Source organism: Ochotona curzoniae, unplaced genomic scaffold, assembly GCF_017591425.1.
Source record: "Ochotona curzoniae isolate NIBS_2020 unplaced genomic scaffold, NIBS_Ocur_1.0 scaffold_2476, whole genome shotgun sequence".
Taxonomy (NCBI): Eukaryota; Metazoa; Chordata; class Mammalia; order Lagomorpha; family Ochotonidae; genus Ochotona; species Ochotona curzoniae.
The window spans coordinates 17,992,275-18,136,453 of record NW_024467095.1 but is presented as its reverse complement, the minus strand read 5'-3'; the positions used below and the strand labels follow the sequence as shown (position 1 = coordinate 18,136,453).

The 144,179-nt window shown below is 38.7% G+C and overlaps 1 protein-coding gene across 1 annotated transcript; it reads left to right on the top strand.

Moving 5' to 3' along the window:
• The first annotated feature begins 34,743 nt into the window (after positions 1 to 34,743).
• CHRM2 (cholinergic receptor muscarinic 2) lies at positions 34,744 to 143,970 on the top strand. Its single transcript, XM_041002268.1, has 2 exons — positions 34,744 to 34,901; positions 142,172 to 143,970. The coding sequence occupies exon 2, from the start codon at positions 142,219 to 142,221 to the stop codon at positions 143,617 to 143,619; it is 1,401 nt and encodes a 466-aa protein (XP_040858202.1). The 5' UTR covers positions 34,744 to 34,901; positions 142,172 to 142,218; the 3' UTR covers positions 143,620 to 143,970.
• The last annotated feature ends 209 nt before the right edge of the window (positions 143,971 to 144,179 follow it).

Genomic DNA, 144,179 nt, shown 5'->3' with positions numbered 1-144,179 from the left:
GCAACTGCATATAGATTAGAGGGGTTATCAGGCACCAGCTGTGAGAATATTAAAACAAATTATAAATAAATAATGTTAACAGCTGTACATCATTGTAAATGTTAGTGTTGATAAACGGTACATTTAAGATAATTCTAACAGTTTAATGTTTTATGCATATTCAAATAAAGTGAAAATTTGTGTGTGTGTGTGTGTGTGTGTGTGTGTGTGTGTGTGTGGCATTTTGACACAGCAAGTAAAGCTGCTGTCTGTGACTCCAGCATCCCATAGAAGTGCTGGTTCCTTACCTGGCTGCTTCACTTCCAATCCAGTACCCTGATAAATGGCTGGGAATAACAGAGGGAGATGGTCTAAGTGTTTGAAGCCCTATAACCTATTTAGGAGACCTTAAAGAAACTCCTGGCTCCTGACTTTTTCCTGGTAAAGCACTAGCGACTATAACCATTCGAGTGTAATAGTAAATGTGAAATCTCTTTCTCTCCTCTCTCTTTCTCCTGTATTTCTCTCCTTTCACTCTTTCTCTGTAACTCTTTCAAACAAGTAAATATTAAAAAATAAAACAAAAATGTGTGACATACAGTGAGCATGTATTCTTTCTCTTTCCTCTTATTGCTTTATTAAGAGCAAGGTAAGATTTGTTGCACAACAAATAAATATTCCGTACTGATAAGAGATGAAGATTCTTGGAAAAGTAATAGAAATACTGGATCCTTGACAGCTGCAAAGTTAAAACTGACTTGCCCAGGTTCACTGTTTTTTGTGAATAGTTATAACTTAGGTCTCTTTCTTCCATGCCTCATTTCTGCTGCTATAATGCACAGACGGTCAACACCTTTTTCATCCAGAGTTGTGGAGTAGACAGACATCATAGAAATTCAACTAGTGAAGAGCGGAAATAGCAATTTAGAGACTCCCTGCAGTTTTTCTTCTCCAGCAAATAATGAATAAATTATGACTTTTGAGTTCAGACACTATGTGTTTCATAAAACCAGTCTGACTTCGGGATTATGAAGAGATCTGACTAACATATCATGAGTTTTTCTCTTTGAGCTGGCAATTAAAAAAAAGAGTCAGTTGTCTATAACACAGGTTTCCAGGTCGATTGCATTCATAATTATTAATTGAATTCATAACTATGCAACATCAATCCGAGATAAAACGTATTTTTTAAAAGAATGGTAGTTTTGATTTGTAATTGATTGATACTGTGTTCATTCTGAAAAATGTAACGGTAGTTACCAGATGCTGGGGAAGAGACTAGAATGGGAGGGATGGAAAAAAAAGAAAAAACAGATACTAGGTTATAGCAAATAGGTGCAAGAATCTCCATCCAATATATTGCATGTAGATGCCAACAGGTAGTGTTAGTATGTCACTCTATTTTAAAAATGGGTGAAATAGAATCCCTGATACCTTTAGAGAAACATTAGATGCTTTAATTACACAATGGATATACACTAAACACCACATAGTAACTCACAAAGATGCAGCCTCCATATCTGTTAGAATTTACTATAAAATAGGAAAAATATAATTTCATCATTTTTTTAAAAAATGAACTATATATTGAGCCTGTGCGGATTGTCATCATTCCATATAAAATCTAGTGTAACAATCACTTATATAGTCTCTGCATTTTATTATGTGTTAGAAATCATCTGGATATGACTTAAAGTCTACAGGGGATGGGCATCACTTGTATGCAAATATTCCTAGAGCATTCACACGTTCAGGTGTTCGTAAGGTGCTCCTAGAACCAACCCTCAGGGGATAACAAACGAAATCTGTGCGTACGCATAATGAAAATAAAAGAAAATCTATAACAGCAAAATCGGCAATCAAAAATGCAATGACAAAATGCAGTGGGAGGAGAGAAAGTGTTCAGCAACTTAGACGTCAACACAGCAGGGAGGAAATAACAATCCCTGGATGACTTTCAGTGCAACAGATCTCCAAAGAAAATATCCCCACTCTCATGATGCCTTTTCCCATGTTCACGTCCTTCCAGCTAGAGTTGACATTGCGGTCTCTGCCGCCAGAAATCCAAGCCATAGGCTCTCTGCTGCCTCATTAGTTTCCTGGGCCTGTTCTGCTTCCTCCCCATTCCCACCTCTTGCATGCTCCCAGCTTCTTCTCTGCCTGCATCTGTTCCAAAATCAAAGCCTCAACTCAGAGCACAGGTAAATGCTGAAGGAGACAAATGATGCATGGGCAACATGACCTGCAGTTAGCAGCAGGGAGGGCAAGAGGGGGTTGCTACTGGAGAGACTGGGCATATGAAACTCCTACGCAGGTTGTGGCCAAGAAAAAAAAATAATACTAATAAAACAAACTGTTTCTAGAAAGCAAAAATGCACGTGTGGCTTCACATCTCTTATATTAAAAAAAAGTATCTTTATAAAAAAAAAAAAAGGATAAGCACCAGGTCCAGAATGTTCTGCTGCAGTTCTACCTAAGTAAAATTTAGCTAGGAGTATTCCTGCCTCCCACTTCTGTGGTGTTATATCTGCCAAAACAGGATTTTTATAGGAAACATGGTACAGTTTGTAAATCATTAGGAATAAGCTACTATTCATTTGTCTATTTCCCTAAATAAACATTACGTTTTGTGTAGAAGGACATTGTGACCTCAGAAGGTCAGCAAGCAGGGGATTATAATTGATAGGATAACATCTTGTAGGAGAACCACCGAATGGAAACCTTTTGTATAACTGACTGGATATCATTTATATGAGAACAGCTGAATAGGAACACTTGGTGAGTTACACAGGAAAAAAGAGATCCAAACGAAAGTATAGAAATGATGGGTTCTGTAGATAAGCTCAATACTTCCTCCTTTAGCCTATGTGACCTCTGTATATGAAAGGCTGAGGTCACTAATAAATGGCAGCTGTTGAGCACTAGTCACTGGCCCACATGTGTTATTATAGGCTTTGTCCATCGCTGCAGGACAGAAACAGTTTTGCTAGAATGTAACACTTATCTTACAAATGACCACCCACAATAGATAACAAAAAATTTTTTAACTTCATACCTGTTGACTTTGGCAGCTTCGCATTTAACGGAATGTATATTGATGGCGTAGTAGATACTATCATATTCAGATGTGAAGATACAATACAGTATTCATCTCTAATGCCAAATCAAAGATAGACTCCCAGTGGAACTGTTGGACATACCTAGACAGTGGGATGCTGATCTTTCTGACATTGACTGTACCAGCAATGTCATGGTACACTTAAACAACAGACTGATCGGACTTAATGACTGCTTATGAAGGACTATACTATTGTAATAATATGGGGAAAATCAACGGGGGTAGGAAACCGGTGAGGAAGAATCCCACACCCTATGGAATTGTACCATAAAAATCAAAATCAAAAAATATGTATTTTCAGCATAAGAAGAAACATTAATATATTTTTGTGAAGGTACTGCAAGAAACAGACTTAAAATCTACAATCCATTGTTTTTTGTGTTCTCAATCAAGTTTCAGAAATCATGACCTCCAAGAAATGAGAAATGAACAATGAAGGATTGAAATTACACTTTGAGATGAGAGAAAGCTATGGGAGAGAGGCACATAAATAAAAGGCTGATGAAATGATAGCGTCAGCTTGTAGTGAAATGAAAAAATACAAGGGCAGAAGTGAAATACGAATGAGAACAAATAAGGATAGAAGAGGCAATACAGAAAATTAAATTAGTGATGAACTTGAGATTATTGTTATTGGAAAGTCAGATATCCTGACAGAAGGAAAGACAGAAAAGATCCTCCATCCACTCATTCACTCCCCAAGTGGCCACAGCAGCCGGAGCTGAGCTGATCCGAAGCCAGGAAGCAGGCGCCTCTTTTGACTTTCCCACACGAGTGCAGGGTCCCAAGGCTTTGGGCCGTCCTCAACTGCTCTCCCAAACCACAAGCAGGGAGCTGGATGGAAAATGGAGCAGCCGGGGACACGAACCAGCATCCGTCTGGGATTGTGATGCATGCAAAGCAAGGATTTAGCCACTTGGCTACCATGCTAGGCCCAGAAGACATCTAGTTTTACAGTATGAATAAATAGGTGCTCTGAGAAATTTCTCCTACTCTCCATCACCTCACCAAACACACCAAATACATGAATAATTGTATACTGACCAGGCCACATCTTAAAAAATTATCTCTGGGTTCATAATTCTATTCATCCTTCAAAGAGTAGGAGAATTTTGTAAGAAATAGTCATCAACAAATTCAGAGCTGCAGGTTCATGCTAGGCCAATGCCTTTGGAACTTAACATCAAGATTTTGATCTTGAAGTCCAGTGAGAGATGTCTGCTAAATCCAGCAGCCCAGTGGTGAGCCCAGACCTTCCGCATGCTAGGCTAAGGCTCGCAAAAGAAATGAAAGCAAGCTCTCTTGGAAGAAAATTAGAGAATAAGTTCTGAAATTAGATGCTTATGTGTCTTACTGTTTAAAATCAAGCAAGTATACCCAATTGAATGTCTAAAACACATGAAGGGATTAAACATCACAGTCAATTCGCAAAAAACAAACAAACAAACAAGAGATACAGGCTATAAGAACTATGGATTCTGTATCTGAATCGCAATGTTTAGGCAGAAGTTGTGGACCGATGCTGTATGAAATATGCAGAATAACAACTGTCAGGGACCAGGGTAGTCACTCGGCGGGTTGAGGTGCCGCTGTGCAAAGCCAGCATCTCACAGCCAAGCAGCAGTCCTAGTCATTGTGCCTCCAAACTAGCTTAACTGTTCATGTACCTGGAAGAGTCATGAAAGATGGCGCTGGTACTTGGGTCCCAAGTGACATGAGGAAAATCTGGATGGAGTTCTAGGCTCCCATATTTGGTCTGGTCCAACCTCAGCTGTAAAGGTCATTTGGGGCTTGAACAAGTAGCTAAAAGATCCCACTCAACTCTTGCTCTCTTTTTGTCTCGCTTTTTTTTTTTTTCCTTCTTCCCACACTTTTATCACTTTGCCCTCCCAAATTAAAAAAAAAAAAGTAAACCTTTAAGAGTGCAGAAACAGAAATAAACAAACAATAAAGTACTTTCTCTAACAACAAAAAAGAGACTTCCAGAAATGAAATACAGTTGTGGAATCTAAATGTCAATTTACATCTTAAACATTGGAGATACATGTATACATATGTGTGCTTAGATATTAAATATACATGTATTAAGTATAAATTAAATATATATGAGTTTAAATATTAAAAACACCTCAATATATCATGAGACATCAAATGACAATAAAGACAGGGTGATTATCTTAAAATCAAGTGAGAGGAAATGATCACTTTAGAAAGACTGTCAGTCAGACTCGCACAGATCCACATGCAACAATGCAGGCCGGATGACACTGAATTCATAGACCCACAGTTTTTTTTTTATTTTTTTCTTAAGAAAATCACTGTCAGGCCAAATCGCCTTCCTACCCAATAATCTTTCCAAGAACAAAGGAAAAAATAGACCTGTTGTTGTGCAAATCAAAAATGAGCTTCTAGAGTAAAATGATCTTCCCTAAAGCAACTTCTATATATGACTAAGAAAATAATTAAATAATCAAATAAATAAAAAAATAAAATAAAAATGCCAACACACATATGTTGGGTGAGGGGAGACCTAATTTTTCTGTTTTTGTTAATTTCCAGGTTTTCTACAATACACATGCTTATTTTTATCTTGTATCAATATCTGTTTCAAATATAAAAAAATATATCTTCTATGAAATTCGTTCCTGTTATCTATGCCTCTCAGGGGAAATTCACTGGAGGAAACAAAAGCCAGAGAAATATTGGTTTATTTTTACTTGCATTCTGCTCCTTGGGTAGCATCAGCCAAGAGAATAGCATCATAAAGAAAAAGGTTTATCCATACGATACCAAAAGGTAGTGGTGATGGTTAATGAAGAACAGCAAACGCATGACAGTCTCACCCTGCAGCACACGCTGTGCCCTGGTGTGGTGAACTGCGATACAATACACTTGCAGAAAATTGTCGTTTTTCACAGAACTCCCTTCTGTTGTCTTCCTTGTATCTTTGGGAGGCAGGCAGGGTAAAAATCATTATTCTTGCTCTGCAGTGCCAACATAGGCTAAGTTATGTCGCTTTCTCCTGGTTGCATGGTTTATAAGTGGCACAGCCCAAACTACAGCCTTTGCTTTCTTCCTTCCCTGTGTGTTCCTGGCCATTACTATCATGCATCTTGATTTTATCATTTTAGGAAAATTAGTTACACTATTAAGAATCATTTCCAGTGAGTTCTTAGACTTCAAATTTGTTTTTAAAATGGCTAACTTTGGGGGGGGGGGGTGAAACCGTTACCACACTGAAACAGCAGGATTCCATGGAGGGCACCGAAGTATTATTTTACTCTATCCTGTGATTGTTCTTAATCCACTCGTTGGACTCACTTTTCCTTTTGTTTTTTTCACTGCCATTGGGCAGACACAATAACTCTTATTCTCTTCCGTGTATTAAAGAAGTCCTTCAGTTCTGTTCATCACAAAGAGCCGTCACTTCACAGCTAAAACATCCAATGAAGTTTAGACATCACAACCTTTATTTGCATTGATTATTTCTGTCTCCCCGCTTGGAATTTGTCTCTCCCAGCTAGCCAGCCTTCAGTAAAGAAAGACACCATATCCTTGTCTTCTATTGTCTTCCTTCTTCTTACCCACCCTCAACTCCCACATACAAAGTTTCCCACCCATGCACAGTTTTTCTTGACATTCATTTTTTCTATGAACTCTTTGAAGCTGCTCCTCCCTTGTGTATGCATGGATTTCAAGTATTTTTTTGACCAGCTGAACTAAACTTTCAATTCTGCCTCCTGGTTGGAACATCACATGTTACAGGCTAGGAAAATAAGAAGAGGGGTCCTGAAATGGGAGTCCAGATGAAAACTAGAAGATGCGATACTACTGGTTCTATCCAGAGTCATCAAATCAGACATGGTCCCAAAAAAGAATTCAACTCAAAGGCAACTCTAAACAAAGCTGAAATATGAGTAATAGATGTGGATCTTGCACTATGTAGCCCAAATGTTACTGCTTAATCATGTTAGATGTTTCAAAATAATAGTGTAAATCCTTTGAAAAACATAAATAGAACTATCTACACAGTACAGGTTAGCAATTGTTACAAAGCAGAACTTCTCTTCCCCACAGGAGAACTAACTGTGGAAGTTTATAGGGAAAGTATTTGATGGAAAAGGCTTCTGCTTGATAAATTGAAGCCATGGGATAGGAGGCTTCACAGTTGATAGTCTTTTTGCGTCAAAAAAATGCGACAGAAATGAATTCCTGCACAAACTTCCAAATGACTAGAAAAGAGCAGAATACAAGTGAATGTTCTTTCTAATAGATGATATACTTGCACGTATTGATGTAATAAGTATATTTATCATACTATAGAGAGAAATGTATCAGACTGTTTTTCAACTTCCTAACCTTAATTGGTGGCTCTGCAAGATTTCTGTCTGCTGATTAGTAAATGTCTTTCTTTCCAATCTACACAGGAGTTGGGTGGTTGGTTCGTTGTTTTGCTTGTTTGTTTTTGCTTTTCTACATGTCATGCTTACTTCTTTTGTCATCGATGCTGGTATATGTTTAGGTGGCTTAAAAAATTTCAGTAAGTTATGGATAAGTGAAATGTCTACTCTTCAGCACAAGGGTTTGTTTCAGGGAGGGGATTCTGTTATCCATCGTAAGAGCACTCTTAGAAGCACACAAAGAGAAAATGACACATGGGTAGGATATACTGAAAGCATTCTGAGACAGCTGATGGCTTCTCTAATTTTCTCTTGGTATTTCCTTTCAACAAATACACTAAAACATAGTCAGTTTAAATTCCCGAGCACTCAGAGAGACCAAAGAGCTAGCTAGTGTCATCTGTTCAACACTTAAGTCATGTTCATGTTACATATCTCTCTAGCACATCAAGTTAGAAATAAAACCTTTAAAAGGCTTGACTTCATCAACTTGAGTGCTTTGTACCTTCTGTGATTACCAACTTATTCAAACTTCTGGCACCTGCTTTCCACATGTACTTCTGCCTACATCTTCGGCTCTTGGTGGCAGACCAGTTCCCTCTGTCTTTCTCTGTGCCCTGTGTCAACTTTCAAAGGACTACCTACTCATGGAACCCCACCACGCTGGCCATCTCCTCTTGCCTAGTGCTCCATGATTCACAATCCTATTATGAGTTATACTTCCATACCATTCAGTCAATTAATCAATTAAACGCATCCTTTGTTTGGCCCACTATTCATTCGTGAACTTATATATAACCACATGGTTATAAATAGAATGAGAATCTTAACACTGCACTCTATTGTGTGGGGCTTAGTAGCTGAGGGCTTCCTGGGACTAATCCAAAACATCTATCTGTAAACTGAGAATTTCAAACAAATGAGTAATTTTTTCCTATACTCATGGGAATCAATATCTGGTAAGCTTTTCACAGGATGGAAATAAAACCTAGCACATTTGAAGCAGCCACTTAACCCAGACATTAAGATGTCTGCCCCCTGTGTCAGTGTCTACCTTTGATACCCAGATCTGGCTCTAGACTCCAGTATCCTACCTTAATCCACACAGGTTTACACAGGGATACAGTAACCACGCACCTGCCAGCCAAATGGAAGGCCTGGTTTGTGTGCTCAGCTTCTTGCCCAAACCCTGGGACATCCCTGGCCAATACAGACATTTGGGGAGTGAACCAGAGATGGGAATGTTTTCTCTCCTGCTGCCTCCCAGGTCAATAAAAATTATACATTAAATAAGCACCCTGTCTATAAGGATAGTCTCTATTGAGTGCCAGAAGGAATTGGATTTTGGCTTTTCTTTCCCATCTCCACAAATGGAGTGCTGAAGATGGTTTAATAAAGAAATAAATAAATACAGAAGAACCCATTCTGACTGAGTTAGCCTTGAAAGAAGCAGTGCTACATAACTTTAATCAAGAAAATGTTAATATTCCTTCTCACAGTCCCTGTTTCTCAATTACTTGGGTACAAGTTTTAGTTCTAAAAAGCAATTTCTAGCTTTTTTTTTCCTTCTCGCTTTGTACGACTGCAGGGTTGTTATCTCTTCAGAACTAATTTTGTTGTCTCTCTTTTCAAAATTTTAAATACAATGTTCCATCTGCTATCAGTGAACTGGAATGTCCCCAAAATGTAAAACAAGTCCCCTTGGGAATTGTCTCAAAAATCATGTCCCTGATAAACAGCAAATCACAAAGTAGATTTTAACTACTTTCAATTATCAACAACAGTCACAATAACAAAAAAGATGTGGGCAGGGGTGGGGAGAGAAAGAAGGAGGAGGAGACGGTAAGAGATAAAGGAAGGGAGACAAAAGCTTTCATCGTGGAGATGACTAAGACTCCTGGTTTTTTCTCCATTGAGTGAGGCTGTTGAGAAAATCATCGACCACATAGATCCTGACAACATAGTATGAGATTTTCAGGTGAAGGTTGGACAGAAGAACACAGTGGGGTTGCCACATCTGCTTCTTACTATGAAGCATTAGGGAGTCGTCAAAAGCTCGCCTGCTTTAAAGTATTAACCAATGCAATGTTTATAACTAGGATTCTTTGCCTAACAACAGATTTGATGGAAAGAGATCCATTCTGTGGATGAAATGGCGGAAAATTTCATATCACTCATTGAAAAGCACTTTTTGAATACCGCTTCTGTTCCAGAGCTTATACTTGGGACTGTACTGGTTATCATGTATGATATTACGAAGAATGAAGTTTGCCTTTCGGGAGAGTATCAGTAAGTAATTGCACAGAGAAATGTACAATTATAAGTTTGACTCAAACCAGAAGTGGGATTTGACTCACCTGATGCTATAACTCCAGGATTTGTTCTAATAAGAGATTCTAAAGTGAGGGAGAAATTCTGAGATCGGAGTGCTGAAGGATGAGTCAGGGATTATTGATTTAGAAAAGGAGTTGAGAGGTTTTGTTAAATCTACAGGAGAAAGTTGTATGGCCTATGAAAAACATCTGCAGCAGAAGGCAGCATCCACATCTAGGACACTCAGGTGGCTGGAATCCGAAAAACGGGAAGAGTAGAGGCAGGTGTCACCAGCAGGTGAATGCTAAGGAGCCTTATTTTCATAATTTCTACTTGGCAATTGTTTTAAGTCTGTTGTGAAGGAATTTTGAGTACAAGAGTCCCCATAATCCTTTTTCTCACCTAGTGGTAGTATATCATCATGGTACCCTCATCTAAACTAAGAAATGAACATGCATGCAATATAGTCAGATAAACTTAAAAAAGCTTCTTCACATTTCATCCTGTCTATCTAAGGATAAAATATAACCTGCTTTAATCATCAGGTATTCTTATTGTCCTCCAGTCTATGGAAATTCATAATCTTCTTCATTTTTCTCTCCTGAGATCAAGGCTTTTGAAGATTAATGGTCAGGCATTTCATGTAATGTTATTTTTATTTAGTTTATCTACTGTTTCTTATCAGAAACTGATTACAAAATTGAGGAAGCATTTTATAAAGACCAAGTATATATGATTGCATCATAGCAGAAAGCCCACGATAGCACCATTACTTCTGATTCTGATCATTTGATTATTTATTTCTTTATTTTAAATATTTATTTGTTATTGAAAAAGAATATTTTAGAAAAATGGAGAAACAGAGAGAAGAAAGTTCATTCATCCACTGGTTCACTCCCTGAGTGACTGTAACAGCCAGGGCTGAGATAATATGAACCCAGGAGCCTCCTCCAGGTCTCCCACATGGATACAGGGTCCCAAGGATTTGGGCTATCCTCCTCCGATTTCCTAAACCATAAGCAAGGAGCTTGTTGGGAAGTAGAAATTCACACACACGGTGGATATAGAGGCAGTTATAAATCTATTTTAAATTTTGAATTATTCTGAAAACTATTTTGCCACCTAAGATATTAACAGCCATGCATTTGGAGTTAATAATTTTTCAAGATAACCATCTCCAAAGTTAGTTCAACAATCATTTCTAAATGTCTGATGCTGAATTTCATAAATAAAACTTCGAGGATGTTTGGCTACACTTGAATTTTAAATGGTCAGCGAAGATGATGTTTGCATATGTATGTCCTTTAAAACATTGTGAGGTGACTGATGGTGAAAAAAAGAAATTGTTCTTTGTCTTAAATTCAAATCTAATGGCTGTCCAGTAGTTTAGCTGACCTAAACTAAAAGAATACACATTTTAGAGATGTGTCCCGTCTGCAATAAAAGAAAATGCTCTGTATCCAGCCGAAGAAAAACGCATTTTAGTGTCACAAATGTTGCTTAATGAGTTTGTTGTTCTAAAAGGAACTTCCAAAATCAACAATGAAAAACCACTTCTTTCCTTCCTTTGTACAGATATTATTCTTACTAAATCTCTCCAAAATTCATTGGGGGGGGGGGAAGCCAAAGAAACAAAGGCACCATTCCCAGAATCCAGAAGCCACGTTAACACAGAGTCCATATTTCACCCATGGAATGACCACGTGTCAATCGTTCTAAAGTGCAGAAGATTAGTTGGGGAGTCCCTTTCTCAATTTGTCCCTCCCCTCTTTTCCTACTGCGCTGATATCTGAAAACAGATCTGGAGAGAACAGTATCATAAAGCCAATCAGATTATTCTCGATCAGCCTTGGTGAATTACCCAATATAGCTAGTTCCTTCTTTTTCTAAAAATAAAAACCTGATCGAGGCCAGTATTGCTAAACTGCCACTTGTGCCTGCCTGCATGCCTTGTTAGAACCCCTGTTTGAGTCCTGGCTGCTCTGCTTCCAATCCAGCATCTTGTTAACGTGCCTGGGAAAGCAGAAGATGTCAGCCCAAGTACCTGGGCTCCTGACAGCTACCTGAGAGACCCAGATGGGTTTCTGGACTTCTGGCTTCAGATTGACCCAGGCTTGACCATTGAAGCCATTTGGAGAATGAGCCAGCCAGACTGAAGACCTCTTTCTTTCTATATTTTCCTCTGTATCTTTCAAGTAAGTAAAACACATATGCAAAAATTAACAAATTTAAGATTCTATGTTATAATCTGCTAAAAGTATTGCAGGAAGGCAGTTTGAGGCACCTTCATCTCCTTTATTGCTTTAGACGAAGGCAGTGGCCCTGAGGGGAAACGAGTCCTTCTCTGGCACTACCAGCAAAGTCCCCTGCCTGCTAGAATGATGGTGTGGTTCTCCTGGATGCCACAGTTATTCAAAGTTAACACACCACTCCATGCAGGCTATTTAAAACTTTATTAGGAGCTTGGATTTTTCCTCCCCTATAATTTAGAAGGCAGAACAGAGAGGCAGTTTGCTCTTAAAACAATGCAATTGGGCTCCTGAGCTGTTGTCAGACCAAGTTCCCTTCCATGGAAAGTACCTCCCTTGATGTATGCCAGAGATCTGTACCCCTAGATTAATGAGAGAGGATTCACATAACTCGTGCTTAACTCTAGACCTGGAAAAAATGGTGAAGTGATTATAAGGGAGAGAAGACAGGACGAAACACAAATGGCAATGGGGAGATTGGGCCCTGATTCCTTTTTCTGTCTTGGTACCCTTGCATGGGGTGGTCTTAGGTAAACTGCTTACCATTTTGAACTGCAGTATCCTCTTCTATCAAGCACTGAAATTTGACTAGATTATTGTGAAGCTCCTTTAGAAAGTAGAGGTCTGTGACATTTTACATTAGCTTTTTAACTTTCCCTCGAGATTCCTGTGTTTTGCTCAGTTCTTCCAGCTACGCCACTGCTTGAGCAGTTGTCATAAATCAGGGCTCACTGGCTCCCTAACAACTCTTTAGAAATCTTTATGAAACAAACCAGCCTGAGAAATAGCAAGAGCTGTTGCCTTAAAGGACCTCTGGGAAGAAGGGAAAAATGTAAATTTTTTTTAAAATCAAGGAAAAAAAATAGCAGCCAAGCACAGGAGCGTAAGCGAGAAAAGGAAGGAATAGTGTGATAATTGGACACAAGGAGGAGTAGGAGGAAAATGCAGCAGGGTGTTAACGGTAGGGCAGGATTAGAATGAGATGTTCAAGGAGTGGGTGATCAGCATATTTCCTAGCAAGAGAGTGGAAGAGATTGCTGTGTAGAGGGGAGCTCAAGGTCAGGCTGCAGATGTTGAATGGTGTCCATTCCTCTGGAGAAAAGAAGGGTTCCAAATCTCCCCGTTCTTGGGAGGAAGTAAAACCTGGAGAGCCACATATGCAATGATTTCCTTTGCGCGGACTATTTGTGTTTATGATGGACAGAAGACAGGAGGGTGAACTCATCAGTGCAGTGGAGTAATTTGGTCATAGTTCACATTGTGGAATGGAAGAAAGTAGTCTTGTGGGAGCGGAGATGCAAAGTAAATTACAGGGAAGAGAGCAGTGATGTGTGTCTGTGCTCCTTGGCAAGACCGAGACACGCCAGCTTCCTCGGGAACTCTTGAAAGTGCTGGAAAGAGCTTGGGATGCTGAACACTTGAACGATGGAGATCTCTCTGAGTTCCTTTTAAGCATCCCCTTGACAGAAGAGAAACACTATTCAGCTGGACACATGCTTGGATTAGATTCCATGGACTGTTTTTTTTTTTTTTTCCCACGGAAAAGCTGGTGAATATCTGCTTCCACAAACAGTATAGATACTTTGAGGTGCACACAGCTGGTGTCATAAGAATAAGACCCTCTTTAAAGAGAGACAAGTTTCACATCATCATGAAAAAGACATAAATTAATGTTTATTCCCTCTCTTTCTACCCAGTGCAACTATTTTATTATGGCTGCGATTACTATTGCTATTGTTTCTTATAATTTTATGGATGTAAAAAATAGATCATATTCTCATCTCATCAGAAACAAAGAAAATATATTGTGCATCTATCTTTGACTTCTACAAATTGATGTCAAGTAAATTTATACTATCTGATAAGAAAACATGTTATGAATTTAAGACATGAGGATATAAGACAGGGGCCTGGGGGTATATGTGTTATGAAGTAAAGAAGAGGACAGTGGAACAAAATCATGAAGAAAATTGTTCTTTTCGTAATATCACTGTCTGCCTACCAGATTCCTAAGGGACATAAACTTCTGAAAGCTGACCTTTCTCTGGCGCCCATTTGGTAATAGAGACATGTGCTCTCGGTGCAGTGTAGACTACGCCTAGGGTTATGGAGATGTGTTAGGTTGGAGATGACTGTGCAAAAGCAAAGGGAAATTCTCAACTCCAGGAGGCAACTGGGTTTATGCCCAATTATCTCCTTCAAGCATAATTGTGCTTTCAAAATGGACAGTTAAGCAGCCTGTCACAAAACATCAAACTGTAAACACATGGAGTTCCGGAAGTGAATTCTTGGTCTTAGACTATTCTTTTTTGACTTTTAAATTAATGGGAAAGTCCTAACAAAGGTAATTCATGGAAAAAAATATGTAAAAGAAATCCCAGGAATGGAAAAAGTGAAATGTCAGAAAGGGAATATAAAAACAGAAAATGTACAGAAATAAAACACACATCATGTAAACAGTTGACAAATACACAATTAAATGCAAATCATGTGCACACACAAATAACAATGACACATCAATATTTTTATCTACCAGACTGGTAAAACTTGGAAGGATCCAGATTGGTACAGAGGACAAAATACATATAAAACTATAATTAATTTGAAATTTACAAAACCATTATGGGGAGGTGACATGACAATAAGTTCCCATATACTCCGTTTTCCCAGTCATACTTCGTTTTAGTAGATTTGTCACAAATAACAATGACATCTAGCTTCACTATTCTTTTTAATCAAAACAACTTTTATTCGCAACATTCTCAATCTCTGTTAATCAAGATTTCAAGCTTACATTGAAGATTTTGCTGGGTATTTTATTACTATCTTAGTTAACTAGTGCTGGCTTTTTCATTCAACTTGATGTTCTCTAGTTCCAGCCATGATCTGCAAAATGACAGGTTTTCATTCCTTTACAACTGAATCATATCCCATTGTGTGTACATAGCACTGCACTGTTGATAGACACCCTGAGTCCATAGTTTGAAGATTGAACAGTGCCGCTGTAAACACGAAAAGCAGGTATCTCTTAGCAACAACGAGTTCACTTAGGGGAACAAATCCTTTACATCCTTGTTGAAATTCTCAAGGGATTTAATACGAATGAATTGTTATTGTTTACAAAGTTGACATAATTCCATTTGATGAATTGCTGGCGTAGACATTAAATAATTGCACCATATCATAGCTGATATATTCATCATGGAATCATCATAGTCAAATATGTGTGTATGTATGTATGTGCATATATGTGTGTGTGTATATATATATGTATATTTGTGAAATTCTGGTACTTTTATGTATTATGTTCTCAAAGAATCCTATACTGCCATAAAAAAGAAGGCGTTTAGACTTACAGGTGGAAAAATCATGTGCAATAATAACTGAGAAAAAGCAAATAAGGTCAACCAAATATTTCTTTTTTTCACATTAATTTAAAGATTAATATGTATATCAAGATAATATCATAATCTATGTAATATTTATGCACAGATATGTTCACTTAAGGAGATAAACTTATAATAAAAAGACTGCGTCTGAGCTCTGACATGCACAAACTGGTACTTCTACATTACTACATTATGCATGGGTTCGTGGGTGTATAGAAAAATAAATCAGAACAACAATAAAATTTAAAAATTGTTACTTTAGATTGGAAGTTTGTGGGGAAGTTAATGGACATTTCATTTTTTCTTTATGTATCTCTGAATAGTGAAAATGTATAAGGACAAATATACAGTGCTTTCACAATTTTAAGATAAAATATTCAAAGTTCCAGAAAGCATTACATGGTTAAATTCATAAGAATTATGTAAAGACAATGAAATGATGGTGTTAATTCACAGCTGGATTAAGCATGAAGGGCCGATTAGAGTTTTACCACTGAAGTTTAGTGGCAGAAAATGCTTCATTACAACCCCCAGATTCTAATGTGACTGCCGTTGATCACACACACGGCACATCGCTGTGTACAGTGGGCCGTGTGCAAGGTAGCTGGAGTTTTCACTCATGATCAAGTTCAATCGGCTTGATCTCTCAGTATTTTGGTTTAAAACAAAGTTCTCACACATCTATTATTCAAGATCTTTCCAGTTCAAAGTTAATCGGTTTCTGGGGAGGCGTGAACATTTATTGGGGAGGAGGGACAAAAAGTGGAAAGTGCAACCTTACTTCTGAAATATTTGAATAAATCATTTTCCCCCATTAACAGAGATGAATGTGGGAAGTTTTACTGACAAGTTCGAATCAGTTTGTAGATGTTTACGTCACGATACGTGTGTCAGGACTTTCATGTCTCTAAGGAAAGTGCGCTTCATCTAACGGGATCTTACTGACTTCAGAGAAGGGGACGTAGATTGCCAAAGAAGGAACAGTAATTAAGAAATTATGTGAAGAAAGCAAGCCTGGATGTGAGGAGCAGAGTCCTTTGGTGGATCTTGTCAATGAGAGGTGAGGTAAAATTCATTTTCATTGAGTCATGGCAATGGGTATGATGATAATGGAGGACCTCGGCATAGAAAGAAATTTTGGTGTTCATATTTCAGTTTGAGGATGAAAACATATTCAATCAAGAAGTGAATGTCACTACAGACACATGTTGTTGTTTGTGGCACAAACTGTGCTACAGTGGGCCAAACCGCTGCTTACAAATAGTCTCTGGGTCATGTTCTCGCTACTTTTAATCCAGCTGTTGGCTAATCACCCAGGACAAGCAGCAGTGATGGCTTTTGTGTATTTGGGGGGTGAATCAGCAGATAGAAGACTTTTGCCTCCGCTCCCTGCCACCTCTGTTACTCTGTCTTTCAAATCAATTAATAAACACTTCAAAACAAAAAATACCTTGTAGTGGGGTCAGGGATGGATTCAAATCTGAACTCCAGGTCATATTTATTAGTGTGTTTTTTTTTTCCCCACTGGCTTATTAAAACGTCAAGGATACATTTAAAAATGTATACCCTTGCTCTAAATGTGACAGTAAGACCCATTGTTGGCCAACATAAACACATTGTGTTGAGAGTTGAAAATCGCAAAGAATACGTGTGTACACTACACAAGATCACAGAGCTCTCTTGATCCCTATAGAGGCTCCGACAAATGAAACACTAGGGGAACCTTGTTCTAGGATGTTGAATTTTCTCTCTTTTTAAGATTGCTCTTTTATTCAAAAGTCAGAGAAACAGGGTGAGAGGACAGATAGAGAGATCCTTCACCCGCTGGTTCATGCCCCAGGTGGTCCTTCAGGCCAGGCCAAAAGGCAGGAGCCAGGAACTCCACGCAGGTCTCCCAAACAATTTTCAGGTTTGCAAGAGCATGTGCCATCTTCTGCTGCTTTTCTCAGGCCATCGCCAGGGAGCCGGATTCAAGGTGAAGAAGTTGGAATAATGTCACACTGCCCCCGCCTGGGATGGTCCTGGCACCTCTGTCATTCATTAGGATCATTCTATGGGGAGTGTGGGCTCTGGGGAGACGGAAGGCAACCAGCTCGAGTCACCCGTCAACTGTACAGGCCAACGAAAATGATGTGAGAAGTGTGTTTTGAGGGCTCTCCAACATTACTATTATCCATTTCCCTTTCAAATGTACATCTAAGTTGATTTTAGTATTTTATACTCCATCTGATTAATTATGAAATAAGCACTCAATACAATGTGTCTCCTTTTTTTGTAACTTGACTCTAATTATTGTGGACATCATGGTTGAATTAATTTTTTGTTTATATATAAAGACATATTTCTAGGTATAAAGTATATCATTAGATGTTAAATATTTTCTGTATAGCTTGCTAAAATTCAGACTTAGATGAAAAAAAATCTTTATTTGCAAGTCACATTGACCTCTCTGAAGCAACCAGACTAACCAGTGACTCTTCAATGGCATAATGATCCTAAGATCAATGGTACAACGATGACTGTTTCTTACAGTGTTTATCACAAATAAATCTTAAATGCAATGGGTTGTTTTATTTAATTCTCTCATTATTTCAACAGAACAGAAGAGTTCTGAGTTCTTATCAAAAAGGGATACCAGGACACTTCAATACAGAAATTTAGTTTTAAATGAAGCTTAGACAAGATAAGCATGCGTATGTAAACATTTATATTTTCATCAATTTAGGATTAGTTAGTAACATCCTGGATTGTGAGTAATAAGAGAATAAAACTAACTATGACACAAAGCTAAAATGTAGAATGTCTGAGTTTAGGTGTTACTTTTGTTATATGGTGGCACATGATGTGGTCAGGACAACCTTTGCAATCTTCAGTTTCTAATTTAGAATTTTTTAAAAATAATGGCTCATATGTATCCTCCACATAGTTTGTAGGAAGGTTAAATGAGCTGTGCAATCACACTGGCTTGACTGGATGTCACTGCAAATTGTGATATGCAGATTAAATTGTTCCTAGTGAATATTCATACTATGGCATCATTCTGTCCTCAAAGGAGTTGAACAAATACCCTGAAAACTTCTCTGTGTTGTCTTCCAGTAATAACATACAGAATCCATGACATGGCATTTATGAAGGAGAGATATTTGTCTTCTCTGTTGTGTATCTGTTCAGCAAATATCACCTGTATGTTTCAGACACTGTTCTGGACATCTGGGATGCAATAGCAGATCGGTTAGACAATGCCCCTATTCTGATGAACATGGTATTACACATACATTTCAACTTGTAGCCAAAAAGAATGGGTTCTAAGATACTGGTTTGTGCACAGAAAGGTTTATTATGGCTTAACACAGGAAAAGGAGAAAATTAGAAAGGTAAGTTTGGATGGAGGAAAGATTAAAATGAGAAGTAGCAATGCATGGTTCTCAGTAAACTCCAGAGGCAGTTCTGGAGCCTTCATATTTGCCACATACGTGGTGTGGGCTGTGAATCCCCTCGGCCAAAGGAAGTTTCCAGTGGAGTCATTTTATGCTCTGCAATCTTCGAACAGGCCCTTTAATCCATAGATCAGGGAACCGATGTTTATTTCTTGAAGGGAAATCTGAGTTGTGCATCACAGCATCCAGTAGAGCAACAACAAACATGAGTGGTGTGTCAAATGGTAACTGGTGCTGAGGGAGTAGTAAAGCAAAGTAAGACAAGGTGGAGTCTCAGAGGAGGAGAGAGTTCTTAAAAGATTGAGGAGACATCTGATGGAGTAGAATTTTCAGGAGAAGCTAAAGCAGTGGAGGACGTGACTGAGGAGCAGCAAGGAAGCTTAAGGGACATGAGTGAAACAGATTCATAAGAGGTGAGATCAGAGTGTTGGTCTAAGGAAGAGGTGGGCCATGAGGAGTCATATTCATCTAGTATTAACTGAATACCTACAATAATAACGCCGCAGTGAACAAGGTATCCATAAGCAACAATGAGGCGGCTAATTTCTTGGAGTTTATGTCTACAAAACTCAGGGACTCAGAGACATTGGTTAGTAGGCAGTAAAGAATATATGAGATCATTTTCAATAGCGATTTGAGCTAAAGAAAACCCTCCTGAATTTATGGTGCAGAAAATGAAGGCAGTAGACAGATATCTTTAGATGACATTATCAGGGAAATATCCTTGAAAAAAAAATTGATGTTGGAACTGAGAACTGAATTGCCTAAAAAAAATGACATCAGAATATATGTAAATCAGTGAGTAGTTCAGAAACTAAAGCCAGTTTTCACATGGTCACACTTCTTTCATTTCGGTTATGAGATTGTGGCCTTTGGGAAATCTGATCGGGGTGATTGATTTTAACTGTGCCAAGCTCGTTAACTGGGTACAAGATGCTCCTGGACTGATTGTTGAGAGGCGGCCTGCTGAAATCTTGAGTTCATTATTTTAAGGATGGGAACACAGTTCTGATCAAGCCCAGCTCATTAAAATGACTCTAAGAATGCAAGGCCAATGGACATCCAGAGAACATGATAGATGGATTAAGTCTAATTGAGGTGATATTTGTCAATTTTCCATTAGTTTTCTTAATTAGAATTTGGTGACCAAAATTACGGCAATATCCTAGGTGAGTCAATGAGCTTCACAAGGTTTCACAGTCACCGAGAAAATTTACAATCCCAGCTAACAGTTTACCACCCCACCCTCACCCCAAATTTGTAATAGTGATGTACAAAGAATAATGCTATGCTACGAATAGTAAGATAATATTGTTTGAGGGTGATGCAAGGTGGTCTTTTATAAATAGTACAGCACTGGATTATCCATGATAAGTATTACAGAAGCACAGTGCCTAATCATTAATTATTCACCACTGCTTTTGATCAGGAAGTAGATGAGCTAAAGGCAGCAAATTTTAAAGAGCCTTTGACCAACATTAACAGCAGATAGCAAACATGACGTTTACTAATGTACTTCATGTGTTTTGTACAAATACGGGTGTTACAGGTTAAAAATGTCCCCATCTGAGGTTCAAATATCCAATCATTAATCCTATCTCAGAATATGACCAGTTTTTGAGACATGTCCTTTACTCAGTTAAAATAAAGTTGTTAGTGTCATATTCCAATAGAACTGGCGTCCATATAGAGAAAGGGAAAAATTTGGAGAGAAATTCATGCAGAGAAAACATTACTCTTGAATGGATCCTTCTCCTGGAGTCCTCAGGAAAAGCTGACCCTGTTAACACCTTGATTTTGGATTTATTGCCACCAAAAGATGAGACAATCCATTTCTATTTTGTAAGCCAATGTTTCAGAAGCCCTGGAACAATAGTATACTGAGTTTCAATATGCTCTGAACTAATGGTGAGCGGAAGGAAAAGCTATTAGCTAATGTAGTAATTAACCTATGCTTATGGAAGTGTCTTCAGAAACCTCAGGAAATGCATGCTATTAAACACACACACACACACACACACACACACACACACACACACACACACACTGTAAGTAGATTCACTTTTTTCTGCACCAAATAAACGATCCTATTATTCCCATTTCTCCATAAACGTTTTGAAACACTTTTACCCATTTATACAGCTCACGTTAAGACAGGAACTTTGGAAGACATTAATTTTCAAGATGGCTTAAGTTTAACTCCTTAAGGATCATCTATTTTTAATTGAGGAAATTAACATTAAATGTATATCAGCTTTCCCCCCCCTGCTTTAATAGTGTGAGGTACGTCAGTTTCAGAAGTACTGGGATAACTGAAAAGTGTTTTTGATAATGTGTAATATAGCGAAGGCTTGAAGAGCAGCCAGGGGAGGAGCAAAAGGAATGTTCCAGTTATGATCCCAGAGAAAACTGCTTCCTCAGTTTCTGGAACAATTTTGTTGCTGTTCTTTTCCTTTTTTCTCCTATCTTGATTCTAGTCACTCATTCTCCTTGGTGTCTGAATGATTGCTTCCAACAACTCCTTAGTCATTTTAATTGGATACAGTTAATTCTGAGTTGGTTGGAAAATTAGATAACAGAGCCTGTAAGAGTTCTATATGAAATTTAAAAAAAAAAAAATGGATCTCTGTCTCTGAGGATTGTCCCCACAAAGCACATTGTATGATGTTTTTTAACAACTATTATTAAAGTTGAGTAGGGACCTGCCCGCTTGTTTGCTTTTCCCGGTTTATAGGAATGTTCTCAGTTTTGTATTGGCTAGAGGACTACATTCTAAGTGTGTAGGCTATTGCTTTGTTCCAATCCTAAAACACAGGCTGAAGCAGCCTCCTATTTCCATGGGCATGTTAAGCCTTCTCTTCACATATCTGAGTGGATGACAGGTTTGGGATAGTTATGTTCCCAGAACAAAACTCTAGTTCATTAATGTTCAGCTTTGGGAACACAATTAGAAGATGAGCAGCTCTGTTTTTGGAGAGGAAACAGTAGTATATTATATAATTCAAATAATCCAAAAAAAAATCTTCATTGGAGTCAATCATCTCATGGAGAACACGCGTCAAGGGATGTAAATTCTTGAAAATGAGGACACACAGAACCTGGAATTTCTTGTTGTTGTGCTGATGCAGCTCAAGTTCCCGGTCTGCAGCTGCTGCCCCTTCTCTGTTTGCTGCATTTGTCTTCTGCCCCCACTCCTCCTGTTCCATGAACACTCCCCTAGGCAGCCTCAGCCTCAGTCTTGCCCACGGCTTCAATTACCACCTAGGAGCAAATGACTCACGAGGTAATATATCTAGCTTAGACTGTGTTTTGAGTTCCAGATTTGTATTTTCAACTGTCTATCTGCCATCCCTATTTATCTCAAAGGTCTTTTAAATTCAGGATGTTCAATGTACAACCTCCTTGAAGGGCTTTGTTTCTTTCCAGTGTCAACAATTTTCGTGACCAGTGTCACCACGGTAGAGTGCCATCCTCAAAATATCCATCTCCTACCAACCATGCCCATTATTGGACAAAGTTTATAATATTCACTTCACCCAGTACTATGGGATCCAGGGTTTCACTCCCAACATTATGCCTCTGGTGAAAGTAACTATGATCTACAGATTAACACAACAATCATGTTGAGTTCACTTCCTCCAGACAGTTCTCCCCAGAATAGCCAGAGGACTTGTTGAAATAAACTCGATCTAGTTGTGTTTTCCCAGATCGACTTACTTCTTCTCCTAGCTGTCCACTGTTTTTCTGAAAAGAACAGTCTGTAACAGTCTGTAGCATGGTGCGTGTCCTCTGTTCTCCATGGACACCTGATCCATCTCCTTATGTGAAAGACAGCTCATCAATCTTTCTGCTTCATCACACTGTCTCTTCTCTATTTTTTTTTCTTCACACTCCTTCTCACTAGAGAAACCACGCTATCCTCCTTTCTTACAAACACGCATTATTATTCTTTACCTGATTGAGTCCTCAATCATTAATATTTGCTTCCCTCACAGAAGTGTTAAGTTCTACTTTTATTCACCACTGATCTTAAGTGTTTGGTCCAGGACTAACAACATTGTAATTGCTTAATCAGCGATTTTTCAATAAATAAAAATGATGAGATTTCAATGATATAATAGTTTAACTGTCTTCTTCAGGTTTATAAAGAAAAAGATGGCAAAAATCTTGTGTGGTATATGAGGATAGAGGCAAAAAAGAGCTATTTCTGAATGTCACAATTCTATAGGGGACATCTAAATTAAGTCCTTAGCCGTTTCTCGGGTTAAATTTATAATAATATGAGATACTGATTTCAGTATCTATTATATTTTCCAAAATAAATATTAGACTGAAAAATAGAAATTAGTATGCCAAAAATTGGACAAGAAAGTAATTGTTATCATCCAGAACCACATGCTTGAGGCAACACTTTCGTTCAGAGTGGTGCAACACATTCCACAAGGATGTATTATGTCTTGTCTCCAAATCTTTACACTACCTTTTCCTCTAGCTGAAATTTTCTTCAATAAATACAAAATATAAGATGCTTACTATTATCATCCCAACCCCTGCTGTGTCCTCAGATCTTCATGTCATGGCTTCCCTGATATCAGTCAGAATATGATAAATTATTCTGTGGACAGAGAAGGACATGATGGTACCAAGAACAAGATTGTATCTCCTACTCCAGTGCACACTCATTGTGGTTAACCGAATCCTTCAGGTTCTAGATCATGGAACTGCTGCCGCTTTTAATGATTGCCATTTCTGTGCCAGAGGGAAAGGAGAACCATGGAGGCATTCACATCGTAATTAAATGCTCAACTCTAAGACTCATCAACATCATCCATACCTCAGAAATAAAGTCAGCCATATGATCTTTTACACTGCAAGTACAACCCTAACTTACCTCTACAATGAGAGAGACCTATCAATAGTTCATACAGCATGATATATATGAACAAGAACAGCCTCTTTATGTGTTTTTCAATTTTATGGATTTTATGGCAACTATTATAATGATATTATTATATCATCACACGTGTCTCCTGTGACAGCAAGACTTTGTCCAACTCAGCCTTTGTCTGTGATACGACACATAATCATGGCAATTGGGAAGTAGTAAGTAATTATTATTTATTGAATTAATAAATGAATGCTGTATGATGACTTATTTTGACTTATTTTAGCTTATACATTTTATGTAAGCCCTTAGGATAGTGAGCTCAGTTTGACTTTATTTTAAGCAAAAACCATATTGAACCATAACGATAGATCTTAAATAGGCTTTGTACTTAAAGACATAAATTGAGACTAGCATGTGGGGATGCGTAAAGCAGGCAATTCACACCGAGAACATTCATATAAATTGCATGTGGAATGCAGCATTGTGTCAAAGATAATAATACAGCATTTGGACTCCAACTTCCTTGAGCAGAGCACAGGTGACAGTACTGGGTGTTGAAGAAAAAGTTATTTCAAAATGGATATTATTTTACATTTTCTTCTCAAGTTCCAATAAGTAACATCACCCTCTGAACGCTTAGAGATCTTGCTAGAGGCTGAGAAAACAGAGTAATTGGGTGTCTGAGCCTCTCCTGATAATCTATGGGGCAAGGCATCCTGTCCCCTCTCCAAGGTACTGATGCAAAACTGGAAAATGACAATGAACTGTCCCAAGTGCTGAATATTTACTCTCAATAAAGTGCTTTTTCAGAACATGTGTACCTCTCTGTCCGCTCCCTGGAATGGATATCATAATCACGTAATTTGATTGAGTCCTTTGTTCACAATCCTTGTTACAATTGTATCACAACTAGCATGAATAACCTATCTAGGAATTTGGATAAACAAAACCGTTCTTGGCTATACTGTACCTAAATTATTTTCTTTGACATAAGTGGGAATTAGTTCCCTATGACTCCTGTAACAAATTGCCCCAATCTTGGCTGCCTACACTAACGCACATTCCTGTTGAGTCTGACTCAAACTTCACTGGGCTAGAATCAAAGTGAGGTCAGGGATGCGTTTCTTTTTGAGGCCAAGGAGGAATCTATTCTCTGATTTCCAACATTTAAGGTTACATCTGAAAGCCTAGCCTTAGCCATCTAAGTAACTTCTCATCACTTCACCCTAACACCAAGCTTTTTGCCTTGGTCACTCATTTTTTATTGTTATTATTTTCCCATGGTACAGTTTTGTAGTGATAGAGATTTTGTTCTCTCCCTTCTCTTCCTCCCTCCCCATTTCCTCCACCACCATTTCCCCCCATATAACTGCAGACGTATAATTGCTCCAATTATAGTTATAAATTTAAGTATATTTAAGTATATCATGGGATGTAAGTATAGGTGAAGGTAGAAAATCTAGTATCATAATGTTAAGGCATACTTAGCAGTTTCATTGGGAGTCCTCCTTTATTCGGTAGAAATGCATGCTGCGTCTTCACTTCCCTGCATGCCAGTCTCCATTATACAGTTCATTAAAGTCGCACACAATTATTTTGGACTCATTTGAATGATACAGGATGATTTCCCTGTTGTAAGGTAAGCTTCTTAGCAGATTTAATTCCGTATGTCACTCTCGTTCCCTTTGTACAAATATGAAAATACATTCACAGTTCTGGGGACTAAAATGTGAAAATCTTTGATAGATTATTGTTCTGCCTGCTAAACTTTGTAAACATTGGAAAATTTTTTAAATTATCAACGAAATTGGTCCAAATGTATGAAGAACAGCTGGTTTCTTAAATTATATTTTGACATAATAACTATGAAAGTATGCCTATTTTTAATCATCTTGAATTACTTACGTTGGACACATTGTCTTTTTCAGGTAAAGTGAGATGTGCATGAGTTAAATTACGTATTCAAGGTCATATATTGGTGCGATCAAGGGTATCGTCTATTTGTCATCCCTGAAGCATTCCTTTTACAAGTGCAGATGATCTTGTCAAAGAATTAAAACAAATGCATCGAGGAGCTAATTTTAAAAATCTCAAAGCCTTATTATCAGGGTAGATTGAAGCTACAGAGAACTTTGACTTTTGATGTTGTTTAGACAAAGATTCCTAAAAATACATGTTAAAAGGGACATTATGGTATTCCAGAGATTCTAGTCACAAGAATGTAACATGCCCTGCTGCGGGCAGATGCGTATGCACTTGGGACATTGCAATAGTGAAACACCTTGCACAAAGTACAGCCCTTATGTGAAAAGCCAGGCTCTGCCATTCACTGATCTTACTACTCAAAAGTATACGCTGAAATAGGTAAACGCCTGAGGAGTTATTTCTAAATGAGTCAATATGACCACTGTTGGGAAAAATACAAACATGTGATGATGAAAACAGATTCAGGAAAAGCTAAATGGCGATGTGTGATCTCTTAAACAGTCACCCACCTACACTATTTAGAACTGTGTTTTAAAGTGCCACCTCTGCTAGAGAGCTGGTTTTCTTATTCAGGGCTATCTTAAACTTCAGTAAATACTCCACACGTTCCTACAGAGTCACATAGAACTGCTTTAAAAACGCTGTCTCCCTAAGGCAGCTGTGCTTTGTAAAGCAGGGACCGAAGACTATTTATATCCTTAATAAAGCATTTGGATGAATTGTTCCCGCTCACCACGGGTCCACTTTGAGAGACGGTGTGGCTCTCTGCTTTGAGGTCTTGGGCTCTGACCTTTGTGTTAGCAACCAGCCTGATTTACATGTCATAGTCCTCTGCTTCCTCACCACAAACCAGACTGTTTAGAGTAAACATTTTCAGTCTAGAATGGTAAAGCTACGAAGAGGCTCACAGAGAGAACTTTCCCAAGACAAGGGTATAGCAAGCAAGCAAAAGGAAAGAAGTTTCCTTAGAACGATTTTTGCTTTCAATACTTCTTTCCTTAAGGGATAAGTGTAATAGGTTTATAAATTGTATCTGATGAGCTGAGACTTTTTTTTAGCTTAAAAATAAAGCCGTGTTACAGCTTGCAGCAGTTTGGTGAAAGACCATAAAACTTCAGTGGCTCATTGACTTTTCCTAACAGTTCATGTACTTTCTCAAACTCCCATGATGAACCTCAGGGTAGACCTGGGGAACTTTCCGTCAGTTGTTAGGACATCAGACTGCATTAGTAGGTGCCTTTTTCAAAATTCCTCACAGTCCCTCTCTCTGCTGATGCAACCATCTTTAGAATGGACTTCTATTGTAAGGTCTGCATTAAACTTTTAGTTCTAGGCTTCTCTAGTTAATAAGCTAAAATTGCTAGGAATAATTTTAGACTGAAAACAAAATAACAGGTATAAAGACAAAAACCTTATAATTAAATAATATTTCTGAACCAGAAGGGTATGTGAAGGGGTAACATTATTGGAAGTTAATCTACATTTGTTGTTATCAAAATATGCATATGATCTACATGTGTAAAATCTTGCTGCTTTTGTTTCAGATAATACTAGCATAATTTTGGATGATACAGAAAAGTGATTGTGGAAGTTCTAAAACTGACAGAGGGTAAGACAGGCATTCTTGATTTGGAGTAGAAACGTCCTTTTCCTGTGCTTAAGAATTATACAAGAACCAAGGGTGCCTAGTTTGGTGTCAAGAATTGATGACTTTGTGTGAATAAAGAAAGCAAGGCAGCATGATTTCATTGTTTTGTGGTTAAAAAAAATACATGTATATTACTTTGTCATATGATTTAAGGGGCTAGAGTAGCTTACTACTAGAAACTTTCCCTAATGTAGTCACATGCTTGACAACCCCCTCCCCCTCGTGTTGACACCTTATTCTAATGGAGACGAAAAGACCCGAGTGCTGGGAGTTGACAGCGGACAACAGAAAATAAATCTATCATTTGCATCACAATTTAATGGCATTAACCACTACCAACAGCAATTTGCGTTTTATAAAATGCTTTCACAAACATGATTTCATTTAATCATCTTGATGATCCTGTGCAGAATCTGTATGTTGTTTAAACATGAGGGAACTAGGGTGTAAAATATTTTCTCTAAAGTTATAAATCTAGTGAGTGGTGAAGTTTGAACTTGGGTCTGCTTCATGTCATGTGTTGGGTTTTAAATCTCGTGTTTCCCAGGGCATTGAAAGTGATTTATTTACTTAGGAAAGAAATGTTTCCAGATGTTTACCAAGAAGCGCAAGAACCTATGCTCTCCCTATCCCAATGACAATACAAGGCAAAATTGTAAGGGAGAATTCTGTATGATTCTTCTGGAAAATATTTCATCAGTAGCTCGGCACTTGCTACATCTTCCAGAACTTTCTATAGCTCAGAGAGCACTTCTTTGGAGATAAAGGGACAGGAGCTTTCTCCCTAGCACTATTCTTTGAGGAAACAGTCATTTATTTCCCACTTTGACCTGGAACAGCTGGATGCATTTCCTACCTTCTTCTCTTACTCATCGCTGTGGACCAGCTCTAGGGCAAGAGCCATGGAAGCCTGAGAGAACACCCCCAAGAATCAGATGGTGTTATTTTATAGGCTGACGATATTAAATATGGCTCAAGACCCAGTGTTCCTTTAGGTTCACTCTCTTGGTCTCTTACGTTCCCCCATTTCCAGGCCCATGACTTCATTACAATGAACTGTAACTGCATAAGGAAAGAAAAAAAAGGAAGAAAAGTAATGAAAGACGAGAAAAGGTACAGAGACATTAAGAGATTGGACTGAAGAGAGATAAAGACCAAATATTTAAGAAGACTCCTATCTTACTCCTGCCTCCCCCACTAACTTCTTTGAAAGTCAGACATGCTGTTCGGTGACTTTGGTTCATCTGGATACTACGGATACTGAAAATAATAGACTCAGTATGTTCATTTTAGGGCTCTTAATTCTGTGTGTTCAGTATCATTCTGGTGATTATTTTGAAATTTTGAACTTTCACCATCCAGAGTACTTTATTCATCAGATATAACTTGTTATATCTCCCAGATCCCAGAGAGCTAGCATGCAGCTCTAGAACCAATAAATTGATGTAAAAACATCAAGGCCTTTTCTGAAATTCCCCAAGGACTACGACAACACCAAGGATCCAATTCAAGGAGCTCACAAAGGGCAGTTGGGGTAGACTGTTCTGTGCAATCATCTTTAGCTTTTCGGGAGAAGGGTGCACAAATCCCTCCTGGCTCTTTCTGTAGCCTCCTTCTAAGACAATAGTGAAGGATGTGTAAATATTTGATAAAAAGCAATCCCCAAATTTCCAATCCAGTCTAGGGTAGGCCTCCAAGAAGCACCCAATTCTGACAGACACAATCTGACATTGTCAGAACTGCCCTCAGCAATTCCCAGAACTGTCAAAGGAAAGCAACCCACTGGTGCTTTGCTTACATGAAAACTTGCTCAAGGGAAAAAACAAACAAACAAACAAAAACTTTTCAGGGGATTGCCATTAAACAAGAGGATTCATCCATTCCATATGCTGACATTCAGCACAGGAAAGTGCATTTTCAGTTGAGGGGCTCTGAGGACAAGTTTGGAGTGGATGTTACTGTACCCATGCAAAGATTAGCCATATATTCTTAAATCAGCTCACTTTCTAGGGAAACACTTGTCAATAAAATCTTTGTAGGAAGACACTGAGTTTGCCTAGAGCCTTGTCACATGTCTTTCTGTAGGGATTTATAGAATGTTGCATATAAGATGTTCTAAATGAGGCCCTTAAGCCCAACATCCAGTGACCACGCTGATTAAACGAGAAGAAAAAAAATAAGGGCAAGACATCCAATATCTGTCTTGTTAGGCATAGAAAATTGGGAAATGCTTTCAGAGAGCTTCCATGAGCACAGGACAAGGAGATAGAATCTGTCTGCAAAGGGAAAAGACCTGAGCGAAATGATACCACCAGTCACACTTGGTTAAGTCTTGCTTGACAAAAGGCTGCTTTGTGTATACCAATTACGCTGGTCACTGTCAAGAAACAGAGGCTAGATCATATTTAATGAGTATGCTGCCTTGTTTTGTGATGGCTTCCAGGACATTTCTTTGGAATCTGTTAGCATTTTTGGCTCCCTGCTGGAATGCCATTGTAGTTAGCCTAAGTAGTATGTTATAGGATCCAAGAAATTTTGTGAACACCCATCGGTAAGGATGAGTTTATTCTAAAATCTAAGTAAAGCAGATTTCCCCATGGACTACCAAAGATTTTATATGTTCCTTAATGACTCATTCCTGGGTGTGTGTGGGGGAGAGCTACTGATTCCTATAATCCAGGGCCTTGTTTATTCAAGAGTCTGATACCGCTTTCACTTGTCAGAATCTTATCTCCATCCAAGATTTCAGCATCAAATGTAGACTCTAAAAGGGGGCACTGTAAGCCCTTTAAAACATACTCTGAAGGAGATGGTGTGAAACTTTATTCACCCTGTTTTTGAGCTTTGCCTCTGAAAATGAACTCAGCCCACTGGTTGCAGGAATTCATGCATATTATTAAATACTTCTCTAAGCAAACGTGCAGCCCGCATGGCTTTTCTTCTGTATCCTTAATGCTGATGGATCACCACTGCCACTTCCAATCCTCCACTGCCCCAACCCCTCCCCTGCCAACTTCTTAATATGCCCTGTTTGCCAAAGTCTAAATGTAAAATATTTTAGATCCAGCTGCAGTAACTGTTTCCAGGCTTTGGACAACACTTATCCCGGCTAGGAGAGAGAGCTTAAAACATCTGTGATGCCAAACTTGAAGAAAAAGGGAAAGAAAAAAAAATAGCCAGGCATTGTTCCTCAGATTGTCACTAAACATTATCACCCAGAATCAGCCCCATTTGTATATGAAGAGTTCTACTGCAGGATCTGAAAAAGAAAAGCCTTAGGATTTTCTTTTTAGGAGAAAAAGAAACCATCATCTTTTCTAGCTAAAGAATAGAAGCTTTTAAATTACTCCCTGAGAAGGTTTGTAGGGAAAATAAATCAGAAGAATAGTATGTCTATAAGGGGGTTGCTATTAACATTTCAGAACAGTGAAAGATGCTGGCAAGCATGATTGTCATCTATCAGAGAGCCACTTTTAACCCAAGATGGTTATATTTCCAACTGAAACTCAAAGAAAGGAAAGCTCCCTTTGGCATACATCAGACAGATCAGTCCGCCTTCTCCAAACCTCCTGCTGATAAACACTGCGCTGCTCTGGATGAACTCTTCAACACTTGGTGTGAGTGGGAGATGACGGATGAGGCAAGAGCTTCTGTCTTTGGTGCTCTTCCCTAAAAGTGGCAAAGCCGTCGCCTTCATTTTCTCAGCTCCTTGAAAACAGAATAAATAAATACCTGTTGTGACCTGCATACCCGGAAGTCACTGACGTTGAATATGTCATTCTCTTAATCTACTTAGGAGAGAGTACTGATGTGTGCATCTAATGGCTGAAGCCTGGTTATTGCTGCCTGGAAATCAACATGGCACAAGATGCACCACCACCTTCCCAGGAAGGAGGCCCACACTGGCCTTTACAAGTAACTGCTGACCTCATCCGCAGTCTTATTCAAAAGCAAGCTTTGTCAAAGATTTTAAATCAACCCGTAGGGGCTTCAGGCTCTTCAGCCCATGCCAAAGACTAGCGAGCAGTTTGAGGAGGTGGGTAATGAAGTTTGGCTTCACACGTGAAAATTACTAACTTATTAGAGTTCTTTGAGGTGGAAAATAGGCATGTAGATAAAGGAAAGCCCATAGATGCCTTGTACAAGGTCTTTAAAAGGCACTTTTGAAAATGTTCCACACCAAGAGTTACTAATAATTATAAATGCTCCGTTCTTGGGCTGGGGGAGGATGCTTTTATCTCAGAAAGTGAACTTGCTTAAGAGGTGAAAATAAAGTGCCCCGAATACATATCAATATTTCTTTTATAGAAAGAAACTAGAAAGGGAAAATTACACAGTTCCCCGGGGTCAGTGTCGGGATGGATTATGTTTAACACTGTTGTTGCCTGATGGTGTTAAAGCAGCATGTTTTCCAATGGCAAGAGTCACTGCTAATTGCTCTTGTTTCAGTTGGCCAAGGCATGATGCAGGGACCTTTATTATTATTATTTAAGTGACAAAGATAGAGGAAGATTAGGGGAGAGAAAGAAGGAAAGAGAAAAAGAGAGAGAGAAAGAGAGAAGCTCTCTTCCACCAATCATTCCCTAAAGGATTGTAAAGGCTGTATCAGGATCAGCCAGAGCTAGGAACAAAGCCAATACCCAGACCCCATTGGAGTCAGGAGTGCTGCCATCCCAGATCTGCAGTGGGAGGAAGCTGGAGCAGGGATCTAACCCTGGTACAGGAATATGGGAGGTGAGCTTCCTAAATGATGAACAAAATATCTACCCCAGGAAACTGCATGTTTCAATCTTGACACACTACATTGTAACTTTAGCCAAGTGGGCATATTTCAGACACTGTTCTGGTTAGTTGTATGATGCCTTATAGCAGCCCTAGGACACTGTTCTGTTAATGTGCACAGAGAAATTAAAGAATCTTTTCCAGATCTCTCAGTATATACAATAATGTGTTTTCAGTGATACAGGAGGAGTTCATGTGCAGCTCTGTTAAAACTGCTTCTTCAAGACACCTATCGGACTCGGTGCTTTAGTTACCTGTGCATTTCTGCTTTATTGAATTTTTAAAAAATCATTAGCCTTATTCTTGTTGAAATGGGTCGCCATTGTTAGCCAGCAGGCAATGTTATGAAAGAATAAATAGCAACACATTGCTGGGAGTTCTTTATTGCTGATCAGGGAACTACTTCCCTTATTTGTTTCAGGGGTGTGTGTGTGTGTGTGTGTGTATCTGTGTGTGTGTGTGTGTGTGTGTGCAAAAAGATTCATGCCAAGTCATATGCTTATGGAAGCTTACTACACAAGAAAGAATGGCTGAGGAGAAGAACACGTGAATTCCTTTTCAAAAGCGAAAGGATGGCGAAGCCTGATGTCTGCCCAAGGGGTGAAGGCTCCTGGACGCCGGGCACAGGACTGCACAGAGCTCTCCTTGTGTTCTAACATGAAACTTATAATCCCAGCATCGGTGGGTGTGGATGCGCAGTTGAATCAGAAGTATAGTTTTGTCATGTGCTGTCAGGGAGTCAATCAAGAAGACGAAAGTTTGACACAGTTCCTGCTTATTCATAGCCATGACTCGTGGGAAAAAAAAGGAAGAAACTTTCAACTATGTGTTTTATACTTATCAGTTTTAGTGTGTTACTTTATAATCAAATATCTTGATTGGTGTCTTTTTGTACCAGAGAGGTTCCAGGCTTATCAAGAACAGGAGAAATGGCTTTTATCACCCTATTATCCCTTCATCCCTAGCAATGGCCTAAACATCAAGAATTAAACTGCATTAAATTGAATTGGATATAGTAAATCAACGCATGTTTAACTTAGTTTGTGTCTTTCTTTATGATTCAGTGACACATCCAGTTCTGAGTTTTTACTTGTTTCCATTGATTGAAGTTGAACGACAGAAAATACAGCCTGCTTTTCATGTATCTGTGTTGCCTTTTTGTCTGCACATACCATCACAAAGGCAAATCCTCTGCTATACCTCCAATGCTATCATCGCACCTTGGTCACATGTATTTAAAACATACAAATGTTATGTGGAAGTCTTGCCAGAAAATGCTCATTAAAAGAGATAAAAACCCAAGACTGGTCAGAACACAAGAAGTTAACATTCTCTCCTCCCACCCCCTCCCAGTCCCTCAGCATGGAGATGACCAATTCCCCAAGCATCAAATGTATTTCAGATTCTACTGCCCATGGCTTGAATAAAAAAACAGTAAATGAACTGGCTCACTCCTGAAAGAAAAAAGAAAGCCACCTCTCCTTTTACAATGACCAGCATCCCAAAGAAATCATGTGTGATTTCTTCAGCAAGATCATATGCTTACTACAAAGCCTAGTGTATTTATTCGAACATTTTCCCACCTGGGGAAAAAAAAAAACTGGGCTTAAATTATCTTCCTCATTCACAAAGCAACACTGCGTTCTTGCCAATACAATATGTCACCTGCGTAGCCTTCGGTCACTGAAAGGAATGGCTCTTGGGGTGCTCACTGCAAAGACTGTGCTGTAGAAATGGCAGGTTGAGAGCTGGGCTCTAGGGAGAGGAGGGGAAAGGAGCCTGGAGAAAAGGGCTGTCATATTGGCTCAGAAGAACCGCCAAATCAGAGCGCAGAAAACATTCCATTGGAGGATCGCCTTTCAACAGCAACTAATCCTGTCATATGGAAAGAAAATTGTAAATGTTCTCTCCAGAAATTGTCCGCCCATTGCAGCTAATCGAACACACACGCTCCAATACAGAGACGCTCGCCTGCTACGCCGAAGGCTCCTGGGTACAGAGAGCAGCTGGAGGGAGAGCGCGCGCAGAGACTGGGACACACACACACACACACACACACACACACACACACACACACACCATCTTAAAAACCGAAGATTCAACTAAGAAATCACCACAGGCACCGGAATAGGTGTTGTTCTCCTTTGCTCCATCCCCCCTGTCCCCCTAGACAAATTACTACTTCCCCAAACACTTTGGCGAAGAAATGAATCGCGCCCAGCTCGCGGCCGTATCCAGGTCCCGGTTCTATTTTGGTCTCCGCACTCGTCTTGCTGAAAGCCAGGTTTGAAAGTCCTACTTGGATCTCTTTTGACGATTTGCTGGGGGTGGGGGGTGGGGGGTGGGGTACAGCATTAATGTAAAGCAAGTCTAAAATGCGAATTGGTCCCAAACCAGCTAAGTGGCTGGGACCCGGGCGGTGGCGCGCGCGCGATCCCCGCAGCTCTGGCTGGAGCCTTGGGTCGCTGTCTGTCTCCCCGCCTCTCCCGCCCCACCCCTCCATGCCGCGGCGCCAACTAAATTTTTTTTTTTTATCCCCTTTTTCTTTTGCAAGATCAAGGGAGAAAGCGAACGGACGACTGACTCCGGACTCTAAGCGGTGAGCAGCTCTCACCCGGACGAGTCGTCCCGGCCCCGCGAAGGGCTCCTCACTCCTGCCAGCCTCCACCAGATCAAAGCCCGGGGAGGCAACTGGGGCTAAATCCGCGACAGGTAAGGGGACCACGCTGCTCAGTTCTTCACTTATGCGCGCCAAGGGAGCTGGCATGGCGGGGTCCCTCCCAATTCCCCCAGAACAAGGGCGCGGAAGGTCGGGATTTGGGGGAATCGGAGGGTGGTCCGACACACATGCAGATTCCCAAACGGAAACTTTTGATTCCTGGGGTTCGGAATGCTCAGGGAAGGAATGGAGGGGCTTGGAAGGCAGGAGCCAAGAAGGCACAGCGCAGGGAGAAGGTAAGATTCGGTGGGTCACCGAATGTGGCGGAATGTGGCTAAAGGCAGCCTGGGAACCGCGCTGCCCTGGAAGCAGTATCTTCTAGCACCACATTCCCTCCACCGTCACGGACCCCAATCTTGGGCCGCTCCCCGTTTGCTGAAATCCGGAAAGGTAATGGAGAGCTTCGCCTCTGTCGCTCTTCAGGTTCCTTTCTGCCCCGCATCCCACCGGGTCTTAAGTGCATCTGGGGTGGAGGTCCAGTGAACCCCGCTGTGAGCCGACCCCCCCTCCTCCCCAAAGCCTCAGCCTTCACAGCACCCTCCTCTGGCTCTGGATAAATGTTTGGCGTTGCAGTCCATGGGCCGGGGCCCAAGAGCTGGGGTATTGTGGGGATGGGTGGAAGCAGGCTATGAATGAGGGTCCTAGGACGAAGCAGAGGAGAGCCTTCTGCACCCTGTCTTGCAGCCCCGCATGCGGGGTTTTCTGTCCCCTGTCACTAGCAGACAGGGGGTCTCAACCCTGAGTCCTTCAATTCCCAGACTGTGCCCTCAGCCTCGCCAGTCAACTCCCCCTGTGTCCTGGTCCACGCTGGCAGACCTCGAGACTGTATACAGGGGACCAAGGCGTCCGCGAACCTCTTGCCGCCTGCACCTGCGGATCTAGGCTATCGCGGCTAACTTGTAGCATGCAGAACCGGTGGAGAACACACAGAAATTCACCTGTGAGCTCTGCCCAGCCCCCCTGAGTGCCCCTCAATGGGAAAGGTGGTGGCTACCCAGACAGTGCGTTCCAGAGGACAAAATTGCCCCCGAATTTTTGCCACAGAGGTAGAGTCACAGCCTCCGCCTTCCAGTTCCCTCCAACACCAGCATCCCTTTCTGCACTTGTTACCCATCACCGATCCTAGGCTACTGTAAGCTATAAAATCGTCCCGGGGAGGGTCCAGCGACCCGGCTGTTCCTGGGCGAGATGCCAAGACTCTGGCATGTATGGAAATATCTGCGGGAAGAGTCACTCCCGGCGGAGTGGCGGAGGTAAATGATTAAATCCAGCAGAGCTGTCCGCTGACATCTCACCCCAGCCGCCTCGGGTCTCTGTGTCAGCTCACCGACTCAGTGAGTCTGTGGCTTTGTCCGCCCAGGGCCCCGAGTTCGCCCGCCTGCTCAGGCGCTGGGAAGTCCCGCAGAAGCCCAGCGCCCACCAGTCCTCACGTTCCCGGGATTCCTGGCACCGACTTTCTACCCCACCCCCTTTCTGTTTTGCTTTTCTTGCTCTTTTCTTAGCTCTGGGTGGCACTGGGTAAGTGGCAGCGGTGCGACTGCCTATCCCCGGGTGCACTTTGCAGACGACAAAAACACCCTTACCACACATTGCTCTGTGCTCCAGCGCGCTGCTGGGGCTGCACAGCTCCCGGTGCCTGCGGCCACCTTCACAGCTGCCACCGCAAGCCTCATCCCCGATCCCGCGAAGGGTTGGGTTGTCAAGAGGGAAGTCAGCCCAGCCTCCAGAAAAAGCCCCCAGGGGAAGAATTGGCAGAACTGTGTAAAGCTAGAATTTGGATAGGGAGCGAGGTGGGAAAGGCTCCCGTGTAAAAGCCTCCCAGTGCTCTGGCTGTTGGAGAATGGACTTCCCCTGCCTGGCCTGCGCTCACCCTCAAGGCCACAGTCATGGTCCCTTTAGCCCAGGCAAGTGTGTGTCGGGTTTGGGGGTGGGTCAGTCCTTTCTTCACACTGGGTGATTCTGGAGTCTGGAATTGTGAAAGTGAAGCAATCCGTAGACTACAGGGATGACTAACTCTGTATTGTGTGCGAGTAATACATCCAAATGTGTATCTATCAATTATCTTCATTAGCATAGACTAGGGCTTGATGATACTCTACTAGAAATTTTAGGTATATGCAGGCTAGCATTGCAACCAAAACAGCAAACACAGTGGTGACCACAAAGCTAAGACCAGTTGAATTGACCAGAGATTGAAACTGTATTATTAGGCTACAATTCAGAGAGTAAGCTTCTGAGATTCTAGGCAAGTCCATGGAAAAACTCTGTACCATATCTGCTTCAGTGTTGCAGGTGTGGCACACAAGAAGTCAAAAATGTCAATGCCAGATGGTGTTTTTATTGTTGTTGTTATTCCTCTTATATTAACAAGGTGTACCAGTTGTCACGGCATGAATAGCTCAGCAACATCCCATTGGTCTATTTGCTTTGCTGGGCTAAATAAAAACATCAGTTAGAACTAACATAAAAATTGACCCTATAAAGGCATGGGAGCTTGAGCAAAGTCACTTTCTTGCTTTAAAATCCTGTGAATGAGGTGGGTTTGGGATAGGGGAAAGTTCTGGGATCTAAAATTGAGTGTGCTGTGTGATAGACGCTCACCTTCCTATGAAAGAAAAGGAGTGTTGTTTATGTAAGTGTGTCCCAGGGTGCCTGGCGTGAGAAAATAGATTTGAACATCCCTTTCTTAATCCAAGTGCGAGAGAACCTAAACACATGTTTGCAGCTCTCAATTGACTTCAGAGACTGATGTGCAGGAAGAGAAATGCTAACACAAGCCAAAGTCAAATGGGAATTCCTAACACACAGTCTCACTCTGGGGGTGGGGGAGAAAGAGACTGCCTTATTCGCGTCATGAAAACAACTGCCATACCTGTCCCACATTCCCTTGCTTGTCTGGAGAGGCTTCCAATTAGACACTTAGATGCAAATGCGCCAGACAGTTTTCTAACTCCAGTTCCAGGGCAGCCAACCCCCAGTGAGAAGGTCACACAGGCTGCGGTGGCCTCCAAGATTTGAAGAGAAAGCAGTAGCTCTGCTGGGTGAACGGAGGACATAGACGAGACAGACGACATGGAACACGCATCGGCTCCTTTGGAGTTAAATGGCCCTCTGACCCACAGCAAGGACAAATGTCAAGGCCAGTGCAAAAGGGGGAAAAAGAGGAGAAATGAGGAAATGGGGACATAAAAACTATGAACAGTCTGAGGACCTGTGGGTGTACTCTTGGCAAGGCTTGCTCGGCCTGCCTCCGCGAGGTCAGCCTTTGTGTCAGGTGTGCGTGTGTGTGAGACAGTGCTTATCAGTGACTGCCTTCATGGAAGCAGCCAAAGCCCAGACTGACTCATAAAATAAACTTGCTGCTTTGACTAAATAGAGACTGAAAAGAACGTGTCTGGTTTTCTTCATTTGAAAGTCGTGTTAGACTTGGTTTTCCCATTGTGATGTTGGCATTCACCGTCGTTTTCCGAAGTGGACTCTTACAGATCAAACACTGTCAGTCTCCTCCTTGTGACTGTTCACTGGTTTTCATTTCCTATCACCCGTCCTTCAAGCCACGTTTGGCTCCTTGAGCAGGTGTTGGGAATCTTCTTTTAGTAGGGCTCACCAATGCAAGCTTCGTCATCGAGCCCTTCTGCGCCACACAGTGTGTGGTGGTGGTCGAGGACAGGTGGGGGAGGCAAGGCAAGTAATTAATCTTCCAGTGGAGAGTCATTTTCAGAGTGTGTTCCAAGTCCCTGGCCCAGTCATTAGCACATTACATGTTATATTATCTGTTTTGTGAGTGTTCTACCCTCGCTGTTGAATACAGTCAGGCACATTCTAGGAACTTGTTAAATATTTGTCAAATGCCTGAGTAGATGATTCTCATTTTTTTTCCCATTAAAACAATCACATCAAGAGGACATTATTGTCTTGATTTCATATGTGAGGTAATCGATCTTTATCAGGGTCTGTTAATGACCAACCTCAGTCACATAGTACGCTGCAGTCCCTAGATTCAACCTGAAGCCTGTTGGTCTCTCCTATCGCACTGGGTGGCACTCTGAATAGTTGGCAACATTTATTTTCCCTGTGTCTGGGGAGAGAAAAATTGTGGAATTATAGTTCAGTGATGTTCTCCCCATCTGTTTAATTCAGCTTTGCATGTTCTTGTGGGTTCCCTAAATCTTAAGCAAAGAATGTTCAGTGCTAACTAGATTGGTAGTTGGCATAGCATGCTTGATGTGGTTATAGCAGAGCAAAGCAAGGACCCCTAAATTAACTAACTTTTGCTAGATGCCATGTCTACTTTTCAGCTGTACTGAGGCTCACCAAAGAGAATGTCCACATCTGTTGTGAAATGTTGAAAGGACATCTTCATTTTATCCAGTTTAATTCATGATAGATGTGGAAGTAACTGGGGGGACTTCTTCCGGGTGACAAAGCTAGCTGTGGATTGTCTAAGACCATTCATTCGTACTCCAGCTTCTGATTTGTTCTCCTCTTCATCTTGTCATGCTGAAGCGTTCCTCTTTCTTTATTAAAATTGTTAGCACTTAAAGTTCCATATTTGAATGGTTTCACTTAATTCTAACTAGAATGCATTACCCACTTTTGCTTTGAAAGCCATAACGTGACTTTGTGAACTGAAGTTAGCAAAGGATGAGGTCGATTCCAATTGGTTTGCCTCCTTGTATTCTTTATATATTCTTGTCTAACTTTATTTCCTTTCCTTTTTTTTCCCCCCACATGTTCAAGCTCCTTCTTTTATACTATGACCTAAATATACAATCATCTTAACTGGTGCTGTTTCCATGGCAATGTTTTATGGTAGATAAGGATACACACCAAAAGCTTGATTTTTCTTATTAGCTTTGGGATTCTTCTCGCTCTCTTTCTTCCTCCCCCTCCTCCCCATGCTCTGACCCCCTCCCCTTCAAATTCAGGTTTCATTGGAATACGCCCTCTGGTGTTCCATAACAGAAAGCACTTTGGTTTTAGTAAGGCAGAGCAATCATTTTTAAAGCTTAAAGAGAGTTTTATTACATTTTGAAATGGACATAAGCAAAAAAAAAAAGATTTTAATTAACACATTTTTAAGCAGAAATAAGTGGGCGACATTTGTTATCTGAGGTGTTAAGCGCTGTTTAATGTGTAGAATTCTAAAAAGTTAAGGCAAATGGGGGATATTGTATTCTTATATGCTGAATATTGTCATAAAACATTTTTATTGGAAGAAAAAAAGCTTCTTGACATATTTTTTAGGATTTCAAAATGGAAGTCTTTAGAGTGTGAGCACTTTTTTCTATATAGTAGATTTAAAAATCTTGAAGATTTTATTTTATGTAAGTACATGAATAACCATATCAATCTGCACATCGTTACTAAAAAGTATTCCCATGATAATGTGGAAGTGAGGTTGATGTGCTAGAAAGCTGTCTTCTTTAATCCCCATTACTCTGACACCCTTCGATCAGTCACCAAGTCCACTCAGTTCTATCTCTGAGACGTCTCTGGAATCCATCACTTCTCTCCATCCACAAGTCTTCGCCAAACCTTTAGCACCTCTCTCTGAACTACCACCAGAGCCATATGTTCCTAACTGGTCTGCCACCCTCCCATCTTTCTCTAGTACAATCTATTCCTCACACTGCCAGAGTGGCCTTTCTAAAATGCAAATTTGAACATGTCATTCACTTACAAAAATTCTTCAGTGTTTCTCAACTGTCAAGAGTAAACCCTAAAATCAAACTCACATGCAATTTTTCATAAATGACCGTTTATAGCAACCATTTTTCTTCTTCTCCACCAAATGAGGAGGGAATGCCTGCATTTAGCATGAAACCTACTATAAAATACATGCAAAACAGATACTAGTCCACACATTTTTTTTCTTTTTATTCTCTGCCTCCTTTTTCTCTTCATGTAATTTATTATTATACTGCAAGTCGGGCAATGCCAAGCCTTACATTTATACTCTAGACTCTGTCAGTTGTCTCACAAGCCGATAGAAACTAAAACAAAAAATTGCCTTTGGTATGACTGTCAATTTGATGAGTGTTTGCAATCTGTACCTCATTTAATTTCCCACATTCAAGCCTCACACACACTAGATGCTTAGTTATATTCTTGCTATCTCAGTATGACCTTCTTGGCATTTGGTATTTTCCGTCAAGTGTTTTGTAAAGTTAAGATTTTGTTTTAAGCATAGTAGATTTAACTGGCTTGTTTCCTTCAGTATTAAACGGGATTATTTACCAAATAGTAACTTGGGAAAGTGCTGATCAGTGTGTGTTAGGAGAAGAGGAACAACTGGGCCTGGTTAGGTTTTCAGATACAATCTAATGTAAGAATTAGGTAGGTATGCACAACCTCCCTCGCAGTATGTTGTTATCAAAGAAGCTGTTGGCATCTGCAGCAGCTTCATAGGTTAAACAGCTTAAATTCAAAACGCTTATGACACGATGAATGCATAGTAATAGCCAAACAACCGAAGACCTACGCTTTTAAAACTAGTAAACATTACAGTTTCAAAAAGTGTGGGAACAAGCAAGGCAGTATTTTGAAGCAGTCTTTGTTTTTTGAGCTCACAAAAGTAGAGCCTATATAACTTTGAGTGTTAATCTTTTTAGAGATCTTCAACAAACAATGTTCATACTTATCAGGTATACTGCAGTGAAGGACAGCATTCTGATTTAATTAAAATGTTGCTATCTTCTAAGAAGTCCTTTAAAAGATATTACTTAACCTGAAATATTCCATTTCTGTTGCGTAGGATTTGCATTAGCAGGTTAAAGATCAGATCCAGGGATTTGATGTGACATCAAAGGTGGGTATTCACAGGAGCACATCTTAAATAACAACAGATAGAAGAATGGGAACTCGAAGGGTGAAGAGGGTCAAAGAAGGTAGTGTGTTCAACTCAAATATTCCTGCCTCTATGGCCATATGAGCTTTGCATTTCCATGAGGGTCAGGCAATCCTGGCTTGAAAGCAGAGTTGTGCTTAGGGACCTTTGTAACTTCCTAAGCAGATTCCAGTGTGAGGGGTGAATTATAGTTCAGGAGGACAGACAGAGATAAAGATGCTTCCTTTCATTCTCTGCAGAGTCTAGACTGTTTGTGCAGGTGAGGCACAGTCCTGTATGTAATTTGTAGCCTTAGAGTTACTCCCTGGCCATTAGCATGTAGTCTCCTTTCTATGCTTTCTCTCCTGTTTTCACTTCCACAATCCCTGGCATTAACCCTGATCTCATTCGAAGCAGCATTTATCATTGAGACTCCAGAGTATGTATCCTTCCTCTTCTGTCTGGTGGTTATGTGCAGGCTTTAACTATGCATCTGGTTGCATTAAACACCTGACTTTCCTCCTTCTCTCAGTCAGTCCCTGAAGATGGGTTAGTGAGAGGGAGGCAACTGTGTTCATCTTAGTGCGGAGATATTTGTCCGTTGCTGTTGAAAATGTTGATGTTCTATGGAGATTCCCCCAAACTAATTGATATAACATCTTCTCAAGGAATAGGAAAGATGTAAAGATTGCTTCTGATATTACTGCCCACCCTTAGTCATGAAGATCATTTTTTTAATTTTAGTGAAACAAACTTTTCCTTACTTTTTCATCTATGATAGCTAAGAAACCAGATGGAATAATGAGGGGAGGCAATTTATTGACTGATTGATTATTTAATTACACACTAAGGAGCTCTCTCGCATTGGTAAGATGAGAAACTAAAGAATTGCCTGAAGGTGAATTTTGCCACTTTTAATAAAATTTAAGCAGAGTATAATTCTTTGGGAGAAGGAATAAAATCAATTTCACACAATTTCATATCATGGAACAAAAGATTTTTTGAACAATCTGTACCTTCCTCAGCAGTCCTGTAGATGGGAGAGACTTCTACCATAACCAGCATGAAAATCGGAAGTGATAGGAAAATTCTACCAAGTTGCTTTAAGTTGCAAGCATCTGGGTGTTGGGCTTTAATTTGGGAAAAGATAAAGAAGTCAGGGATGAAACATGTTCTCAGACATGTCAACTGTGTTTTTCACATCATCGTCAAATTGTTTCTTCGACTTTGGCAGTGGAGTAGGCCTTATGTGGTCATCCAGAAGCTTAAATGTTTAGCACTTTTCTTTGTACCGTGTCACAGAGATGAAGAAGGAAAGAAGAGCTGTGGCTGACACAGGTTTAATTTCTTTTGTTCCTTGCAAACGGAAGTTATTTAAACACATGAAAGTCATCCTAATTATGCTTTTAATAAACGCATTGCAAGTGGATATGTGATGAAATGATTCCATGTTAAGGAAAATTTCAGAAGTTTGAATGAAATACTCTGGTGACAATGCCAACCAGCAAGAACTAATACCCATTGTTTCTTGGATGTAGCAAATTTTGGAACTTCCACCACTTCTTCACATTTCTTTTTCTTTTACCTTGTGCCAATCCTATGTGATGGATATTTGTTATTCTTTTTTATTATTATTATTGATTTTGAAACTGGGGTTTGTTGACATCAAATACCTTATTCTATTGAATCTTCTAAGAGTGAGTTTGTGGCTTTGGTTCTAGTTTCACATCTAAAATCACAGATTGATCTCTTAAATGTTGTTGGTTTTGTTGTGTTTATTGTTCCATAAGCACTTCTTAAAGAGAATAGCCTGATAAGTCCAAGGAGAAGAGAGGGAAGAAAAAATAGGGCAAGTCTTACTCGTAACAATTTTTCAGGTAATAGCAAAAAAATTAATTTGTATTAGAGGGGTCAATACAGGTGAATCTTGAAACTTCTGCCTGGGTGAGAAGTTTCCTGGATTGGGCTAATTTATAGGTTTGACATTTGGAAGTGTTTGTGCACTGCTGCTGCCCAGGGGGTTCTTCCTAGGCCTGGAAGTGGGAACCATCTCAACAAAGCTTTCAGATAAGAAGTCCCAAGGTATCAAATTTGATTTCAGATATTTAAAAAGTGCATGTATATTTGAACATTTCCATTCACAGGAAGTTGGTAGAATGTTACCATTCAATCTCATTCGATGTCATCTTCTTGTATCGACGCATTCCTTGCCTCTACAAGAATGGTGTCATCAATTCTCGGTGACGTTCGCATTGCAGGTGCAGGAACAACCAGAAGAGCTATTGCTCTAAGGGGTAATTCGTCAGTCCACTAACCCGCTGCATGTTTATATACGCATTGCCAACTCTAACCACTTTTTCATGCATCGCAAATCTCCAGAGCATCATTAGCTTCTATTGGTAGATAATATCAGCTGTTTGTCACAATTAATTGAAATTTCACACTGCTGCATTACAATATCAGTCAATACTTTTATATCCTGGCACTTTTAATCAAGGATTCTCTTTCATAAAGGAACCACAATAAAGCCCTAATTACTTAAAGTAATAATTAATTCCCCATCAGTTTATTGGTTATGTAACACTTTCTTCAGGAACTTAGCATTCCTCTTTCAAGTGCTCACATTCATAAGAAAGATTCCTTAGCCTCTCTCTCTGTAAGCATCTACCACAATTTTGAATTATTTTTGTTTGCTAGCAGTCCTACAGGAAGGAGGTCAACTTTAGTTTTCAGCAAGTTTCTGTATTCAAACAAAATGAAATGACATCTTTCTATCAGGGAAGTGCTCAGAATCCTAGGGGTGTTTCCATGGAAAAAAGAGAGGCTCTCAAATGTTTCCCATGTGGTGTTTCTTAGCTTGTTTTAGCTTCTTTATCACAAGTGAAAGTTCTCAAGGTCCATTCCTTTCTAATCTGTTTTCTGTTTCCTAGTCCTAAACTACTTCATTACTCATTTTCCCTCTGAATCTTTGTTAGCTTGTAAGGTTTGTTACGTTTTCCAGTCTGTTTTAGCCTCATTATTTTGGTAGATGATGAACCCGGAGTGTTGGCTATAATTGGTAGTCAAGCTTTCTTCTTTAGTAGACGTTATTTTCATTCCTATATGTTGGCATTTCTGGGTGTTTTGGATGGATCTTAAAAAATAATTGATGATGACTGTAAACTCATCAGGGGATCTTCCTAAGACACGGCAATCAAGACCATTGAAATCTGTACCAAAATTTGGCCAGATTTTCTAAAGGTCATTCTTGTTTTCTTTTTTTAATTAAATTAGTGTGACTTATTCATTCCACTTGCAGCAAGCATTGGACCACATTAAAAAGAAATGTTCTTTGTCCTATATCCTATGTTCTCTTACTTTGCTTTATAATATAATTGAACACGAATCTTGTTTCCAACAGGTCAGTTATCTAAAATACAAATTATATTTCCTCCTTAATATGCATAATCATTGAAATGCATCTTTTCTTACACTGTTTTTAATTACGACTTTAAGCACACATCAAAACAGAGCAGATGGTACAGAGTTCCTCACACCCTGCCCCTGTGCACACACAGGTCCCCATTGTCAGCATTCTCTTCCAGAGTGGTCTATTTTTTATAACCGGCGAAGCTGCATGGACATATCCCTGTTATCAGAGTCCAGGCCGCACCTGAAGCTCACCCTTTGTTAGCTGCCCACCCTGTAGATCTGGACAAATGTATACTCATAAGTACCAAGTGTTAGGCTATCATGCAGAGCGTTTCCACTGCTCTAAACATGATGTTACCCACCTATTCATCCTTTCCCCATACTGACTCCTGCCTTCCTCTGGCTCTCTACTTAGTTTATCCTTTTCCAGGGCATTTATAGTAGAAATTTTACTCGGTGTAGCTTTTCAGACTGGTCTGTCACATAATAATATGGAATTTCATCCATGTTTTTGTGGCCTAAAATTTAAATTCATTTAGTGCTGAAGAATATTCCTCTGTATTATTTTTTTTCTTTGTGATTTAAATTTTTTTTTGACATTTTAAAACATTTATTCACAAAACAGAGAGAGCTTCCATCCAGTGGTTCACTTTGCCAATACTGTTAAGGGATAGGACTGAACTGGGCCCAAGCCAGGAGCTGGAAAGTCTGTGTGTTTTACATGAGCCATCACTTGCTTTCTCCAAGATATTAAACCCAGGCACACAGATAAGAGATGCAGGCAACTAACCTGTCACTTAATCTCTAAAGCTTTACCATTGCTAAGATTTTTAATAAACTGAAACTCAATGAACGCTTCTCCTTCCCTGAAGATATGTTTAGATACGCATGGTAGGAGGTTTTTTTCATTTAACCATATGTGTTTTTCTTACTCTTGTTCTACACTTTTTCTTATATTTCCATGACCTTAAAGTCTAGAACTTCCTAACAGTGGTCACACAATTTATTGTTTTTCTTCCCTTCAATCTACTCTACCCATAATTCCATATTTATTAGGAAGGCACATTAGCAGTTAATACTGGGTGAGTTTTATTTAGCTGTCTTTATGTTTTCACTATTATTTTTACCATACAATGGATTTTTTTTTATATTCAAGTTACAAAAAAATGTTCACGCTTCTGTTGAAAGAATTAAATACTCTGCTTACTCAATTTTGGCAACTCTTCAGCTCCCTTGGGTGCAAATTCAAGGAGAGGTAGAGAAAAAAAATACCACAAAATTGTTTCTTTTTCATTTTTCTTTCCCAATAATCTTCACAGTCAAGCTGTCATGGTCAGGATGAAGCAAAGTGAAAAAGCTGAAAACATAAATAAAAGACCATTCAATGGATAAATATGCTGACCCTTAAATAAACTTTAAAAGAAAGATCATATATTGATCAGTTTTACAAATTGAAAACAGAGCATTCTTATTTCTAATTGAGACGGGAGAGAAGTCCTTAGGGGACGTACAGTACTCCTAAGCTTTCTGCCTTTTTCTTTATTCACTGCCTGTTAAAAAATTAATGGTGTTTAATACTTGGGTTTAGTTTTTTCATCTATGTAGATAAGAGCTTTGCCTTCGGCAGCTGATGATATCCACTTGCTTAATTCTGCTTTGAGTATCTTTGGATCCTTTCTCTCACACCTATGCATCATATTCAACTCCTTTTTAGGGAAATTCCCGTTGATACGCTCTGGTTTCTTTAGAAGAAATTCATTCTATAAAGGCAGAGTTTACGTGTTTTTTCCTTCTGTTTTCACTTTTCTGCCTTCATCCTTGTAATGTTCCCTTTTTTCTTCCTCTTCTCAGAAGCAGTCTGGTAACTCTCTGTTCTTGGCAAATAGCAAGGATCAATACATACTTACTTAATGATGATTTTATGTTGCTGGTCTGCAACAACTCCAAGATTTCTATTAATCCAATCTGCTTCATGAGTTGGTTTCATAATATCAAGTTATCATTTTATGAACAGCTTACGGAACCTCTTTCTAGGTAAAATTTTTCTTTCAAAATAAATCTTACCCTCTAATATTTTTCCCTATTATTGAAGCCAATAATTTGTCCAAAGCTGAACTAAATTTTCCTTGGAGATGTTCCTGTATTCTTGGTCAATGTTAATACTATTTTGTTTAGGCTGAATCTAATTAATATGAAGTACATGAACCCAATTTTTTTTCTTAATATGTAACATATATTGATATAGATTTTAGCAAACAACAAATCATATATGATTCAATAAATTAGTTTTCTCCATGTTAAGGATAAATTTAGCACCGCTTCCTTTTTATATTTTGATCCTATCTAAGATGTATAGCCAAACTTGAAGAACAAACCACAAGAGGAAATGAAGTAACATTCTAGACATTAAGTAAGTACCATTCTGGCTATCATATACTTAGGCATAAAATTGATGTATTCATTTATTTGTCCTTTGATATATTCAGCAAATACTTACTGAGCAAAATTATTTTGCTCCTAACAATGTTCCTGTGTTCCAACTTAGTCCTCCTACCTGACTCCTTTCCGTCATCACTTATCACCCGAACCATCATCCACCATCATGTGCCATGAAATAACCAACTCCCTTCTAAACTGTTGGGAAAGCAGACTGTCCACCCTCACTCCCACTTTCAGGCAGTCTTAGCATTTCCTCCTCAGAGCACTGGCCGCAGCCTTGGAAGTGGTGGCGGATCCAGACTCCCTGACAAAGTCCTACATTGTCTTCATTATCTCCAGGGCCCTTAAAAAGAAAGGACTTTGGCATCTTTTTGTGTCTAAGCCTTGGGTTTCCCAAATGGCATCAGACTATGTGAGGTAATGAAGCATATCCCTTTTGAAGACAGTGTTACCATTGCTAGTTTACTTTTAGTTTCTTCATCTTCATAGCTTCAAGGATTCAGTGCGATGCTCAATATCTTCTAATCGGGTGCCTTTGTTTTATGGTTCAGGAGTTGTAATCAAGGTATGAGTGAGAGCAATTTAAAAAGATCTGTTGTCTGAAGATCCTGACATCCAACTCTTCTGATTTTCCTCACCCCTTCATAATTCCCTTAGGGATTGCATGGATATGATTCTCTTTTTAACCTTAGAGTTTAAATTTCTTACAGAATCGATCTAAAGATACTCATTCCCCCTTCCTTCATCTCTCTTATCTGCATGGAACTTTAAATTCTTTCTCTTCTTCTCTTCTGATTTCCCAGTATTTTATAAGGGAATTGATTATGTTGTGGTAAGTGAAATTTTGTTGACATGGCTAGGGAATCAAACCATTGTTACCAGAAATGCCCAGTGGGTTCTTTCCTCAGCTTAGTATAGAAATAAAAAGCCGGGAATCTGTTGCAAACAGAAAAGTTTATTTGTGAAGGGACCAGGGAGCAGGGAAGGGAGGGAAGGGGAAGCACCTCCGGAAAAGAAGCTGGGAGGTGGGGTGCCTCTCGAAAGAGGAGGGAGAGAGAGACACCAAAGGTTTGAGGAAGGGTCTCGCGGTTTTAAGCCTTCCTTGACCCCTCCTTGTTGGGTGGGGAACCTACAGGTGAGATGTTCCCCATTGGTGGTCTCTTAATTATTTAGGAAATGGGTGGGCAATGCTGGTGACGCCCACCTGAAGGTGTGGCTAAGACCTCAGCAGGCCTGGATGGTCTCACCATCAGCTCACATGCCAGCTTTTATGCCATTCTTCTGGGTTCCTGCTACAAATCAGAGTGGTTTAATGAACTAATCTTGGAGAATATCTGTTTTACTACTTTTTCAAAGGTTATGGAGAAATGATTGAATCATTAAACAATTCTTTTTTTTGACATATGTATATTTTCAGTGTCTAAATGGACCAATACCTTTTAGTGCTTAAAACATGGGACACATCTTAACCTTTTAACTCTGAATAATTTAAACTAACTGTTACCTGAATATCTTTGACAAATTCAGAATGTGGAAGGTAGTATAATGGATAGAATTTCAGCCCAAACAACATAAAATCCACAACCTTATTCTGCTTTCTCACTTTATAAGATCATTAGGAAACTGTCATCGTATCTATCACCAAATTTACAAAAAAAAATTACATACAGTAATTTAGAGTCAGGGTAAGACAGTTGGGAAGCTGTATTTTGATATCAGCTATCCTAATCAATGTTCTTTTCTTCCACATGGTTGATTACTTCAGAATCCCAAAGTACTGGCAACTCACCATAAATGTAATCAGTCATGCTACAAATATTTTCAAATGAATGATCATTTTTCTACTTGATTTTTGCTCATTTGTCTTGTTCTGTTTTCTGCTAAAGGAGAGTGGAAAGGAGAAGCAATTGCTGGTGAATTGAGGCGTTGGTGTTGTCTGAGACACTGGGCATTTCATGGCCCAGAGAAACTCTCGATGAGGTGACAGCACGCCCTCTCAGCCTCTGTCACTTACACTGGGAATGTGATGTGCTCCTGGGGAATGTTGGGAAGCCACTTGTGAAGCTATTTTAAGAGGCGTTTGGAATTTTGAGAGAAGAGTTCCTCAGAACTCTTTTTCTTTTTTAACAATGTATTATTCTTCGGAGGGTTATTCAGTGGGAAAATCAAAAGATTAATTTGCCATCAAACAAAGCTGCTTATTATTTTTTTACAAGATGTATTTATGCTTACTTGAAAAGCAGAGCGAAAGAGAGAGAAATAGAGAGACTTTTCCACACACTAGTTAACTCCCACTATGACTGCAGCTTCAGGGGCTGAGCCGATCTGAAGTCAGAAGCCAGGAACCAGGAGCTTCTTCTGGGTCTCCTGGTTGCGTGCAGGAGACCAAGGACTTGAGTAATCCTCTGCTGCTTTCTAAGCCACAAACAGGGAGCTGGATGGGACGTGGAGTAGTCTTATGGTATGCTAGCAGATTATCTTACTATACCACTGGGCTGGCCCCAAAGCTGCTTATCTTGACTGACCAAGAAAGAATTCCACATTCAGTGTAGACTGAATATTAAGAGTGAAGCATTTCAAAGACTCACAGAAAATCCGTTCTTGCAGTTGCTCACTTGTTTTGTATTTCTTCTGCATGAGTTCCTCAAGCATATTACAGAGCTATTGGTTGTACTGCTAATCCATCTCAAGGCACAGGAGACTGTTTTTGGAGAAACTGCATTGAAGAGGCTGAGATTGAATTTGCCTCAATCCACTCAGATAATGTTTCAGTTACTTTGATATAGAGACAAAGGAAAAAAAATAGATTCTGACAGAGGTGGGTTGCGCCTGTTTAGCAATGGAATTGCCAGTGTTATTTTGATCATATGATTTTAGATTCGTTGAAAAGATTTACTAAATTATTTGAAAGGCAAAGATATATAGAGAGAAACAGGGTGACTGAGAGGGCAAAGCAGTGATGGACAGAAAGGAAGACAGGGTGTGAGAAGAAGGGAGGTTGGAGAGACAGCAGTGAGAGTAAGGATGAGAGTAGGAGTGAGAACAAGAAACTTTGCAACTGCTGATTCAGTCCCTAGGTTCTCCAAGCAGCCAGACAACTGTGGGTGGGCCAAACTGAAACCAGGAGCTGAGAACTCCATCTGGATGTCTCACTTGCATGACAGAAGACCAAATTCTTGGGCTGTCATCTGCTGCCTCTTAGGTGCATAGCAAGAAGCTGTATCAGAAGTGGAGAACAGCTGGGATTGGAATCATCCACTCCAATATAGGAGGTGGAAGTCCCAAGCAGCAACGTAATCAACTAATCCAACATTCTTGCCCTTGATTCTCATTTTAAAATGTATTTATCTAGGGATTGGCATGGCGACTTATCAAGGTAATTCTCTGTCTGTCGGCTCCAGCATCCCATACAGGTGCTTGTTTGTGTCTTGGCTGCTCCACTTCCCATCTAACTCCATGCTTATGGCCTGGGAGCAGTGGAGGATTCATGGGTCCCTGTACCCATGTGGGAGACCTGGAGAAAGTTCACAACTCTTGGGTTCAGATCAGCTCAGTTCCAGTCATTGGCACCACTTGGGGAGTGAACCAATGGTTGGAAGATCTCTCTGTCTCTCCATCTCTTTGTAAACCTGCATTTCAAATAAAAAAGAAATTCATCCTTTTTTTTTTTTTTTTAGTAGAACTTGCAGTATCACCTAGCAGTAAATCTACTGAGAACCACCATCCCAGGCTGTTTTTACTTTTAACAGGTGCTTTGATGGTCACTTCTGATTCACAGAGACAACACCTTTAGGAAGGCAAAGTTAGAGGAAAATCACTGACAGGACTTTTAAAACTTTCAAGGTGTAACATTCCTTGTGTGAGCCCTGAAGCAAGAAGCTCTCTTGGGGCTGCCTACTAAACTGTGCTTTCCCCAGGGCCAAACCAAAATCTCCAGTCTCATTTTATTCCCTGCCACGATCTTGCTAGGCATGTTGGTTTGTCAGACGATGTTTATAAGAAAGAATTTTTACTGATGAGCTGCTACTCCTGGAAGAAAAGCACAGCAGCATGTCTTGGTTTAGTTTCAGGTTCCTTGTAGGAAACCAACGAAAAACCTTCCGTCTCAAGGAAGATAGGAGTTAAGACCCACCCCTGGCTCTCCGTCCCTGCCGTGAGAGCTGGAGGGTGGTGATTCCTCTCAGCAAATTTCTGACTTAATCATTGCTTCAGTACGAAACAGGCACTTGACCCGTGGTGTTTGAAGCTGTGGGGATTTGGTGGGAAATATTTTATCAGGTTTCCAGAAGAGAATTACATAAATAAGTAGGAATAACATTTCTCAAGTCACCCCTGTCATCACCACTCAACCTCCAGGGTAGAAATTCTCTGTGGGTGGGAATGAACGTTAAGAAAGATCAGCCTTTCTCTCAGGTGATGGCTGGCTGTCTGAGGCACCTGCATCACTGTCGTCCTTACTCCAGCAGAAATCCAACGCATTTACTAATAAATTCCCTGAGCCAATGGAACTGCATCATGAACAAAATAGACCATGTCGAAATGTTTTCTCCTTATATATTCAGCAAAGTGATATGTAATTATATATATATATATATACACATTTTATATATATAATAAAAGGATCTGATTCGACATATGAAAAAGAGTGGCAAAAGAATGCTGATTAAATTTCTCTAATTAAAAATAGGCACTATTCACATTAAAATGTTTTATTCATAATGCCCAGTATGTAGTTTCCTCATTACCTGAAAAATGATTACATTGAATATGGCTAAAATGTGCAATATTGCTGGATCCATATGGAGGAAAAAAGCTGTTGGTTAGGGGTTGTTGCCGTATCTTCACAGCAACCATACCGCTGTAGGGAGCTTGAAACGCCCTGCGAAACCACTTCTTTGCTATGGTGACCTGACCTCAAGTTCTTAAGGCAGAGAACAGTCCTCCATATTGTACACAATATGCCACTGTCCTGTTATTCCGTTTACCATGTTGTGATCTCTGCATTATTACTCACTCCCGTGTGAGGAGTAAGAGTTATTTATTAGCGACTCTGTATATATGTGACAAAACAAGCTCTGGAACCTTTTGAACAACTCAGCATAGCCTTGCGCTCAGTCCATCATTCAAGCCTCAAGTTTCTTCGTTTCCATAATGCAGAATAGCAATGCCTGTACTTTTCCTTTGTAAAGTTAGTTATGGGTCAAAGGAAGCAAATTTGAAATATTGTATAAGCATTTGCATGTTATACCCACAAAGTATAGTAAAATTTCAGTCACTATTTCAAGTGAGTGCGATTCACATGTTTATTTGGTTGAACTGTATCGTAATGTCAGTAGCTTGGATGCAATTTTTAAAAAACTATGTTCCTTGGGGTGAGCACTTGGCATAATGGCTGAATGTTGTGATACATTCTGCTATGATGGATTGGCGGTGGTGGTAGGGGTAACCAACTGTAATATGAGCGAAGGTGTGGCCATGTGACATCAGAACCTTGTATTACCTTAAGGCTTTCATGTCACTGTCTTTACAAGTCAATAGACTGCTGCACGTGTATTTAAGAAAATCAGTGTGTTGCTCATAGATTCGAAGGGAAGAATATCTAATAAAAGTATTCTTTGCCCATTGGCTACTTTTCAAATTAAGGGGTTTCCGTTTGTAGACTCCCTGAAGAATGGCAAGACTCAAGGGAACACTGCCACGTTCTCCATTCGTGAGAGCCAGTGACTCAGAGGTGGATAGACTGTGTTTGTAAACAGGCTGTTTGCCAGGAGTGTTGAAGGGAAAACTTCAGAAGTCTTCCTTCATTGTGGTACCCAGAAACCATGAGTGCTGTTCTATTGAATCATAGAACCCTGCTGTGGAAGCATCCAATCTGAAGATGATGTACTCTGACTTAGCCCTTTGAAAGAAATCCTATCCAAAGACATGGTTTAATAATTAGCACTCACTTTGATTAACTATATGTTAAAGTATAAGAATACGTAGAAGTCTAAATATATATATATATATACACTTAGAAATATGTATGTATATATGCACATATGGCTATTAATGTATTTGTGTATAGCTTATGATCTTAGGTTATAGAAAATGCAGAAAAATTCGTTGATGGTTACTGATGGAAACTGATAGAGTGCACTTAACAGCAGCTGGATATGGTAAGCTATGTGGAAGCAGCCAGATTCGTTCATTTCTCACCGGGGAATCCTAGTCTACTAATCCAGTTCTCCCAGGCCCCAGGGTTGGTATTGAACCCAGACACTTCAGTATAGATTGTGGCTATCAAAATTGGTATCATAACGGCTAGGCCACATGCCTCTCCCACCATTTCATTAAATACTGTCAAATATAACATTTCTGTCATATATCCTAAGCTTCTTATTGTTAAGGGTTTCATTAGTATGCTACGGACTGATTGTTTCATTTTTCAGATAATAAAATATTTGAATAATGTAAAGTTGCTTCTAAAACTTCCTAAAAGAAAATGATAAAAATGGAAGATGAGAGAGTATATATTTATGTGTGCTTTAGCTTCCTTATTGAAGAATGAGAGGGCCGAAGTGGGTTACCTCTGAAAGATCAATGAGTTGATGTTAATCAAAAAATCCGGAAGGTTTAGCGATAATTTTCAATTGCAAAGAAAAATCTTTGTCCCACACTTCTCTGAGCAATCAAACATGACTTGTCAATGAACTGAAAGTCCGTTCCTGAGTTCCCCTGACATCTGAAAAGCAGGCTTCCAGTGTCACAGTGGCTTTTCCACTTACACAGCTTTGCAAACAAAAACACAGGATACTGATGAAGAAATCAGAAAAACGTATATTTATGCATCCAATCCATAATTATATAGCATCTGGGCCCTGTGCTAGAGTGACTCAGAGAGGCTGTGCAGTGCCCACATGAGCAACGATACAAATGTGGTGGAATTGAAAAATCAACGATCTTTCAATTCCACTCAGTCCAATGTTGGATGTTCCCTCCTGTTACTTCCCCCTTTGAGTCCACTGCTATATTTTGAAGCATGCACATGCTTTTTGAACCATTTCTTGTAAGAACCTAGTCGTTTAGCTTCTTCATCAGACGCATTTACTAAAAATGGTAATTTTATAACTATGGATGCTTCCTAGTTAACAGAGAACTTGTGCATGTGTGCGTGCGCGCGCGCGCGCACACACACACACACACACACACACACACACACACACACACACACACACCCTAAGCCTATTTTAAAAAAGTTTTACTTCCAGATAGTGCATGGGGAGCACAAACTCCAGGATGAGTGACTTTTCTGGAAAGTTCCAGTGGTCTTATGTGGCACATACCCAGGTTTTCACAGACATGGGTGCTCGTTTCTGATTATGTTTGTCGATTACATGGCCAGATAAAAAGAATTGTCAGCACATTTTCATCAGTCACCCTACCCTCTAATGAAATTATGTAATGAAGTGGATTGTAACCGAAAGATTCATCTTCACAGTTCAGCTGCCCCTCACCTAATCACTGCTCCTTCCATGGCTTTCATTTGACCTCATGAACTCCCCTGCCCCATCAAAGCCTACCCTCACACCAAAATACAAAACCAAGCATCGACCTCAGGTATCCATCATGTCATCCTTCTTTGGAGCCTCATATGTGTATCTAGGTATTTTCTATCTATTCACTTTGTGAGGTCAGTTGCAGACTCATTTTGACATGAGTGGGATAATTTCAGAAGAGTTTTTGGATACAAATTTATAAAATGTAAGAAATTAAACCATAGGGTCTTCTAAGAATATGTCCATTTCAGTGTTATCTGTGGATGAGAACTGGCAGACACAACCCTTGTTCACTGCATCTAAACATTGCAATGAGATACGAGACCCTGGCAGGTTGCATAAACCCATGCCCTATTCAAAGACAACCTCGTTCTCTATATCCTGGGAGAGCCTAGAGATTCAGCATATGTTTGGTGAAGTTAGAGGTACTGGGGTCTAATGCAGACAGTGTACCCATCTGTGGGAGAAGAAGGAATGGAGTAGAACCTTTCAGGATCCCTGAAAACATACTACCGCAGGCACTTGAAGCAGACTCCTGTGAGGATGGGGAAGCTTAGACTGGAGGAAGAGGGGCCTAGGACAACTCTGACAGTAAAAGGGCCAATCATAAGATTGTTTTCTATCAAGAGTTGTTTTCTATCTCAAGGCCATGTAAGTCTTTACGCACGACTATTAATCAGGCATGCTCTTTCCACGTGCAGTATGATGAATAACTGCAATCAAATGCGTAGGGCTGAATCTGACATCCACAGGGAGATGTAAATATCAGTCTACCCACTACAACTGAATGTACTTGTTACACAGTAAGCATGTAGCACCAAATTTTGTATGGTTTAGACATTTATGATGAGGTAGGTACTGCTTGCAAAGTTTTGTTAGTTTCTTTGTTTATTTTTTTTTTTTCTTTATGAAAGTCAAACTCTCCAAGTCTTGGATTAATCTAGAATCTGGAAGCCGTGAAGGATAATGGGGCGCTTCAACAATAGGTTGAAAAATTGGAAAAGAAATGAAGGGAATTCCAACAGAGAAGACAAAGGGCACACTTTCCTTTGGGCTAGCATAGGCATAGGTTATGTATTCTGCAACCAACGCTGGTGAAGAGGAGCTCCCCTCACTTTCCAGAGGCCTGGCTGGTTCATTGTTCGACACCATGGATCTCCAGGTGGGTCACGTTTAGAGATACACCAACCTGGAGGACTCCATGCTGTTGAGCTGTTCACAAGCAGCGGACACTTCTAACTCCATCTAACCAAGAATTCAATGCGTGGCTTCCACAATGTTCACACACATATCCTTCCAATGGAGATAGCACTCTTTCCTCTTTCAGAATTGAAGATGAGCAAACTTCTTCACACTTCTACATAAAAACCCATGCTATTTTGTGAATATTATCAAAGGCAACGTCACAATGTACTCTGCACATCCAAGTATCTGAAGAATGATGCAGGTATAAATAAAATATTTATTTGCGCACTTTATGTATAGAATAAATTTTAAGAATGGAGAAAGTCTAGAATGTAAAAGAATGTGATTTTTGTATTTTAAAAAATATTTTCTAAATCAATATATAAGCATATTATTCATAAGGAAAGGGAAATGGTGATACTTTACAATAAGTATCTCCCTTATGTTTATTTAGCATTTTTAAGTTGACTAGATGTCTCACAATGTAGACATTCCCCCTTATCCACAGCGATTCCTTCCAAAATATTGCACAGATCTTTAATATTTTCAGACTGTAGTTGATGGGCAAGTAACTGAAACTGCAAAACTGACAAGTAGAAATAATGGGCGATGGCTGCAATGTTGCACATCTTATTATTCCCATTATGTTTTCTGAACCCTCCTGGTTTCAATCAGTAATATGGTACTGAGGGCGGGGGGTGTTGGTTTAAGATAGCTGTTGTGTATATTAAGGAGTTGAAATTTACGAAATATTTTGTTTTTAGCATTGTGGAATTACCTTATCTGAAAGCATTTATGTATACATGTTCCATATGGGGATTGTTGTGTGGTGTATCATGTTTTCAGTTAACACTTGTATTTACACATTTCTAAATTCAATTACATTCACTACCCTACTATGTTCCTTATTGATGTGCTGTTGGATTCCTTTTGCTACTATTTTTACTGCAGCTTTGTTCATGTGCATTCACAAGGCAGACAGAATTAAAGGGTGTTTATGTGTCTGATAAATTTGGATCATATTTATACTAGAATCACACTGATTAGGTAAAATTAACAGGTGCCTTTTCCTTTCTTGTACTGCTAGAAATTTTACTTAGAATAAGGATGGTTAAATATTTAAATTCTTGAATGACCTAGCTGCAAAATTGTTAGTAAAAACCTAAAGAAATTTTTATAATAATTAAAAAGGTTTTTATTTTAATTATCTACATGGGTTAATTTTGATAATATGGATTTTGTATTAATTATCTATTTAATGGAAATGGATATACTTTGTATCAGATAATTGTTTAAACCATTCAGTAAAATTGATTACCCATCAAATGTATCAGTTTTTATTTCCATAATTTAATTTTATTTTTGTAAAGATGTTTTAGCAAGTTTTGTCTGTGCCTTTTGAGTCTTAATTTTCTTACGTTTATCAGTTTTGATTTTATGATTCATTACCTATCTTATTTTTATATAATTTTTTCAATTATATTGGGGTTATTGCTTTCCATTCCTGAATTGAATACTCAGCTCTTCCTCCTATCATTATTGCTTTACTCTTTAATTTTTATTGGGTATTTGTAAGCAAACATAAATTTTTTGGCAATTTTTAAATTTCGTCAAAAGTTTAGCATATTACCTGGTTATTAATAACACAAATTTAGAATGAAGATTAGTTTAGAATTCTGTCTGTGAGAAACATGATGAAACAGTGATGATTTCTTTTATAATTTATATTTAAAAACAGTTACATTATATTCTTTGTGTAAGATTCAATAAGTTAATATGTTAAGGGTACAACAATAACCAAAATCAAATATTTAATACAGATAGTAATTTTTATTGAAAATTGTACTTTGATTCATTCTTTGGCTTGATAGTCATTTTTATTTTTAAATCAAAAGTGCTAAATATCTGTTGCTTTTATGGTTTTTATTGAAGTTTTTCTTATTAATGTTGCTGCACTGTGGTTAGAATATGTAGCTGTGTAAGGTCTGTTTTGTTGAAACTGTCTCATTTTATTAGTTTTTTTTCAATTACTTGTCCAATTTGAAGATCATTTTACTTACTAAAGAAGGGCTAGTTGTACATACACATTTAATGTATAATCATTTCCCGTCTTCATGTTATCTATTTGTTTTTGTTTGGATCAAACTCAAACCAAGTAAATTTTTTTTTTAATTTTAGATGTTATTTTCATATTATTATTATTGTATCTATTCTGATTAATATACATTGCTTAGAATTTTAATTTATTTGAGCTAATATTGCTATCCCCTAAATTCTTTTAGTTTGCCTTATAAAATTAGTAATCTTTTTTTTATAAATTATCCATGCAACTTTCCATCAGTTCTTCTAAGCATTTTATAATTGACCTTTAGTCCTCTGACCTTTAGTCTGCTTTTAAATCGGTAATTTAATTCTAGTGTATTTCCTCTTTTTTCTTTGTTCTGTTTTTATTTTGTGCTTCCATGTCATTTTATTTCTCTTTTTAAACTCTATTTCTCTCAAAATAGTGAGTTAGAATGTATATATCCATTTAAAGATTTAATCAATCCCGAATTTTTCTTTGAAAAATGAGGTTTTATCATTCTTTTTCAGGGAGTTATTACTGCTAAAATGAAAATCTTTAATCGGCATTTGTTTATTTCATTCCAAGTGTTCACATTTTTATGACCTAATGTGAATATTTAGTATCAAATTATTGCTATTATATTTTTGTATCTAATTAGCTGTGTAAATTAAGATCTGTTTTTTTTTTATATTCCAATACTTTCACCCAGTTGCCTGATACTGTGCAAACCTAACAAGTTCTTATTTCCGTGGTTTCTCTGATTACAAATCTTTATATAGTAAGTGTTCTTTATTTCTAAATTCATTTTCTAATTCCATGAAAATTGACTTTAATTCACAGTTTTGTTTTAATGAACTTAAATCCTCAGTGAATGTGCGTCTGTGTACATTTTCTTTTGCCTTCATGTATAAATATCTTGGATGACTACAAAAATCTTGAATTTGAGATGTCCTGTCCTTAAGGCTATACATGTTTATTGTTGCTAAAGAAGAGGACAGCAGTAGGTTGACCATCCCTCTGGTCACAAAATGAGCAAGTCTTGACAGAACCTGAGAACCCATTGCTGAGCTGCAAGAATTTGTGTGAAATACTTTAAATGCTTCACTCTGACATTTGGGTTATTGAAGGATAATCAAAATTTGGGATATTTTAGTATATTCAAGAGATATTTTAATACCTGCCTTTCCCCTTAAATTATTTCTTCTCCTCCTCCTCCTCCTCTTCTTCTTCTTCTTTTCAAATACAGGGAAGAGTATACTGTTTCAATTACGTTGAAATTGTCTTGCGCATTTTGCTTCGGTCTAGAGCCAGCCTGTGTGTCATGGTTGTGTCTGAACTCTTTTATACAAATGTACTTACAAAATAGTGATATTCAACAAAGGGAGGGGAAGGAAGGTGAGCCAAATGTTTTGACAACCAAAAATGCTTCATTCTCACACTTTGCTTTACATCCCAGAAGTTGCACTTTCCCAGACTAGGAAGATGTAAAGATGGGTTACAAAAAGTGGAAGCTAAACTAAGCTCTTTGTTCTGGGTTAGGGAATATCTGAGATTACCCAGTATTTTTTATTTTTGCTGTCAGTCTTACTCCCCACAGCAATGCTCCATTTTCTCTAAGGAAAATTTGGTTAAAGTCCTCAAAAATGTCAAGAGAATTGTATTTTTAAGAAATCTTTTGTTAAACAGTTCCATAGACTCAGGAATTTCCTCTTCCACTTATCTCTTTCTCTGCCTTCCCACAATTGATTTCCCTCGTATTATAATAGTATAGTCCTTCAACAATAGCCACAAGTCCATCATTCTGCTATTTAAGTGTATCATTACCTTGTAGGTATAGACAATGGTAGAATGTCCAGCATCCTATTGTTAAGATATATTTAAGTGTTTCATTGGGAGTCCAACTTTTATTTGGAAGAGAAGATGCGTGTTGCAATGTATCTTTGCTTCTTGAGATGCTAGATTCTCTTGATGAGTATATGTTGATATATGTTTACCCATATAACGATAAATCTCGTATCTTGCATGAAGGTTGATATTTGTTCTTTTGGGATTGGCTTACTGAGCAAAATGTTCTCTAGTTGGGTCCAATTTGTTTTCATGGCTGAGCAGCATTCCACAGAGTAGATATACCAGTTTCTTTATCCATTCCTCTTTCATCTGGGTTGTTTTCATGTCTTTGCTGTTGTATATTGTGCTGTTGTAAATATAGGATTACAGGTCATTTTCTCATATGCTCATTTCATTTTCTTTGGATATACTCCCAGAATTGAGGTAACTGGGTCATACCTTTGGATATATTCCCAGAATTGAGGTAGCTGGGTCGTATGGTGATCAATTTTCAGTTGTCTTAGAGCTCTCATACTGACTTCCACAGTGCCTGCACTAGCTCACACTCCCACCAACAGTGGAGGGTAACTTTCTTCCCACATCCATACCAGCAGGTATTGTTAGTACATTTCCAAACATAGGGCAATCTTACTGGAGTTAGATGGAATCTCATTGTAATTTTTATTTGTATATCCCTGATAGCTAGTGTGTCTGAGCATTTTTTTCCATTATGTCTATTGGCCATTTGAAATTTTTTTAAATGCCTGCTCATTTCCTTCACCAATTTATTTCTTCACATTGGATGTTTGTTTTGCTGTCATTGAATTTCTGAAGCTAAGAAGTAGAATTTTTTATAAAGGAACCATTTCTATTTATGTTCTAAGGAACAACATCAGTTTACTAGCTGGGAAAGAGCATTCTGGGCCTGGTGAATAATAAAAATATGAACCATTACAAATGTAAGGATTTGTATACACTTGAAATACAATCCCTTTGTATCTCATTACCTCATTTAAACCTTAAAACAGTCCTATAAGATTACAGATTCAGTCATCATCCTTTTTGGTAGAGAAGAAAATGGAGTCACGGTGATGGAAGCTCAAATACATGGGCAGTATGAGAGAGTGACAAGTTTGTTGTTGTCAAATGCCATGTAGCATCGCTTCAATACTTCACCATTTGCGGCCAAAAGACAGAAAAAGACAAAGCATAAAAATTGTGTCTATTCATAAATGCTTTCTCTATCAGACGATGTTATCAGGATTATTCTTTACCAGCTATGTGGCAGAGCTGAAACCCCTTCCATTCTAGATGAAATAAAATTAGGTAATTTTATACATTAGAATTTAGCATCTTTTTTTTAAAAAAGATTTATTTATTTTATTGGAAAGGCAGATGTATAGAGAGGAGGAGAGACAGAGAGGAAGATCTTCCCTGCGATGATTCACTCCCCAAGTGACCGCAACGGCTGGTGCAGCGCTGATCCGAAGTCAGGAGCCAGGAACTTCTAGGCCTCTGACGCGGGTGCAGGGCGCCAAGGCTTTGGGCTGTCCTCGACTGCTTTCCCAGGCCACAAGCAGGGAGTTGGATGGGAAGTGGAGCTGCCGGGATTAGAACCGTTGCCCATATGGGATCCTGGCTCTTTCAAGGCAAGGACCTTAAAACCATTACATTATTGTGCTGCCCAGAATTTAGCATCTTAATGTTTAGTGAAACATATATTTCTTCTCTTTCCTGCATCTATAGCAACATGTCTATGTGGATTTTAGTTTTGAATGACCAGATGTTATGTCTTATTCAAAATGTCTGAGTCCATTCTGAATCAAGGTGGAATATCTGACAGAATCAATTTGCTTAAATGCAACTCTGAGTTTTTAGTTGCTGAATATACTATAAAAGTGTAAGCAGAAAATCTATTTTCATGATCTACAAATATTCTCCTTGTCAGTGAAAGAAAGATGTGAAACATGAGAGGATAAACCTAGCATAAAAGATTTTATCTATTCCAGTAAGATGAAAGTAGAATTGTTTCTTCTATACACGGAATTATGGATAGTTAGCCAGTAGGGTCAGTATTGAACAGCAGGAACGTTTTTAGAATGTTTCTGAATTACGAGATTTTGAGATGGTTTTCCCAAGAACTGATAAGAACTTGATCTTTTGACTCCACTTTTTATGTGTGTAAATTTTGTCTGGTTGAGTCAGAGTTGATCGTGAGTTTAACCATTGCTTCCCATTTTTCATTTTACTATATTATTCTCATGACAATGAAGGTGTCAGGATTTGCACTGAGAAGAAAAGAGGATGACCAAGCTACATTTTGTTTTCTGACATAAACATGGCATGCAGTTACACTCATCATTTGTTTCTTAAAGACAAGACACTAGAAAACCATCTTGACTGATAATCGTGTGCCTGACCCAAGACTAGAAAAGTCCCTTGATTTTAACCTCTGTTACAACTTTATAAAGCAAGCACAGCTTGCTTTATACATTTTTTTCTTTGTAGATGGGAGAAGTAAAGAAAGTTTAAATAACTTTCCTAGGACGATAAATATTTCTCCTAGACTTTGAATGCAAAATAAAAATGCAGCTGGAAATATATTCATAATTATGTTAAGCTGTATACTAGCAAGAGTTCTGTATATTGAAAAAGATTGCATATTCATCTAGACACATATGCCTGTGGAAAATGCGTTCTTGACACTCTTTCCCCATATGTATTTATGAAGTCTCATATGCATAAGCACTCAAGTGTGTACCTTAATACACACTTCCTTATTTAAACGACATGTACATATCTAAGCAGTTCTTATACATGCTACAAATGTACAATTGTAATATACCATTTCTGTCAAAGAAATAACTTTTAATAACAACTTAAAGAATAACTTTAAGTTGTTTAATTGGTCCTTTGCTAGACTATTTGTAGATGATTATCTCCATGGGTAAAACAAATATTGTTCTCTGAATATACTTCCAAGATAAAATCCTATAGCATATAAATTAGCAAGATGCAATTATATCTACACATACAGGAAGCCACTTACCGTTTGTGCTTGAATAATAATAAATGCTGTCTTTAGTCACTTTAATATTGGGATTTAGCTAGAGCCAGGGAATAGAGTCAACACGAAGGTGAGCATCGACACCAACCATGGTGATTCTCTGATTATTCAGTCAATGCAAGCAAAGAAAGATTTCTTTCATCGTGTTTTTTTTTCTTCATATCTAAAGGGTTGACTAGTTCCTTAGTGTGCTTGCTTGACTCATAGTCAGTAGTTATTAATGACCTGTGATTTGGATTAGCATAGTAAACATACACACATTTTCAGAGGCATTCTTTGTCTACAAGAGCACAGTGATTCCTTATTCTCTGGGAATTTGAATTGAAGCCAAGTACTTATTGCTGCAACAAGACAATTGTCTGGCGAGATTTTGAGTCATCTTCCTGAACTTAAAGTCCATGTGTGAAACCGCCAAATGCTTTATTGGCTCAGTTACTACGCCTGCCACCTTTATAAGATATGAAGACATCAAATCCCTTTTCATCACTGAGATCTCCTGAAGCAAACCTGGTGTGTTTGCTAAAACAGGACATAAAAAGGAACAGGAGTGGAATTGTGCAAAAACGAATGCTCTTAGTCCGCCATCTCTTTCACCTTTCAACAGGAAGTTGTCATCTTTTAAAACCTGAATGTTTTTTTGTCAGTGTTATTATTTTTGAGCTATCATGTTGATAGTGATAAGTAATTTTTGATTTCTCACCTTAGCATTCTTTGGTTTAGTGAAATGAAAGTAGGAGAGAGAGAGAAGAGAGAAAACAGAGAAAAGGGAAAATAGAGATTTTGTACTAAATCAAATAAATTTAATTGTAATCAATCAATTGTTATTTTGAAAGGTGTGATGTAAGCTTATTTTTTAATTCACAATTTAGCTGTTCTAATATGCAGATTCTAATTCTGAGTGAGCAGAGATGGAACTGGTGGTGCATAGGTCCTATAACTTTCAGAAGCAACTTCAACTATTTCTAATCGGTTTCATCTGAATATTCTTTGTTTAAGAGAAAGAGCAGAATTGTTATTCTTGATGCCCAGTAACCTTGGCTTACATAACTGATGGTTAAAGTAAGAATTGGGTTTCAGCAGTGATGGGAATAACAATGATTTATCGTTGTATGTAAATCAGGCCATAGTTACACCAACACTGTATAATGATATACCTACAATATCTAGGCTTAAACAAAAAAAAGCCAGTGACAAAGAGTGAAATTATATTTATTTAGTGCTTACTATGTATTTAATACTTGGCTAAGTGTTTTTGCAGATCTAACCACTCTGTAATTTATAAACCATCACAATTCCTCATTTACATTTGAGCAAACTAAGAATTAAAATACTTATTTAGAAATTTGCCCAAAGTCATACAATTAAATTTCTGTCGAGGCTAGGACACAAAGCCATACACTTCACCACTAAATTCTGCCTACTTTAATTTATTTGGATCCTCAGGCTATAATTTCATGAACACACTAGTTTGCAGTAAGAAGCAAATGAGTGATACGATTCTATTTGGCTTTTAAAAAAAAGGCACTGAGCAGCTAGTTATAACTAGGCTTTAAACCATTTCATGTCAACTATCTTTTACTTTTTCAAACCTGTTTATGTATTGTATTCCTTTTTATAAAGCACTTTTGAATTAGGTTCATGTAATGGTTTCTTTTCATTTCTCCTAAACAGAGGTTATTAATACTGCTGATAAAAAAGAAATTTAATGCATCTTTTCAATGTTGTATTTTCAGCAGATTTTACCAAAGTGCCCATCCATAAAGTCTTTCCTTTTCTCTCTCTCTTTCCTCCCTGCCTTTCATTCATTCATTTATTTATTTAGCATATAAGAGCCAAATATGGCTCAGGAATTGTGACATGGTAGAGGTAAAATACTACTTGGGATGCTTGAATCCCATTTTCCTGCCTAGTTTGCAGTCCCACCTCTGCTTCCCATTCAGCTCTTTCCTAACGAATGCCCCCTCCTGAAATAGTTGAAGCTGTTGCTTATAGAACCTCTAAGCCTGGTGCAGTACACACAGACAACTAATGACTGAGATCAGGTTGGTGGAATTAGGTACTTAGTGCAAAGCCCAGTGCAAGGAGCTGAGTAGCCACTATTTGACTTCCAGACTCTCCAAAGGGTTAGGGGGTGAAGGACTTCCAGGCTCTTCAGAGAAAGCTTAAGATGGACACTTGAGCTTCAGTCAGCCAGGCAGCTACATACTAGCAGCATTTGCTTTCTCCCTGAACCTGGAATTCTTCTAAAAAACATGCCTTAACACAACACTAGTCTTGAAGTTGTTCTGTATCAGAGAAGCAAATGGTTTTATTTGGGGATGAGAATCTTTTAAGGCTGGCTGTGGCACTGCCTCAATCCGCTAAGCTACCTTTAGTGTTATCCAAAGGCAGGGCAATGACACTTTAAGCCAAGGAGAGGAGATCCAAAGAAAGGGGCCTAATGATACATAACATTGAAGTTCAAGGAGTTATTGAATAGTTGGATTGCCTGTATTCCTTGTGAGACAGCCAATGAGGGCTCATGTACTTGTATGGTGCTACATACATGGGAGACTAGGAAGGAGTCCTTTGCTATTGTCTTCCGGTCAAGACCAAGTTGTTAAGGGGATTTAGAGACTGATGCGATGAATGAAAAATTCTTTCTCTCTCTCTCTCTAACACACACACACACATTGTACTTTCAAATAGACACTTGAAAAGACAACGGGATTATCCATTTGAACTGTAATTTCAGAAGCTCAGGAAATGTACAAATGGCAAAATCTCAGTTTATTTATATCAATTATTTGACTATAATAAACGTGGTTAACACACAGATGTTATTTTCATATCCTCCTATGCAAAATCCTCCTATGTGAATATTTTACTATAAAAAAACATTTTTAATGTTGTAAAACGATGGCTAAAAGATTCTAAAGCTTTCTCCATTAACAACTTTATGAGTTTCTTAAAGCAAATGGTGTTTAAACATTTACTTTCAATACTGAGTACTATAAAGGATAAAAAAATAGATTGTGTTTGACTCATTTCCATGTCTTAAATATAATCAAGTCAACAAATATTTATTGGGTACATGCCATGAGTTAAATCCTATTCCCTGTTATGGTTCCATCAATGCTAACATGCTTCGAAAGCAATTTATTGATAATGATATTTAAAGAGTAAAAATCAGTGAATGATGTCTTTCCTTGATAAAATAAGACAGATGTAATTTAATCATAGTCCCTTGCAATTTAGTGTGTTTGCTAGAGTAAGAGAAAAATAAGTGGAATTATATTTATTGCTCATTAATTTCCAAGCATGCCCAAGAGTGTCCTTTCACAGGTCTGTGTGTACTATAGCAGGAATAAAAATGTTGCTTTGAGAAACTTAATCCAGCTTTCTGTCCTGTGGGAACTCAGAAACAATATTTTCTTCTGGTCTTTTCAGAGCCCTCTGCTCAAGATTAACATTGTTACCACGCTGGGTTGGGAGGAATAAACTTTAATCTATGCGAAAGTTCTCTTGGTTTTCATGGGACTGCCTTTAGAACACAGAACTCTTAACTCCTGATATTGCTACTTAAGTGTTAAGGAATTTACCACCTAGAGATTTCCTATTTCTAAAATAAAACCAGAGCCCAAGACATCTCATGAAGTTTCATTATAAAACTATAACCAGAGCATACAAATGACGCTACTCTCCAAAAGTGCTTAATTGACTTTGAATACATCTAATGCCAACATACACAATGCTAAATCTATCTAAGCCTTGGTTTCATTTTATTGAAATAACAACAGCAATCATCATCATCATCATATGTATCTCTAATAACTACTGTGATACTTGGCATGGGAAAATTCTCAGTTATTAACGTAATTATTATTGAAATTTTATTTAGTTCATTACTACCATGTAGGGAAAGGGAATGCAAAAAGAAAAAGTGATGTTCACATCTTACTTCACAACAGATAAACTATAATGAATAATTTATAATACGTTCAGCTACTGACAAAATGCCGAACCTAATGAGTCTTTGATATTTATCCAAATATGTTCACAATCGAAAACAGAGTCTCTTGTTAATTTATTTGATATATGATATGAACATCTTCTTTGTGGCTGGTGTGTTTCTGATCAAAAGGTTTAGGGAAAAAAGCAAAATAAATGATGTTTAGCCTGCTTATAATGCAAGATGGCAGATTACCAGCATTCTATTGGAAGGAGCTGTTCAAAAGAATCCATCAATAGAAGCAAAGCGTTTTTTTTGGAAACAAGACTGACCTCAGCTCTCGGTTTCTGGTGGAGATTCTTGCATTGCTAGGTTTTCAGGAGATGGTCCCTCTCAGCCTATGTCCACAGATTGTAGCTGAACTGACTCTGCCCGCAATGTGGGGCCTGTAATGAGGTAATTTATGATGCACCTGATGACCACCACCCATGCCCGAGTGCCTACGAAGTAGTTACTAATTAAGTGAAAATTTCTCCCCAAATCAAAATGTTAAAGTGGGTATTCCCTTTTCAAGACAACATAGCAATAATCTATAGAAATGATAAGACGTGTGGTTAGCAGATCTGGGATTCTGCCAATTTTTATTTTGCTATTATGGTTTACTACTACCTTGATTTTTCAGGTTTATTTCCCAAAACTTATCTCCCAGCAAAATAAGCGTATTTATTGAAACTGGCAGTGTTTTACACCAAAATACTGTCATGCACATCTGTTATTCACTGCCTGTCATTGTCATGTATTCAAGGAAAGGCCCCAGCTGACTGTGGAAGATTTACAATCTCTCCAAGTAAAATCTGACTTTAGCTTTTCTTATTTCTCTCCTACCTAGCTCAATCTCCTGGCTTGCATCAGGATTCTAAAAATACACCCACAATTGCTTCCTTTTGTTTCATTTCATTACAATTCCAATTGTAAGTCTCCTTTCTCAGTTTATGCAATTTTTCTCCATTGATTACACAATCACTGAAGTGCAACTTCAAGCTCACCTATTCCCCAGTTGATTACAAAGCATTCATAAAGCAGCATCTACAGAAAGGTTGTAGTTGAAAGAAAAACAATTACAGCTTTCATTCATTATTACATATTATAGTGGTTAGTAAAAGAAGCGGTTGGTAAAAAGAATAAACACCACTGAGTTCTTTATTTCAGGAAGTTAGAACAGAGCTCTTTGGAGGGTACTACAGGGCAGTTGGACAGCATTCCACTTCTCACTTCTTAAAGTAGAGTGTTATAGAGGGCTTGAGCACACAGGGTAGCCAAGGAATAAAATTGCATTAAATTTGGCAGGAAAATAAGGCAGGAGTATATACAAACAAACAAACAAACAAACAAAAGAACCAGGATGTTTCCTGACTCACTGTTACCTTGATTTGTTGTTTGGCCATAATAAGCAATGGGTTTTTGAGCCCTGGGTCCTGGATTCGTAATTTGTGAAACTGGTCTGTGGCCTGCTACTGCCATTCCACATTGGAGAAGGTTCATGTCTACACTGGCCCTCTCCCAATAAAGTTCCCTGTTAATTACCTGGGAAAAACAACAAAATATGGGGTGCTCTGATCCCCACAACCCACACTGGAGACCTGGGTGAAGCCCCTGTCTCCTAGCTCCAGTCTGACCCAACCATGGTTTTATAGCTATCAGGGGAGTGAATCAGCAAATGGAAGATCCTCTTTAAATCTCTGTATCTTCGATTTTAAAATAAATAAAACTACTTTAAAGAGAGAAATATTGATCACATTTATCTGAAGTATCATATGGAAATATTGAAGTGGTACAAATGAGTTAATACAAATGTAAGCTTTGTTAAATTGTAAATTACGTGCAAATATTTTTTTTTTTTTAGGTTTATTTTGCTTATTTGAAGGGTAGATTTATAGAAAGGGAGGGAGACACTGAGAGAAGGATTTTCCATCCACTGGTTCATTCCCTCAAATGTCTGAAAGAGCCAGAGTGAAGGCAGGTCGTCCACGTGGGCGTTAAGGGCTCAGCCTTTGGACCGCGCTCTGCCTTTTCCCTTCAGACCACGATCATCAAACTGGGTTGGAAGTGAAGCCACCCGGACTCAAAGGTGGAACTCAAGTATAATGTGGGCATCACAAGCAGCTGCTTAACCCACTAACCTTCATGTTAGCCTCAAACATTTTTGCTATCTTGAAATAGACTCTACTGAGTAAATAGTAAATTAAATCCGTAAGTACTTTTACTTCTTTGTGCAGTGGGTTCCTTTTTGTTGCTTTGCTTTGTTTTATTTATTTGGAATTCACAGAGGGAGAGTGAAACAGACAGAGGCAAATAGAAATCCTTCTGCTGTTTCATTCCTCAAATCCCCGCAGTAGCCAGTAATTTCCCAGGTTGAAGCCAGGAGTCAGGAACTCAAGCTGGGTCTCCCACCTACTTTGAATTAGCAGTGGAGGTGCTACCTAACATCAAGGATTCATCTATGAGAGGTGCTATTGTAACAGCTCCGCTCGATGTCTACCCTGGCGTCGGACACTGATTCCTTTACATAGTTAAGGACTTCTTTTGGAAACAGAGAGACTCATGATCCAACAGCCATTTTGTGATTGGAGCAACCGCCAGTGTCCACAGATCATTAATGAACTTAGAGGTTGCTGGCATGTTGCTCATATCAACTGTGGAAGAACTATAATTTGGGAGCAATGACAAGGAAAAGTGGCTCAGTAAAGTCAAATAACCTGCCTAAAGTCATAAAGGGCCAAAATGCATTATCCATTGCACGTTCAATAGGATTAATTAAACAAGGCTGTGCATGTTTAGCATCAAGTTAATTTATTGAATAATTCACTGAGAAAATCCCACGCAATTTTTAATTGCTAGGAGGCTAATTAATCATTGACACAACTAATTTATCTTCTCCCCACTGACTGATAGATTTTAATTAGAAGCGATCAGTAATTTCAGGCTATTGATAAGATTTTGTCAAATATAGATTTTATTTTGTCATATATATCATATTTAAAACTATGCATGTGTGTATATATGTATGTATGTGTATGTATGTCTATATGCATTTGTAAAACTAAGAAACCCCAGGGCTTTTGGAAGACTGGAATGTGTCTGTTTTTGTAGAGACATTGAATAATCTCCAGAATCTTCTCTAGACTTGCTTATGTCACCTAGATCCAATTACTGATCACACTTGAGAAATTGACAGAGATGTCTACGTGGCTAGCAGCATTCACCATTCCCAGGAATTCAGGGGGAAGGGCTACCAGAGAAGTGTCCACTATTCTTCGTGACAGAATGCTTGTCCACAACGCCAGTGTAACAGTCTCGGTGAATTCAATACAGTATGACACCAAGCAACAGAAAGCATGATACGCACAAGCTGCCTTTTCCAGTAAGGAGGCGCTTGGAAAAGAAGGATCTCAATTTGGGGGGTCCTGTGAGATCATCCAGTCTGTGTACTGGGCAAGCACACTCATTTACTTAGAACCCAGGAGGAATTTCATACAGCTTATTGCATAGCATGTGCTTTGCATAGCTCCTCCCTCTTCCCAGACATCTCCCATTGCAGTCACGTGTACACTGTTGCATTAATAAAACAATGAATGTCTTAACCCGGTGAGGCAGGCCTCAGTAAGAGGAGCGATTACTGTATTTTTCTCAGTATTTCAACTGGGCTGTTTGTCACTTATGGGGAGAATTTTCTGCTAACTTTCCTTTCACACCATAATTATAATTGCCATTTTGGTTTTCATATCAGAATCCTTATTACCGAGAGTGATGTGATATAAGCACACAAATTAAATACACTCTGATTTCTTTAGTATCTTAATTTGGGAAACAGCTGCATGACTTTGGAATCAAATTTCATCTTAGAAAAAGGAAAAAAGATAAAAATGAATACATTTAGTTCCTATTTTAAGTACCATATAATTCTCTACATAGAAGCTTTAACTTTCTGAGGTTGGTCTGGAACTCCATTCAAGAGGTATTCATTTTATTTTAATATAATTTTATTTAAGTGTTTTGTCTTCTCTATGAAACAATCTCATGATACAGATTCTGAGGATCGTATCGTTTGGGTTAATTGTATATCTATTTCAGAGAGCGAACCGTCTCTGTCTTTAAACGGATATCACTACATTCCATGTTCTCACAATATTTTATTTTACCTTGTTCTGCTTTTCCTTCTATATCCTCATTCCATTTTAAAGTTTACCTTTTGCTCTCATTTTTTTCCTTTTAATTACTTTGCTAAACTTCCTCCTAAAATGCTCATTTTTGACATTTTCTTCTTGTATTGTTGATATGCCTGTGTTTTCATAAGCAATCGTTGAAAGCATAAGCATGGACTTCTTCGTATAAGTATTCCAAAGTTAAATTTCTTCTACAATTCAGCATTGGAAGACACTGCCAACTCTTTGCATCGCTCGCTCTCCCTTCCTCTCTGCGTCTAGGTGATTGAATATATATAGAGGGTATGTGTGAGACTTCTTTAACTACCAGGAAGTCCCAAGTGAGAGGCAAGCTTTGATTCCAGTTTTAGAAATTAGTCTTTCCTTTGGAGTCTCCTCAGGCATCACATGCAGAGCTGACATCGCACACTGCATGCTGGCTCCGATCCTGGTTGCTCTGCTTCAAATCCAGCTCCCTGCTAATGCGCCGTGGAAAATAACAGAGGGTGATCAACTGCATGGGGTCCGACACCCATGTAGGAGACTTGGAGCTCCAGGTTCCAGCTTAGGTCTGGACCAATCCTTGTCCATAGCAACCTCTTGGGGAGTGAACCTGTGAATGGAAGATTTCTTTCTTGTTCCCTGCCTCTCTCTGTCAGTCTGCCTCTCAAATAATAGATAAGTAGATAGATAGATAGATAGATAGAGATAAACGAATCTTTAGAAATTTTTCTTTTTGAGAAACTTGTCTAATTAGTTCCTAGTTCCTACTTTTTTTTTTTTTTTGGTAAAATGACTCCTGCCTCTCTGACTGTTGTATTATGGTTGTAGTTTATGCTTTTCTTTTGCAATGCTAACTCCTTTTAAGAAAAGGAATCTTATCATGTCCACATACACAATTTTTAACTTTTCTCATTTTTTTTGTTTTCATTTTAACATCACAGTCAGAAAACTTTTTATTAGAATATATATCAAACGACATCTATAAACTTAGGATTACACCAATCATTTTTTCTCACAATTCATATTATGAAACAGTCACACAGGTGACAGAATGGGGAATCGCTAACGTTATTTTTTTACATACAAAGGTGGTTTAACCATAAGCATTTCACCTCTTTAATAGTCTCTCCATTTCATGATTTGAGCGTATAAACTATAAAACTGCTATAAAAAAAAACTATAAAACTGCATCTATACCAGATCTAGTGTGGTTTCCTTTGGCACGGCTTGCAATCAGCTGAGAAAGAGTATTTTCCATCACTACAGTATGTTGGTGTGTGGATACTGTTAGTGAAAGGATGACAGAACAGTAACATAAAGCAGCTACGCATGGAGTTCCACTTCTAGGCCACAGCATATGAACCTATGTTTTCTTTGTTGATTGACAGTTCAAGGCTCAGCAACTTTTTCATTTTTTTTTTCTTTTGACCACTTCTGAATATATTTATTGCCTCTCACTGGTTTACATTCTAGGGCTTGTTGCTTTCATGATCGTCTATTCCGTCAGATCACACTCCCATTGCCTCCCCATCACCACCACTCAGAAAAATCTTTCCTAGATAAACCCAGTGAGGCTTTCCTATGGTCCTGCACGTGGTGCTGTAGGCAGATCGCACCTGCCCGAACTGGAGGCACTGCAAGGACAGGAACCCGACACTAGGGGGCGCTAGACAAGGCTTAGGAGTCAACCTTGTCTGTTCTCACCTGAAGATCATTTGTCCTTGACTCTTGTTTTCTCTCAAGCAGCCCAGAAATCTTGCCAATGTGCCCTCATAAAACAATTCTCGGATTCCCCTGCATTTGCACCGCCACTGCCATTGTTCAGCCTCACAGCCTATGTTCCCTGACTTGCACAGTGACACCGACAAAAGCCACCTCTCTGACTCTGTTCTCCACAGAGAACCTCACATAACCTCTGGAAAATGCGAATCTGCTCGTTGGCTTCAAGAATGACACCTTGCAGCCCGATGATTGCTTGGCAGCTCTTGTCTGTATCCCCGAGAAACAGCATTTTCCCCCTATTTTCTAGTTGTTGAATTTTTTATTGAGTGGAAGATGAAACTTATGATTTGAAAGTAAAATGAAAGTATGTCATTGTAAAGTTCAGAGCAAACTAAAGCAGAGGGAAGGAAACAGGTAGGAGTGGTGGGACGTATCAGTATGTTCTTAACAGTGCATTTACAGAATCTGTGAAGTCTGTTCCCTTTATATTAATCTTTTCTCCAGATGCCTTCTGTGTATCTGCGCATCCTTCCTGTCCTTACCCACCAGTGACTCCATTCTCACCGTCTTGCTTTCTCTGCATTCTGGCCGTTCCTTCATTCCCTCCATAGTGGCAGTTTAGGTTTCAACAAATGAATGTGATATTATTCTTCTGGGAAGCAACTTTTGACTCACTCCTTGGGAACTAAAGCAATAAGAAAGTTGAAGGACACTCCGTCTTATTGCCAAGGGCCCTGAAGCCAATGCCAAGGGCATTGCTCTTTCTTCTTGCACCTTAATACTGACGGACAACCTAACTGAACACCTTTGTGGTTTCATCAGGGAGAAAGACACTTTGCAAAGTGTCCTTTATCATGCACTTGTCAAATCTTCTAAGCCTCAGTGTTATCTATTGAATGGAAATCGCAATAAGGTCTCTTTCTATAGGGGATGTACTCTCACACATAAAGCCTTTAGTAAATACCAACTTTTAAGTAAAGCTTAATTCCAACGTCCTTTGGCAGATTCTGTAGACCATTTTATTGTTGCAAGATGGAAGCCAGTTTTCATGGAGGATGATTCCTTTACGTTATCACACACCTTGCAAAAGTTATCAGGTTACACATAATGGCAACAGGGAAACTATTGTTGTTTCTGACAAAAACAGATGTCATAAAGGACAAAAAATTAAAAATTACTTGATTATCCCCTACCATGATTGAGAAGGATATGAAACAGCCAAGCCAGATCAGGGTTCGGTGATCATGGCAGGCACCCCATGGCCCACAGGCATTCCTCACACTGCCATGGAAATGTTTTCCCTGCTCAATCTGCACTGCCTGATGGGACGGTTCTAATGTGCAAGTCTCTTCGCAGTCAATCAATTGGTAAGTTATTCCAACGCTTGGTTTTTCATCTTGGGTAAGCCAATGTCAGACACAGAGAAAGAGTGTCTTAGGATTGGTCACGAATGTAAGTCTAACATGAGAATCTTGCACTTCACAAGGGAGTCGTGAGGCTCTACAGTGAGAGATCCCCATCAATAATCTGATTTCAAATGATTATTTTCAGTTTAAAAAATTATTTAGCTTTTTCTTGGAAGGCACAATTTCACAAAGGAATGAGGGAAGGAAGAGGAGGAGAAAGACGGGCAAAGGAAGAGGAGGTTTTGAGAGGGAGAGAGAATCCGCTGCTGCTGCCGGATCACTCTTCAAATAGCCACAGTGGCTAGGGATGTGCGGGGCTGAGACAGCGTCCAGGAGCTTCACTCAGGTCTCTCACATGGTTGTGCATGGGCCCAAGTCCTGAGAACATCTTCTGTTGCTTTCTTAGGCATGTTAGCAGGGAGCTGGATCATTTATGGAGCAGCCAGGACTCACACCAGCGCTCATATAGAATGCCAATATTGCAGGTAGCTCAAGCCGCTGTGTCACAGTGCACTCCCAACTGCAGTGATATTTTTATTAGTTTCCTAAATAACTTTCAAATTGATTAAGCAAGGCTATCATTATTTAAATAACAAAATGAAAAAGAAACTATATGTACATGCTTTTAACCTTCAGCATATAAATATTTTACAATAATGTCATCTCTGTCTACCTGAATATAAAATTCCTAAGGTAAAAACTTATGGGGGGATGTATGCTTGGTATTAGTACATTATTTCTAAGATCCTATGAAAATTTGTTCTGCTGATATTTTGACAAGAGGTCCAATTTCTAAAGTTACATTCATCAGTTATAGAATCGTAGATTTGCCAATGTAGATAACCTAGGTTGTTAGATAGGCGGAATCCCCATACAGAGTCTCCCTTCAGCTAACCCCAACCACTGGGCATTTACATCCTTCTGTAGACTTCCACTGCAGATGCACCATTGCCCACACTGTGCTCCAGGCAACTCCAACTGTTATGATGTTTCTTTTTATGATGAGTTACATATTGTTTGCCATAATTTCCATTGATTTGTTATGGTTCTACCTTCTGGGCCAATAAAATGTCCTAGGAAAAATAAGAGTTACTATTTCATTTATGCTGTTCTAAATTGGATGTCTGCACCACAGCTGCTCTGCCGCATTTTTCTAATTATGCATGCACTCATCCAAGCAACAAGTGTTTATCAAGTTTTTACCAAACGCAGACTTGGTTTTCGATGTTGTAAAGTGTGAAAGGGCTTTGGGCATGAACCCTTAATTCAAGTATTTCAAGGTAGCAGTTTGTTAACAATCCTGTTAAAATGTAGAATTCTGAATGCAACACACCGCCAGACTGCTCTGGATGTTGCCTGGAAAGACTGCTTCTCATGGCCTGAACTCTGTCCTGTATTGGCATGATCGTAGTTGTACCCAATATCAGGTTGCTGCTGAAAGAAAAACTTATCCAACTAGCTGAGTGAAGACCTGTTCATAAATAATTTCTAACAGTCCAAGGATTAGTGACCAGATGTGTTTAGGAGTAGTTTAGGTAATTTGAGTAATTTAAATAAAGTTGTATAATATACCCAATGTCACAAAACAAATAGTAAGGAAAATCTGACCCAGCTGCTCAGTGAGTATGTTAGTTGATGATTCTTTTACTGTTTTCACAATATTGGAGAATACACATGTAAAAATTGCTTCCAAAGTGTAAATGTGACAATATATCTTTGCTACTTATTGTGTCTACAAAAATATTCAGTTTTTTTTAAATCTAAGACAAGTTTTACCATACCTTCAAATTTCCTCTTTTTTTCCTTTTATCTCCTTTCTTGCTCCTGCCTTCATGTGTGATTTTGAACGCTCCCTTATCTTGACTTAAAACTGTTACTTAGTGATTGCCAGCTGTGAATAAACTGCTATTTGCCTCCTAGGGGGAAAGTGTCTATAATTTATAGAATCTAGTTCCAGGCTTAGATCTAATTCCCCTAATGTCTACTTATAAGTCTACTTACAATGTCTACTTATAATCAGATGGAATTATTCAATGCAAATTCTTACAGATCTTCAGTGTGTCAATCAGGAATAGATTACTGATAATGGACAGGTAAAACCATACCCTATTTGATGCCAAAATCAGGGATAAAGTATTGAGAAATAGCTATGTGTGCACATACCTGCATTTTATCTCAGCACATAAATCCATCTTTATAACTCAAAGATCTTGAGCTTTGGTTATTTGAGTCCTTGTTTCTAACATGGAGATAAATAAATTAAGCATCCCTATTATTCTATGCGTCATAACGAAGGCAATGAAATTCAAATTTCTTGTGAAATATATGGCTTGAAAATCTTTGCAAACAAAGTGTAAGTGTGGGTTGTACCACAGCGATGAATTATTTGTGGAAGAAAACTCAGTCCTGGGGAGCCTGCTGTGTGTGCGTCTTGTCCTCTGCATATTTTAGTTTATGCTCTGCTGTAAGCAGCCTGGAGAAAGTCCATCAGCATGTTTATAACCTTTCTGTTGATGCTCCTGCTGCAGCTGTCAGATGTAGCAAGATAGAATTAATGACATTTTATTTCTATCCAGGGATAAACTTAGAAAACCAAGCCATGCTGCCTAAACTAGCAGATTCAGTGGATCCCCTTGCTTCATTCTCTAGAACCACCAGGGACAACACCACCGACATCACACATTTTGTGGTTTGCCTGAACATCACCATTCAATGACACCTTGCCATATGCTTATGGTGCAGTGGTTAGAAGTGAGGCTTCTGTTGTCGGACAGCTTAACTAAAGGTTTTGAGTTTGTTTAGGAATATAGTCTTGAGCTGGTTTATCGACTATGTCATCAGAAAATTGAAGATGATAATGTTGATCCCGGAGCATGGTCACATGCTTCCTGATTCTTCTAAACATCAGAGAAAACAAAGTTGTTAATATTCATTCACGTTTATTCATTATAAATAATGAGACTGATTGAATTAGCCTTGCTGCAATTCCAGCTGCTATTGCTTCCTCAATAAGATTTTTTAGTAAATATTCTTTGCAGAAGAATTCGTTCATGATTTCAAAACTGTAGAGCAAAAGAGCCTCCTGTCTGTCGTTCTCAACATGTTGCACGTTGCAATGAACCCACGATGTTGAATCAGAAAAGTAATCTGACTACCCATTGAAGCACATATGGACTGTTTCTGAAGTAAGACTTCTAACCTCTGAGAAAAAGACTGCAGTGGGATGGGAATGAAAATAAAAATAACACTTCCAAATCATTGCTATGAGGATGAAATTAGATGAAGTATTTGACTGCAACATTAAGATTGATGGTGAGTCTAAGCATTGCTCCAGGACCACAGCGAAAGGCCCTCCCTGCTGCTCAGATTCTACTATATACATGAAATGTAGGGTGAGATATTAAATACTTCTTTCTCCTTTTCTCTAGGATCAACAGATAGACATGTTAGGAAGCAGTTTCAAATTTACTAATTGAATTATCCAAGCACCTTAATTTGGAGCCGCGCTAAAAACTTGGATATTTCTTCTAGTTTCCGCACGTGGCTTTTGCTTTGTTTTTCCCTTGAAGAAAGCACTCTTGGATGTCTGTGGTTCTTGCTGTTTATTGGAGGGTGCCCTAAGTTCTCCCTGGGCCCCATCTGTATTTTCACTGGCAATCCTGAGAAGTTGAAGGAGAGAAAGACATGTAGGAGTTACCTCCTCATTCCTTTCAGATTCAAGAGTTTTCCTCCAAAAGACTCAGCCCCTGGGAAGAAGAGGGAATCCACCTTTTGACCACCCCCACTTTGCCCAGTCTCTTTATTCCTCCCCTCCTTTTGCCGCCGCAGACTGTCCTTCAACTACAACTGCCAACCAGCTGTCAGCAAAAACTAGGAGGGTCTCACGGTTGACATGTGGGCTGATTAAACCAGGACACGTTAGATCATGCAGCCAAAACAAAATTACTTAAAAATAGTGAGTGGTTGTAGAACTGAGGAGCAGAGCAAATAGAGGAGGCAGTAGAGGATGCAGCATTCAATACTCAAATACAAGAACAATACGTGTCTGTTTGCAAAGAAAAAAGAAAACTATGACTAAAATTTTGACTTAAAAGACAGACTACATTACATACTAGAGGTCTGTTCTGGGTTCTAACCTGGCTCCAGCTGCTGGCTGCAGCTCTCAGCTGATGTGTACCCTGGGAGGAGCCATGCTAGCTCAAGTCATCCAGTTCATACCACTCACGTGGGAGGCCAGAGTTGAGTTCCCTGCTCCAGGCTTTGGCTTTCTACCTGGGGAGGGTGGGGAGAGGGGTGGTAAATCAGCAGCTAGAATGTCTTATGTTTTTCTTCTCAAATGAATATGTTGATTAAATTTGAAAAACTTGAGACAGAAATAAGAAAGGAATATAATAAAATTACAAATTACACGTAATAACACAATAGGAAAGGTAAAAGGCTGATGTTGTGGCATAGTAGGTAAAGCCATAGCCAGCAGAGCCAGCATCCCATTAGGGCCATTGGTTCAAGACTCCACTAGTCTACTTCTGACCCAGCTCCTTGCTAATGTGCCTGGAAAAGGCAGTGGAGTATGGCCCAAATGTTTGGGCCTGTGTCACCCAAGTGGGAAATCTGAATGAAGCTCTGGGCTCCTGATTTCTGTCTGGCCCAGAAAGAACTGGCCATTGTGGCCATCTGAAACATGAATCAACACATGGAAAATAGATCTCTCTCTCTGTCTCTCTTTCTCTGCTGTCTTTCAAATAAACATATATTAAAGCAAAAGATTACCATTAATATCAATATCAAGCCTGTTATTCATTAAATCAAATATGAATGTTATATTAAGTGGTAAAGCTAATTAGATTTTGATTAAAAAGAAATGCCAATATATGCATACATTCTAAATAATTAAAGATAAAGTCATAGAAGTTTGATAATTAGGAACTGGCCTCAGTGGCAGTAATAATTTAGCTTGGTTTCAATTTCCTAAGCATTACTTCCGTTCATGCAGATTCATGCAGATTCATGTTGATTCAAAGAAATGTCTTTGGTTATCTAGTAACAGATAATCTGAACTATCTGATTTTTATTTCACATGGATTACTTGCCATTTTGGTGAACAAATACATAGTTCTTTGAAAAGTTTGAAGAAAAAAATGAAATTAGAATACTGACTTCTGTGTCCGAAAAATGTAGAAGTTCCTGAGAGAGCCTCGATTTGCCCTTGTCCCTTTCTAGTTACACAGCTGGAGTTTGTGGCTGATAGCTTTATTTGATTAATTGTGGAGGTGGCGGAGACCTAGAACCTCAAATCAGCGTACCTTTTCCCTGCATTTGCTAGCAGATGCCGTCTTCAATCAATCTGTACTGATGTGATTTTTTAAGGTAGCATTTCCATCTCAACGTAATAATACTAGCAGAGCCAGAAACTTCTTCCTTGTCTCTTATTTGGGTCCCAGAGGTAGGAGCTGTTGGGCCATCTTCTAGTGCTTTTCTGAGGAACATGAGTGAAGGAACTGGATCAGTGGAGCAGCCAGGACATGAATCAATGCCTGCACAGGAGGCTGATACTGTAGATAGGGTTAACCAACCTCTGCCATCATACCAGCTCCCAAGCTGCCGCTTTCTGTTAAGTGTCACTTTAAAATTATAGTTTCCTTTTTGAAATTTAAAAAAGAGATTTTTTTGGTTGTTTTTTTTTTTTAACTTTTGTTTGTTTGTTTGCTAAGTTTCCATGTGTGGGCCAGCTCTAAAGATGTCAAAAGTACCGTATCTTATCTCAGTGTCATTTGGAATCTAGCTTGAAATGATTTAGACCCCAGACCTTCTGAGTCAGAATCTGCGAAGTCGTGTGATTCTCAGCTAATTTATTTGCACAGTAAAATTGAAAAGCGCTTCTGCAGGGGATTTTCATTTTGGCTGATACACAGATTATGCAATCATCAATGCTGACACGGTAGATTAAATGGCCAGAAAGTTCTTTACTTCCTGTTCCCTCTTTGCTGCGTTTATTATTATTTTTTTTTATGATTTATTTGTTTGCAAGTCAGTTACAGAGAGGGGGATACACACACACAGGAGAGAGATAGAGAGAGAAAGGGAGAGAAAGCAGGGAGATAGGGTTTACATCAGCTGGTCCACTCCGCAAATGGCTGCAATGGCTGGGGCTGGGCCATGCTGAAGTCAGGAGCCAGGAGCCTTATCTTGTCTCCTACATGGTACAAGAGGCCCAAGAACTTGGCTCTTCTTCCTGCTGCTTTCCAAGGTAAATTAGCAGGGAGCTGGATTGGAAGTAGAGCAGCCGGAACACAGACGTAGACAGAGGGCAGTGGCTTAACTTGCTTCATCACATTGCCAGTCTCCCTTGTCTTCTTTATGTATCAGAGTCTTGGGTTTTACTCGGATGTCAACCACAGGGGTTACCCTATTTTAGGTTTTCTGATGCAATTAGTCGAATTTGTCTTTTTTTGATAAGAAAATAAGGTATGTTGAGGAAATGACATTACTTTAGATTTCGGTACAAACTCCTTTGGGCACGCAGACAGAAAGAGATTTCTGTTCTAGCAAATGCGCAGCAGGAACAGCTGAAACCCAGGGAAAGATAATGCGCTAAGTATAGCACTGAAGTGATAAAGATTTTGATTCCTAAAGTGGCAAGTTCCAAGCCTCAAAGCAGCTTAAGCCACCAAATAAAAATGGCAAGAACTCCTGGAGCTATGAAGATGCCTTTGGGCAACGTTAAAGAGGAATCCAGGTGAGGTGTATCCTTAAAGGGCAAGCAGTTAGGGGCGGTGACAGTGGATAGCAGGCCATGGACAGCAGTACATTTTACTAGACAGTAACTGGCATCACCTCTCATGAAATCCTAGAGTCCATTCAAAATTGTGAACGACTATCTCTGTAATGCCCACTCCCCTTTGGCTTCACTGCCCTTCACCCACTGCTTGCATTCTGGGGGGGGGCTTACTTTCAATTTGCATTTACTTATTGAGACATCTTAACATCTATATCTACAAAAATATAGACCTTGATTTTTTTAACCTTTTAGAACTTATTATTATTATTATTATTATTATTATTTTATGATACAGTTCCATAGGCCCTGGGATTTCCTTTAACCCCTCCCCACTGAGTTTCCCTGTATTATTACCATAGTACAGTTCTTTATAAACAGTGATATGCCCATCATTACGGGTTTGGACAATGGTATAGAGTCCAGCATCCTGTTGTCAAAACATAGTTAACAGTTTCAATGGGAGTCAATCTTTGATTTGGAAGTAGCGATGCATATTGCATATTATCCTCATATCTGGATATGATAGTCTCCATTATACAGCTACTGTACATCTCCTTAAATGCAGAGCCATGAAACAAAATCATCAACAGGAAGAAAAATAGAAATTTACAATGCCGTGAAGTTAAATACCATGCTACTGGATATGACGGTGTCCACTACGCACTGCTTGCATTTGTGCCTTGATTTGATCCACTGAAGACCACATTTCTCATCTTAACTACCAAAATGTGTTACTCTGCTTTTTGCTTTCTCAGAAATTTCCTCAAAAATTTAAATATGGAATCATTACTCCCAGCAATAACACCCCCAGTGAAGTGAAAATTACATGTTCACATGAAAGTTGATATATTAATGTTCATTAGCTGAATTTGGTCATTATAATAAAAAAATAGATAAAACTCTAATATCCATCAACTGTGGTACAAGCAAAACATGATATATCTGTACAATGAAATATTGTCTAGAAATTAATAATTATGATAAACAAATACAATGCTATTGCATGCTTTAACATGGATAAGCCTGAAAACGTATCTTACATGAAAGCAGCCAGTAACAAAACTATACAATATATTATTCTATCCATATTAAATTCCAGAACAAGCAACTATATATAGAAAGCAAAATATGGTTGATTAGGAATGGTAGATTTGGGGGAATTCTAAGTGCTATTGTTTTGTCTTGGAGATGACAGAGAAATGTTCTAAACCTGATTGTGGAGATGTTTCCATGAGTTTCAATATGATAAGATACACTGGTTTAAATATATTTAAATAGGTGAGAAGTGTACTATGAGTTTTTTAAACTTTAAAAATATGTCAGGAAACACAAACCCTGAACTCTTTCTCCTACACCTTTTTATATTTCTTTGTCAATACGATTGTCTTAGTCGCCAAACCTTAAATTTGGAGTCCATTTATATTTATTTTCTCTTTACTTTCATTCTTAACATTAAGAAACTTTGTCTCATTCTGGATAATGACTAAACTCATTTATTTTTTGCCCTTTCATTCAGAGTAACACTTCACGCTATTTATCATCTCTTACCCTGATGATTGAATTATTTCCTAACTAGCCACTACGCCCTTCCTTCCTTCCTTCCTTCCTTCCTCTTTCTTCTTTTCTTTATCTCTTTCTCTCTTTTTCTTTCTTTCTTTCTTTCTCTTTTTCTCTCTTTTTCTTTTTTCTCTTTTATTTAGTGATACTTCCAGCATCTAATCATCTTTCAGAAATATTGAGTACATTTTCCATAGCAAGAGTCCAAACCTGTGTCTTTGTCTTCCAGAACTCTCTGTGTAACTTTTGTGGCTTACATTGTACAGCCTAGAGTTGACACATGCCTTATGTTTTGGTACCCAGCCACTTCAACTAAGTGACATGCAATTCCTTGTCTGCTCTGGAAAGAACAGGTAGCTTCAAAAAGTATTTCTTAAGTTGGTTTTTTTTTTAATATACTTAGAGCTTCTTATTTCATTGGTGAGGAGTATAGCATTGCCGTCAAAACAGTCTAAAAGTTCTCCAGGTGTTTTTAATATGCAATCAAGATTTTAGAGCCTTATTCTCGCTGATTAGTAAATTCTTGGCAACTAAGATTTGCTGTATGAATCATCTCATCCCTAGCACTTAGTGCATTACTTAAAATGAAAACACGCTTAATTAATCACCACTGAGCAGACATTCTTTTATCATACTTTGTTCTATATTATCCTTCTATTCAGTTTTTTTTTAAAGAATTGAAAGTAATCAGGAATCATGCTTTGAATAAAGCTTTGTTGGCATAAAACTGGGAGCAAATGCTTTGACCTTGCATGACTCCTCTGCAGCTTCCAACAAAGGCGTGAGATAAACGTCAGCACTGATGGCACCCTTGGCATCAGTTACCAAGGGTTCAATCCAGAAGCAGCACCGCTGTTCATGGCCATCTCTTAGAGATCATGCCTACGTCTAATAGCCTCTGTTTCCCTCTCTGCAATGCAGTCTGAAAACAGGAACTTGTGAAAAAGCACTTGCCTTCAGGATTTCAGTTAGAATTCTGGGAAAAGAGGTGAGACTCAAGGAGACAGGTTTCTGGCAAGATGGTATCTCTATCCATTCTTTTTTTTTTAATGGGTATTTGGGTTGTTTCCATGTCTTCGCTAGTGTGGATAGTGCTGCTCTCTCTATATATATAAGTTTGCAGGTCACTTTTTCAAAAACAAACTTCACTTCCTTCAGATAAAGAAACTGTGCTACATCTACTCCATGAAATACTGTTCAGTCATTGAAAAGAATGAAATTATAGCGTATGCAACAAAATGTTCCCAGCTGGAGATTATTTTATGCTCAATGAAAAATCAATCCCAGAAGGACAAATATCACATATTCTCTCTGATATAAGGCAAGATTCCTGAAAAATATAAAACAAATAGATATGTAGGTAAACATGAAGAGACATATATTCTCATAGTTGAACTGCATAATGGAGACCTGCATACCAGGACAATATGATACTAAATTTTCTGCCATTGCCTATACTTATAATAGCATGTTGCACTTAAACAGCAGAATGTTGGAGTTGTGACTGTTGCTAAAGGACTATATTATTATAATAATATGGAGGAAGATGGTGAGGGAAATAGAAAGGGAGAAAGAGGAGCTGGAAAGGGAATATCTACACCTACAAAACCATATCATGGAAAATAATAATAAAAACACACACAAAAGATTCTATATCACACACCTAACGCTAGAAGTGTTTCTAAAATTTTTTTTCCCTAATTATTTGAAAGTGATAGTGAAAAAGAGAGACAGGGTTAGGTCAGACCAAAGCCAGAAGCTAGGAACTCCATCAAGGTCTCCCACGTGGGTGTGAGGAACTCAAGAACTTGGTCCATCATCTGCTGTCTCACACACACATTGGCAGGAAGCTGGATCAGAAGCCCAAGGTAGCTCATGCTCAAATCAGCACAGTAATATGTATTTTTCAAATATAGAAAACATATTATCTCCAAATACATTATTAGATATTACAGGTGAGTCCCATTGTGGCAGATGTGTGTAAGACTAAAATAAAAAAAATTTTTTTTAATTTGTCTTTCTGTATGTCACAAACACATAAAAAGAAAATATCATTAAAAAGTGAAAATCATTTGCTATTTTTAAAAAAATCAACACAAGATAAACATTACAAAATATACAGCATGAATGCAGAAAAACATGAAATTCTAAGGAACATTAATAAAGACATAAATAAAAACAGGCTTCATTTTCAAGATTAAAATTAACAGTCTCCCTCATTGGATACAGATCAGATATAGTGTAATGCTAAATAAAGTCTCTAATAGGGATTTTCATAGAAATTAGTAAAGTAGATTCTAAAATTTACAAGGAAGAGTAAAAGGCCAGGAGAAGTGGAGATTTCTGCTCTTCCAGTTGTTAAGACTTAAGAAGTTATTTAATTAACACACTGTAGTCTGATGCAGAATAATCACATATGTGAGAAGAATAAAGCAGTGACCTCAGGAACAGCCTTGTTTGCATATGCAAAATAATTTCCTGTGTAAAGTATGGGACACCCATGATGAGAAAAATCAGGTAACATGGTGAAGCCCTGGAGTTGATTGCACAATGCCCAGCTATAAAACAGGAGATTGGATGATAATCTGGAATCAAGCTGGATTTGATGGAAAGAGTAGCTTTCACCTAATGTTGAAGTTCAAACAAGGATAGAGAGAAAATTGTCTACAAGTGAAATGAGCCATATACAAAGAAAATTTCTTATATGTAGATGCCCCCCCCCCTAAAAAAAACAATCAAAGTCTACCTGCACTTGGAATAGTGATTATTAGAAGGAGAAAATACAGGGAAGTTTGGCGAGTGGTACTAAGACCTCTTCAGGTAGAAGCAATGAGTTCTGGTGTTCTGCAGCACCAGGGTGTGGCTTCAGTTCCCAGCGATGTCTTACTCACTGCAAGAATCTCTCCAAGACAGGACCTGGCATAACAAAGGACCTCTACATAACATAGAAAAAGGAAGGAAATTGGAGAACCAATTGCCCAACTTGCCCATTTTCTGTTGCATCGATCCATATACGGATAGACAAAGATAGATGTTTTCAAACATGACGCCATACCCCCTAAAATCACACAATGATTATGTTAATAATCTTTGCATTTAAAAAATTAAAGAGTAGCTCACAATTTTAAAAAATCATTTAAAAAAATGTTGAAGATGTGCACTTATGAACAAAACCAAGGTGCCCAGATTTACAAATGAACTTTCTGGAGCCCTGAGTTATCCTCCCAGGGAGCAACTGTTCCCCAGGAGTCTGCAGTCCACCTGGGGGCTAGTCCAGAAGCGCTGTTTGCTTGAGCGACCCCACCTCACAACTCTCTCGCTTTTGTCACGTTCAGCTGCACTAGAGGCAAAAGGTCTCCTCCAAAGCATAGCGTCTATTATGGTTTTATCTATAAAGAGCACTGTATTTAAGAAGCACATGCGTCTACATAAACGTGTACTCCTCATAAGGAGTTTGACAGGAGCAGCTCCTATGCCCTTCACATAAACAACAGTCCCCTGAAAACCTTGCGTTCTTAGGGATGCAGAAGGGACTTAACCCGAAGCCAGAGCCTGCACTATCACGTCCCACTGGAATCTACGTTAGAAGTACACGCAATGGCTGCGAGTAAAGCTGCATCTCTTAACTTCCACCTTTGGCCTGGCTCGGTACTGTCTGAACTCATTTGTGCGGTGAACTAGTCAATGAAAGATCTTTCAATCTCTCTCCCTCTCTCCTTCTCTCTCTCTCCTTTCTCTCTCTCTCTCTCCTTCTCTCTCTCTCTTTCCCTCTCTCTCTCTTTCCCTCTCTTTATAAATCTGACTTTCAAAACAAATAGACAATCCTTTAAAAAACAGTACACCAACATTGTCTTTTCTCACTGTCCTACCGCTAATACCACTTTCTACTACAAATTTGGAAAGGTATGTTTAAGAGTATGTTAACATGTTCACCCTGCTGGCCTCATTTGGAACCCCTGACAAATGAAAAAAAAAAAGTTTTTTAGGTTTTAATTTTACGTTGGATAGGGTGATGATTCTCCATCATGAAACACACACCAAAAAAAGGATCATCTAATATGCCAGCTGTCTGGAATAACATAATTTCCAGTGCTGTTTTCTCTCCCAGCGGTAAGTAGGTGGTTAACCACTACCATAGATGGCCCAAATGGTGTATTCACAGGTGTTGTCTCCTCTTTTTGTTAGGCTCTGAATGGCATCTTTGTTTACTGCTGGACAAATCCCCATATAAGGTTGCGTCTCTCAAGGACAGCTGCGTATTTGAGCCTCCAGTTAATGACTTCAGAAACTTTCAACAGAACAATGTTAGAGAAGCAGGTTAACGCTTAAATGGTTCCAACTGAAAGAGGCAGAATAACTACAGATGACAATTTTGTTTAGGAAAAGTTTTCTGGTGTCTGTTTACAACTTCCTTCAGAAGTTAATCTCCTGATTTCAGTTCTAGTCAGCCATTGTAAACATCAGCCTTACCTGTGTCTATTAAGAAGCGGTGGAAAAAGGGAAACTGCCAGAGAAGCCCTTTTTCAGAGCCGTACAGCTGCTGTGCCTCGTTTGCTTGCAGCAGAAGCTGTGTTATTTTGCTTTAAAATTGCTATTTTATCTCTGCCTTTACAGGTTCACACAGGTGTAGAGCTATTTAGCTTGTAATTTCACTCTGGTTTCATGGCTTTAGTAACAACCTTATGTACTCTAGGTTTGGTGTCTCTCCCAAATTATGCTTGGGGAATGATCATCTTAAATTCTAATGTTTCTTCACCTATAGGGCAAGAATAGCATTATTCCATGAATGGGTTGTTGCAGAAAACAAAGAAGAAAAACACATACAAAAGGGTTTCTTGTAAGTTAACATTCACACAAATGCTGTTAAAATGTTTTTTGTTTCTAAAATTAAATGTTAATTTATTAACTTTAGATATCCTTTAATTTGACTTGCCCAGAAATAATTAAAATAAATATAGTGGAACTAACTATTTTTCCAAATAGAGTTACAGATCTTAATGAAACTTAAATGAGTTAAAGAATAGTCAATTAACGGATACAATAGAAGGAATAAAGAGTTTTCAAAATCTAAGTTTATATTTTTGAAAGGTGGACAGATATCCCAACCAGTGTTGTATTGGGGATGGACTAGCCTGAAGCTTAGTGTCAGAAACTCAATCTAAATCTCCCATTCAAGTAGCATGGCTCCAGTGACTTGAGCCATTCCTTGAGTGTCCCCATGGCACACATTAGCAGGAAGTTGGATCTTTTGGTGCATTTAAAACCAGTTTTGGTGTTGTTACAAGAGAAAATACCTTACAATGAAACTTAAGTTGTAAATTCATAGCCAGTTAAACAATTACTCATTTATCCAATGAATATCAGTTATATATCTGTGTTTTTCTGCGAATAGTTGTCATTTTTGTCCTGTATTTGGTTTTGTGCGTTTGATGGCTTAGATGAAATCTCAAAAAAAAAAAAAAAAACTTGTACACAATCAAAACTGGCTGGGATGGTTTTAAAATCTTGGGTCAGAAATGAAAGCATTATCAGAAGGCTTAAATTGTAAGCCTAAACTCACAACGTAATACATGATTTAATGAGTATGACTTTTTTTGAAAAGCCAAATGACAATACAATAAAACAGTTTGTATGAAAGTCATCTAAGGTGACAGCAAAATTAATATATGTACTGTGATTCAAATGACATGAAGTCATGGGCACAATTTGATAGAGTGGACTGCATGTGAAGCAGTAAGAGAACTCTCTCTGAAAGACCATTCCAGAAGGAGAAGCCTCATTTAGTGCTCAAAAGCGTGGCCTCTGGAATGAGATTTCTGGGTTAAATACTGTGTGTTTACTTCTTCAACTGTAAAATGGAATTAACAATGGAACTTGACTTATCGAGTGACTGCAGGGCTTCAGAACATAGCCTGATGCTGAAAATGAGTCCTGGCGAAGGTCCATTAGCCACCGAGATTATCACTGTTGATTCTCAATCACAAACTAGGAATAGCACTTGCAAATTGGAATCTTTCCAGAAGAGGCAAGTAGGGTGGCAGAAAAATAGTCATAATTCATCACTATTTGTTGAGCACTTATTGAGCTCCAAGTCATGAACTTAAGCATTTTTATTTCATCCTTTTGAAAATTCTGGGAGTGAGATACTATTATTTTGCTTTTGTATGGAAAAATTTAGAATTAAATAGGTTATGCAACATACCCAATTAAGTAATAAATGTCTGCTTGACTTTGAAATACCTTTACCCACTAAGTAATGCTTTGATGAGAATCAGCTGACACTCCTGAGGCTTAATCTGGACAGCCAGTAATTAAGTAAAATAATATTGTCTCCTAAAATCTGAAAGACTGACAAGTACAACACAGATCTGACCCTGTCCAGCTAATAATATAGTGCTACGTAATGATTGCAGGGCAGGCAGCAGCTGCTCAGGTCTGAGTATATTGCATTGATGTCCTATCTGAACATGAGCTTTTCTCATTCTGCATCATAGTTGAAGATCAATCTTTCAAAATCACTGCCACTGTTGCATCAGATTTTAGCTTAAAACTCTTCAGTGCATCCTCTCCGCTACACAGGATGGAATTCAGGCACCTTGGCATTCAAATCTTTCATGACTTGGTAGTGACCATTATCTAGTCATGGCTTTCAAAGCCAAAATGTTCCTCAGATACATAATGAGATTCTGTCCCATCATCATCAAAAGTGATAGATCAATTTCTGAAACGCCATGATATATCAAGAACCCATATCCAGTTAGAGAAGAGCAAAGATGTCAGCTCCATCTTTTATCCTAGTATTACAAACAAGATCGCCAAAGCAACACGGTAACTGAAGCAAAGCAAAATGTACTGTTCTGGACATATAGATGTTTCCACACATATAATACTTAAGTATCATACAAAAGAACACTTGTCTTTTCATAGCCTGTTACTGTTCTGTCATTTTCTTTGAATCTAACAATGTGTCTGGACCAATTTGCTGAAACATATATACACAATGGGAGGCAAAGTCAAGAAAAACACAGCTGAGGCCTTTGATAGAACCTAGCTAGTACTTGTTTGATTGTTTCGCAGTGTTAACTTTGAGACTTTCATAGGAAAGAGTGTCTGATTGGCAGTGAACGTTTCTGCTTAATTGTCAAGGTACACTCATGGTTATGGTTTGGAGGGGTAAGTGCTGGTTTCCAGTTGATCCAGTTCTAGCATCTTGGCTCTGTCCATTTCTGGCTATGTGACCCAGGTATAGAAACTACACTGAACTCAAGCTATTACCTTTGTACCCTGATTTCGGAAGCTTCTGAGGTTTTATGGAAATGATAAATTAGCAATATTTTCTTGGCCTCTACAATCACACAAAAAGGGTGTGGGGTGCAGGAATGCAGTTACAGTTAGTAACAGGTTTATATTTTTGCATCTTGTATAGATTTTAGTGCATTAACTCATTACATTAAGATACAAAATATGCAAGAACTGAGGTCTGCTATCCTTCTCCCATTGGGACCCATTATTATTGCTATGAAGATCCACAACATTTGCCACATCTGGAAGACTTCAAGAGAAGGCATGTGCTCCAGTCAGCCACTGAAAGTTTTTTCTTAGCTCTCCCCTCGTATACTGGGGAAAGCAGCTTTGTGCGTCCTGGTCTTTGCCAGAAGCTCATCTTCTTTCTTGCAGGTGCACCTGGACACCTGTCCTGAATGTGATAGATACATTATTGAAACCCAATAACAAACAGGGCAACTTTGCTGGATGCAATTTTTAGCATGCCTATTTTGAAAGATAAAACACAGTTTTGTCAAGAGGCCCAAAATGCTCTTCTCTCATTCTTTCAGAGCGCGTATCCGTTCTCTGTGATGTCAGGCATTTTTAGTTCTCCTCTTGTCCCTTTGCCCTTTCATTTAACACATCACTCCTTGACAGAAGCTCACCTTCACTGTCAGGGAAGAATAACCCCAGGGCAGGTCGTTTTTTCATCATGTTCTGTGGTGGAGAGAAATGCAACGAAATTATTTAGTTTTTCCCGGTCCTCTTTACCCTTTGTGATTTTGCTCATGCTTTCCTGGTTTGCAGACACTCTGTGGCATGGCTAGAGACAATGCACAGGAGAATGTGTTTTAATTTAGTTCTTCTCTTCTTCCTCTTTTTTTTTCTCTTTCTCTTCAAAATGTTTCTTGTCCTTCCTATCATTTTAAAACCTCTTACTGTCAAAGTCTTCAGTCTGCATTAGGACTTATGTATACATTCATATTTCCATTGTAATCATTGACATGGGATGGAATGGAAATGTCACAGGGCCCAGCTCACGCAGGGTCTCTGTGTTCAGCTCCTATAAGTAGAGCCAGTTACCCTTGCTAGGATATATCTAGTGTTAGGGCACTCCCTGTCTGGCAGTGGAGCCCATCTCATTATGCGGGTGAACCTATCATCAGAATTCTTTCTTACTTTTATCTGTCACCTGTCTCCTTTATCGAGATTGTCTTTGGAGTCACACTGAATAAATGCAGCAACTCTGAGACACGTTATCTCTGCTCGTGAGCATTTCAAAGTTATTATTCCAAGCATTTCACTTTTGCCAATTGTATATGGCTTCCTGCTTGCTCTCTTTCATTTCTGCTGGAAACAACCTAGGTCAAAGCTGCTGTTTTTTTCACCCCAAAGAGGAAAAATAATTCTGTCACTGAAATAGCATAATACTATTATTAGTTCTGCAGTTATGATAGCTTCTGAATCTGGTACATGGTGCTTCTATTTACTTTGCAACAATGGCCACATTACTATTTGGTTGACTAAAAATCTGTCCTTGAATCAGTGATTCTTTAGCCTTATATTATTCTCTGGGAAAGAATAGTTTAGGGCAAAATGGGGACAAGAATCAAGGAGGCTTTCAAGGCAGGATCGTGTGTCACATTGAAATAATGTGAGATGATCCGACAGGGACTCAGCAGGAGAATGGAGCAGAAGCTAAGATGGTGCACAAGCTCTCCATGCAAATGCCAAGTATCTCAGAATGAACGACACAAAACAAGGCAATGTGCGTGTTCATTAATGTAAGCATCTTTATGGCTGATGATGTGTTCATTCAGAGTATAATTCATATGCAATTGAATTTCCTTACAAGCTGGAATCACAAGATATGCTTATCAAGGTGCAAAAATTGTGAATTATACTCCTTTTTTTTCATGATATGCATTTTCTGCAAACTTTTAAAAGCTCTGATATGGACATTAAACTAAAACTTCAGGGTTGAATAAAAAATTAACAAGAGAAAACAAAAAAGATATTTCTTCTACTGTGCTTCTTTCAGTCTGTGAAACCTAAGAACTTCACTGCAGTTTGCTATTACCTAAATGTGCTGAAAATAAAACTCTATCTTCTGGAATATAGCAACGATGTCGGTATAATGTTAGAATCCTTTTCATGACATTAAGGGATGTCTGAACACGTATTCAGACATAACTGCATAACCATATTGAAAAGAATTCACAAATCTGGTAGATCAGAATTTCAGAGTTGTGAATGTGCGTTTAGTAACCGGAGACATAGCAATGAAGGCCCCGTGATCCTTCAACCTTGCTCTTCCAAGAAATGGGGTCCTCTGTTGGCAGGGAATGAAAGAAGCAGTTACAGAGTGGCTGCATTTCTGAGGCCACTGATTCATCTGTGGAACTGATGATCGAGGGTACAGATAGGCGCGGAGTGGTTTATGTATGTAACAGTGAGCTGAGCTACTCTTCTGGAATTTCTTGTGACTGATTACGGAGCAGAAGAAATTGAGACTTTGCTTTTTATCCATTCATGAAACTTTATCTTGGTATCCGAGGGTTTTCCAGGATGTTCACAGAAAACTCAAAAGGGAAGAAAAGTATACAGGATTCAATTAGACTGTACAAAAATAAACAACTTTTCTTTCCATCCCTTGGTGAACTTTTTGAAACACTTTGATTTTTTTTTGTGTGTTGAGCTCGATGCAAGCTTACTACAAGTAGAATTAAGCCTCTGACTGCTAAATGCATTTGCAAATCAAATCTGAATAGCACAGAAATGTGGATACACTCACAAAGTAGTGTGTAACCAAACTAAAGACAGAAGTATGTAAAAATATCTCCAAAGGGAGCGTGTTCCTCCAAGAAGGAAGGAGATAATGGAAAAAGCTTTTCAACTATGTCACTGTACTAACAGCCTCAGGAATGGTCACCAGAATAATTAGGGCAGTTCCGTTTTTAGGTGGATCATCTGTTAGGATAGCAAATACCTTAATTTCTGCATTTGCTATTTTGAAATTCCTTCTCAAATGAAATACTCCATTTTAGTTAGCCAATTAATTTCATTTCTCATTTTCTGTGTTAAAATCAATCGAACTGTGTTGGTCTGTGCAGACTGAGGAATTATTTAAGAAGTCTTATGCTTAATACTAAAAATATGTTACATTACAATAAAAATAGTGTAAGGGTTCTGTTGTTATCATTGGTGTTGCTTTACTTTGTTTGTTTTTTGAAATTTTCAATTAGGGAAGGCTTCAGGAAGAAACATAGTTTTAAAAAAGATGTTTCACTTGATTAAAAAAGTATGTGCACCTTTATTTTAACTTCCTGAATTTCTTCTGGATATCAAAGGACAAAAAAATGTCACAATCAAAATGTAACATTGGAAGGAAGCAATGTAGTATTTGAGCTACATGTTTTCTTCCTTATTCTGATAGCAAAGGTTAATGTAGACATGCGCTAACGTGATTACTGTGGCTTTTATCAATTTAAGTAACAACACAAACCTTGCCGTGGGAAATTTATTATAGCTCTTTCATCATCGTTGGTTTGGCCATCAGCCCGGGAGGCTTCTTCTCTTATGTCATGCTCCCGTTAACCTGATAGTGGTTCTTCCTGTATGACCTATATTTCTTAAAAGAAAATTATATTTCCCAGTCATGTCAAGATTATCATGAAACAAAAATTAAGTGCATTAGGAAGCTAGGGTTGATGAGGTTAGCTAGTTATATGGAGCATACTAGACAGACCAAGAGACTGCCTTTCCCAAAACCAAGAGAAAAGGTTGAATTCACTTGCAGAGAAGTTGTGCTCACTTCAGCAGCACATATACTTGAAGGAAAGGTAACAGTAATATGAATGACTAGGGCTTTATCTCTTGATAGCCCCAGTTTCTAACACTATAGGAGGTAGGAACCATTTAGGAAACCTGGGGAAAGTTGAGAGAACTAGTCAAGGTTTGAAATAGCTATTGAGAGTTTGGATGGGAAGATGCTGACGAGGGACTTAGGTTAGATTGAGATGGTGTCTTAATAACAGTCTCATTCCTTACAGCTAGACTTTCTGCAGCTGTAAGACAATAGTTTATTATACCACTGGAACATCTGGAAAGGTGTAGTTCACAAGGTTAACTATATACAATAGCGGACACTAAGGAAGTTAAATCAATTTGAGAATAAAGTAATGAACCATACAGTATTGCCAAGATAGGGAAAAAGAAAAACAAAACAAGGACACGCGTTATAGGCAATATTATTACTGGGTAGAAAATGACAGAACCTACTGGAGCAATTTGTGTGGCTCAGAAGGCAGTTTGGGGTTTGCAATTTGTGTAGCTATGAAGATGACCGCATTCCAAATCAGAATGACTGTGTCAGTTCCTGGCTCTGGGTCCTGACTTTAGGTTTCAGTTGATGCAGATTCTGGGAGGCAGTGGCCATGGCCCAAGTAACTGGGGCATGCAGGAGACCTGGAGCGACTAGAATGATTTCCTGACTCCAAATCTTTGCCCCAACCCAGATGCATTCATGGTGGACGTTTGCAGAAGGAAAAACGCATAGGAGTGTTCTTTCTGTCTCCCAGTCCCTCTCAAATAAAGCAAGTCAGCAAGTTAGAAAAACGGTAAGCTGGAATGTTACACTGGACTCAGAGAGGGGAATATTAAAGTGTAACTCATCAAGGATGAAAAGGTATGATGATAAGTAAGTCAACGTGTACCAATGAGGATTTTACCAGTGTGAGTTAAAACGAGGGCAAATAGCGTTAAAAGGTCAAGGAAATGCTAGTTAGGACTAACAGTGGGTCAGCTGTGAGGAAAGTTCAGTTAACAAAACTAGAATTGGATTCTGAAGAGGAAAATATCATCATGAGTCAAGAGTCAGACGTACTAACAAGGCGATTATTTCATCATTGCTTCAGCTAAGTGGAAAAGAGATAAGATTAAATGCCACAAATAGCAAGTTGCCTTCTTTTGGCAAGAAAAAAAATATTTTGACAAAAAAAAAAGAAACATATCTTCTCCCCACCACAGTCCCTGGTTTGCATAAAGAACGAGAGGATGTATAGCCTCAAACTCTCAGAGTTGAGAAGCAGGTAACAGGTGGACTCAGACTATATCCCGGAAGGCCTGAGAGGAAGCTAAGAAGGCAGGGCAGCTGTGGACATGAACAAACTGGGGAAACTATGGTGGTGGCAGGACAGGTTACAAGTTGAGACAATCACGAACTACATCCTGAGGAAGAAGCAAAATGGAATTACCTAACTGAAAGTATGGTTTGAACATTTGTGCTTAATCACAGAGACTAAGCTATCTCTGGCAAGATGACATTTTTCAACTATGTTTAATTTTGGAGAAGGGCAAGAGCAACTAGTATTTATTGAGCGGTATATTATCTCATTTAAACTTATATTTTTAAAAAAAAAAAAACCCTCCAGAATGTAAGCCTAATTATCCTCATTTTTAAGAGCTCAAGGTACAACTCAGAGGTGAAATAAACTGGGCCTGGTTATTCATGCAGCAAGTGCTTAGGTCAACGACCAAACTCAGGTCTCTGGAAACGTTCTTTTATATCAATTAAAAGGAACACAGTCTTTGTTTCATGCCCACACTTGCTCTACATGAGTCAAAGTGTTTCTAACTCTTATTTCAAAAGTGAAGTAGCAACAAAATCAAATTTGGCTACTACTATTTGACTTTCCAAGTGATGAAGTGAAAGGTTCGCAGTCTTAAGCAAGGCACAGGTCATGTTCACTTGCATTCTCTTCGTCAGTTGATATTGTTACAATTCCTCCTACCTGTCAACCCAAGGTCATAAACTAAGATGATGTGCGCTTAGATTTTCTGATTATTGATCTGTTCACTAACCAACCTCGGAATCACTCTTCATTTTTATGGATTGCAAATTATTACACATTACTATTAATTTTATTGATTGCAAAATATTATGGAATTACGATTCATTTTTTTATTGATTTTTAAATGTTTCCTCTTCTAGGAAAGGCCTATTCATGAAGAGCTTTTTAGATCTTTCTTTTTTTTTTTTATGGAGTGATTCTCTTTCCCAACTAAAACAATCTTATTCTGTAGATAGTTTTCATCAAGAAAATGCAGCATTTTACGAAAAGTCACACTGTAAACCATTGGAAGAGGCCAAGTTAGAACTAAGCTACATGTGACTACAGAGCATCTGTGTTGTGACAAACAGAAGGGGCACCTGAGAGAAGCCTTTGATTGGAAACGGAGACTAACCAGCTAGGACAGCTTTAGTTCCTTAACTTCATTTTTTTTTTTTTTCTGATAGAAATGAAGCAAAAATGCCGGACTCTTAACAATTGCAAGGGAACCCTGTCAATTCTGATGATTCATGGGATTTATTATAAAGCAGGCTCTCGCATGGAAAATGCAGACAGGAGAAAGGTGAGAGTGAATGTAAATTTCATTTGAAGCCTGTGTGAGATACACGACAGGCACTAGAGAAATGTCACTGCCCAGAGAACAACACGGAGCTTGATTGAGAGGTCGGCTGGACAGCTTTAGGTTTTATTACTGCAGCTTACTTCCCCTTTGCTTCACAGTGTTTATATCACACTTGAAAGGTTTTTTTTAATACTTTCTTCTCTGATTACATATGGGGAAAAAGGGGCATCGGAACTGGTTTGTTAGAAGAGGACAGAAGGAGCTCATTTGTTGCTGTTTCTTGATGATGGAAGAAACAGATATAAATGCTCCCATGTCAGTGAATTCACTCACTTACTCTCACACTTCTTCCCGACCCAGTTCTTCCTTGTCAGCACTGGGTTGTTAGATTTGAACCATGTGCTCCAGTGAGCTAGTGAAACCACCCCGGTTTAACTACAGAAACAGGCCCTGCTGTGGGCCACGATTATTCTTCACTTTTCCTCCTGTAAGCTGTACTGTGTGCCAGGCATCCTTATTTATTGCTCTTTATATGCTTCTAGCTCTCTCTTCCTTCTCATGTAGCCCTCTGGTGTGGCAGTAATATGCAAGTGGGCTCAGATGCACAGGATCTGACTCTCCAAATCCTTAAACACTGAATTGAAATCATACACCCTCAGCACCAGCGAGAGTAAAACACAGACCATTGGGCTCACCATGGGCACTGCAAGAGCATCTGGCTGCTGGGTTGATTGCCAGGGCACAAATAATGTGGAAGTGGAATAAGAAAAGGACAGAGATGCGGTGATTAAACTTTGAAGACATTCCAACAAAGTATTTCCAATATTGAGCTCAAGACAAACAGTTCTTTGGTTCCAATGTGGCATTATAAAATACAACATTTGTAACTATGCCATATTCTATCCCACTGGGAAATATTCTATTAAAAGCATTAGTTTCATTTTCTCCTAACCTCTTTCATTAGCTCTCCATCCTTTCTACTCTATTTGCATATTTTGCCTTATTGATTTATGGACTTGCCTGAGCAACTGGTGAAGAACACTTGCTTCTTGTAACAGAGAACTTCAGCTCCTCACTCTGTCTTGTGAATGTGAACCCTAAGAGCCATCAGGGCTTAGCTGACCCCCATGTGGGAGATCTGGATCGAGCTCTCATCTCCTGGCTTTGGCTTTCCCTCATCCTAACCTCTGCTGGCATGTGGGAAGTGGATCATCAGATGTGGACTCTGTCTCCATCTGCCATTTGGCTGTAAATTATAGTCACTGGAAAAAAAATGATTCTTTAATCATAGTGAAACTACATGCCATAGAAAGTTAAATTCTAGCATGTGATAAAGAAGTCATGACGCATTTGAATCTGTGTAACAGTTTTGTAGATTCTTTAACGTGTGCTGTTTAGTTTGTTTACAGAAAGATGCTTTGGGTTAGGTTACCTTTTCACTGATCATGTCTCACTAGTTCAGTTGCTTTTTCTCCCTTGATGACACATTCATTTAACTGGAGCAGCTCTTGATCTGTGATGGTTTTCATTTAGTTGATTGTTCATTATTTTCACAGGCAAAGAAACACCACGATAGAGCGTTTTTCACAGTTTCCTTTGTGCTTCTTCGATGGTCTCAATTTCCATCTAGTCATAAAGGAGTATTAAACATTCATGTTTTCTTTAAAAGTGATTGACCTCTTTCCAGATTAATGTTCATCTTTTTTTCCTCTAAGTTTGCCATGACGTCTGAAATACACACTGCTTCCCCATTCCTAGCCAGGGTGTCCTGTATTCCAGTCATACAGTTCATTGTTTCAGTCCTTACGAATTACATTCGTGACAAGTAATAATAATATGAGTGAAAATGGTGCTTTAGGTAACTTTCCATTGAGGTTTCATCTTGGTATTCACTTACTGCTTTGAAACATTTTTTGTTTCTGTCATTAGTCTCTGCTACGACATTCTAATTCTTCCCGAATGACAATCTCAACCTCAACAGCAGCAGGAAATGGGGTATTTTTTCATTCTCTACACAATAGCAGTACATTATTCATCAAATTCCAACCAGAAATTGAATGCATTATGTATTCATAACATGATAGTAATACAACTGAAATTTTGCTGGATATCTGACATTGAGTAATTTAGAATCAAGAGAATCTTATTTTATCACAGTTCTAGATAATAGAAAGTCTAAGAGCAAGATACCAGCATCTAGAAAGAACTTTCTCTTTTTAAGACATATTTGTTGGTTTGAAAACGGAGTTAGAGTTATCTTCTATCTGCTGATTCTCTCCACATATGAGCACACAACCAGAACTGGGCCAGGCTGAATTGGAAGGTAGGGGTATTTTCTGGGTCTACGCACGTGGCTGGGTCTCAAAGATGTGAATCTGCTGCTGCTGCTTTCCTAGCGGAGCAGCCGGGACTTGAACTAACTTCTAAATGGGATGCCAGTGCTGCTGTCCTTGGCTTCACCCACGGTACCACAGCACCGGCCCCAGCGAAAATGTTCTTATTATGTCATCACATGGCAAAAAACAGAGGAACAAAAGCCCTATCAATGTCTGTAAGTTTCTTTCATAGCAGCAGTAATTGATGATGAGAGCTCTGGTTTCATGACAGCATTGAATCTTACAATCCTACCTCACAACAGCATCATATCAAGGATTAGATTTCAGACTGCAAATTTAGAAGCAACACAAACATGTAAACTACGTGGTTCAACTTGACCCCATTCACTATTCTGAGAAGAATTTCACCGTTTTCCTGTGTTTGCAGGGAGGCATATGTTGCTATTTCACACAGTTGGACTCTTGGAAAGCATGGTCACTGGTCGGAACAGCTGGTTTTGTGCCATATTGGACTAAATAGTCTCAGATAGTGAATTTTGCAGAATTCTTATGCCTTTTGATTTTAGAGTTTTTAAGTATTATCATCAAATGGCTGTGTTATTTAAAATTAATGAACATCTTTCTTTGATGCTAAATTTCCACGTGACACATTCAACTTACTCTATGTAAAACATTTTAAATCAATGCATGAACATCAGGTACACTTACTGTCTTCCCATGTATGTATGGTGTTTATTTGAATTTCTTATTTGTATATATTTTTTTTAATATTGAAGAAATGAGTAGATGTATCAACTAATATTTTTTAAGCACTTTCTTCATCTTTACACTACTTCTGGTGGTAGGAGTAACTCAAAAGGAGTGATGTTGGATTCCAGTCCAGTCTGGGATATATTTTTGGTAAGCAAAGGAGAGTTGCTATAATTGTCCGCATTTTACTATTGCAACATAAAGAGTGGAATTCAAAAATAATTTTGAGCAAGACACGGAGGGTGATCTTGTGAAAGTCTCTTTCAGAAATTCGGGAAGGGCATAGAATATAATTTGTAGCCTTTATGAGCAAAGAAAGGGAAAGAATTGTGAGTGGCCTCTTTGTTTAAATGCTTCTGTGGTATTTATGCACTCTTTTGATGTACTAATTCTGTTCTATTTAAACTGTTTCTAGAATGATCCTTATTATACTTGCACTGTTTAGGGGGAAATGCTAACTCTTAGTCATCTAGAAAAAGAAAACTTCACTGTGGCCTAAGATTAACAGCCTAGATAACAGGAAGGCCATGCTGGAAACAGATCTGGTTTCTGAGTCCTCCCTTACCAGTGGCAGAGGGCATCAGGAAACCTCATTATCCATGTTCCCATTCCCCTGCATCCAGAGGGTATGAGAATTACCAGTAGGCTTGTTCTCCTGTTGTTAGAGCAACCCAGTGTTGTGCTTCATTATTAAATAAGCAGAGATTGCTGACACATTAGCCTCCACTGAAATCCCTTTGCCTGTGGCTGTAGCATCGGCCTCTGGAGGAGTGTTTAATGTAACCTGCAGTAAGAAATCAATATAGACAGGAAACAGGGAGAGGAAGTGGGATTCCATGAAGCTTTTTGTTGTTGTTGTTACAAATACATTAATTTTACAAAAGCATGTGTGCAAGCAGTAGAATAGAATAATGGCCTCTTATTCCACTGACTCCTCAGCAACCATTGGCTATACATTACTTGGAAGCTACGCACTGCTCAGAGGTGACTTGAGGTTAGCCCTGGACCCCACTGTTGAAGAGAGCTGGGGAGGCTGTTCCTCTTCCAGTTCTCTTCAGAAATGCCTAACGGAGGAGGTGGTGATTTGGCTGGCTCTATAGATTCAGTGCCAAAATCCTACTTCAGTTTGTGCTGGGTAAGCAGCATAACAAGTCAGGGACTCACCCAGGCAGGAGGCCAAGAATGTGAACCGCCATTCTGGTGCTCCACCTGGCACAGCTTTGCAGATAACCCGATCCTACTAAGGATGGCTTTTTGCCATCGTGATGCTTTTGCTGTTGCTTGTTTTTCAAAATAGTTATTGTAACTAAGAAGATAGATCACTTCATTAGTGGAGTCTGATGTTGAACTTGTTGACTTTTTGATTTGATATGAATGCACTGATATGCATGCATTAGTCAGGCAGACGTACATAGGGAAAAATGACCATGTTTATTTGCTGTGCAATTGCATTGTTAATATTATAAAATATTGAATAGGGACTATCATATCCAGATGTGAAGATAGAATGCAGTATGCACCTCTACTTCCAAATCAAAGAAGAAACCCCAACAAAAATATTAAATATATCTTGACACTAGGAAGTTGGACTCTCTGCCATTGTCCATACCTGCAATGTCAGGGGTCACTTAACGAGCAGAACAATGGACTTAGCACCATTTACGAAGGACTATACTACTATAATGATCCGTATACAGGAAGGAGGGAAGGGAAATCTCAGAGCCTATGGAACCATTTATATATGTTTCTTTGAATCCATAAGGCAATGAATCATTAATAGCATAGGGTATATTTTTAAAATACTCTTGTATTGAAACTTTAGTTTCTTTGCTGCTTGGACATATATATTTATTTGCTCTGGTGTGGGGGAGGAATATAAGTGTTCGTCAGGAAAATATTCACTGAAAAAGTAAATTCTGACAGTATGACATTTTCATTAGTACATCATTTTCAAAAACCACACTAGGATTAATAAGTTGCACTAAGAAGTGGGAAATATATCTATATGACATATATTTTCATACAGAGTAGGACACAAAGTAGGAACATTTATATGAAGTATGTTTATATGTCATTCCTGACTAGCAGAATATTCCTACTTCATCTTGTTCTAATGCAGAGTTTTAGCAATTATCCTCTTACAGATTTTGTGGGCAACAGGCAGTAACTTGAACACCAACATCTAGCACCTCTGAAAGTCTTCCGAATGTTGCTTGGACACTTTGTGTTCTCATTTGGCCTCACAGTTTAACGTTTGGAGAAAGATAATTCTCAACTGCCTGCCTGCAACATATTAGAAAATAGGAGTGTAGTTGGCATTCCCAAAGTGCCTTGTTATTTCTTTATCCAGCAACCCAAAGGAAATATTGAACTCATTCCTCCTTTTTTCTTTGCAGACAGAAGGGAAATAAAGCTATAAAATTCATGAAAGCAAAATTGTACCACCATCCATCTGTTAATTAGTCTACTGTCCATGGGAGTTTGTAACATAGGTAGCAACATCCTCCCCTCTCTTTCTGAAATGCCTAACCTGATTTCTCACCTGCCTTTTCTGGCTAGTGGAGTAAACACATTTAACAAAATCATATATGATAGTGACTCTGTTTCCCTAAAATGACTAACTTAGATTATTTTAGAATGTTGATCACATCAAACACTTACCATTCCTTTGTGATGAGAACATTCAAAACCTCCCTGGCTAGCCATGTTAAATGACATAAACCCATCTTGTTGACTCTTCTGAAAACTTCTAGCATGATTTGAATCAGTGTCCCTCTAGGAATGGCGACTTTTAGAGATTGGAAAACCCACTGAAGATTCATGACTGATGTAATGCCAGGAAGGTTATACTTTGTTTTGCAAAGAAAGAAGATTTGGTGTCATCTCCACGTTAAGAATTACATTCAAGTTGAGAAACCTATGGATTAAAAAAGAAACGTTTTGGTGAGCTTTAAATTATAGTAAAATAATACAAAAGAGAGTGGAGATAGTATTTTAGGTGATGTTTACTGGTGCCAAAGTTGGTGCAGAAACCACACATACTCAGGATTTTGGGGTTCAAATATCGAACACTGAGGAGGAGTCAGTCTTCTCTAGAGAATGTCTAAACTCTGAAAGAAAATGTCATTTTTTTCTGTGACTTTACTAATTCAGAAGTTCAAATAAGTAATTAGTAAATGGATTTGCCACTGTGAATTTATTTCTCTTTAATAAAAACACATTAATGAAGTCAAAGCAAAAAAGAATTGTTGGAAGCAAAACCCAGCCCATTTTTTAGTGCATAATAACTACCAAATTTGCAAAAAAAAATTCAAAACAAAAGAAATGTATGCAAAAATTTCAGATCCAGATGCATTAAAGGGAATATTCAACAAATGGAAGTGTCCAACATTAAAACCAAGGAATTGTAATTGCAAACAGTCTTAAAAGAAAAGCTTCTACAGACACAGAGTTACTATTAGAAAGGCAGGGGGAGAGAGATTTTATCTGAAACAAAATTTGATTTAAGGCACACGTTCCCATGTGAATGGAGAGCATGTCATTGCATGCAGATGATGAACCCCTGCGTTAAATGAGTAACATTCAGAACGTGGGAGAAAAGGCACAAAGACAAAAATAAACACATTCACATAATGACATGGTGGGATGGTTGGAATAATATTTGTGAGGAAATACGCCAAAATGAACTAAGATCTGAGAAGAAAAATGTGAAAGAGATGAACAAAAATAACTCAAGGCATAAGGAAAATTCTGATGTGGACATTGCTAGGAAAAATCACGAATTTATAACATTGATTAAAATTTCAGCAATTTCATAAACTATTATAAAGCTAGGATATCATAGATCTTTTATATTTTGATTCTACCTAGATATGTCTAAATGTTTTTCAAGATCTGTGTGACATAAACAGTTTGGAAGACAGGGAGAATAGGGTAAATCTCAAAGCCCTTTGAATAATTTTATCCAGAGACTGATGGGTTAATTATTTCTATGGCGAGATGGTAAAGGTTACCTTACCCAATTATAGTTCAAAATTTTTATCCATTAGCATTTTATCAATACATCAGTAAGAAAGTAATATGATTTGCAAATTTGTGATAAAGCATATAGGAGAAGGAAAATGAATGCCATTGCGTGGGAAAGAGGATTTCAAGAGATATTGACTTGATAGATAAATAAGCAAGTTAAGAAAAAATTTAATCTTACAGAGTCTCGCAAAACCTTGATAGCCCATAGAGGATCTAATTTAATGATCCACGTTGGGGAAGATTGGATATTTTATGAGATGATTACAGAAATATTTTTGAGCCACAGTTGGCCCTTCCAACTTGAAAACTGGAACTTTATTTAAATGCACATTTTAACTTGCATTATTTTGTCTGTTCCACTGTTTTTGTTCCTTGATTTCTATGGAACTTAGGAATCTAACTTTCTACCTTTCTCTTTATATCTGTTTATTTTTCTGTTCCTTCTGTGAGTTTAGAGTTCCCCCCAAACTTAGTTATGCCCCAAGTCATCTTCTTCTAAGAATGTTCTTTCTTTCATAACATAATCCTACGGATTTTTATCTGATAAGAATCTCTTGGGCCCGGCGCGGTGGCGCAAGTAGTTAAAGGTCCTCACCTTGCCGCCCGGGATCCCATATGGGCGCCGGTTCTAATCCCGGCAGCCCCGCTTCCCTTCCAGCTCCCTGCCTGTGGCCTGGGAAAGCAGCAGAGGACGGCCCAAAGCTTTGGGAACCTGCACCCGCGTGGGAGACCCGGAAGAGGCTCCTGGCTTCGGACCGGCATAGTATCGGCCCGTTGCGCTCACTTGGGGAGTGAATCATCGGACGGAAGATCTTCCTCTCTGTCTCTCCTCTCTGTATATCTGCCTTTCCAATGAAAAAATAATAAAAATAAATCTTTAAAAAAAAAAAAAAAAAGAATCTCTTTAAAAAGAATTTTAGTGTTATAGGTGAAACTGCTGCCTGTGACACTTGCATCCCATATGGACACCAGTTTGAGTCCCAGCTTTTCTACCTCCAATCTAGCTCCATCCTAATAGCTTGGAAAGAGAGAGAGGATGGCCTACATTATCGTGCCCGTACCAACCTTGTGGGAGACCCTTCTAACCTCAAAGAAGCTCCTGGCTTTAGCCTGGCCAAGTGTTGGCTGTTGACGCCATCTGGGGATGGGTCAAGTGGATAAAAGACATTTCTCTCTCCCTCCCTCCCTCTCTCTCTCCCTCCCTCTCTCTCTCTTCCTCTCTTCTTCCCTCTCTCCCTCTCTCCTCCTCCTTCTCTCTCCCTCCCTTTCTCTCCCTCTCTCCTTGTCTCTTTTCCTCCTCTCTCCCTCCATCCCTCTCTCCCCCCAGTCTCTAGCTCTCCCTTTGTCTCTGTTTATCTGATTTTTGAAGAAACACCAACATTACTAATAATCAGAGAAATATAAACTACGACCCAAAACAAATATCACCTTTCCTTGTTAGAATGATCTATTAAAAATAAAAGGTACAGGTGCAGATAATATAAAACTTCTTTGCATAATCGGAGGGAATGCAAATTAGTACAAGTACTAGGGAAAGCACTATGAAGATCCTCTAAATGAAGACATTAGGTAGTGAGTGTTGAGCTTAGCAAGTAAGGTTTCCCCAGCTTGCATCAGAATATCTAGCTTCTATTATTAGCTTCAGCTCTGGACTGCAACTCCTGCTAATGCAGTTCTCAAGAACTGGTGCATATGAAGTCACTATTTGGATTTCTACTTCAGCATCAATTACTGTAGACATTTCTCAAATTATTAAACAACAAAACAAAAAAACCCTGAAAATTGAACTAGCATGCAAAGCAAATTTCAACTTATTCGTGTATGTTCAAAGAAAATGAAATCCGTCCTAAAAGGATATTAGTCTTCTCATTTCAATGCAATAGTATTCACAATAGCCAATGTGTCGAAACAAACTGTGACCATCAACGTAGAATGATACAAATAGATTGCTTTTCTTTCTTTCTTTCTTTCTTTCTTTCTTTCTTTCTTTCTTTCTTTCTTTCTTTCTTTCTTTCTTTCTTTCTTTCTTTCTTTCTTTCTGCCTGCCTTCCTTTCTTCCTTTTTTTTCTTTCTTTTTTTCATGATACAGTCCCTTAAATACATGGATTTTCTGTTCACTCTTTGGCTCCCACTCCCCCAAACTGTTTCCCCCTATGTTATAACAATAATATAGGCCTTTAAAAGAAGCTGTAAGTCCATCACCATTGGGATTCCGTTTTATTCAGAAGTGGAGACGCATATTGCATTGCATGGCATCTCCACTGTGTGCTGTACTTGCCTCCATTGCACAATCCCTCTCTATTTACACCTGCTTACCTACTATCTATTGATCTTGTATGTAAACAGATTTCTATTAAACCTTTTTAAAAAAATCTTTACTTTGAACCAAAAAATCTTTATTTTGAACATGGAAGACATTCTGCTAGCAAAGTAAGTCGGCCACAGAAGGAGAAACATTGTTCTAGTCTCATCCAATATCCATTACCATAATCCAATTAACACCAAATGTGCTGTATGAACATTTTGGATTCAACAGAAATGCTGTGCTCAGGGAAAGAGCAGTAAGAGTTCCACTCATCACTGCCTATTTGCACATTACATTATGAATGTAATAAAATAGAATCTAAATCAAGGAATGCTTGAATGAAATAGAGATGGTTTAGTTAGATGCGGAGTAATACACTACTACACAGAAATTATGATGATGGTAAAGAGCTATAGGAGACAGATCTAGGATAATTTTTTGAGGGTGAGATGTAGACTTTATTTTAGAATAAAGAAGAGGGGCCCAGAACGGTGGTCTAGCTGCTACAGTCCTTGCATGGCACACACCAGGATCCCATATGGGAGCCGATTCTAATCCTGGCAGCTCTGCTTCCCATCCAGCCCCCTGCATATACCTGGGAAAGCAGCTGAGGATTACCCAAGGCCTTGGGACCCTGCACCTACGTAGGAGACCTGGAAGAGGCTCCTGGCTTCAGGACAGCTCAACTCCAGCTGTTGTGGTCACTTGGGGAGAGATTTTTCTCTCTGTCCCTAAATTTGATTTTCTAATAAAAATAAATGAATATTTTTAAAAATAAAGAAGAGATAGTTAATACTTAGGTCTGTGCGAAATTAGAAAGCTATATTTGTATTTGAAAGTCTCTTATTTAGAGGATCTGTGTAATGGAAGCAAGTATATCACTAAGTGGAGAGACTTTGCAGTTTGCATCTCTACTTCCTTTTTAAAAAAAAAGATTTATTTATTATTTTTAATGCACAGTGCCCATGTGGTATCCCGGCACGTACAAGGCAAGCAGCATAGCAGCTAGGCTACCACGCCAGGTCTGGTGGTCTGCATGGGTACCCTTTGAATACTAAACTTCAAAACTCAATAGTTGGATGTCTCAGTGGCTGAGGATGAAGTGTGGAGGAATTCACTCAGGCTGCCATAACAGAGTTTCACACCAGGTGGTTTCTAACAAGCCAAATCTACCTTTCCATAGTTCTGGAGAATAAGATATTCGACATGAAGGTTTGGGGACTGGAAGACCTCTCTTCTTGGCTTATATGTAACTGACTTCCACTGTGTCTCCACTTGGAAGAGAACAAGTCGGTTAGTGTATCATCCATCATGGGGTCCCTACTCTCATGATGTCATGCAATCCCATCCTCGCCCAAGGTACCATGTCACATGCTGTTAGAGCTTCAGCATAGGTGGTGTTTGGGGGCGGGTACAAATGCACAGCCTGCTTTTATAGTCCTCCATTTGACATTCTGGTTTCAATTCCGTATTTCTTTACGTGCCTCCTCTTTTTTTTAACTTAGGCTGTTTATTCTCACTTTCTTGATGAGTTCCTTACAAAATATACCCCTCTCCCATTTATGCAATTCCTATGAATCTTATTATATATCTCATATAATATTATATGGATCATATATCTTCTAATTATTGAACACTCTTTTAAGCTAGTTTGTGCTTCCTTTTCCACATTCCCATGCATGAACCGTCCCACTATTGCACTGTGCTGCCTTGTCAGTGCACAGGCCATGTCTTGGACTTCCTTGCACCGATCATAGTTTTCTAAAATTCACAAGATTCACCTTCAGCCCTTCCTTCACTCAGCAGTGTTTCATGAGCATCTGCTTTGTGGTATGGATCAAATGCCCTTTCATTCATTCCCAGTTGTTTTGTTTCTACTCGTCCTAAAACCTCCATTTCAATACCTTAGAGGGAAAAAAAAAACTATTACTGCTTTGATGTTTTCTTATCCGTCTGGTTAAATGGCACTTCGCAGATAATTTTCTTTTATGATAAAGTCAAAATATTTTCTGCATATTTCTTGGGAAATGGAGATAGAGTGAATAGCATGTCATTTTTACCTTCCTAACTTTTACAACATTCAAAGAAAATAAATTGACAGAGTTGAACAAATTAATTATTCTTATTGTCCAGTCTCCTACTCCAGTTGCAAATAAATAGCTTCAGAGGATAAAATCTTGCATCACAGAGACAGAAAACATTAGAATTAGGCTTTCAGACCTCACAGATGGTCGTGATGATCAGTTCATACAGTTTTTGGATGATGAAAATGGCCTAACTAAAGTAGAACCCAGAATATCCATGCCAGCTCCAGCAGGCTTTGAACTTCAGCCTGTAACTTCCATGATTGTGTCAGTGAAATGTATGGAACGGAATTTAAAGATAGGTTGCAGGAGTTCAGTGAAAACTAGACAGGAACTAACATATAAAAGGAAAGAGAACAGATTATCTGAAAAAGGAAAAAAATAAATAAACTTACACAGTGATTCCTGTCTCTGCTATGCGTTTGGTAAAGAGCGATACTGAACCCAAAGGGCAAACTAAAAAGCCACCTTGTGTTCTTACAGGTTCTATATCTGTTTATTTTTTATTTTTTTTTTCAAATCTACCAGAATCTGTATTTTTGGTGCTGACTTCTAAAGCAACTAGACAGTGTTAAAATCTCTGAACTCAGTGACTGATTGAATGAAAATAACAGGGAATCGGCTGCTTTGTTTAAATGATTCTAAAAAAGACAAAATGGTTTGAGTGTGTTGTTGCTGATTGATCTGGTATTTGGATGTTATGCAGACTGAGCCCTGGAGGAATATTAAAGCAGCTGTTTGGGGGAATGTCAGCAGGACTGGTTTTTTTTTTCCCCCTCCTGGCTTTTCTCCTGAACCTGCATAAAGGCCATCTTTCAAAATCACATAAATCCACTTACAGATAAAAGAGAACTCTAGAATGTATTTTCCTGATATAAGAATAAAATCCTTATTTGTTTCGTAAAAGTCTCCTCTATCTTCCACCTTGGGGGAAGTTGCTGGTATCTGTGTTCATTTCAAGGCTGTCTGATTTGTCCCCTTTTGAATTCCTGCCATGTCTTGTCCAACCTAGAGGATAACAGCATCTCCTACCTTATGTATCTTGTTTCCAGAAACAATAGCCTGTGGCGCTTCCATTATTTATTCTCTCTCCTCCTGTCAGTGACACAGCAGTCTGCTGCTTGCCAAGAACTCTGCTTTTCCAGGCCAGTGATTCCTGTTCCCTCTGGCATTTTCTCAGATTTAATTTCTTGTGAAAGTGAAATGGATATGGTTGATACTTCCATCAAACAGCAACTCAACCTTGAATGGATGAGACTCATGCCTTGAAACGCACACCTGATGTGTTGATGGGGGTGGTAGTAGTGGCCATGATAACGTAAACAATGATGAAGGCGATTTTGGTGGCGATCGGTAGTGTTGGTGATGGTGGATGTTGTGCTTGTAGAGGTCGTGATTGTGTGGGTAAGGATGTGATGGTGCTGTTGGCTACAGGCAATGATGGTTATGGTGGTAATAGTAGTGATGGTGGTCATGGCAGTACAAGGTGTTGATGGTGCTGGTTCTGATGTTGATTCTACTGGTGGTGACAATATTGGGGTGTACTTCCTTCTAAAAATTCAAGCCATTGAGTGACTTGATTCAACAATAGAAAATGAAGGAAAAAATAAAATAATGATCCCATAGTGCAAAATGACAACAAATAAGTACAGCCAGCATGGTAGTATTTGATTCTCAGGAAGGAAAAACAGTTAAAACACCTTCTTGTAAATAAAACAATTTGTAGTCATTGCCACTTCTACTTTCTGCCTTAGATGTGGTCTCGCGTTTTTGTCAGTTTCTTTCAAGAACCCACCATAAATATAAAAAATCAAATTAGAGATTTGGTTATGTTTGTTACATGAATTTATCAGACTTTATATCAGAGACTACTTGCTAAATATCTCGTGGGCTCTTAATAGTGATTTGGCACTGAGAGTATTACAATGGTCTTTTAATTTAAAGGCCGATCTATTTTAAATGAGAAGATACGACACTTATTTATCCAGCAAATCATTGATGCAGCGCTGACTTCGGGTTCTAATTAGGAACACAGAATTCCAAGCTCCATTGCATAGGATAAACAATGCCACATAAATTGCACCAAGTATTAGATTACAAAATATATGAGTTTCACTGGAATCCCGAAGAAGACTTTCCTTGAAAAGAGACCAGCAGCCTTGGAGGGAAATGTGAGCATTGAGTTTTTCTGAGTAAAAATAACAGAATGCATAAAAACACACCCACTCGGTTGTAAATGCCTTATTTCAAAAACCGCAGCTAGTTCAGTGTTTCTGTAGTATGTCATTCAAGAATAGCGCAGTGTGGGAGCACGGAGAACTGACTGCGACGCTGCTTGGCAATTAGGCAGATGCCACTGCATGCGAGTTCTTGTAGAAATTCTATGTTGGGAATTCATTCTCTGCTGAGTAATTGTCAACAGCGGAATGACATATTTAAGTTAGAAATATCATTGAGATGTCAGATAGAAGACACTTCACTGTAAGAATGAAGCCAGTGAGACTAGATGGATGACCTTTGACGATGCGACTCACGAGAAAATATAGTGATGGCAGTAATGTGAATGTGATGACTAGCACACAGATGAGCAACGAAACAGCATCTCAGAGATGGGAATTTTTTTCAAAATGCAGAAGATTGAGGCTGGCTTCCTGCTTATGGCCTTACAGCAAGGACCTGGTGTGTTATTACTTAATAAATTATGCACTTTCAAAAATAAGCATGTGAAAGTTAGAGTGGGCAATGATTGAAGATGGCCTCTTGAAGACATGTTAGATTAGAAGCTGAAATATTAGAGAAATGAAACAGCACTCTACAAGAAAGTTATTTTTCTTAATGACTTGGAACTCAACTTCTTATTATATTTTCTGTTCTGCAATCACTTAAGTTGAGAAAAACAATGTGAAAATGTTTAGGCATAGTTTATAGCCCTTTCATATATACAGCTAATTGTCTAATTGGAGAAACATATAAATTGCTTAAAATCCACCTTAGTAACCCTAGTAGAAAATGATTAAAAAATAAAAAGAAGAAAAAAAGAAAATGGACCTGGTCAGTACTAATTTTCACCCCCCAAGAAATGGAGAAGGAATTAGAAAGGAATATTTTACTGTTTAGTTCAGAAATCTTACTCTGCTATTCCCAATAAAACAAAATGGAGTTCAGCTATAAAACCATACTGACAGTCTCAAATATTAAAGCATAAGTTATCATTGTCTTCAAAGTACGTAGTATGTAATAGCAAGAGAGAGGTATTTGTTACTTTATTAAAAGTGCCTGATATTTTCATTTATTTTATAACTTCCCAGTGGCTTCACTTTCATAAGCTGGTGCAGTGTTTGGAGCAAAGCCTAAAAGATTAGACCCCATTATAAAAGAGCAGTTAACAAAAATAAAACAAAGAAACAGAAAGTAGATTCGGGCTGCTTGGCACCTTCTCCAACGATACTGTTAGTACATCAGTGTAATTCCAAAATTCTTAAGGATAATAGTGTCGTGTTCACAGTTTCAAGCAGAAAATGTTAGGACTTGTTTATTTGAAACATACATCAATGCCAGTGTGTGACACATTGCTGAACCTGGTTTGTCTCAGAAATGAGGCATTATGATGAAAGAGACAGGAAAATGATCTTGCCAATGAAATGACATTGGAGCTAAACCTTGCACATGGATAAGAATTAGTGAGTGAAAAAGAAGGCAGTATATTATGAAAAGAAGCTGTGTACACCTCAAGCTTTAGAGTATATTTAGAATACTTCGAGGCTGGGTTCCAGGTATAATATAAAGGAGTTGTGATAAATAAAGTATTATATGAAACTGAAGATATCTAAATTTGGAAGTGTAGACTGAGAAAGTCTTAGAAGGAATAGGAAAGGGACTGTGACATTGCTGCTTTATGGAGGATAAAATATTATCATTACTAATACTAACACAATTCATGATAGCTAATATTTAGCTGGTGCTTTTTATAGCTACAAGACATATTAACTTAATGCTGATGATGTGGATAATAATTTGCCGTGTGATGTAAATATTATTCATCCTTATTTTCTAGATTGTGATGTGGCTAGAAGACTTCCACAAGTAATGCAGTAAAGCAGATCATAAACTTGACAATGCCTAGATTCTTAACCTCTGCATCACTTCTATTCATAGGACAAGTGAAGGAGGAAATATGGACCGGGCACAAAGGTTTAATTGGCTAATACTCCATCTGCAAGCACAGGCATCCCATATGGGCTGTGGTTCATGTTCCAAATGTCCCACTTGCCTTCCAGTTCCTTGCTTATGACCTGAGAAGGCAGTGGAGAATGACCCAGTGTAGCGTCCTTGGGTTCCTGCTGCCTGTGCTCTTCGGGGAAACCAAAAGAAGTTCCTCCTGGTTCCTGGTCCCTGCCTTCAGATGGACTCAGCTCTGGTCATTGTGGTCATTTAGGGAGTGAGCCAGCCAGCATCCTCTCTATAAATTAGCCTTTCCAATAAAAATAAATAAACCTTAAAAGGGGGGAGGAGAATAAAAGCTGCAAGACTGTGTAGAAGCCCGTTGTCATGAGTCAAGCCTGAGTTTTTGAGGTTCTGATTTTTAGTGATGGCAGAAAACACACAGTATTGAGCCTTCGGCTTCACTTTACTCAGAACCACATGTCTATTCATATCAAATTCAATCTTAGTTAAAGAGATAAACGAATTTCCTTTTGTAATGATGAGTCTCATAACTAAGCCTGGATCAACTTAGTCCCTGAAACAATATCCCCAATTGTGAAATTCAGTAGTAGTATTTGCTTTCCCTAAAGTTCAATAATTTCCTTAAATCCATTCATGTAGTTTTATCTCTGGAAATTCTGCAGTCTATTGACTATGTAAATGGTGTAATTGGCTTTCCCATGATAAAGAATGAAATTCCTTTATATTCTGTGCACTATTATTGGATTTTATGGAGCAAAAGAAAAGCAAGTGGCTTAGCACCGCCATAGAAGAAATGTCTATCACTCTGGGGAATCAGCAAAGCTCTTCACATCACTTCCCCTTGAAAAATCTCAGTAAGCAACTCACAGGTAAATTTTCTCAAGTGTCTTCCTTTACCACATGACTAATAATTAATGTCTCATTACAACCTGTTTTGTTATTTTAACGGAGGCATGGTATTCACTCTACAACAGATTCATGGTGGTATGGTGAAGGGCTCTGTTCCCTCTGACAGACTAAACTTCTCTCATTATGATCCTGATCATGTAAACTTTCAGAATATATGTTTCTTGTTTCTTTTTATGATGATGATTATTATTAAGGCATACCCATCCATCTATTTGTCAAGCATTTGCTTGTGATTTCCCATATGTGGGTTCTTATGGTAAGTACTAGATTTACACAAAAAATACTAATGTACAACAGGGCTATGAGTCATTCACGAGTGTTAATATAGAAGTACCCAGACTAACTTCTTTGAGTCAGGCCCAGTATTGTTTATGCTTTTGTTTTGTAATTAAAATGTATTGTAACTTCCACATTTCCTCCAGTTACTACATTTCATCGTAGTAAGGCAATGGTGAAGTATGTTTGGTGTGTCATATGGAATTCAGCTGCTTTTGCAGTAATCCTCAGATAAAAAGGATGTGCAGATACATGCATTATTATCCATAATTGTTTAACAATTGTTTCATAGTGAAGTAATATGTCAACTGATGGGTCAGGTAATCAAAATCTCTAGATTTTCCATAACTCAGGGGGTTCCATATAGTGGGGAGAAGTGTATTGAAGATAATGACAACTCCTGTTTGTTCTCTTTGAGATAAATGGGTAAATGCTGAGTAAATTTCTCCAATGGTCTAGTCTTCTATCCCCAAGAAACAGATGAGAATCCAACCAGTTGATATATGATTCTATTCAGACATGTTAGAAGTACAGAAGAGCCCTCCTGACAGGAGATTCTGATCTCTACTATTTGAACTGTCTTTTAAGTTGAGCCCAACTCTGGGGCAGCACAGAAACATCTTCTTATTTTGGCAAAGTTAAAAAAAAATAGTAAGTATTAAACATCATATTCCATTTACTTCTCTAGGCACCTCACATTCCTGCTCATAGACGTTATCTATATTGGTACTTTGCTGCTCACAATTCATTCTTCAAAGTCATCTAAAAACACATGCTTACATCATCAATTCCATTAACAATACATCCGAACCTACAGGTTATCATTCCAGTATAAGAGTAATGAAAAGCAGTGTGAATGCAGTGACTGTGCAAGGTCCTGATGGAAGGTTAGTATAATTGGTTGCAAGTTGCTCAGCTTCTTACCAAACACAGGTCTCTTCCTTTTCTTGTCATTCGTTCATCCATTTAGATAATATTGGGACATGTAGAATCCACTATTTTGTATTTTTGTAGTTTGACAATATTCATTTTGTTAAAATTTGGCCTTTTAAAGTCTACATGTTTATCACTTATCTATGTCGGGAGTCAAAGACAGAGAGAATGAAAGAATGAACGTCCACTGATTCACTTTCCAGAAGCCTGGAATGGCCGTGGACCAAAACCAGAAACCAGGATCTATTATCCTGGGTCTCTACCAACTTAGAGTCATTGCTTGCCTAAAATGAGCCAATTAGAGATGATAAAGCCATGACATATTAATATATAAGATAGAACTATAGGACTTCAGCATGTTTGTGAGTCAAATTGGTTAGCTTCTAAGCATTTTATATTATTCAAACTAGTATTTTTGCATACATGTATTTTCATATATACATTTGCACATACATCTGTTCATTTGCTTTTAATTTACAACTATACTGCATAATAATTATTATTCAGAGCATACCAAGTTTAAGAAAATATTGTAACATATTTGTAGATTCCAATAGTATTTACATCAGATGTTTGAGGATGGTTATTACTATTCCACAGTTAATAAGCAAGGAACATAAATCGAAAGGGCTTTGTGGCTTGGTATTATTCACACAATTGGGAAGTTAGAGAACCATGGTTTGTTCCTTGTTAATATTCTTTCAGACTCTGTTCTCTTGCTCCACAAAAATATGTATTTGACACATTTGTGTCTTTACATATTAGGAGGAGCTTCATGCTAGGTAAATGGGTTTTTAATAATAATTATATTTGTATCTTGCCTTTTTATATCTACTCTCACTTAATGTCTTTTTATTTTGATTTTATATTTGACAGGATAAATGTTAAGCTGGCAAGTAACTAATTCAAGGTCACGAAAACTATTAATGCCTGAAATAGGACTCAAATTTGGCTCATCAGGCACTCAGAGTCCATTCTATTTCAGGATGATACACAGTAAACACAAACGTAGACACATCCAGCTACTTAATTGAAAACTTGTTTTCTTAATGAGAATAAAATCTATCTTGTCTTGCAAGGTCATTGCTTACGATGTGCACCAATTAAGGTCACTGTGACCTCATTAATGTTTTGTAAGGAGTGCAGTCTTTTTGCTGCTTAGAACTCATGCTGACAGAACCATGCATGCCGTGTTGACACATCCTTGTCCTTCATGTTTTACACTGAATCATCTATTTTGACACATAGCATGTCTTTTGCATCCCTATCCTTTTGTCTCTTTGATCTCATCATAGATCGGTTTTATGACCTAGGTACTAATATTTCTGCTTCTAGCCTTGTCCCTTCAATTCTACCCTCTTCACAACCATTCCAGAAATCTCCTTAAAATACAAATTTATTCATAGTACTTCCTTCTTTTAGAAGCCTCCATCAGATCCTCATCCACTATAGCATAAGGTCTGAGTGCTTTAAGTAGGACACAATTTAACTTCTCTCTCCCACACACCTCTTTTCACCTCTTCTGACTCATATTTGAATTTCCAGGATTGTTAATTTATATGCACTGGATCTGCTTTTATATGTTTTGTCTCTCTACAATCGCTCACAGTATTTTCTACCATATTGTTATTGCCACATTTATTGTGTTAAAGATTTATTCATTTGGATCAGTTTTATGTCCATAGAAAACGGTAGAAAGAAATTTCCCATATACTTCCTAATTTCATGCCTCCAGGTTCTCCATGGCCAACGTCTGTCACCTGAGTGGTGCATTAAAATACGTGGTTTACATTACAATTTACATCTGAGTCTGCGGGTTTAGGAAAATCGCGAGATGGATACATCCTTCAAGTACCATAATGTGGTTCTCCACTTTACTCAAGTCCTTTGTGTACCTTCTGCTCAACAGCCTCCCCAGCTCAATGATTGCCAAATCATTGATCTTTGTATTATCGGCTCCATGGTTTTGCCTTTTCCAAAAGATCAAATAGTTGGACTCTTGAAGTATGTAGCCATTTTGTATCGTCATCTTTCATTTAGTAATATATACTTAAGTTTCTCCTACACCTTTTTTCCCACACCTTTATAGCTAATTTCTTTTTTAGCACTGAATAACATCCGATTTTCTGGATATTGCACAGCTTATAAAAATGTGCTGTATATTGCATCACATACAAAAGAAGACATGATGATTACTCCTAAGTTTTGAAAATTATGATTAAAGTTGCTATAAATGTCCATATGTGGATTTTTGTCTGGAAATAACTGTTCAGTTTCTTTGGAAATTTTTTGAGAGGTTGTATTGCTAGATTGTATTTTAAATGTGTGTTTGGATTTATAAGAAAATGTCAGTCTTTCAAACTCACTGCATCACTTTTCATTCTCACCAGCAACGACCCCTAGTGAGTCACACCCTCCATTACAGCTAATAGTGCCAATGCTCTAGATTCTAGTCATACTATTAAGTGTGTAGTGGCATCCAATTTTTCGTTTCACTTTCCTGATCACATACAATACAGAGAATATTTCTACAGACTAATTTCCCATCTGCATATCTCTTAAGTAAAATATCTATCAAGCCCTTTAATCTATTTTAAGTTTGCTATTTCTTTTCATTTTACAGAGTTTTAAGAGTGCTTTGTTTTCAGTGACACTGGTTTATGAGATTATCTCTTGTACATATTTTCTTCCGATTTGTATTTGATCTTCTCCTCCCCATTTTGGGTATTTCACAGAGTAGAGCTTTTAATTTTTAATTTGTTTTACACAAACATGTTTTACTAGTATTTAATAATTTAGATTCTCCCCTATATTTTCTACTTTTCTTTTTTGTTAAAATGTATTATTATTATTATTATTATTATATGATACAGTTCCATAGACTCTGGGATTTCCCATATCCTCCTCCAATGCCCTCCCTCTGCACACTGATTTCCTCTATTATATATTAATAGCATAAACTTTTATAGTTTTACATTTGGCATTTAGGGCTTTGATGCATGTTAAGTTAATTTGGGGAAAGGGTGAGAAGTCTATACAAAGACTGGAATTTTTTGCCCCTCATCATTTACTGGAAAGACTGTCTCTGCTCCCTTTTTGTAACTCCTACACTTAGCATCAGCAAAATGTGAGTCTTGTGTGTGTGCTCTATTGTTTTTCCATTGACATAAAGCTTACCCTTTTCAATTCCACATTCTCTTGCTTACTATAACTTTTACATGTTTTTTTTGTATTAAATTATTGCAGTAGGTATCACACTATTCCAAGAACACTACCAGAATGGTTTGAGTTAGCTTTCTTTACTTTCATCTGAAGGTAAGATATTCTTAAAAATATTTGCATGGATTAAACATCTTCTCCTGTGCATTCTTTTACTCTGGTTACATGCTTTCTCTTCCATATCTACCTGGCAGAATGAGCTGCACAATCCAGTTTCAGGAATGATATATAAGAAAACATAGCATGGTGGAAACAAACTGCAACCACTAATTCAATGGCTTAACCAGAGCCAGCATTAAAATATCATCCATTCATATGTATATTTCTTGTCACATACATATTATATTTGTTGTTGTTGTGTTTCATTTTGTTTTGTTTTTTCAGACAGCACAAATACTTTCTGGCTCGGTTTCCCATAATCACTTACAATGCAGCCAGGTTTGGGGAAGACAATAGTTTTTCATGTTCCTGGGGAAGTAAAATTTTATCTTAATAAGCTTTAGTTGAATATACTTTTGTTTTTAATTTACAGATTGAGCCCTGCAAATTTTCTCCTCCAAATGTTTCTAGCACAAGTTCTATTCTGTATAAAACTATACGAGCCTGCTTTTTTTTTTTCTTTTGTTTTGCTTTGTCTTTTGTTTGTTTGTTTCATTTAGTTTTCTTTTGGTATAAGGACACATTTTAATTATTTTTGCTATTCTCCACACATTCCTTATTTCTCTTTCCTACCAGGTTATTAGCAACTTGAGTTCAGGTTCTAGATCTTTTTAAAGATTTATTCATTTTTGTTGGAAAGAATTACAGAGAGAAGGAGAAACAGAGAAAAAGATCTTCCAGTTGCTGATCCATTCTCAGGTTGGCCCTATAACTGGAGCTGATCTGATCGAAAGCCAGCAGCCAGGAGCTTCTTTGGGGTCTCCCACAGAGGTTAAAGTCTCAAGGCTTTAGGCCATCCTCTACTGCTTCCTTAGGCAACAAGCAGGAAGCTGGATGGGAAATGGAGCAATCAGGACACTAACTGGCACCACTCTGGGATTCCGATGCTGAAAAGGAGGAGGATTGGACTATGAAGACGTTAAGTCAGGCCCCAGGTTCTAGATCTTACCTATTCAGTGTGTATTCCCGTAACTCAATGTCTGATATTTGTAAATGCTCAATAACCTCTTTAATAATGACACACTTCACAGAAAAAGACATTAAGTTGATATGAAGTTACCATCATCCTTTGAGAAGTCAGACATGTATCAAAATCTGATATGTTGTGATTTAAATTTCTAATAACTTCTGCTTAAATGGACAAGCCATAAAACAGAAGGAAACTATCCTTTAGGATATATTTACTATTCCATATTTAAATGACTCAATTTATCAATTAAAACTACTTCAAACCTACCTTAACCAAGTGGCTTAATATGTGAAAAAATTTCAAAATTAAACTTTTTGTTTCAAAAATCTCCAAGTAAAACTGTTTTCCATGAGCAGTAGCTCAGATTTTGCAAATTTAGTATTGGTGTCGATTTTACCGATCATAATTGTTTGGATTAATAAGGATCAACCACATATTTTATACATCTATGTAAATATATTTTTAAAGAAATTCAATTACAAAATTGTGGTGGGTAAATGTACAATCTGTTAAGGTTTGCCAATGAACTTGCAAAAGAGGCTGGCATTAATGCTATGACTTTGGTGTAGAACTTTCTCCCTGGCAATCCCTGTTTTGTGCTTAAGAGTTTTTAATGAGTGTGAGGCCAACCTGTAAATACTAAAGACCTCATTTATTTCAAATCCAATTGGTTATAGATGCTAACCACATTTACAAAATACTTTCCAGCAGTGCCCATGTTTGTGCTTGATTAAGTAACTGGGTACTATAGTCTGAACATGTTTAAATCAAATTGACCACTCAAATCAAACCATCATAAGATATTGATAATCTTATTCATCAGCACAGTTCAATGACTTGTATTTTTATTCATCAGAATAAGTTTTAACTGCATCTACATGGAGAACAAAGAGAAAATAAGAGAGAGAGGAAGTTAGAGGCAGAGAGAGGACATGCTCTTGTCCAAAACCGAGATGCTTTCATGTCAGGGATCAAAGCTGTGTTATGAGACTTGCCTGACTTCAAATGCCAGCACCAACACTCACTAGCTGACCCTAGAACATCTATCTGCTAAAGTGGCTTGATTTTCTTACCTAGAAAAGCAAGGATAAAAATACTACCACCATTGACACTCTCCAATTCTTTTTAGGTATTCAAAAACTGCTCTGTCTTCTCAGTGCTGGCTCCCTGGGGACTGGGAAGAGAGATGTAAGCCAGTGCCCAAGCTCACACTGCTTTGAAGGTGAAGCCACAGCCCCTTGGCAGACATAAAGGAAAGTACCAGGGATAGTGAGCTTTGATGGGAAAACAGCCCAATGAAGCCCAGTGGCTTTCTCGTGTTACTAAGCTATTCTAAGGCAAGAAAGAACATGGAAATGTAGTAGGTGAATGGTTTGACCATATTTCACCACCACCAATGTGAAAAACCTTCACGCACCTTGTCTTTGGGAAGCTATGAACATGAAAATCCAATCACAAAGCAAAGGTGAAAAGATGTGGAAAATACAGATTCCAAATGCTTCCCACACATGATTTTTTTTAATAAGAGAACACTAGCAAATTCAGTTCATGTGGAGGTCATTGCCACCAAGTGAGAAGTGAAAGCACTGAATCAAATAACTCATGTGCACGCTACTAAAATGTCGATGTGACTGCAATCTTCTTCTTCTGTCTGAAGGTTGCTTGTTTACACATGAACGTTGCAATGTGTAAGAGTAACCAGAAGGGGATCTCAGGACCTTGCTATTCCAAACGTCTTTGGCTGTTCGAGTGCACCTGCTGTAATGTTCCAACCCTCCCTGGCCTCCGCAGTACAAGGTGACAGACATTGTGCAGAGGCAGAGGACATTCTGAAATAAAAATAAAGCTGTCATTTTGTGTCATAGGGTTTAAACCGCAATGGTGACTCAAAAAGAGCCAGCAACATATTTTGTACACACTTGCTCATAGGGATTATTTCATGTGAGAATTGTTTTCTGAGTTGCTTTTGCATCGAAATATAATCATCAGTACTCATCTCTATCTTTATTCTTTCCATCTCCTGTTGTTCACTTGCTCGATCATGTTACATAAGCCACATCTATTCTGCATTGGATACATTAGCATTTAATTGATTGTATATATTCAAATCTTTTAAAAACTTTATTAACTGATGTGAGAGGCAGAGTTACAAAAAGAGAGGACAGAAAAAAAAGGAGAGATTTTCATCCACTGATTCGCTCCGCACATGGCTGCAACAGCCAGAGCTCTGCCAGGCTGAATCCAGGAGCCACGAGCATCTGCCGGGTTTTCCCACGTGGTTACACAGGTTTAAGAATCGGGTTTGTCCCTCATTGCTTTCCCATGTGCAGCAGGGAAATGGATTGGAAGTGAAGTGGCTGGATTCAAATCAGCATCCATATGGGATGGTGGTATCACAGGCTACGGCCCAAACTTCTTTACCACGGTGCCAATCCCAATAATGCTTACTTTTATATGTACATTTTATATTATTATTTATTATTAAGCAAAAGGGAGATAGTTTTCCATGTGTTATTTTGCCTTTCCAATGCTCTCAACAATTAAGTGTGGGCAAGGCTGAAGCTAGGATCTGGGAAGTCAGTCAGGGTCATCATTAGAGGTGTCAGGAATAAAACTGGTTGAGCTACCATCTACTGTCTCCATGATTTACATTAACAAGAAACTGCAATCGGAAACAGAATTAAGTCACAACCTTAGTCACTCTGAATGCTGGGATCCCAAGAAGCCGTGTGTGTGTGTGTGTGTGTGTGTTACATATATGTATATGAAGATATAAAGAAAAGTACACTACAGCACAGAGGGACGAGAGAGGAAATTTGAATGAATAGCCACTTGTGGAGTGAACCAATGGACTGAAGATCTTTATCTCTCTGTATAACCAGCCTTTCCAACTGAAATAAACACACAAACAAATAAATAAATCATTTTAAAGCAATTTTATACAAGAAGTTCACTGTACCATTATTTATAAGAGCGAAGGCCTGGAAATAACACTGCCACCACAAATAGAAGATTGTCTAATGAAATTATTGTATGACCACAAAGCAAAATATCATATGCCCATTAAAATGATGCATTAGCAGATTATCTAACATCGCAGAGAAACGTCCGTGATTATGTTTAGTTCAAAATGTTAGAACTCAGTAAATGTCACGGGTCATAAAGTGTGGGTACACAGCCTCAGGTCTCTTGCTTGCTTGTCAGTAGTTTATAAAACTTAAGCCAAGATTAAAAATCTGTGAAAGCACATGTAAAACCCAGATTAACAGTACTTCTGTGTAATCCCTAATGTCTGACAAGTCTGTGTCCACCATCCTAACCCGAACTGAAACTGACCAGGAAGTAACTGAGAGCTCCCCGAGTTCTACAGCCCTCCAGAGCCTACTGCCACAGAGCAGGTGGACGTGTTCATTTATACGCTCTCCTCTCAGTTGCTCAACTTCACACATCTTTATAGGCAGTATTTTATGTTGTCCAGGTGTGTAAGTATCCAGCACGCCTTTAGATGAATGTAGAAAGAAAACGAATATTTCCAGAGCAGCAAGAGTCCAGAGGTATTTCTAAGTGTGTTGAAAAATCGTTGATAACAAGGCAATATAATACGGTTTATTATTGTTTTTTTTTTTCCCCTGAAGTTAACAAAAAAGTTACCTGTGGAATGGTCAAGTCAAGTAAATACAGCTATGATGACTCAGGTATAAATGCATCAAAATCTTTTTTTAATTTTCTTCTTTAATCATGTTCAAGATTAAGAGAAAAATTATAATTTTTACTTCCCAAAAATCCCTCCCAAAAAGCTTCTAAGAGAAATAGATAAATTGAAAGCACAGCAAAACATGAAGTTAAAAAAAAACAAAACTCACTTGTTTCTCAAATTAGCTGACAATGCAACGATCCTTGGCACTGTATTGAGTTCTAAAAAATGCATAATGCAAAAGCCAATCTCTCCTTGTCTGAGCTTCAGGATGTTGCTTCAGATTTTCAGGCTTGTAGTGGAAACAGTTACAGTGTACTTCCCCACTTTGGTTAAACTCTCGCGTAGCCTATGAACTCTCTCCTGGAGTCCCCACTTCACGCCCCTATTCTTGGCCAGCCTACATGGGCATGATCGCAGCCATTCTATAAAATGTGGATGCATGTCCTTGATGGCCCCTTCAAGACCTGGCATTTAATAACAAGTCCAGAATGGAATCACTAGGACAGAGGCACAGTAATTAACATGTTGTCCACCGTATCCTGTAAACATGAATGGCCTCTATACCATCATTAATAAAAACTGTGCATTACAGGTCATTCTTTAAGAATCTTAGTAATTGAAGAATCAGCCAGACTGCACTGCATGCGTAGACATCCTTAGCTCAAGGACAAACCTTCTGCTATGACATTCAGGAAACACACAAATGAACTTGACAATACATTACTTTTCTTCACTAATATGCATGATCTTTTGCTCCAGTGCTAAAACCACTGTTTAGCAAGTTGATAGGTGAGCATGGAGCTAAGTGAGAGAATTAGCTCATGCTTGTATGTTTTCAATATGGAGAGTGAAATGAAGAGGCAGATTTTACTCTAATTTTACTCTAATTTCGGAGCTTGGATGGATGAAAGATTATAGAAAGTAACTGGTATGTACCATGCTAGTGGGGTTGGCAGGCATGGGCGATAAAGCAAAACAGCTACATAAAACAAAGGCCCTAGAGTAAAAGAAGCAAGATTCAACTGGTGTCAATACAAGGAAGACAGGTTTTGTTGTTGTTGTTATTATTTTGGAGACGATAGCAGTGTGTAGGACACAGTGTTTAGGACAATGCAGGGGAAGTGAGAGATATCATTTCGGATCCCTTGGTCAGCATCACCGGGTCCTTCACTGGCTTCCCAGGCCGCAAGCAGGGAGCTGGATGGGAAGTGGAGCAGTCAGAACATGAACTGGTGCCCATACAGGATCCCGGCACATGCAAAGCAAGAAGTTAGCCTTTACGCTATCACATCAGACTCTTATTTTAACCACCGTATCCATTTCAGGAACATGGTAGTGAGCAGAAAATGAGCGTTAGCAAATTTGTCTATGATAAATGCACAGAAGATCAAATAATAAATGTGTTACCAGAAATTCCCGGTGGGTTCTCTCCTCAGCTTAGAATAGAAATAAAAAGCCGGAAAGAAAAGTTACAGACAAAAAAGTTTATTTGCGAAGGGAGCAGGGGAGCAGGGAAGAGAGAGAGAAGTGGAAAGTACCTGGAGAGAGAAAGCCAGCAGGTGGGAGAGGCACTAAAGGTGTGAGGAAGAGTCTTGGGATTTTAAGCATTCCCTGACCCCTCCTTGTTGGGCGGGGAACCTACGGGTAAGATGTTCCCCACTGGTGATCTCTTAATCAGTTAGGAAATGGGTGGGCGACGCTGGTGCCGCTCACCTGAAGATGTGGCCAAGACCTCGGCAGACCTGGATGGTCTCAAAATGTTTGTTATTGAAATGTGAGCCATTGCTATTACATGAAAACTGTTATCCTGTAAGCAGATCAAAGCTGTGGAACCTGTTGAAGTTCAAGAATATACTTTCTAAACAGAAAGTACTAAAATAAGATCTCAAACAGACCTGGCATGGAGTTAGAAGTTGCTGTCTTCCCGTTTCCACTCCCGACCTAGCCAGAGCCAAACTTTAGCCTTCACTCGTGTTCTTGAATAAAGGCTGAGGAGCTTAAACAGGAGGCTTGGTTTCAATCCATTGTGAGCGTTGCAATAAACCATGAAAACCTGTTGGGCACATGACATCAAAACATAAGCGAGGAGACTACTGCTCCTTGAGATACGTCAGAAGCTCAGTGTGATTTTGGAGTGGGTTCTGGGCACCGACTAGAATTTGAGGTTGTCAAAACACTGCTCCAGATGCTCAAATCATAACTGAACCATGGAGTGAAGCAACGGCTTGAACTCCGACGCAAAGAAGAGTTCTTAGAAATCGGAATTCGTAAGGGACACCTGTCGCTAAGTTGGATTTTGCTACCCATGCGGTCCGTTATACCACCAGCATATTATGATTCTGACTTTAAATAGCTTTCACTGTCTTGGAGCTCTGGATCCATTCTGCCTTATGCCTGGGGCCATACCACATCCTCCTCATTCTCACTAGAGCATCTTTGCTGTGTTCCTTAAACCCCGCATTCCTTGATGTCTCTGAAACCAACAGAACCTACCTTTCCCTCCTATTGGTAAGGTTAACTGTCTCCTGAGTCCTGCGGACACCAGCATGGTCAGCTTCCTACCCTAACCACGTGCCTCCTCCAGGGTGACTACCGCTTTTTCACTGTTAAACTCATCAACATTGCGTTCTCTGCAGCTTAAGTCTTGCGTAATTTATCCTTATTTTTGAAATAAAGAAAATCACCTAAACCAAACGTTCTGGAAGGCTTCTCTTCATCAAATATTCCCTTAGCTTGCTTCTTCTTCTTCTTCTTTTCTACCTAGCTTTGTTTTCCAATTGTGAAATGATGATGCAGCCGCCACGTTGCTTGTCTTCCATCCTGCGGCGTACACCGCAATCCCCGCCACCCAAAATGCCATGTGTGATTTCTTACCCTCTAGCTTTCATCATGCTTGTCTGCTATACTAAAAACAAAATAATAATTTTGCAAATAATTTAGCTTCATCACATGAAAGGATTGCTCGGATTTGATAAATCCATTGAATCTTAATCCAGCGCCTTAGACGCCACCACCCTCCTTTGAGTCTATTAAGGCAACCATTTAAGGGTTTGCGTGTGTTTGACGGGGAACATGCAGTTCATTCTAGACTAGAGGAGCTAAGGGTGGCTGTTAAAAACTTAAAATGTTATCTAAATAGAAATCAATCTTTATTTCGATGCTCCCATCTTTCTTTTAAAGGCACAGCTCATAGATACATGCGTGTACCTGGCATTGTGCCACACAATGAAGCACTTTCCTACCCCATATTCCCACTGCTACACTCCAATGCCTGTTTTTGGTATTTTTGTGTTCTGGTAACTTCCTTTCCTCCCTCCCCGCTCCCCTTAGACAGGGCTGTACCTCTGACTTACTAGATTAGCCTTGTTTAAAGAGGTCTGCTTTGTGCAAACAGTCATTTGTTATTTTAATAACAATACCAAACAGACTTTAAAAAAAAAAGTGAGCAAAGCAGATCAAGCTGTCAGCTTTCAACTTTACAATGGACTTTGAAAGCAGCCAAACAAGGAAGAGCCAGGCAGGCTGCTCACAGCTGCATTCCTAAGTGGCAGATACAGAGCCTTACCGGGGCCTAAGAAGCAGTCTACAAATGAGCCAGTCCTTGCAACACTTGGGCGATGCATTCCTATCCCAATAGCTACGCATTAGCTCAAGTAAAGACCCAGGGATGTGCAGAGACCCAGGGATGTGCAGAGCCCCTAACCAGGACAGGAACACAGCAGGCTATATTGAAGTGGCCTTGTTAAGCAGAGTATGTTGGTGTTGGGTGCTGTTGTCCTGGCAGGACTGTTAGCACATCAAACTTCTATCTCAGGTTCTGTTATTTAAGGCCAGCTCTACCCCAGCTTTGTCCCCTGCACATCTATGTTGGTGCAAAAAAAAAAAAAATTAAAGCCATGCATATTTTTTTCGTACTATACATTTTTGTTTTTCTTTAACACATGTGCATATGTTTGCTTTTTTGTGGAATATGTTCAGATCAATGTTTTGTAGTACCGTAACATAAATCAAGTGAGGCTTCTTTTATTTCTAGTCAGACGTGGCAGAAAAGTAACACAGCAGGAAAGGATGGCACAGTATTGCCCTGTAGTTCCTCAGAAAACTCATGTCATCTCCCAGTGTGACACTTGATGAAAATAGGAAGGGCGGGAGACAGAGTGAGTGAATATTAAGAATGTAAAGATTTGGAAAAAGAAATTCGAATTCCCAAGAGAAATACACCTAAGTAAGGGAAAGAAGGCCCAAGACCAGCCCCAAGCTCGGACATGGTGCAGAATGAATGCCTTTTTAACCATGAGAAAGCGCTTCCTTTAAATTAACCTAAGCTGTCAAAATGAAATTTTAACAATATTGCTGTTTTAGAATAGCATTCAGTTATGATAAATGTAAGTCACAAAATAATTTTATACATATTCATTGACCATCCTGTAAGCAGTCAGTTTGACAAGAGTGATTTTTTTCTGTTTCTACATTTGTCAGGAAGAAATGTCTTGGTTTCAGGTTTTGTTCTAAATTTTGTGGAATCTGGGCAGAAATTTTTCTTCCGTCTGTCAGAAATATTGGCCTTTCCTCAACATTGAGCTGCTCTCAATTGAAATGCAGGACTGAGATCATTAAATAATCATTGCTGGGTCTTTAGCAAGAATTTTAAGTAGAGATTCACTTGCCTGTGCTCTTCTGACGTTTTTCTCAATACAACAATAAATCACTTGTTTTTTTTTAGAAAAAGCTTATTGAAATAAAAGTTGAAGATGACAACCGTTTCAGTATAAGAAAACAACGACAGGTCTAATGGTGAAAGTCCTAGCCTTGTATGCACTGGGATCCCATATTTGTGCCAGTTCGTGTCCCAGCAGCCCCACTTCTGATCCAGCTCCCTGCTTGTGGCCTGGAAAAGCAATCCAGGATGGCTCAAAGCCTTGGGACCCTGCACCCATGTGGGAGACCTGGAAGAGGCTCGGGATTCTGGCTTCAGACTGGCTTAGCTCTGGCTGTTGCTGCTACTTGGGGAGTAAACCAGCAGATGGAAGATCTTGCCCTCTGTCTCTCCTCCTCTCTGTAGATCACTTTCTAATAGATTAAAATAAATCTTTGGCAGAAAAAAGGAAACTAATATCGTAGACTAATGAATGGACATATTGTACATGAACAGAAACCAATGATAAAAGTCACACGAAATAGACTCCTGTAAAATAAAAAAAGTTTCAAATTAATCTCTTACTTTCTTGAGAAAAATACACAGTCAATGCTTGCTCCCTTTCTTTGTCTCACTGTTATTCCCTCATGCTTTTTCAAATGCTTGCTAGTTGGCTACAACGACCTGTTAAGTTATAATTCACTTAATGATCATGACTACTTAATGACCTCCTGCTAAGGAACTTTGTGTAATACGTACATGTAAAAATGTGAACAGTGGTTTTATTTGCCACATCTGTTCATCTTTTAGATATGCAACAAAATATCAATCAAGCTTTGGTTTCAGGTTTGATTTCAAAATTTCATGGATTGCATGCATAGAAATACCGTAGTTATCTGTGAATAAAAGCTACGAAAAGAGCAAATGCTGCCTTCCACAGCCAGAAGATCAAGGCTTCTGCTAGTACACTTCTTTAACTGACAGGCGGTCCCGTGGGCCTTGTGGTCTCATGCCCTCAAAGTGAAGCATTGAAGCCTAGCTGGTGTTCTAGCAACAAAGTTGGCAACCACCAGCCAAGCCTGTAGGTTGCAGATTCCCTTTGTAGAGTGTATCAACAAATTGCATCGATTCTGCCTCTGAAAATGTCCTCAGACTAGACTTTTTCCTTTCTTTGTACGTGGTCATAATTCCTTCTTCCGTGACTAACAACACACACACACATACCATTTAAATGAAAGAAATCCAAGGGGAACTCTCCCAGCTTGCTGCTTCCTGACATCTTGCCATATCCCAGACACAATCCTACCCTAACATGCTCTTGTAAACACTCCATACTAAATCTGCTTTGCTGGTTGTGGTACAGTTGTGTTCCAAAGGGTAAAAAAGAAAAAATAGCCTGTCCCATAACATGTGCACAAGTCTCAATCCATTTAGCAACCATTTACTACAAAATCCTTCCTTCTCAGGAAATATTTGTACAGAAATTATATTTAAGTGCTTCTATGACCAGTTCAAAATCTAATTGGTTATTGTGGTATTGCACGGTATAAATGAAAACAGATACGTTGTTCTCAGAACTTTTCCTAGCCACGCTGGTATCTTTTTAGAAAGTGTAATTTTTTCATAGCTTTCATACTGGACTCAGTCAATATGGCATTCATTCCCAGGTGAAGGAGCCTTAGGGCATTTAAATATTTGAACAAGCTCCAGCAATGATGTCTACAGAAGAAAAGTGTGAGACTTGGTGGAAGAGAGGTTAGAAAGCGTGCCATAATATATATGGCGTTTATTAAATTATTATGTTTCCTCCAAGGTTATCACCAAGAAATGATTCTATTTACAGCAGGCAAAAGAATAATTGTCTTGACTTCCCCTATAACCCTCTCATCACTCTCTCCAGTCAGCTTGCTTCGACTCTAAATCAGTGTTGTGAATACAAAAAATGTATTCTGAGCCGATGCAGCTTTTTATATTTTCTCATCTTCGTTGCCATCAGATTACTTAGTAAAGCGTCTAATCTTCGTCATGCTCTCGTTTTTCAAGTTCAAGTGGGATGACACTGCATGGTCATTTTGCTCAGTTCCTGAAATAGGCTGCAATCAGACTCCGAGGAAACAATCATTCTGTGTTTTGATTGCAAACAATAAAAATAGTTGCTAACCATTACTCTCAACACTTCATTACTATTTTTTATTTTTATAGCTTCATTGAATCTGGTGTAAATCCTAAGGATATGGGGCTTGTGTCATTCCCACCAATGAAAAATCAGAGGACCCCAGATTAAACCTTTCCAAGGTGAATTACTTTCTCTACACTCTGTATTTACATTATAGAAATGGCTACCAACAAGCAGTGGTGTTTGTTCAGCCTATACTCATAGACAGATATGTCTGCAAAGGTGATAACCAGTATAATCTTGTCTGTAAAGGAGTCCAATTGCATTGAATTTTCATACTGATGTGCATTTATCGAAAGAGCAAATCAGGCATTCAATTAGCATTGCATCCTTAGCAGGGACATACTTCAACACAGATTCCTCAGTGCAACCAAGTGTCCTTGCCTCAACTTACACGTCCTTAGATGTGTTATCTGAAGTTGTCTGCTTTGTACTCAGAGGAAGACATGCCACTTCAAGTGCACCTCCTAATCTTGTGATGACTTCAGATCCCATTTACTCTTACCCTAGCTGTTTTGGTGTATCCTTCACAGGGAAGATGCTAGCTTCTTCAATAGCTTCTCTCTTTTCCTAAATCAACTTCTACTCCTTTCTTCAAAGCTGTCCTTGACCTACTATCCAGAGCTTCACGTTGCCTTCTGCTTCATCTCAGCTTTGAAACAAAAGCGCATCATGCACCATGGACAAAGATCCCAAACGGGATACATTGTTTGGAGTGTCTCAGCTTCTCTAATCCAACAGCTTTCATTCCAGAATTTTCTATCAGTCATAACAAGGCTCAATTCCTCTGCAAATTGGATTCACATTTTTAATTCAAACCAATGAATTAACTAATTTGGAGTTATTAAGCCAGCAGCCTGCCAAGTTCAGATGAAAAAAAAAAAAAAAAAAAAAAAGCTAACTGTACACATTTCCAGCTTCTCAATTCAGTAAGAAAGACATTGAGTCAAATACAGCTGCCTAATCATATACAACTGTCAGTAGCTCTTTGGGAATTACTTCCTTTTTCCTCTCCCTCTTCTTCCTTGTGAGGACAAAACAACCTTTAAGCAGAGGTTTTCTCTACTTCTGCTGCTGGCTGTTGTCGAACCCAATTTAGTCAGCACCATTTAGTCAAGTGTGGCCATCATCAATATTTAAATTCTGTCAAATGCCTGGTAAAATACAGACTGGATTTGGCAGTGCTTATTTAGAGGGATTTTACTTTAAAATGTCTAAGAGTTGAGTATCTGCAGGTTTCATTCTTTTCATAATTGCCCTGGACTTGCTCTCCTTGGCTAGGATGAATATTGTGTGAATAATTAAAACGTGCCACGGGTGTTGTGAAAATGAGAAAGAGGCCTGGTTAAATCATGTTTACACTTTTTTCTCCATTAGTCATGACATTTTGTATAGGGTAAGTGGTATTGGAATGTGTTTTGAAGAAGGGAAGGATAACTTGGCTGACATGCAATGCAAGTTTATTCCAGCATCACGAAGAACAGTGCTATGTTCAACAAGCAGCCACAGCAGCCAATGTGTCTATGCTGCAAGAAGGCCTGATGTTTTGTGCCTTGGAAAAACTCATGAATGCTCTTCTATTTAGTTCGATCAGATTGTTATTTCAGCAACTTTCACTAGTTTATGTTCTTTGTCTTATAATTTTGTTAATATTTTATTTATTTGAAAGTTATAATGAGAAGAAGGAGAGATGGAAGGGAGAAAGAGATCTTTCACTTGCTGGTTCACTCCCCAGATATCTAGAGCACACGGTGCTGGGTCGGGGCAATACCAAGAACTAGAAACTCCACTGGGGTTTCCAACATAATCACCAGGGGCCAAAATATCGGGGCCTTATTTGTTACCTCATAAATACAGGAACAAGAAGCTAGGTCAGAAGGGCAAATAAGATTTGATACCAAGGACTTTGATAAGAAATGTGAATGCTTCAACACAACAGACAAGGGACTGAATATCTAAGATCTATATAGAGCTCCCGATACTCAACAGAAAAACAGACAACCCTGTTAAGTAGTGAGTGGGCAAAGAATATGAACAGATATTTTTTTAAAAGATGAAAATCAAAATATTAAGAGCCGCATGGAAATATGCCCAGGTTCCCTTGTCTTGGGAAAGTGCAAATGAAAATGACAACGTGGTTCTATGTAACTCCCGGGAGAATGGCCCACATATGGAAATCAGCAAACGATGGTTGTTGCAAAGCATGTAGAGGGGAAGGTTACCATAAATCCACTCATGGTGAGAACTTAAACCAGACCAAATACTTTAGAAGTCAGTATGGAAAATGCACAGACAACTGAGAATTGATCCACTGTATGACCCAGCCATTCCATTCCTGGGAATATATCCAAAGAAACTGAAATCTGTATTTGAGAGAGCAGCCTGCAACCCTATGTTTATAGCACCATAATTCACAATAATGAATTGTAGAATCAATTTCATTCACAAAGACATGGTATCAACCCAGATGTCCATGAACAGAGGAATATATAAGGAAACCGTGGTACACTCAGTGGACTATTATGCAACCATAGCAAGAATAAAGCCTTGCCATTTGCAATAATTGGTTTCAGCTGGAAACCATCATATTGTGCAAAATAAGCCAGTCCCAAAAGAATAAATATCATATGTTCTCCTTAATATAAGATAGCAAATATGCAAAAACTATATATATATATGGTGTGTGTATGTAAATACATGCACACATGATCACACGCACATAAATATGTGTGTGTGTATAAATACAAGAACTGTTCGAGGGAGACTAATATACCAGAATTAATACACAGGCAATTAATCCACAGCCAATATGTGGCTTTACTTCTGAATAAAAAGCGGACTCCCAATGAAACTTTTAAATGTACCTGTATATTATAATACTAGATTTTCTACCTTTGCGAGTGCTTATGTCATGATAAACATGTAACTGGTACTGAGAGACGATACCATTGATAGTACAGGGGGCAAAAGTGAACGGGGAAAAAAAAGATGGGGAGAGGGATGGATGAACACTCTTATCTATAAAAAATTATCATGGAAAACAATGATAATAGTGGGGTTTTTTTAGATTTATTTATTTTTATTGGAAAGGCAGATATATAGAGAGGAGGAGAGACAGAGAGGAAGATCTTTTGTCCAATGGTTCACTCCCCAAGTGGCCGCCACGGCTGCAGCTGAGCCAATCCGAAGCCAGGAGGTCTTCTGAGTCTCCCACGCAGGTGCAGGGTCTCAAGGCTTTGGGCCTTTCCCAGGCCACAAGCAGGGAGCTGGATGGGAAGCAGGGCTGCCAGGATTATAACCGGTGCCCATATGGGCTCCCAGGTGTGCAAGGCGAGGATTTTAACCACTACGCTATCGCACCAGGCCTGATAATAATGTTTTTAAAAAAAGAAACGTGAACTCTGCAAGCAAAGGATTCGCCTGCTCTGCTAGAATGCCCACTCTCTCTATGTACTTCCTTTATGGAAGGGTAACTTCCACCCAGACTGGTAAATGTGGTACGCTTTCATGTGGCTTTGTCTTTTCTATATTTTATGTATCTGTCTGTCTTAGGGTCAATGGGAGAATTTCACACCTGACAATCAGAATATTTTTCATCTGGTTTTTTTTTTTCAGATAAATTGAACAACTTGATATATTTGAGTAAATAGAAATCCCATGCTTTCAAGGCAAGGACTTTAGCAGCTAGGCCACCACACTGGGCCCTACTTCCAGAAATTTTGACCTCTCTTTAGAATTCAGTGTCTTCCACAACTCTCCCAGGTGCATTAGCAGGGAGCTGAGTAAGCAGTAAAGCAGCCTTAACTCACACCAGCATTCAGATTTAGGATGCTGGCAAGGCACATAGGAACTTCACCCATTCTGCCACCACTCCAGTCCTTCTTTGGTTCTGAAGTTTCAAATGGTTAAGCCCAATCCACCGGAGTGGCATCACCATCAGAAGCTTGCACTTTCCTGAAAAGTAACTTTTACATAAAAGCTAATTTTTTAAAAAAAGTATACAATTATCAGTCACCGAATAAGTGGAGGGGATAATGAAAAAGACTAGAGAAGCTAGTGTGACTTAGTTTAGAAAAGTTTCCAGGGAGCCTCTGTATTTTAACTGGTCTGACCAGCCTCCCTCCAACCCTCCTCAACCTTGGCCACTTCTCATGTTGTTGGCCTGGAGTGGCTTCGGAAAATCGATAATTTCCTCAGCACTTTGTATCTTGCCTAGATTGTGAACTATTTGTTGACAAGAGTGTATGCTACTTCGCTTATTCACTCCCATCGCCCACGGTGCTACATGGCATAGAAGGATCTGCTGTCAACAATGATTCCATAAGATCTTTCGAACTGAAAAAGAAACAGACAGCCTGTGTTCACAGCACCCCTCTCACTGCCTGTGGCCACCACCCCCACCACAACTGCTGCCACTGTGAGATGCAGGAGCCCGGACGTGAGCTCCACATATGTGAGCTGACTCATCATCAAGCAAACTTGGCTGAAAGGAAAACCTGATTCAAGGGAGAGGACATGGAAATAGACTTTGCTTCTTTGAGATACTATCAAAACACTTGGAGTGTGCAGTGTAAGTAATGACAGCTGTGAGGGCTGGACCACCCTGTGTCCCAGACCAGGGCACTCCTTTATCTGTAAGTAAACTTGAAAGGCATTCTAGGCTCTGGTGCGATAGCCTAGTGGCTTAATCCTCACTTTGTACACCTGGGATCCCATATGCATGCTGGTTTGCATCCTGGCTGCTCCACTTGCCATCCAGCTCCTTACTGCTGGTCCGGAAATGCAGTTGAGGACCGCACAAAGGCTTGGGACCCTGCACTCATGAGGGAGACGCACAGGAAGCTCCTGGCTCCTGGCTTCAGATTGGCTCAGCTCTGGCTGTTTGAGCCACGTGGGGAGAGAGCCAGCAGAGATCTTTTCCTCTGTCTCTGCTTCTCCCTATAAATCTGCCTTCTATGTAAAAATAAATAAATCTTTTTAAAAAAGGCATTCGAGATATTTGAAATTCATTATCTCAAAAATAATTATTTCAAAATTCGTTATTACAAAAGCAAGCTATATACTATCTGCAGCTGTATCAATATCAAAGATGTGTTTAATGAAATACTTCGTTAGAGAAATGGGCTCGTTCGCACCACCCTCTTCCCAATGCTTTCTCCTCAACATCACCAGTGTCGCCAGTTTCTGATTACATATATATATCCATTATATATCCATTTCGAAGCCTGTGCGTATCTGTATCAACACCCTTCCTAAACTACTGGCATTGAGTGCTTAGAAGATCAAAATGGATCATATCAGACTATCTGCTTTGGTGACCCTCTTTCCCATATTAGAAAAAAAAAAACACAAGTTATGGCTAGAATATCACGGGATCCAGCACAGTAGCCTAGTGAATGCGCGAGGACCACATATGGGTGCCAGTTCATGTCCCGGCTGCTCCATTTTCCATCCAGCTCCCTGATTGTAGCCTGGGAAGGCAGTTGAGGATGGCCCAAAGCCTTGAGACCCTGCACCCGCATAGAAGACCCTTAAGGGGCTCCTGACTTTGGATCGACTTGGCGCCAGCTGTTGTGGTCACTTGGAGAGTGAACCATCAGATGGAATATATTTCTCTCTGTCTCTTCAATGTAAATCTGACTTTCCAATAAAAAATAAACACTTTTTGAATGTCATTTTAAAAGAATATCATTTACAAGACATAAATATATAAAAATGTATTATCTGAGCATTAAAAGCAAATAGCTTCAGAGTGGACATTGCGTTGCAATAACTTAAGCCATCATTTCAAACACCCACAGTCCATATCAGAGAGCAGGCACAAATACCTGCTGTCTTGCTTTGGCCTCCATTCCCATGGGGGACACATTCGGAGTTCTAGATGCTTGTGTTTCGTTTGATCCAGGCTTGGCTTTTGCTTTCAGTTAAGGAGTGAAGTAGCAAATGAAAAGATCCCCTGTCCACCAACTCCTTCTTTATCTCTGCCTTGCAAATCAAAGTAAAAATTAAAATAAAAGCAATCCTAGTTGCTTTCTACAGAATGATAACCCAGCATAAGATCCCCCCCGTCTCATTCTTCAGGCAATAAAGAGGTAATACTTAAGTCTTCTGTACAGTCACGTGTAGGTGAGGTCATGCTTCCGTTGGTAGGTACTCTGGCCTTTCTCTGTATGGCCGTGTTGTATCATTCTTCGACTGTCATTTTTCAATTCCAGTGTTTTCTTCTGAAAGCCATTGGCTGAAGCAAGCTGGCTCTGATCTCAGGACACCTTACTGTGTTCAGTCTTTATACATATAATTCAGACGCTCGCACAGATTCTACTGCTGCTCTAACAGGTATAAGAATTATACCCAGCGTTGCCAATGCTGACGGTGACACCACTGGCATTTTCTCAGTTCATGTGTTGCTACGTAGAGCTCAGCGGCTGAAAAAGCTGAGCAACGAACACGCAGACTGCTCTGTCACTTTGGATAACTGTGTTCCTAGAGCAGAAGAAATTAGAAATCTAAAAAAAAAAAAAAAGACTGTATACAAGAGACTTCATTTTTAAAACAAAAAGTTAAAGCGATATAAACAATGGTAAATTCCACTTCATGCAAAATCCTCTTGATTTCCAAACTTCCTTCTTGTTCTGAATTTCTGTTATACAATTACTTATCTTCTTTTTCGGGATTCCAGCTGTTACCAATCACAGATTCATTTTTGTCCTGAGCTTTCTCATTATTCTGGAAAACTATTTTAGTGAATGGCTTTTAGTGTCCTGGAGGGGCATAGTGGAAAGAATGCGACCCAGGAGCCACATAAACTTCAATTTGGAACACAGTCTGACACCATCTGAATCTCTGACTACTGTGATCGGTGAAACTGGAAAAGCATATAAGTCGTATCAGGATAATTGTGAGAATTAGATGAAATGACATGTAAAAAAAAAAAATTCTAGCACCAGCTTTCAGCATCCGTTGATAAACCCATTGGTGGCTTGCTGTATTTTAGACATGCCTGCGAGTGCACTTCCCCTGCTTGGAGCCCAGATGTGTTTGTGACCATAATTGGCACAGGTGTAACTGTGATGTGAACATGCTTCTCACACTTGAAGCTAAGACATAACTGTGCAGGTGCCTGTGTCCCGTGGATCTAAGATGTCTTCATGAACACATCATTACCTGTGAATCCAACAACCTGCCAGGCCTGGTACAGTCTGAGGAAAGTCATGTTTGTTTCATTGATATATCAGAATGTAATGTTAAGTCATTTTGATTAGCATACTCTTTATAGCAATTCCCAAAAGCCCATTATTGTCAATAGTTAGAAATTTTGTACCAGTGATGTGACTACTAATGAGACAAGTTATTTATTGGTTCACATAATGCTATCTTCTTGTGGTCACTGTTCTTAGAAAAATGACATGAAGCTTAAATGTCACATGCTTTCCTGTGAGATCCCACTTATTACTGGCATATTTTATTGTGAACACCTTTTACTCAAGACCAGAACAGGCCACTGCAAAAATATTCTCCAAGTAATTATCCACCGAAGTAACTGTGATGATTATCTTGATTATGCTTATTATTGATAATAAAGTTACTGAAAATTTGGTATCATTGATAATGACAAATTAATTTGACTTCTAACACTAATCAGTACATATTCTGACTCTCATGATAATTTACATATGTGCACACACAATTTCCTATTATCAAGAAAATTAATTTGTGTTTGCCAAAATTGATTAGAAGTAGTATTTACTAATTGCTTTAACATTTTTAAACTGTGGTTCCAAAGCATTATCTTGCTTTAATCTTTACTACGACTTTGAATGAAAAGAATATTATTATTCATCTTGGTGAAAAAGCAGAAAAGTAAGGTACATGGAATTTAAGTGACCTACTCAGAGTCGCACTATTAATAGTTAAGAGCAGTGATTAACACTCACAGCTTGGAGAGGAAAATGTAAACCATGATATTCTCCGTCACACACAAGAATTAAGTCGCATCGAGACTAAGGGTTCAAAGACATTCTTCTGATAAGTTTCCATAGTACTTCTAAGACTTATAAACTAAATTGTACAATACCAAATGAATGACTGTTGGACACTTACCATATTGAAATGCTGAGTCCTTTAAAGGCTGTCCTCATTTGGTCTGTTGTGTAGCTTTATTTTATCCATGACGTAGCCACTATGGCTTTAATAATCACCTATGACGCCACAGCAGAAGTCAAATTCTGTACAGAAATGTAAACAGTACAAGAGGCAAAAGGTTGGATAAAGAAAGCTATTTTCTTTAATGGAAGAGGAACATTCCTCCAGAGTTTGTGCACCACAGTTGAAGAACAGAACACCATTGTTTGAATATCTCAGCTTGCTTCTAAGTGGAATCGTTTCTATTTTTACACACAGCCTTAGTTTGACCAAGCACATGTTGTAATTCACAAGATATAAGAACAACTAGACATGTTAATATTATATAAATGTACTTTGTACTAGCTGAGTGGGGATTCCAATTTCCCCAAAACTCAATCTGTCTTAAGCAGCAAACTCTAGGTGCAGTTCCCTATGATGTGACTGCTAGACTATTTATTTTTTAAGATTTATTTATCTAATTTAAGAGAGAGCATGAGATGGAGAGACAGAGAGATCTTCCACCTACTGGTTCACTTCTGAAATGGCTCCAAGAACCAGAGCTGGGCTGGACTAACGCTGGGGACCAGGAGTTCTTTCTGAGTCTCCCAGGTAGATGCAGGGGCACAAGACCATGAGCCATCCTCCACTGCTTTTGCTGGACTGTTACCAAGGATGTAGATTAGAAGTGGTGCAGTTGGGAATAGGACAAGCCCTGTATAGGGCGCCAGAGATAAAGGAGAATCAGCCTGCTACACTACTACCCTGCAACTGCCTAATTATTTCACACACTAGACAGAGTATAAATCTCTCAAAGTTGGGGATAGGATATGGTGGATGAAGAGGATGCAAAGGGGAGAGAGAAAGAGAGAGAGCGAGCACCATAAAGTCAAGATGCTAATTTAGTTTGTGCATTATTCATTCATGGATCTTGTGATCAGGGAGTACGTGTTCCAGCTTTTCTGTGAACACACTGGTTTCTTTAGCTGAAGTGGTTGATCGAACGTGTTCTGTAGTTTATGCGGTTGTTAGCGTCAGGTGAGGTGCTGTAGATATATATATATATATATATATGAGACCTGGGACTGACTAAATCTTGCTTTAATTTTTTTGTTGTCGTTGACTACAGCGATAAGGAAAAGGAGGAAGACAACAAATGATGTGAGAGTGTCCATGTGTGATCATTGCTCTGTGCAAAGTTCAGTCGGCACAAAATGTTTTCATTATTACTGTGAACAGAGCCAAATCACTGAACAAATCATTTATTTCTTCTTCTGGATCAAATTAGTTATTGCTGTCTTGTTTTTTCTTTTTGTATTTTTTATTGAAGCAATAAGAACAAATTTCATGTATTTAATATATACTGATTTAAAAGCATAATGAAAAGTCACACCCTTCGCTCTCTTCTGCCCACGCCTCTCCCTCCCTTCTTCTTTTCCCATCTATTTTAATGTACACAATGACATAGTTTTGGTTTATTTTATAACCAGAAGTGTAAGCCTAACCAAATAAATAATTCAACAAGTAGTCAGTAGAGAAACCACTATTCTTCAAGGGCACAGATGAGAAGCGTGAACAACGATCAAACTTCAAAATGATGAAAAAGAAAGTTTGATTTGTTTTTCTGGAAGAAGCATTACATGGAGACAGAGGAAGGGGAGAAGATAGAGAAGGAGAAAGGACCTCCATCAGCTCATTCACTCCCCACACGGCTGCAACGAGGGCTGGGCATTCTTCTGGGGTACGGATTTGCAGGTGATAGCTTCACCTGATGTGCTATAACAGCCCCAAATCTTTTTTGTAAAACTAAAATACAGTTTTATACTCTGTCAAGTGAATAGTAAGTGACAGTTGAAGAATCCTGCAGGATATTCAGTAAGTAAATATTTGGTATTTTTCAATCAAGTTGGTTGAAACTTAACATTTCATAAAATATGTGAGCACATAGCTTACAGCAGAAATGCCCATGAATTTATCTAAGAGACAAACAAAATTCTGCTTATAAATAAATCGTAATTCTGATCTTAGAGTCACCTGAAATGTTTGAGAACCATTGGAATAAGAACATAAACAGGGAGATTACTTTATTTAGCTAAATTACATGAATACATATTTGGATAAATAACGGCAAAGGTGTTAAGGAGAAATGTAACAACAATTTTATTTAAGCTCTTCAGCATCTCCCAGTGGCCTACATATTTACATATCTACGTATCTTTGCATAGAATATAATCTATATATGATAGTGTATATTAGCATATTTTGCATAAATGTAAACGATGTGTACTAATCTATATCGTGCTTTTAGCTAATCATTTTTAACTGTAAGCTTTTACTGCAATTCTAGGATACATATGTAAGAATACTTCATAAAGTTCATAAAGAGGAAATTAAAAGAAAAACTTGGGAGCAGGCATTCGGCCTACCACTAACCACTGTTTGAAAAATCCGTATTCTATATTGAAGTGCTTGTCCAGACTGTGTTTTTGAAAGTATCATTTTATTTTTTACTTCTTCTAAAATGCTTGTTGTTATTTGTCATGATAAGGTTTTGTAGGCATAGGATTCTCCTCTTTTCCTCCGATTCCCACCACCCCATCTTCCTCCACCACCACTTCTCCCTATATTGTCATTCTAATATAGTCTTTTAGTAACAGTTATTAGTTAAAAATCTGCTATTTAAATACATACTGGCATTGTAGGTATAGGCAAAGGTAGAAAATGTGGTATCATGTTGCAAAGATTTATTTAACTTTTACTGGGAGTCTTCCATTCACTCAGTACAGATGCCTACCGCAGTCAGTCCCCTGGTAATGGGGGCTCTGAACGGAAACAAGGGGTCGCTCAAGATGTTGAATTCCTGCTGCTCATATAGAAGACCTGTACTGCGTTCCTTGCCTTTGCTTTAGCCCTGGCTGAGTCCCAAGCTGCTGTGGGCGCTTGCCAGGGAACCAAGGAATGGCAGCTCTTTCTCTCTCTGTTCCAAAAGATAAAATGCATGAAATGATACTCCAATATTGGTTCATTTTTTTTTATCATGCTAGAGGGTAATTTGCTTTTGAAACCAGAATAATCCATTTGTTTATGTGTTATGTGTGCTCTAAAGGTGCTTTCCCAATTACTTTGTTACTTCAAGTACAATCCATTCCCCCACTGGTAGCTTGTATCATTACTTTGTATTTAGTGATACCAGAATTAATAGAAATAACTCTATATTAGAATTCTGACAAATACTTCTCAACCATTTTTCTTTTGTGACATACAAACTAATTTTGTCACAAGCAGGTGGAACTTGGACTAGTCTCTCCTGCATATGCTAGTCTTCAAAAATGTGTCATAGCTTATTCGATGAACAAATTTTTTTTCTAAATCCTCAACATAGTTTGCCCATTATAAAAGATCATTCGCGTGTCCCCAGATTTTGATGGTATTATCTAAAAACTGTGATTTTCTGTTGCCTTAAAGACCATGAAGAAGGTATATTTGGGTTTGATCGTTGCTTCTTTTTCAACCTCTCTGACACCAGAGCATACACCTCTCACAGGAAGGGACCTTGTCTTAATTACCCTGAATGTTCAGAGTCCACCATGGTGCCTCATTATAGCTAATTGTGTTAGCTCAGTGGGGATGTGATGCCAAAGTGAAAGAATGAATGATTGAGCTAAGCTTTATAATCTGCTCTCACTGATTGACATGTGACCTTGTGCAAACCACCTCATCCTGCCAGGCCTCAGTTCTCCTCTACTGTAAAATTAACGATGATGAAGGAAGATTTGGTAATGGCTTTCAAAATAAAACATTAAAATTGATATAATTCTAATCATATGCATTTATTATGATTACAAGACATGTATACATGCCATTCAATTCATGTATACTTGTATACAATATACAGTACACTTATATTTTGTATGTGTATTATATCTGTAGATAGATATAGCCACATATCCACAATGAGAGCAAAAAAACAGAGCAAAAAAACAGAGAGAGGAGAGAGAGGAGAGATCTTTCAACTGATGCTGCACTCCCAAATGCCCACAAGAGCTAAGACCAGGCCAGGTGGAATTCAGAAAACCAGTGCTTCAACTGTGTCTCACACATATGGCAAGGACTCAAGTAACTGAAGCATTGTCTACTCCCAATCCAGGTGAATTTTCAGAAATTTGAATTGGAAGCACAGCAGCCCAAAACTTGAACCAGGCATTCTGATATGGAGTTCAGTCCTTTCAAATAGCTGCGTAACCTGCTCTACCACAATATCCATCATAAGGCATAGTTATTTCTCAAGCACAGTTAGTATTCACCTATTCTTTGACAAGATAAACATACTGAAAATTAGAATGAAACCATACTGATTGTAGGTACAAATTGAAGGTCAAAGAAAATAACTCTATCTAAGGGAAATGTATTGGCTAATAAAGAATTATCATATAGTCATTGGTACCATCATTGTTACGCTGTATAAATTAAAGCTTACAACTTCCAGGAAGAAAATGTTGACTTCACATTTTGCATACTGAATGTAATAATATTTGCGTTTCCTCCCATAGTTTTGTCCCATTGAATGATTGATTATACACATGTATGTGTTTATTGTTTACCTCCGCATTGATGTCATTTTCAGCTAAGTTATTGACAAAAGATGATACGCAGACTTATATTCATATCCAGCCTGAGAAGTGTCACCTTTTAAAAAATCAATTTTGCATGGAACATTGGGGAAGACAGCTTCAGTAAACATGCAAGAGGATGAGTTTTGAGGAAAAAATTGTGACTCTAAGTCTGATGTATTTTAAAGCAAAGTTTATATTTATTCATTTTATTCTTTTCCCCTGCAGGATTACATGTTACTTTGGCTACTTGGCTACTAATTAGAGAACACAAAATGAATAACTCAACAAACTCATCCAATAATGGCTTGGCCCTCACCAGTCCTTATAAGACATTTGAAGTGGTATTCATCGTGCTTGTGGCTGGATCCCTCAGTTTGGTGACAATTATTGGAAACATTCTGGTCATGGTTTCCATCAAGGTGAACCGCCACCTTCAGACGGTCAACAATTACTTTCTGTTCAGCTTGGCCTGTGCTGACCTCATCATAGGGGTCTTCTCCATGAACTTATACACTCTCTACACGGTGATTGGCTACTGGCCTTTGGGACCGGTTGTATGTGACCTCTGGCTAGCTCTGGACTATGTGGTGAGCAATGCTTCAGTTATGAACCTGCTCATCATCAGCTTTGATAGGTACTTCTGTGTCACAAAACCTCTGACGTACCCTGTCAAGAGGACCACGAAAATGGCGGGAATGATGATTGCGGCTGCCTGGGTTCTCTCCTTTATCCTCTGGGCCCCAGCCATTCTCTTCTGGCAATTCATTGTAGGAGTAAGAACTGTGGAGGATGGGGAATGCTATATTCAGTTTTTTTCCAATGCTGCTGTCACTTTTGGCACTGCCATTGCAGCCTTCTATCTGCCGGTGATCATCATGACTGTGCTCTATTGGCACATCTCACGAGCAAGCAAGAGCAGGATAAAGAAGGACAAGAAGGAACCTGTGGCCAACCAGGAGCCAGTGTCTCCAAGTCTTGTGCAAGGAAGAATAGTGAAGCCAAACAACAACAATGTGCCCAGCAATGATGGTGGCCTGGAACACAACAAAATCCAGAATGGCAAAGCTCCCAGAGATGCTATGACTGAAAACTGTGTCCAGGGGGAGGAGAAAGAGAGCTCCAACGATTCCACTTCAGTCAGTGCTGTTGCCTCTAATATGCGAGATGATGAAATAACCCAGGATGAAAACACAGTCTCCACTTCCTTGGGCCATTCCAAAGATGAGAACTCTAAGCAAACATGCATTAAAATTGTCACCAAAACCCCAAAAGGTGACTCATGTACCGCAACTAATACCACTGTGGAGGTTGTCGGATCTTCAGGACAGAACGGAGATGAGAAACAAAACATTGTAGCTCGCAAAATTGTGAAGATGACTAAGCAGCCTGCCAAAAAGAAGCCTCCTCCTTCCCGGGAGAAGAAAGTCACAAGGACCATCTTGGCTATCCTGCTGGCTTTCATCATCACTTGGGCCCCATACAATGTCATGGTGCTCATTAACACTTTCTGTGCACCCTGCATCCCCAACACAGTGTGGACAATCGGCTACTGGCTCTGTTACATCAACAGCACTATCAACCCTGCCTGCTATGCACTTTGTAATGCCACCTTCAAGAAGACCTTTAAACACCTTCTCATGTGTCATTACAAGAACATAGGCGCCACAAGGTAAAACATCTTTGCAAAGAATATGGGAAGACTACAAGGATCAAAGAACTGGCTTTAAACCTCTGCCATTGCACTTTATAGTCTTACTATTGACTGTGCAACCAAGGAAGGCCAACAGTGACACTCTCATACCTATGTTACAGTTTAAAAATCTTGCACCTTGTAAACACTGTCCGTTTAAGAGCAATGAGACCATTGAAAGAGACATATTGGAATTGGGAATTTATTAAGGAGCAATTCATGCTTTCTCATATTCTCTTGAAGAAGGGCTTCTGAATCTACAATTTTGTCAGTCTCTGCACAAAAAGAGTAACCTCATTATTTTTGTTGTGTATTTTGCTTCTGTTGTTCTGATTATTCATATGAAAATGAAATATCATTGCAAGCCAACATGGAAGTGAAAATTTAAAGAAATAGATGTTGTAAATAGACATGTGAGGAAAGAAAATCAAATAAGGATGCAGAAATGATCTCCAGAGAGTGAAATACATTCTAATCTTCTGTTGCGGTTTTATTGGAGGGATTGGGGTGTCATACATGAGCTTTTCCCACCTTTCCCTTTTC

Bases quoted from the DNA above. Each gene is read 5' to 3' on its own strand.
- CHRM2 (XM_041002268.1), top strand. From the start codon at position 142,219: ATGAATAACTCAACAAACTCATCCAATAATGGCTTGGCCCTCACCAGT.